Source organism: Haliotis rufescens, unplaced genomic scaffold (genome assembly GCF_023055435.1).
Source record: "Haliotis rufescens isolate VD_foot unplaced genomic scaffold, xgHalRufe1.0.p SCAF_1, whole genome shotgun sequence".
In the NCBI taxonomy this organism is placed as follows: Eukaryota; Metazoa; Mollusca; class Gastropoda; order Lepetellida; family Haliotidae; genus Haliotis; species Haliotis rufescens.
This window is the reverse complement of record NW_025963779.1, coordinates 60,020,945-60,142,840: the sequence shown is the minus strand read 5'-3', so window position 1 is coordinate 60,142,840 and position 121,896 is coordinate 60,020,945. Positions and strand designations below refer to the sequence as shown.

Sequence of the window (121,896 nt, the reverse complement as noted above, 5' to 3'; positions counted from 1 at the left end):
GGTGGTCAGGTTCGCTGACCTGGCTGATGCATGTCATTGTTTCCCAATTGTGTAGATAGATGCTCATGATGTCAATCACTGGATTGTCTGGTCCAGACTCGATTTTTAACAGACCGCAATATCAATACAGACCACATGCCGTAAATTCAGACTTTCCTCTTTATTGTAATCATACTAAGATCTTGTAATAGTCATATGTAACAAGATCTAATGACACAACAAAATCAGTTTTTGCTTGGTATTTGCCATCTTCCCGAGGCAAGAGAGTTAACTGACTTTAAAAGTCCAGTTTCCACCCTTGCCGAACTAGGCTTGAATTCATGGGCTCGATCGTAGCGCCACAAGTTATGTCCCTTCTATGGCTCTCCTATGGACCAATCAGATTCCACCTCTTGTTTCACTTTCATTTGCTTCAAACAAAATGGCAGCGCCCAGACAAGATGGTCTGATCAACAATCATGATCTATATTGTGATAAAACGGGTCTTACATCGTGAAGTGCATCAAATCATGTGAGCACCTTAATTAAAAACTTGAAAAGATTTGAAAATATCTGTTGACAACATGTTGGCAGTGCACATGCTTTGCAAATCCTGCAATCGACCGAACTCTGCATGACAGTTTCGATTTCGGTGCACAATTTTGATGGGACTATGCATAGACTCGTTCGTCCAGCCAAAATGTAATAGAAGGGACATAACTCTATAGAAGGGACATAATAGCCACTGGTGGCACTACGATCATGCCCAGAAATTTCAGCCTCATTTAGCAAGGGTGGAAACTGGACTTTTATAGTCAGCTAACAACTCCCTAGCCTTTGGAAGATGAGGGGCAGTGGGGTAGCACAATGGTTAAAGTGTTCACTCATCACACCATTGACTTAGGTTTGGTTCCTCCCTGTGTGAGTACAAATGGCTGGACAGCGTTAGAAATTGGCACTAGTCCTTAAGTCCTTGCCAAAAACTGCCCAATGGTAAAGGTATCATAAGGACTAGTAGACATTTGTCTTTTTTAAGGGTTTTGCTATATGTTATCATTATAAGGACTAGTGGACGAAAACTGTTAGTTTCTAACCCTGCTGGATTATTAGTAATGCTGCATAAAACCATACTCACGGATTCAACTACTGTGGGTGAAGCCTGTTATTGGTGCTGAGCTGTTACTGACATTAGTGTCATATTATACAAAGGGGGACATGATATGTTGGTGAATAGGTAAAAAGTTCTTGTTTATATTGCTCATTTCAGGTAGATTTTTCCACTTTAAATTTTTTCAGGTGTTAGTGTTTTTTGTTAAATTCTTGCCAAAGTCTAATTCCAGTTATTATCCAGGTCACTCATAATCTGGTAGGTTGTATTTTATCATGCTACCAATATATTCTGCTTTTCCGAAGGTGCATTGGATGGTATTTCGAGCTTGAATTATTTTTATTAAAACTTGTTAACTTTTAGGATGACCCCTAGCTGAATAGAAAAATAGCTGATGGCATTCAAAGGCTATGTCCAAGTTGGTAACATGGTTCTTTTCGTTAAATAATATGAATAGATAAGAAAATTCACTGGCATTTCATCACAGAAGTATTAGGGAGTTGTTTTTTATCATAATATTTATGGTATTCTTTTAATTTACAAATTAACAATTCAGTGATATGGGTGCAGAAACTTCATTTTTGTAAGGTCTTCCATGCCGTGGAACAAAGGTGTTATAGAGTCTGAGTCTGAGAGTAGGGCTGTGGTGGTCCAGTTTGACATGATACGATATGTACAGTGACATCAAATGTGTTATAGAGTCTGAGTCTGAGAGTAGGGCTGTGGTGGTCCAGTTTGACATGATACGATATGTACAGTGACATCAAAGGTGTTATAGAGTCTGAGTCTGAGAGTTGGGCTGTGGTGGTCCAGTTTGTCATGATACGATATGTACAGTGACATCAAAGGTGTTATAGAGTCTGAGTCCGAGAGTTGGGCTGTGGTGGTCCAGTTTGTCATGATACGACATGTACAGTGACATCAAAGGTGTTATAGAGTCTGAGTCCGAGAGTAGGGCTGTGGTGGTCCAGTTTGTCATGATACGATATGTACAGTGACATCAAAGGTGTTATAGAGTCTGAGTCCGAGAGTAGGGCTGTGGTGGTCCAGTTTGTCATGATACGATATGTACAGTGACATCAAAGGCAGCCATCGAGCAATACTTGAAGCTGGAAAACCTAAAGTCACACACGACTTAAATACGCCACAGTGGAACACCAGCGTTATTACAACCACAACATCTTGACCGAACTTCTGTCACAACACTAAGCTGCCCTATGAATGAGGGTCTGAGAGGCCAGTATTAAACATGGCACCCATATGCAATTACACATTTTTCAGGATGATGACCATCCACAGCAGACTCTACGTATGTTGTTAAACAGTTTTTGTATTGTTACAAAACAACCAATGAGTTAAGCAGATGATTTTTGTGAGGATTGTTAATGTTTGTTATTCAATTGTGTAGTGCCATATTTACACAGACATTGAGTATCAGTGTGTAAGCACAGGATATTGTACTTAACATTAGGTGGTGCTCATAACTCATTAGTTATTTGACAATGAGTTTTAGATTTTGAATGGGGACTAGACTTTCTCAAATTGACAGCCTCAGCAAGTTTGATTTAAGTTGTAAACAAACAACTATGTATTGTTACTTCAAATGTTGTCATATATAGTAGTGTTTCAGTACATGAGTGGCATTATTATATAAAGGCAAAGTTTGGGTTTCACACAAAGCACATTTATGCTAATTTGGACCTACACTGAAAGTAGACAGCATGGTCCTTGTTTAAGGCACAAACAAGAACACCTGGTTCTCACACTACAACTTTTGTGTTGTTGTTAGAATTCTGCCTCCGTGTCAATAAGTGTGGTCTCGTAGTTGGCATTTGGGTACTGACTACAATAAAAGGCTTTCTTGATGGATGGTATTCTTGATCAATGGTATTCATGATGCACAGAGATTTTTTTAGCATTGAAATACATGTATTGCTCAAACCGTAATATGACTTTGTGAGCACTGATGTTATGTATAATCGTGAAAATGTCAGTTATATGAACTTTATCATATGTTAATCAAGGTTAAAAAAGACATATTTTGTAAATATCTTTTTGAAGAAGTAAACAGCTATTTTACAACACACTTGAAGGGTTTGTTTTCATGTATTATTGAAGTTTATGAGTTTTGTTCTTGAAAATAGGTGAATACAGTGAACAGTTTTAGCTCACCTGGTCCATAGTCCAATCGAACTCATGGTATGGTGTGTTCTGTGTACCACCAGTCAATTATAAATTGTTAAGTATTCACACTTATAGAAAACTTTATTATTCTTTTAACACTATTCCAGTTATATCACAGCGTGTCAGCTTAATGTGGGAGGAAAGCCCGAAGTGATGCAGGTCTCGGCCGTTTACCACTTTGGTGAAACCAATGAGCACGGGTGACATACCTAGAAACATAATCTGGGGGAACCGGATTTCGAACCCGCGATCATAGGTTTCTGGTGTGCCCAAGGGACGCAACTCTGCACAGCGAATTGCAGCGCCTTAGATGACTGGGCCACCCGCGCCCAGAGAGAATAAAACTGTTATGTTATTAGGTAGGACCACAATTTAACTTGTTCTTTTTGTTGATGATGTTGTGGAAATATAATATGCTATATTTAAGAAGGTTTTATTAAATGCAGTGATCCATTAAATGAATGGTTCATACCTTGGTTACAGTGACAGTATTCCTTAAAACTTAAGAATGTAACATTGAGATTGTACTGTATCAAACAGAGAAATCATGCAGCCAAGCTTTCTGGCTTGATATTCCTCTACATATAATATTCAGCTCAGTTTGAATGAAACTGGTGAGCAACAGTGCCTTGACTATTTCTTAGGGTTGAAACAGGGTTTGGGATAACTAGACCAATACCTTGGGGTTCACTGACAGTCTCTATCAGCCATATAACATGGAAACTGATAAGTTATTGCAACACCCACTTAGTCGGAATGGTGCAGTGGACAGTGGTACAGTGTTAGCAGATATTTATTATGGTTATGGAAAGGGTTTTGTGTTCTATCCTTCACTTAAAATATGAAATTGAATTATAACTAACCTCGGGTCACAGGATAATCCATAGATATATGAACCATAGAATGACTAGCCTTCTGACCACGGCTTCTCCAGTGGTCTATATAAACCATAACACACAGAATGGGTAATTAGCCTTCGGGGAGTTCTCCTGTGGTCGATATAAACCATAACACACAGAATTGGTAATTAGCCTTCTAACCACGACTTCTCCAGTGGTCTATATAAACCATAACACACAGAATGGGTAATTAGTCTCTGGGAGTTCTCCTGTGGTCGATATAAACCATAACACACAGAATTGGTAATAAGCCTTCTGACCACGGCTTCTCCAGTGGTCTATATAAACCATAACACACAGAATGGGTAATTAGCCTTCTGGGACTTCTCCTCTGGTCGATATAAACCATAACACACTGAACAGGTAATTAGCCTTCTGGGACTTCTCCAGTGGTCCATATAAACCATAACACACAGAATGGGTAATTAGCCTTCTGACCACGGCTTCTCCAGTGGTCTATATAAACCATAACACACAGAATGGGTAATTAGCCTTTTGGGACTTCTCCAGTGGTCTACATAAACCATAACACACTGAACAGGTAATTAGCCTTCTGGGACTTCTCCAGTGGTCTACATAAACCATAACACACTGAATGGGTAATTAGCCTTCTGGGACTTCTCCAGTGGTCTATATAAACCATAACACACAGAATGAGTAATTAGCCTTCTGGGCTTTCTCCAGTGGTCTACATAAACCATGACACACTGAACAGGTAATTAGCCTTCTGGGACTTCTCCAGTGGTCTACATAAACCATAACACACTGAACAGGTAATTAGCCTTCTGGGACTTCTCCAGTGGTCTACATAAACCATGACACACAGAATGGGTAATTATGGGTAACATTCCTTGTGCATGAAAAAGATTCACGAAGAATATTCGAAGACTGACCGTTGCTTCGTATTTTATCTTTTCAGGTATAAAACTATCAAAATAGTGAACCAGTTTTGCACAAATATTTTTTCAGAAATATTATTTCTCAACCAAAGGTTATCTTTTAACTTTATTTTTCATCTTTAATTTCGACTGTCCGCTCCTTCTGAAGCTTACCTTGAAGATGAGAAGCACAAACTGGTGGCCTTGGATTTGGATTTCTAGTTTTTAGTTCAGGTTATCCCCCAATTGCGTGTATTAGTCATGATACCTGTTATAGGCGTTTACAGGGCACACCAAGGTATCATTATACCATTTCCATAATCATGTAAAATCTCTGCGAGAAGCAATGTCCACGTGTTCATGAATCACTGTCATATAGTGATGAAACCATATATAAGTGAGATATAATTAGGAGATACTCGGAACTAACTTAAAATTTCCGAAATTGTAAGCGATATCAGTTTCTTGTAATAGTTGAATGAAATAATGACAACAGGAACACATTACAACCGGAAGTGAAGTATGACAGTAGATGTTATGACCGCCATGATCTTGAAGGACGATGGGGATAAGATGCGAAATTTCAAAGTTGACGTTTTTGGATCCGTGCGTCAAACCGCCATGATTTCTTAAACATTCGTTCACCCGACGAGGCAAACTGCGTATGAATCTCCCAGTTGCGATTTGAGGGAGTCGGTTCCACTCCTCATGCAGCGGTTGGTCAAGTTCAGACAACATGGTCGACGGTCTATGACGTTGACGTGCACGCCTCCCTATCATGTCCCAGACGTGTTCAATAGGGGAAAGGTCTGGGGCCATTGCCGGCCGTGGCATTCTATGGATGTTTGGGAGGTGGGCATCGACGACTTGTGCACGGTGAGCATCGGTACCGACAAAACGATGACCCATACGTCTTGCGAACGGGACAAGAAAGGGTGTCAGTATGTTGTCCCGATAATACTGTCCAGTGATCCTTCCTTGCACAATATGGAGTGGGGTTATGCCAGCCATCTGTCATGGTTTGAAGCCCAATTTAGTCAATTCTGACGGTGACGTTGAGTAAACACTGGACCCCCCCCCTCTCTCTCCTCTCACGTAATCAAGTATCCACTAGTCACTTCTTACGACATGCATGGCTTGCTGAAGACCAATTCGTACCCAGAACCTCACGGGGTGAAGAGTACCATGAATGGACCCCTGCGATGATTTGTGTATTTTTTTTTTGTCACTGATGAGAGAAAGACACACCTGTGTTTTCGCGTTTCTTTTGGTGTTCAGTATATTCTGCTAAATATATACTTCCGCATGAGACGCCTGTTTATACTGCCTTCAACCACCGGCTCCACTTCATAGACGCTGCACACATGCTTTCAACATGGTTGCTAATTTGTTTCCAGCGTTGATACTTTGCCTGACCTTCCTTTCTGACCATGCTAAAGGTAAGTTAAAATTTATAAATGGTTTGTTTTAAAGTAATTCCATGCATTCAACGAAAAGTATTAGTCAATATAAATATTAACTAAACTTTAATAGCAAATATTTTATAATACCCGCAATAACTATGCTTTTCAAAATATTTGATTGTAAAAAACTTTTGTTCCAATTCATGTTTGTGTCGTTCTCTCTGTTCAAAGTTTCGCTTAAAAGTATGATTAACCTCATTTAAGTTTTACAAATATTTTAACCACATATGGGTAGCTTGGTTATGTATGAGAAAACGTTTTAATATATATTTCAGTCTGTTTATTTTTGGGAAATGGATAAAAACTTGCGCATTTACGCATTTCCCTCAATTTATAACGTGCAGTGATATTATGTTGATCAATGACTTCATACAATTACCTAGCTCAAACGAAGTGACGTTATAGTTTAAAAAAACCATTGCGGCATTAATCTTACTCCACGTTGCGGGCCATGTCACAGAATGAGAATGAATGAATTCCCTTTTTGGTTTATGTATAGCACCATATCTTTGACGATTTGACTAAATTTGACCACGGCATCGCCAGTTCCTATCAGCGATATGTTCACTTTTATTATGTCGTTATAACCTCCAGTTTACGACAGTTCGAGTTGTGCAGTAGTTACAAAATAATACAAGTAGGGATCGTTAATGAAAACTGTGTGAAAGTTTGCCATCAAACAAACCTCGTTCAAAAACGAACTGGTTTTCTTACTAAAAACTGTAATTTGTAAATCTTTTAGTTATTTAGTTGAAAACTACTTACCATTAAAATACCCACACAAATTTAAACAAAAGCAACAAAACAATTTCCATAATGATAAGAAATCTGTACTAAAATCAGATTCCATTGTACGATTTCGAAAGGTTAGCGTATCCTGTCCCACCGGTGGCTCTCGTCACAGACACATGCAAAGGAAAGTCAATTGTTCACCCGAAACAATACGGGAACATAGTCAAAATAGGGAATTGTATCGAGCATGATTTTTGTAACTGTTGCGTCATGATCTCCACATACCAACATCAGACTTTATGAAAGCTTTGTGAAGGCTTCGGATGTAGTAGCGCTGATGTAACAAATCTTCATGTGACTCCATCTCTATTCCACTTCCTGTTCATCTAAATCCAAGAGTCTTTGCTAGAGTGGGGGAGTTACGATCACCTCAGTACGGCGATCGCTTGGGGGAACGGACCCCAGTTCTATAACACGTATTGGTAAGAATGTGTAAAGTATCGCGAGGCCACAGATAAAATTTCTCTATCAATGCAAAAATATGTACATTTCGTCCTGGTTGTCATGTGTGGACATATCTCGAGAAATATGAAAATGCGGAATAACACTACCATTCCGGTTCATGGTCACATGGACAGGTGGATCGGATTGAGCAATTGGTGGCAAATAGAAGTTTGATCTACATGTTCCTAAACTAGCCAAACGCGACGCCAACGGGCAGCTGCTGACCACTATTTCCGAGTCTGGACATCACTTGTGTGTGATTTATTTAATCAAATTGGTTGATTGATTAATTGTTTGTTGTTTAACACCACACTCAGCAATGTCTCCAGCTGTATGACGGCGGTCTGTAAATAATAAAGTCTGGACCAGACAATCCAGTGATTAACATTATGAGCATCGGTCTCCGCAACTGGGATATGATGACACGCGTCAACCAAGTCAGCGAGTCTGACCACCCGATCTCGTTAATCGCCTCATGGAGAGTATGGGTTGCTGAAGACCAATTCTAACCCGGTTTCTTGGATGCAGTCGTCTTGGACGGTGATATTAGCTGTTCAGAGTTGCGTCCCTTACGCGTGCCTGATTATGATCATATGTCAATTTGTTTTTTTCTCTCACACATTAACCTGACACGCTAAGACAACCGAATTACTGTTAAAAGAGGTGTTGAACCCAACTCAATCACGCGCTCTGTTCACACACTCACTATTTATACAGACATCAACCGTGAAAGACGACTGTCAGATGTGTCTGTATTGTTAATAACCCAAATACAGTGTTCGCGATGTTAGTATTGTTGATAACCCAAATGCAGTGTTCATGGTGATATCTGTATTGTTAAAGCCCAAATGCAGTGTTCATGACGTTGTTTGCATCGTTTATAACCCAAATGCGGTGTTCATGACGTTGTTTGCATCGTTTATAACCCAAATGCAGTGTTCATGACGTTGTTTGCATCGTTTATAACCCAAATGCAGTGTTCATGACGTTGTTTGCATCGTTTATAACCCAAATGCAGTGTTCATGACGTTGTTTGCATCGTTTATAACCCAAATGCAGTGTTCATGACGTTGTTTGCATCGTTTATAACTCAAATGCAGTGTTCATGACGTTGTTTGCATCGTTTATAACCCAAATGCAGTGTTCATGACGTTGTTTGCATCGTTTATAACCCAAATGCGGTGTTCATGATGTTGTCTGTATTGTTGATAGCCCAAATGCAGTGTTCATGACGTTGTTTGCATCGTTTATAACCAAAATGCGGTGTTCATGATGTTTGTATTGTTGATAGCCCAAATGCAGTGTTCATGACGTTGTTTGCATCGTTTATAACCCAATGCAGTGTTCATGATGTTTGTATTGTTGATAGCCTAAATGCAGTGTTCATGACGTTGTTTGCATCGTTTATAACCCAAATGCAGTGTTCATGACGTTGTTTGCATCGTTTATAACCCAAATGCAGTGTTCATGATGTTTGTATTGTTGATAGCCCAAATGCAGTGTTCATCACGTTGTTTGCATCGTTTATAACCCAAATGCAGTATTCATGACGTTGTTTGCATCGTTTATAACCCAAATGCAGTGTTCATGATGTTTGTATTGTTTATAACCAAAATGCAGTGTTCATGACGTTGTTTGCATCGTTTATAACCCAAATGCAGTGTTCATGACGTTGTTTGCATCGTTTATAGCCCAAATGCGGTGTTCATGACGTTGTTTGCATCGTTTATAACCCAAATGCAGTGTTCATGATGTTTGTATTGTTGATAGCCCAAATGCAGTGTTCATGACGTTGTTTGCATCGTTTATAACCCAAATGCGGTGTTCATGATGTTGTCTGTATTGTTGATAACCCAAATGCAGTGTTCATGACGTTGTTTGCATCGTTTATAACCCAAATGCAGTGTTCATGATGTTTGTATTGTTGATAGCCCAAATGCGGTGTTCATGACGTTGTTTGCATCGTTTATAACCCAAATGCAGTGTTCATGACGTTGTTTGCATCGTTTTTAACCCAAATGCAGTATTCATGACGTTGTTTGCATCGTTTATAACCCAAATGCAGTGTTCATGATGTTTGTATTGTTTATTACCCAAATGCAGTGTTCATGATGCTGTCAATATTGTTTATACCCCAAATGCAGTGTTCATGATGCTGTCAATATTGTTTATACCCCAAATGCAGTGTTCATGATGTTGTGTGTATGCAGTAGCGGATCCAGGATTTTGAAAACAAGAGGTGTGCACTCTATACCCCAAGTAACAACAAAACGCAATACGCTGGCGAGTGTCTTAGATGGGGGAGGTGAGACGCGCATCCTCTGCACCAAAAGGGATGTAGCCAGATTGATTGTTCACTGCAAATCTCATCGCCCGCTAGTTACCATCTGCTGATACGTTCTTGTACCAAACACCGAAACAAGCATGAAGTCATGTAATACTAGTACTTCCGGTGTTTACCATGCCTGATTCGAAAATATTGGAATGGTGACGTCTAAAGCTGGCCTATCAAATGCTCTTTTGAAAGCTGCGAGCTATAAATCCAAGGTTACTTAATTATTTCAAGAACTAGTACTCTGTAACATGCGTAATGATGCTGTTTGATTGGGAAAACATGCTTCTCTTCATAAACAGGAAACTGGGGCAAGTAGGAACGAACAGTCGTCATTGAAGGATATACGATGGCTCAAAAGCAATATAAACAGTCTCACCATTAATACTTTAGTTTGTTTAGCCATTAACTTTTTTGCTTGCCCAGCTCTACCAGGAGGCCGTTGGGATTTTGTTGAAATTGAGCGTCCGCCCGGAGAGCGGGAGGTCCGGGGTTCGATCCCCAGCCGCGTCATACCATAAGACGTTAAAAGATGGTACTTGTTGTTACCCTGTCTGGCGTTCGGCATTAAGGGGCTAAAACAAGGACTGGTCTGCGGAGTCAGTATACTGTGTCTGAGTGGGGTTTTCATGTTAAACTGCGGCATGGTATCTCAGTGAGCTAGCACTATAAGTCGGCACCAGTCCGGACTAGTACAAGCAGCCACACAAACACACACACGTACATGCACGTCGCTATATAAGTGCAATAATCTTGGACGCGACGTTAAACCCCATTTCACCTCACCTCAACACCACCAACTATATATATTCTGTACTAAGTCCCTCATTCAGTCTTGCTTGACAACGGTATAATGATCCATACCGAAACGTCTTTTTTACAGTATTAAAGAAGTTGTTATCCATAAAATTGTGCCTACCTTGTCATCGGTTTTGCTCCTGATTTGAAAGATGAAATTATGTCTCGAAGAAGAATATTTAATGGTCGATGCGTAACACGAATATTTAGAAATATTACGGTGTATGGAAGGGTGAGTGAGTAACTAGCCCTCTACGCCTGAATAACCCACAGTTGCCTTCAAGGCGGACTATATGTAATCTGGTACAATGTAATCGGGGGAGACCCGCGTGGTTGGCAGTATTAGCAACGATGAACACTGCTGGGGAAGGATGACTCACAATAAGCCAGGTTTCAAATTGCACCCAACCGATCCTCATCAACGGCCCGCCTCCGAGGTCTAGTGGATAAAGCGTCTGCCTGGAGAACGGAAGCCCAGTGGTTCGATCCTGGCCGCGGAATAGAGGTCTTAAAAGGTTGTACTTGTTGTCTCCCTGCCTGGAATAAGGGCATAAAACAAGGACTGGTCAGCTCAGAGTCAGTGTAACGTGTCTGTGTGGGGCACGTCGCTATATAAGTGCACTGGTCTTATCCTAATCTTAAACCCATTTCACCTCATCTCATCAGGTAGAAGGCTCACGCTGTGGGGATTCAAGGGAAGAATAGGTCCCAGATTCTCAGTACCGATTGAAGTGGGACGAGTCGATGAATTTGTTATAGCGTGTCACCTTTCCCCGACAGCGCGACCTTTCCTAACAATATCAAACACTGGTTTCTCTGGCCCGAGCACGATTATATACGGGCCGTCCTCATATAGCTGAAATATTGCTAGGGTTCGGCATTAAACAACATTCACTCATCTACCTATTAGTCTGCTAGAAACGATACAAATGTGTCTAACATATGTGTGTATATGCATATGTTGAAGCTAACGTGACTTTGGCCTTATGTCTGCACTGACAGGAAGCTGCTCATTTGGCCGCTGGGGCTCAGACTGCCGTCGACGATGCAGCTCCAGATGCGTTGGCCGTTGGTGCCTGGCGTCGTCAGGGAAGTGTAAACTGGGATGTGCCGATCGTTTCTATGGCGACCGCTGCGACCAGCACTGTGGGAAGTGCCGAGGATTTGGCCGATGCTACAGGGACGGTAGCTGTATCTACGGCTGCCTAGCCGGGTGGACTGGGTCGACCTGTTTGAGCAGTAAGTTCATGAATGGGTTCACACAGAGGGATGTAGCTAAGCTGTCGGGCGGGAGAAAGTATACACTTGAACCTTGGATTTGACTCAAAAATTACAGATGTTATCAGAACGTTACTAGCCTGGAAACAGTCGCCGAAACACAGCAAACTTAAGGTCCAAACACAACTATGATACCCATATCAAAGACATCACCATCGAATAACCATTTCTTGCTTGTTTTATTCTCAGCCACCATCAGACATGGATGTGTACTTTCCTTTTCCCCGCAGTCTATTTAAGAATTGACTTTCACTTTGTGTGAGTTCATTGGAGTATTAACCTTCATAGAGTGAGGGGGGCGGTCGGGTAGCCCAGTGGTTAAAGCGTTCGCTCGTCACGTCGAAGACCCGGGTTCGATTCCCGACATGGGTACAATGTGTGAAGCCCATTTCTGGTGTCCCCCGCTGTGATATTGCTGGAATATTGCTAAAAGCGGCGTAAAACCATACTCAGTCAGTCAGTCATAGAGTGAGGGCCAAACTGAAGAACGTCAGTGTTTACGACATTTCAAGAACACGGTCTCGTGAAAAACGTATTTACGTCCAATTGTGTCGTTCATACGCTTAGGAAGGCAATTTCGCGGTCAGGTGACCGACCTCTCGTCCAATTGAAAAGCCGTATATCGTGTAAACTTCAAATAAAAAAAATATTAAACCAACTAAACCTGTTTTCTGAAGGTGAAGCACAAATATTAAAGACAAGATATCTCAACATTGTATAATAAATTTGACAGATAAAAGAAAGGTGTTGTTGATGTACTATCAACGGAAACACAATCCTTCTCCTTTCACTTCAAACCGATCAGGGAGCGAGTGAGTGAGTATGGTTTTACGCCGCTTTTAGCAATATTCCAGCAAAACCACGTCGGGGAACACGAGAAATGGGCTTCACACATTGTACCCATGTTTGGAATCGAACCCGGGTCTTCGGCGTGACGAGCGAACGCTTTAACCACTAGGCTTCCCGACCGCCCCTTTTGGCTAATAAGTGTCTATTCTTCAAGTAGTGGAATACGCATAAGCATTAGCATTGGTATTTGAGAGTTAAAACAGATGAACACCTTTGTTTTAGAATCCTCGGTTGTGACGAACCAATTGTTAAATCCCAGCGTAGTCCTTCACGTTTTATCATTATGTAACCCCAATAATTTGAATCGAATGTTTTTTTCCAAACAACAAGTATGTTATCAACCAATTACTGCAAGCTCACGCTAATCAAATGATATAATATCTTTTATACATTACGAACCGAATGAGATTCGTTAATTGTGTCTTACATGTATATTTTTCTTATTCACGTGGCATCTATACTCGACTGAATCAATTCATCTCTCTCCTACCAGAAGCACCTTGTCAAGACAACTACCTATCCTGCCGCTTGCCTTGGGTACAATGTGATGAACCGGATGTAAGAGACTCCTGTAAGAAGACCTGTGGAGCTTGTGACAGATACCCGGGTGAGTGATGTAAATGTAATTTTCCTTGTAAAGAGCATCTTCCATAGGCAAGGAAGTTAACTGACTTTAAAAGTCAAGTTTCCACCCTTACCGAACTTGGCCGCAATTATGGGGTTATATTTTGGCTTGACAAACAAGTCTATGCATAGTCCAATCAAAATCCCGTAACGAAATGGACATCCGGTTCGTAAACAACATGGCAACCGCCGTGCCGATTTCGTTCAATTGCAAGATTTGCAGAGCACGAGTACCGTCAACTAGGCATCGACAGATATTTTCCAAATCTTTTAATGTTTTTAATAAAGGAGCTGAAGTGATTTAATACACTTTGCGAGGTAAAACCCGTTTTATTACCATACAGATTTTCCTTATTATCGATGATCGTCTTGACTAGGCGCCGCCATTTTGTTTGAAGCAAGTGCAAGCGACAGGAGAGGTGAAAATTGATTTGTCACTAGCGGGGACATAGAAGGGACTTAACTCGTAATAATCACTGGTGGCGCTACAATCGGGCCCAAAATTTCCAGTCTAGTTCGACAAGGGTGGAAACTGTACTTTTCATATCAGTTAACCTCCTTGCCTTGAAGATGAGTAAAGATGTTCCTAGTACATTATCTAAGCACGACCAAGACAGTTTTCAATACATGCATACTTCATCCCCATGGTAGTCAAACGGTTGTGGTTACTAAGTAAAGAGTGCTTCTTTCAAACGTGTCACAATTATCAAACGTTGTCGCACTAGAGAGTCAGCAAGTGTTACGAAACAACAGTAAACTGAAATAAACCTAGGCTGAATCAGCAACTTCGATCAGCACCAATTGCATTGTTCTCAAAAGGGATTGCAATTTTCCCTGAAAGCACGGTAGTTATGGATATCCCACTCATGATCAGACACAGTATATATGTCACCATAACTCCGGGCGCCAGCCAGGAAAAGAACAAGCACCATCACCATCTGCTGTGGTATGACGTGGACGGGGATCAAACCACGGACCGTCCGCTCTCCGGGCAGATGCTTTATCCACTGGACCACGGAGGTGGTGTTCTGAAGGTCTGAATATATGGTGAAAATCAACGAAGTTAAAGGAATCAAATAATTCCTGAATAATGCAGCTGCTGAGTAAAAGAGATCCTATAAAAAAACCCAACATTAATACAAGTTAAATGGATTACTGAAAGAAAAAGAGGTCAGATCAGCTGCCATGAGTCCACTGAGTATGATGAAAGTATTTCGAAGATTTACTATATATGGCGGCATTGAGACCTTCCGTTGGGTCTTCCGCCTTGGTTTCAAAAGAATCTCATATTTAGGTGTGCGACTGTTTCAACTTTCAGAGATTGACTGTGGACAACCAACCGCTATCACTAACATGGTAGTCAGTCGACGACTTACCTATTACGGAGACCAGGTTACATACAGATGTGTGAGTGGTTACACTGGGGTCGGGAGTGGAACAAGCACCTGCCAGGAGAACGGAAACTGGACTAGACCAGGCTTGATCTGCAAGAGTACGTACTGATACACATTTCGAGATAACGGAAACAATTGTAGCCTTCAAACACGTGATGTGACACTGTTTCTCTTTCAACTTTCAGAGGTTAAATTATTCTCTTACAGGTGAGGTGAGGTGGTGACGTCCCCTTCAAGATTATTGAAATATATATAGTGACGTGTGTGTGTGTGGCTGCTTGAACAAGACCGGACTAATGTCAGTTTTGTAGTGCCAGCTCACTACGCCACTCATACACAGTTTACTGACTCCGAGCCATCTTCCCGAGGCAAGGGACTGACTTGAAAAGTCCAGTTTCCACCCTTGCCGAACTAGGTCGAAATTAACGAGTTATATTTTGACTGGAATTACTAGTCTTTGCAAACTCCAATCAAAATCCCGTAACTTAATCGAGATCCGGTTCATAATCAACATGGCAACCGCCGTGCTAAGTTCGCCCGATTGCAGGATTTGCAGAGCACGTGTACCGTCAACTGGGCATCGACAGATATTTTCCAAATCTTTTCATGTTTTAAATAAAGGAGCCGAAGTGATTTGATGCATTTTGCAAGGTAAACCCCGTTTTATTACAATAAAGATCTATATTATCACTACAATCGCCTTGTTTTGGCGGCGCCATTTTTTTAAGCAAGTGAAAGAGTTGTGAGAGGTGAAATCTGATTTGTCCGAAGGGAGGACATAGAAGGGACATAAGTCGTAATAGCCACTGGTCGCGCTACAATCGAGCCCAGAAATCCAAGCCTTGTTCGGCAAGGGTGGAAACTTGGACTTTTATAGTCAGTTAACCCCCTTGCATCGGGAAGATGACTCCAAGCCGGACCGTCTTTGTTTTGACCCCTTAATGCTTAATCACGTTTATATTTATAACCATTTCAACTTTCAGAGATAGACTGTGGACAACCAACCGCTATCACTAACATGGTAGTCAGTCGACGACATACCTATTACGGAGACCAGGCTACATACAGATGTGTGAGTGGTTACACTGGGGTCGGGAGTGGAACAAGCACCTGCCAGGAGAACGGAAACTGGACTAGACCAGGCTTGATCTGCAAGAGTACGTACTGATACACATTTCGAGATAACGGAAACAATTGTAGCCTTCAAACACGTGATGTGACACTGTTTCTCTTTCAACTTTCAGAGGTTGAATTATTTTTATAGGTGACGTAACGTTAATGAAATGATATTAGTGACGTGTATGTTTGTACGAGTGTGTGGCTGCTTGACCCAGTCCGGACTAATGTCAGTTTTGTAGTGCCAGCTCACTACGCCACTCATACACAGTTTACTGACTCCGAGCCATCTTCCCGAGGCAAGGGACTGACTTGAAAAGTCCAGTTTCCACCCTTGCCGAACTAGGTCGAAATTAACGAGTTATATTTTGACTGGAATTACTAGTCTTTGCAAACTCCAATCAAAATCCCGTAACTTAATCGAGATCCGGTTCATAATCAACATGACAACCGCCGTGCTAAGTTCGCCCGATTGCAGGATTTGCAGAGCACGTGTACCGTCAACTGGGCATCGACAGATATTTTCCAAATCTTTTCATGTTTTAAATAAAGGAGCCGAAGTGATTTGATGCATTTTGCAAGGTAAACCCCGTTTTATTACAATAAAGATCTATATTATCACTACAATCGCCTTGTTTTGGCGGCGCCATTTTTTTAAGCAAGTGAAAGAGTTGTGAGAGGTGAAATCTGATTTGTCCGAAGGGAGGACATAGAAGGGACATAAGTCGTAATAGCCACTGGTCGCGCTACAATCGAGCCCAGAAATCCAAGCCTTGTTCGGCAAGGGTGGAAACTTGGACTTTTATAGTCAGTTAACCCCCTTGCATCGGGAAGATGACTCCAAGCCGGACCGTCTTTGTTTTGACCCCTTAATGCTTAATCACGTTTATATTTATAACCATTTCAACTTTCAGAGATAGACTGTGGACAACCAACCGCTATCACTAACATGGTAGTCAGTCGACGACTTACCTATTACGGAGACCAGGCTACATACGGATGTGTGAGTGGTTACACTGGGGTCGGGAGTGGAACAAGCACCTGCCAGGAGAACGGAAACTGGACTAGACCAGGCTTGATCTGCAAGAGTACGTACTGATACACATTTCGAGATAACGGAAACAATTGTAGCCTTCAAACACGTGATGTGACACTGTTTCTCTTTCAACTTTCAGAGGTTAAATTATTCTCTTACAGGTGAGATGAGGTGGTGATTAACGTCCCCTTCAAGATTATTGAAATACATATAGTGACGTGTGTGTGTGTGGCTGCTTGAACAAGACCGGACTAATGTCAGTTTTGTAGTGCCAGCTCACTACGCCACTCATACACAGTTTACTGACTCCGAGCCATCTTCCCGAGGCAAGGGACTGACTTGAAAAGTCCAGTTTCCACCCTTGCCGAACTAGGTCGAAATTAACGAGTTATATTTTGACTGGAATTACTAGTCTTTGCAAACTCCAATCAAAATCCCGTAACTTAATCGAGATCCGGTTCATAATCAACATGGCAACCGCCGTGCCAAGTTCGCCCGATTGCAGGATTTGCAGAGCACGTGTACCGTCAACTGGGCATCGACAGATATTTTCCAAATCTTTTCATGTTTTAAATAAAGGAGCCGAAGTGATTTGATGCATTTTGCAAGGTAAACCCCGTTTTATTACAATAAAGATCTATATTATCACTACAATCGCCTTGTTTTGGCGGCGCCATTTTTTTAAGCAAGTGAAAGAGTTGTGAGAGGTGAAATCTGATTTGTCCGAAGGGAGGACATAGAAGGGACATAAGTCGTAATAGCCACTGGTCGCGCTACAATCGAGCCCAGAAATCCAAGCCTTGTTCGGCAAGGGTGGAAACTTGGACTTTTATAGTCAGTTAACCCCCTTGCATCGGGAAGATGACTCCAAGCCGGACCGTCTTTGTTTTGACCCCTTAATGCTTAATCACGTTTATATTTATAACCATTTCAACTTTCAGAGATAGACTGTGGACAACCAACCGCTATCACTAACATGGTAGTAAGTAGACGACATACCTATTACGGAGACCAGGCTACATACAGATGTGTGAGTGGTTACACTGGGGTCGGGAGTGGAACAAGCACCTGCCAGGAGAACGGAAACTGGACTAGACCAGGCTTGATCTGCAAGAGTACGTACTGATACACATTTCGAGATAACAAAACAATTGTAGCCTTCAAACACGTGATGTGACACTGTTTCTCTTTCAACTCTCAGAGGTTGAATTATTTTTATAGGTGACGTAACGTTATTGAAATTATATAGTGATATGTATGTGTGTGTGGCTGCTTGAACTAATCCAAACTAATGTCCGTTTTGTAGTGTCGACTTTGGTATGACGCTGCCAAAGGTCGAACCACCGACCTTCCGCTATCCGGGCAGACGTCAGATCAACTTGACCATGATGGCCGTTTAACTATATATAGACAGATAGTTTCAGTAAGAACACAAGAACTGCCGCTTTTGTCATTCGATTTGGTATCAATCTCATGTTTAGATGTGAAACCATTTCATCTTTCAGAGATTGACTGTGGACAACCAACCGCTATCACTAACATGGTAGTCAGTCGACGACATACCTATTACGGAGACCAGGCTACATACGGATGTGTGAGTGGTTACACTGGGGTCGGGAGTGGAACAAGCACCTGCCAGGAGAACGGAAACTGGACTAGACCAGGCTTGATCTGCAAGAGTACGTACTGATACACATTTCGAGATAACAAAACAATTGTAGCCTTCAAACACGTGATGTGACACTGTTTCTCTTTCAACTTTCAGAGGTTGAATTATTTTTATAGGTGACGTAACGTTATTGAAATGATATCAGTGACGTGTATGTGTGTATGTGTGTGTGGCTGCTTGACCCAGTCCGGACTAATGTCAGTTTTGTAGTGGCAGCCCACTGAGATACCATGCCACAGGTTTAACATGGATACCACACTCAGACACAGTATACTGACTCCGAGCCTGACCGTCTTTGTTTTTTACCCCCTTAATGCGTAGCGCCAACCAGCGTGACAAAAAGTACCATCTTTCAACCACTTTTGGTATGGCGCGGCCAAAGGTCGAACCACCAACCTTCAGCTGTCCGAGCTGACGCCATATCCACTTGACCATGAATGCCGTCTTTACTTTATATAGACAGAGAAAACAAATAAGACATTGAAACACAAGAACTGTCGCTCTTGTCATTCGATTTGGTATCAATCTCATGTTTAGATGTGAAACCATTTCAACTTTCGGAGATTGACTGTGGACAACCAACCGCTATCACTAACATGGTAGTCAGTAGACGACATACCTATTACGGAGACCAGGCTACATACAGATGTGTGAGTGGTTACACTGGGGTCGGGAGTGGAACAAGCACCTGCCAGGAGAACGGAAACTGGACCAGACCCGACCTGTCATGTGAAAGTAGGTTTCATCCACCCATAACTGCACGTTCACGCTAACCAAATGGTATAATAGGTTTTATACATGAAGAACCGAATGTGATTTGTTAACTTGTGTCTTTCGCGTATATTTGCTTATTCTCTCTTCTCGTTAGAAATACCTTGTCAAGACGACTATTCCTTCTGCCACAAGTATTTTGTAAACTGTGATGAGCCGGGTAAAAGCGAGTCTTGTAAGAAGACCTGCGGTGCTTGTACAGACACATATTCAGGTGAGTTCTCTGGTTCTTAAAGTTGGCATAAAATAAACTTTTCATAGTGACAGTTTTAAAGGGGCGCTCACGGTATAAAATGAAGATAAACCCAATGCCCTTCACCCTTGCTTCAGCCTTTGGATGTGGCAAACCTCAAGGGATGTTCGAATGGTTTTTTTTCAAATATGTTAGTATCTTCCTCATGCTTAGTTACTTACTTACTTACTTACTTTGGAGATTTTACGTGCGCTTTCCGACTGTAGCGTATTTCGCACACGGGCCCGGCCAAGCCATTTAATGTGTTTCCGAAAAGGGGAAAAAGTTGTTTGGCAATCCAGTAGGGGTGTTTTAGTGGTTGCTTATAAAGAATTTTGAAAATTTTGAAATTTTGAAAAAATGCCAAGAGGGTTTGGGGGACGAACTAAGGGACCGGAGTATGGAAGTTTGTTAGTTTGATTATGTGGTCTGGTTTTGGTAGTTTATTGGGGTTTTAAATGCGATTTATTAGTCCTGTTTTGATTAAGTATACGCCTAAGGCTTTGAATTTTTCTATTTTATTTTGTGGGTTTAGGATTGCTTCTAGAGTAAGAGCCTTATTTAGATTTAGGGTGGTTTGTAGTGTAGTTCGGTGTGTTAGGTAGTGGGTGCAGTGTATGAGTGCGTGTTCTGTGGTTTCTTGTTGTTTGCAATGTGGGCAGGTTCCTGTTGCGTGTTTTCTTATTATTTTGAGGTGGTTATTTAGGTTGGTATGTCCTGTTTGGAGTTTAGTAATTACTCTGTCGATTTTTTTGGACGGATGTAGAATTTTTGGTTTGGTTAGGGTTTTTTTGAGAACCTTTTTGATTTGGCTATTTGAGTTTTGATATAGGTTATGCCATTTTTTGGTGATTTTTTTGTTTGTTAACACTTTTAATTTCTGATTTGGAGATGGGTAGGTTTAAGCTTATTTCTGGGATTTTAAGGGATAGTTTAGCTGCTTTATCGGCGTTTTCATTGCCGTATATTCCTACGTGGGCGGGGATCCAAATGAATACTATTTGTTTGCCTGCCTTAGTTAAATCGTTTGAGCTTTTTAGTATCTGATTTATTAGTTCAGGGCGGTTTTTGGTGTTTTTATTTTGGAGGGCTTGTAGTCCACTGAGCGAGACGGTAAGTATTAGGATTTTTTGTTGTTTTTTAGATTGTTGATTATGAAGGGCTGAGGCCATGCCCATTAGTTCGGCCGTGAATATTGATTGATTGTTTGGGAGTCGGTAGGATTGTGTGGCTTTAGTTGGTTGTGTGATGTGGACTCCGAAACCTGTGTGTTTGGAGATCGGATCTGAGGATCCGTCTGTGTAAATGTGACACCAATTTGGCCAATTTTCATGTATGTATGCTAGTGTGGTGGTTTTGGCTATGTTTGGGTCGGTTTGTTTATTTATTGTGCTAGCTAGTGTTATGTCTATTTTGGGTGTTTTAAGTTTTGGGGTGAAGATATTTGATTTTTTACAGTTTTGTTTAAGATTGTTTATTTGGTGTTCATTTAAGTAATTGGTTATTCTTTGGGATATTGGAGTAAGTAGAGGGTGTTTTCGAGCTAGGGCTTGGTTTTTTGGGCTTATATTTTTGTTTATTGGGCTTTGAATTAGGGGGTTGGATTGAGACGCGGCCCAGAAATTTAGGGTTAATTGTTCCCTACGTAGACTTAGTGGCATTTCTCCTGTTAAGGCCTGGAGTGAAGTGTAGGAGGTGCCATGTTGGGTGCGTGTTATTAGTTTTAGAGCCTGATATTGGATTGAGTCTAGTTTTTTGCTTAGGGATTGGTTTAGGGTGTCGTATATGGCACATCGGTAGTCTATTTTAGATCTAATTAGTGATATATAGAGTGAGAGGAGGGTGTCTTTGGAGGCCCCCCAGTTTGAGCCAGTGAGTCATCTTAGCGTATTTAGATCTTTGCTACATTTAGTTATTAGATTATTTATGTGAGCGTCCCAGGAGAGATGTTCATCGGAAATTAGTCCTATGAATTTGGTTTGTTTTAGGAATTGGATTGGTTTGTTGTTTAGCTGGAGTTTTGGGGAGGCGGGTGACATGTTTTTGTGTTTAAATACTATTCCTGTAGTTTTTTCCGAGTTAAGGGAGAAGCCCCATTTGTCAGCCCATTGCTGTATTTTGTTTAGAGATTTTTGAAGTAGGTTTTGGGCCATTTTAATGCTTTTTGTGCGGATCCAGAGGGCTCCATCATCCGCGAATTTAGATGTGTTTATTTTAGGGGATAGGCCCTCGAATAGATCATTTATCATTATATTGAAGAGTGTGGGGCTGAGGATACTGCCCTGTGGAGTGCCATTTTCTAGGGGACATTGGTCCGATAGCGTTTGGTCTATACCCACGGTTATTTTATGATTGTTTAGGAAGATTTGGATGTAGTTTATTATTTGACCTTTGAGTCCTATTTTTTGTAGTTTTTGTATTAGCCCGTCGTGCCATACCATGTCGAAAGCTTTGGAGAAGTCTAAGAAGATGCCTGTAGTATATTGTTTGCTGAGTTGTCCTGTTTTAATGTCCTGCTCTAAACGGGCGAGGTTATCTAAGGTTGAGCGGCCAGGAGTGAAACGACTTTGATCTGGGTTTATAATGTTATTTTGAGTTAGGTAATGTTGTAGTCTGTTTTTAGCCATTGATTCCATTACTTTACATAAGTTTGAAGTTAAGGAAATTGGTCTATAGGAGTTAGCCTGATTAGCTGGTTTATTAGGTTTAGGGATTGGTATGACTAAGGCCTGTTTCCAGGGAGTAGGTACTTGTCCGTTTTGATAGATGAGAATGTATAATTTAAGTAGTGCTTGGAGTAGTTAAGGGGGGAGTTTTTTAATTATTTGGTATGCTTAGTTACTATCCTCGGTCACGGATATTGAGTAACGAATCACAATTCCAAATACACGGAGACACCAGCCAGCCATGAACCATGACCAAGGAATCTGCGTAGTGCTTGGGACTTATTGCTTTGATCTTTGTCGGTGCCATTTATCTAGCTTGCAGTCCATTTGCCCATTGCTATTTCCATTTTTCCCCCTATCAGTGCTAATTTAAGTCCTGGCTTCCAGTTGTCCATTACTTTCAGCGGTAATTACTGTGAAGTGTTGACTTCCATTGTCTGTTGTTGATCACCTATCAGCTCCAATCATCTTTTGGCTTCCCTTGTAGAGTTTCTACGTTTTGTTATCTTATTACTTTTATTGTTCTTACATGTACATATATCTGCCCTCTGCCTCACACCCGATGAAGAAGTAAACATATACTACGAAACGTTGTGTTCCTCATGATATAGAAAGTTGAAATCCATAAATTATCTTCTTTTTGTATGTGGTCGTGTTTTCAATATCCAATTTATCTAATGGTATATTGAGAAATTAAGCATGAGAATTCCTCTCCTAACAGCACGTGGTTTAGCACACATCTACTGGTGTATGCCAGCTTTACGAGCTTTATAGATGTACTATATATATATATTGTGACGCGGTGGAAATAAGAAAAAAGGATACTTAATGTATTTCAAATATTAACCTAATATGTTTTCGTTCCTGAATTTAGTAAACAATTTCCTCGAAAAAATCATTATTCTACATTTGTACAGTTGGGGTTTATCATCCAAAACTGGTTCCCACAGGAGACTTTGCAGATCATTATGACGTCATCGGTTACCATTACGTCACAATCAAAAGACATCACTAATGTCTCTGCTACTAAAGCTGTTAGCAGTACTTTTTACATTTAAGACACTGCTTATTGCTGTCTACAAACTGAAAAGGTTGGAAGAATGATGTTGGATGATAAATAAAATCTCACCCTCGTGTCTTTTGATATCAGATATATCAACACTCGTTGATATATTTAATATCAAAAGACACTCGGATGAGATTCTCTATTTCGTATACGTCAACAATGTTAGTATATTTCAACGACTAATTGATTTTAAGAGCTCCCTTCTATTAAGTCACGTTATTGTTGTACCTGCAGATCCCTGCGAGGACCCCGAAAGATGGGGGTGGCACTGTCGTGACCTGTGTAACGCTGCCTGCAGTGGACGACGATGTGACAGACTGACGGGACAATGTCTCGGTGACTGCATCAACGGCCACTACGATGCGGCCTGTGAACTACATTGTGAGAACTGTGATGAAGGAGGGTGCTTCAAGAATGGAACGTGTCGTACGGGATGCAAGCAGGGATGGAGGGGACCACAATGTTATCAGACTGATTAAACGACTGTACCTTTCAGGGAATGACCATCTCCGTGGTCTAGTAGATAGAACGTCTGTCATGAGTTGCAGGTCGGTGTTTAGATCACCGGCCTTGTCATACCAAAAGACGTTAAAAGATGGTACTTGCTGTTACCCTGCCTGGCACTCGTCATTCAGGGAATAAAACAAGGACTGGTCGGCTCGGAGTCAGTATACTGTGTCTGAGTGGGGTATCCATGTTAAACTGCGGCATGGTTTCTCAGTTGTCTAGCACTATAAATCCGGCATTAGTCCGGACTAGCCACAGGAGCCACACACGCACGCAGGCACGCACGCACGCAGGCAGGCACGCAGGCACGCAGGCACGCAGGCAGGCACGCACGCACGCACGCGTGAAATCACTTAATATACAAGTGCATTAATCTTAAAGGCGATGTTAAATCCCATTTCGACTCACCTCTTCTTCGGCTATATTACACTTCCCCTCACCTCTCTTTTGGGCAACAACAAGCTGATGCCTAATTCTTCAGAAACTAACATTTAACCCGATCATTTTGTTCTGACGAAACACCTATTCAGTGATGCTTTTGAAGGACCCATTGTTACAAATATTGAACACTGTCTATGATTAACAAAAAGTCTCTATGTTTCAACAAGTTGACTGACAACGGGTGGCCCAGTCGTCTAAAACGCTGTAATTCGCGGTGTACTGTTCCGTCCCTTTTGCGTAATAGCAGTTACAATTGTAATCACCATACCCGTGCTCGGCACACACAATGATGTAACTGCAATACTGTTGAAAGCGGTGTCCTCCCATTAGTTAGACGTCCCAATAGTTAGACAGCTTATAACAACACTTTAAACGGTTGAGTGCACACTAATCCTTATGCTTGTTACCTCAGACTTTAAAATGGAATAGTCCAGATAAGATCTGACAAACAAAGCAAAGTAGCTTTAAATAGATACTTTAATATTATACTTAACATTTAATGACACGTTACATTTGATACATTTTATACAGTTTGTAACAACACTTTGTGACAGTTTTTGGTAATGTACACTTTACATTTAATAAACTGTTACAGTTTATTTATCACCGACAGTCGTACATTTCTCATTGCACGTCTTGACGACACATCTCCAATGTGTGCAGGTTTGCCTCTCGCGGTTTCTGTTGTAAATATATCCATCTAATATCAACTGCTTACTTCCACGCCGAGAGGTGATGTACTCTACTTTCCTTAAACCAGCCATATCGATACTGATAATGATATGTACCCCAAGATCATATTTATTTGTTTGATAAGTAGATAATCTAAACTCAACTCCTTCAACTGATCATACAGTAAGACAATTAAGCTACTCCATAGTTAACATGGTTAATCTCATGCCTATAGGTTATTAAACGAAATTGTAACATATATACTCCCTAAACTGTGAGTCCCCTATCCCAAATCAGTACTTTAATCTAATTAGGACTGATCAATTACACCTGAAGGTATATTCCCTCTTTGCCTAAATAAAAATGTCTAACAATAGGGACGTCTAACTAATGGGACGTCTAACTAATGGGATATAACCGTTGAAAGCAGCGTCAAACCCAACTCACTCACATTACCGACAAGTGTTTACAGTAGCCTCATTGATGACTTATAAACCGGCTCCTATCCCTTCAGCGGGCACCAAATGTGAAATTGCAGGCAAATAACCCATGGAATCATTGTTTTCATTCATCGACAATATGTACGTGATATTGCGTGTGCATAGATAGCACTGGTTTTGTAATCTGAATAAACCTTATGACATATCATCAGGGTGCTGTGGTTGTCATTTTAGAAGAAGATTAAAACTATTTTAACCCACAATGCACCGTTTCCAGTGAAATCATCCAGAAAAAAACGAATCGTCCGGAAAACAGGTTTCCGTATTGAATGGATTCGGATTAACGAGGCTTCACATAATATTTCTATGAAAAGGCCGTTGCTTTTGTGGCCTGAATACGTTCCAATGGACGACAGCATTGATTGAAGCCATGGAAACACTGATTACTTAAAATGGAAACTTGCAATTTGAAATGAAAGATCAGAAATATACCACTCAAAAGAAGTTAAAGAATACCCGGTTCTTTCATATTACTATAGTTAATCTGTCATGCCATGACAAATAAACTATGGTAATAAGAAAGAATCGGGTTTTCTTTAACTTTATTTGAATATTACAGATCCCCAAAACCCTACCGCTTATCGAAAGAGCCGACGGAACTAAGGATAGGGTGGCCAGGCCATGTGCCTTCAGTTGGTTAGATGCATGCCACCGTACCCCGATGGCAAGGAACGTCTTCTGTTTTCAGTCACTTGTTTGCCCTGTCCAGATTTGATACAGCTTGAATACTGCAGATTGCGACATCATTAAATAACATAGATTTACGCACACACTTACTCACCAGCAAGAAATAGAAGAATGCCTCCTACAAATATAGATGGACAGATCAACAGGGCTTCACTTTCCAGAGATTGAATTTAGCATCATTACACAAACTACACGGCATCTGAGTGCTGGGTGACACTGTAACCATCTTAACAACTGATATGGTATGTGTGATTTTCTTATCCCTTTTTATTGTAACATTTATATTTCCCAATATTTGGGTTTGGTGACATTGCGCGATGTCCAGGCTTTACAATTATGACAATTTCAGTGCACCCCTAGCTACTCTATAATTTCTCTTTCAGACATCAAGCCAAAAGTAGTGTTATTTCTTCAACAGTCTGTTGTGATATTTTCATGAAATTTATGCACGTTTTGCATATTTACCGTTATGGTTTTATTTTTAATGTTTCGTGATTTTTTAGACAAAGGGACCAACCATTTGATATTCGGTGGGGGTGGGGGTGTTTAAGGTTTTATCGGAAAAAAAATATTGTTCCTGATATTGCTTGAAATAGATAATTATACTTTAGACTGTTGGAAAAAGGGGAAATTGTCTGCCACCAAAAATGTTTTGCAACTGTAGTTGAATAAATATCCTTTCCATATACAAAATTCCAGTCCTCCCCACTACACACCCCCAACCCCTCCTGCCCTCTTCAGTTACTACTAAATTATTTCTTTTCTTAGAATTATGGAACAACGAGAACGATTTAAATACAACTGGGGCGGTGGAGTAGCAAAATGGTTAAAGCGTTCTCTCGTCACGCCGAAGACCCGGGTTCGATTCCCCACATGGGTGTCTGGTGTCCCCGGCCGTTATATTGCTGGGATAGTACTAAAAGCGGCGTAAAACCTTCACTCACTTACTCAGCCACTCTCTCACTCACTCACTCACTCACTTTACATACCATTACATATTATGTGACCTGGTTACTGCAGTAATTTGGGTACACCGGAGAATGATCAGTGTGTGTAAGACAAGTGTGCTTGTCGCGTCTAACGTTTCACTTATCACCATGTCATGCACTGATATGCCTCAAACAAGTTATAATTGCATGTCAGTGTATGTTGACACTGCTGAGAAGCTATTCCCCCTTTCTGTGGGGGTCGGCCGTTTGGATTTTAAAGAATGGAATTTGTCATCCCCGTTTGGCTATTGTTCCTGCTGGCGCCCTTGTTACTGGGCAGAGGAACAGGTAAGGTTTCCTATACATAATTGCATTGTTTTTTTTGTTTTTATTATTATTATTATTATTATTATTATTATTATTATTATTATTATACAGAATAAAATATATAAATGCAGCAAACAGGGTTTGGGTGATCCTATCATGAGCTCAGGGCCTTTGCACCCTCCACACTCAGCCCAGACAGCAAATGGGGCTGTGTTCCTGGCAGCATACCCGGGCACTCTCCCAATGTCAGTTAACAGATTAGGAGGTACCAAACCTAAGGCACCGAGAACAATGGGAAGTCGGACAACTTGGTACTTGGGATGCACGCGTGACATTTCGAAAGCATAATTGCCATGTTTTTCCTGAATCTTTTCATTTACATTAGTGTCGAAAGGGACAGAAAATGCAATGATATAAATGATTTCATGATTTATCCAAAAGGACAAGATCAGGTTTGTTGGCCGTGATACGTCATAGACTGTATAAGGGCCTATTTCAAAGAATTTTGTATTTATCATTATCCGTGACGCCCTCAACATATTCCGGGTCGTACCATGGATGGACCTCTGTGTCAAAATCATAAGCAGGGCGAAGACGCTAATAAAATGATTGAGCCACTCCATCATGCCGCTTAAGATACTGTGTTTGTCCCAAAGCCGGGCATGAACTGACAATGTGTTGGACAGTTTCATTAAATTCATTGCTTAATCTACATTTCCTATTTACATTTTGATGCAAAATGACACATTGACGGTTTCGAGTGGGAAGTGACTGCTCCTGAGCAGGGAACAGAAAGCCTTCTGTTTCACTTTTCAGGCAACCCGACTTCATCCAAGCGAAGGACTCTTCAGGGTTGCTGATCCTCTCAACACCCTGCACATAAACTCGATGCAGATAGCCTTCAGATAGCCTCTCACTGAGTCTGGGCCGATTTGATTGATACTTCGCTTGGTTGACACTCATTTCTGTACCGCCCAGTAGTACAAAACCATCAACAAAATCAACATTGACATTGGGATTATGTCCCACATCCTTGGCTCGTTTAAGGAAACTGTCGAATGCCTTGTTTGCATCATGAGTCTTTACATGCTACACAAGAGGATCATGAGACATATAAATGTGTGCAAAAGTGCACAAAAGAATTCTATCACGAAGAGCCTCCACGTCAATCAAATGATTGGTAAATATAACCGATTGAGGGAAGAGCGAGGGTGGTGGGATCTATTGTCTGACATGATTCTTCGTATGAGGGTGTCAATACCCTGTATTTCTTGTTTCGTCCAATCAACAACGCCAAAAGAATATGAAAGGACGGGTACAGCATAAGTATTTGTGGCTTTGACGTTACTGAACTCCAGATTTTCGTAAGTCTCCATTTGTACTCTGCCCGAAGTGTTTCCTGGATATGGGCATCCTGCCTCCATAAGAACGTATAGGCCTGACCTTCCACGAGATGGTCAATAACTCCTCCACTAAGTAAAATGACTGATCCTCCCTCTTCTACCTTGCCACGTTTCATATGAAGAATGTTGCATTTGTCGAGTCCAAAGTACATGCCGACATCATTAGAAAAGGACCCGACAATGAGAATATGTTTGTTTCGTGTGGATCCTCCATTAGCAATAAGTCATCCATTTGTGTGTTGGGGATCTGTGCTGAGGAGGTCCAGGATAATAACCTCCCTCTTTGCTAAGCTAAAAACTTAAGGGATTTAGTAACAAACAGAAAAGCAAAGGACTAAAAGAATCGCCCTGAAATATTCCTCTTCTGGAAGAAATGGGTTCCGAAGTCACCACCTGCCCCTGCGCATACATCTCAAGTTGAGTCAGAATTATAAGGTTTTCTGTAGTCTATCAAACACATTGAGAGGTTACGGTGGTAAGTTTTAGCCTCTTCAAGGATCATTTTCTGAACCAGCAATTGATCCTTACAACCCCAGCATCACTGTCTGGATCCTTTCTGCCTTATTTAAATAATGTCATTGGAAGTGCAGTATGATGATACAAGATCTGTAAGACACACATAGTGTGTATTCAGAAATGTATAAGGGCGGAGGTATTTCGGGTCAGTCAAATCACCTTTCTTTGGGAGGAGTATTGTTTAAACAGTGAAATAATGCGGTTTCGAATACCATCAGGCCCTATTAGATTTGGACTTTAATTACATTTTTCAGAGTGAGTGAGTGAGTGAGTGAGTGAGTTGGATTTTACGCCGCTTTTAGCAATATTCCAGCAATATCACGGTGGGGGACACCAGAAATGGGCTTCACACATTGTACCCATGTCGGGAATCGAACCCGGGTCTTCGGCGTGACGAGCGAACGCTTTAACCACTAGGCTACCCGACCGCCCACATTTTTCAGACAATCAGGTGTAATGAAACCCACCAATGGTGACCTTATGTTTTCGTGTACAATATCATTGTTTTCCTCTACCCGCGGTTCCTCGAGGTTACAGTTGCCGGGTATACACAACAACTGTTTCCAAAACCTGTCACTGGAATCCATGGTGGGTCTTTTCTCATCACTGCCATTGGTTGCATTTAATTGTCTGTAAAATTGTTATTTTAATAGATTTGAACAATTTATTTTGTTTTATTAAATTTCTTTTCTTGTCTCACTTTCTTTTTCTTTCTGTCCAAACCTTCACTTTGTCTTCGGAGAATCAAATATTTGATTTAGAACAGACCAGTGAGATTATTAAGGTATGTGTGTTGGCTGGGGTTTCGTCAGTGTTGCTCATGCTGTCAACAACTCCCCTGCCTTGTGAAAGGCGCGATTACTCACATACCCTCGCGATGAAGCTGTGTTATTGCTGAATGCTGTTTAAATAGTGTTTATAAATATGTTGATTTTCTCCTCTACTTTGATAAGTTAAATAATATAACGCACTATAGAGTAACGTCCATGAATGTACCTCTGCCCTTATGTGATGACAACCATAAAGTTAATGTTGTTTACGTTTATACGAATATATATCTACAGGTAACCTAGCAACACATTGAAGCCACAGGATGTTTATCACAAACAAACACTTGCAGGCTTAATTGTCATATCGTAGTTAAACAACCTACTCTCACCTACCAATGAAGATGTCAAAGTGGGCTAACTTAAACTGTTACAATTTACCAAAACATCTGTATAATGGAACAAGAAAACATTGATGCAGAGCATCAAAGTTCCCCGCCATATGTGATGTCTCACAAACGCATAATTATGATGTTACCGAAAGTCATGAAGGAGCATAATTATATTAACCACAAATAACACAACGCTGTTGTGGAAACAAATATTATTTATTTTGAGTATTGGGCAATACAGTTGATACATTTGCATAGGGTAGGTCTATTTAAAAATAGTTTCTTGTTTAACGCCCCCCTCAGCAGTATTCCAGCCATATGACCGCTGTCTGAAAATAATCCAGTCGGGACCAGATAATCCAGTGATTGACACCAAGAGCATCGAACTACGCAATTGGAATATGATGTTATGCATCGACCAAATCGGCGAGCCTGACTACCCAATCCTGTTCGTCGCCTCTTACGGCAAGCATGGGTTGCTGATGACCTATGCTAACCTGGGTCTTTATCAAAAAAGTAGATCGAAGGAAATGGAAGCAATTTCTGGCACAAATGTAAACATGTGGAAATAGTATCAAAACTGCCAACAACATTGGCAGATACACATACTCAAATAATAGATCACATTCTTTTTACACTTGGAATTTGGTTATAAATGTAAATGAAAATACTAAGGTCTTTTTGTCACAACCACAGATGCACATACTCAAAATATTATCACGTAGTTGGAGAACATTTCAATACCGGGACTAATCAATAACGGAGATTCCTCGTCTCTTGTATTACGTTTTTTGGTCAGTTTCTTTTTTGTATTTCTTTCTTTCAAAGAATAGTAATCGTGATCATGATGAGTTGAGTTACTAGGTCTTTTTCTATGTACTGTTTTTTTATCCAGTTTCAGTAACTGTTGTGGAATGTGGTTTACTTGTAACAATGACTGGTTTGAGTTCATATGATGATGATTGATTGGTTTGTCGTTTAACGCCGCACTCAGCAATATTCCAGCTATATGACGGCGTTCTGTAAATAATCGAGTCTAGACCAGACAATCCAGTGATTAATATCATGAGCATCGATCCACGCAATTGGGATCGATGCCATGCATCAACCAAAGTCTGACCACCCGATCTCGTTTGTCGCCTGTTACGACAAGCATTGTCGCCTGATATACTGTTAAGATGTAACATAACGATTCGTCCATACTACTAAACAGAAGTAAAACCGCTTGTCCATTCGGATCAATCTGATCCAAACCATTCCGCTGATGAGAGTCAAATAATGCATACGAATCAAAATCCGTAAAAATTGCAATGGAGACATCATTAAAAGTTACCAAAACTGACGGGGATATCAATATTGCTTGTTGAAATGATTCTGTGAAATTTGTTTTCCCTGCTTCTATATTTGTGGCACCTGTGACGGGGCTATAAAACTGATCTGTTATGTAGACAATATCGCTTGAGGTAGTGGCTGCTGGGAGCTGATTATAACCTACATATCCCTCATAGCCTTCGGTGTTAACTATGTGACTGTAGAGAGCTGTGCCTTCATCCAACAGATTATCGAGGTCCTTGGAACACGGTACAGACGCAAATAGATTTGAGCCATGGGACACAAAATATATGAGTGACCAGAGCTACGGCTGGACATTGATTTCCATTAAACGGTTGAAAACGGCTACGGCCTTGATGCAAATTCGCCGACACACTACTCCGATTTTGCTTTGACTTTGCTCCCAAACGTTTCACATGTGGCTATGTGCGGTGCACTGTTTAAAAACACACAGGGGACTGGGTTAATTCAAAATACGGAATTTAACTTGTCCAAATATTTCCAGTGAACATGAGCATCCAAACAATCAAAAGTGTGGTATGTAGAATGTGGAATTCAGCCATATTACATATAAATTGAGATGTCGTCGTTGTTCATGAGTAAGCATATTCAGAACATATTTTATATCATGCTGTTATTAACGATCTCCGGAGTAGAGTTCTTCTTTTGTATACACCGTGAAAATCAGAAAATAAGTCCTTGAGTAGTCTGTCTTACAGACCCTGATACATTTATATCAACTACAGCCAATGCAAGTCTATAATGTTTGGCAAGTCTAGATTACTTCAGTATCAGGAAGAGAATCACTGGGCTCCCTTTTTATTAGATTATTATTAAGATAACTGAACAACTGTGTTTTTCTATATGATATGTTCATTTCAGAGACTATCTGTTAGTCTAGTCCTTGAGGTAAAAAGGACATCGGATTACACATGAATGGTTTAATAATGTCAGCTAATGACCAGAAACGGTCAGATGCATCAATTAACTACATAGAGACGATTTTGAAGTATCTCTTATTGCTGGAAAAGAATAGCATCAACATTCCACGCACATGATTTGTATATTTTGTTTCCGTAAATGCGTGGCTTGAAATTTCAAATAAACCAACATGTCGACATACTTGCTACAAAATTAACGTTTCCCGTATACTTCCCCGCCTTCAGGGCGGGGAAGAATGAACGGTTTTAGACATACATGTGTACATTATTTACTTCAACTTAGGTCATCCTGTGAACAGCTGTCGGGACCAATACCCAGAATGTCCGCACTACGTGACAAGGACACTGTGTGATCAGCCAGGCATTATCCCTGCGTGTAGACGTGCGTGCTCAGCCTGTGTGGAGCCTGTGGGTGAGTACTCCAACATGGAGAACCTTTGAGAGTGAACTGAAGCTTCCCGTTGGGATTCCTGGTTATAATTGGTCCCCAGCAACCAGTGAGTGAGTGAGTTGGGTTTAACGCTGCTTTTAACAGTATTCCAGTTATATCAAGGCGTGTCAGCTTAATGTGGGAGGAAAGCCCGAAGAGATGACGTTTACCATTTCGGTGACACCCACGAGCACGGGTATGGTGCTGACAAACTTAGAAACATAATCAGGGCGAACTGGGATTCGAACCCACAATCATAGGTTTCTGGCGTGCCCAAGGGACGCAACTCTGTACAGCGAATCGCGGCGCCTTGGACGACTGGGTGATAATCATAAGAGGTGACTTACTTGAACGGGTTGTCAGGCCCGGTGACTTGGTTGACTGCGTGTCATTGTACGTCGTGGTTCGTTGATAATAATATGAATCACCATGGTTTCCCTGGTCCATATTAGATTATTTACAGTCCGCCGTCTATTAGTGGAATATTTTGCAGCGTTTTCAACAACAAACAACCAGAAAGTAAAGCTGTTGCTGGTTTCATTGAGACATGTACATGTTCATGTGAGTTCTTCACAGCCATCAACACCTGGTGCTCTGCTCATGAGATCTGACCAAGCGTATTGGGCCCTGTCGGGGACAGCAGGGCTACAGCAGCTGCACGTCTCACTAGAGTGGAGACGGGGTCGGACCAGTGAAAACAACTGTTACGCCAAGCACAACCACAACAAATTAAGAAATTTAACAAATGCGAGTCAGCTACTTCATGTGAAACTTCTTACGTAATGTGTACTATTGATAAACGTGAAATAACAGTTTCTTAGCTCCCTTCTATTAAGTCACGTTATTGTTGTACCTGCAGATCCCTGCGAGGACCCCGCGAGATGGGGGTGGCACTGTCGTGACCTGTGTAACGCTGCCTGCAGTGGACGACGATGTGACAGACTGACGGGACAATGTCTCGGTGACTGCATCAACGGCAACTACGATGCGGCCTGTGAACTACGTTGTGAGAACTGTGATGGAGGAGGGTGCTTCAAGAATGGAACGTGTCGCACAGGATGCAGGCAGAGATGGAGGGGACCACAATGTGATCAGACTGATTAAACGTGATGGAGGACGGCGCGATAGAGTCGGAACGTATCTTACGGGATGCAAGTCTCGGCGGCGGAGTACGCGCTGGGGATGGTTGAATATATACCTAGCGATAGGATACATGCAAATGGATCATTCTTCCATTCTGGTATACCCTCCCATGATCGTTCATATTGTGTGTAAACGATTTATTCATGAATTAAATGTTGATCATGTTGCAATAGCATGGAAAAAAGTGTTTCTTTTTGTAGTTTTTAGTTCATGTATTGACTACTTAATGTGAATATTGTTTCATCGCAGCAGCAATATTCGAGCTACATCACGACAGCCTATAAAGATTCGAGTCTGGGCAAGACAAACCAGTGCTTATAGCAATACATGATCAACGATCCTCTCCATCTTAGAAACAAACACATTTGACCCCAGCATCCCAAAGGGGGCAGGTACACCACATTTTCAGGTTATTTAGTGGTGCAGTTATAAAGGAGGAAAAAAACCCAGAAACTCAGGAAACGAAATTGAATAGCCACTAACATCTCCTTCTACTGTAACGTTCCATTTGCCTGTCTCACAAACCCTGAGCCATATTATTTTCCCTTTCGCCCAACCTGAAACAACCTAAACGGACATACTCAATTACATGTCAAAAAATAAATTATTGTTATCGTTAGATTTTTTGAAGGGAAATTACATTAAGACAGACAGACAGACAGACAGACAGATTTATTTGTATAAGGCCATTTGACCCATTGTACAAAATACATTTACATTTTATTTATCTAAAAGTTACCTAATTGTTATTTTTTTTTGTGTGTGTTGAGAACACGTACATTTGAAATTTTGCAAAATTTATCATTGCATCGTTGTTGGATACTTGACAGAGTCTTTCTAAACAAAAATAATTATGATTAACTGTCTTTGGGATATACATTTCCCGCCGAGAAATTACATTAAGCAGGCGCATACTAAATAAATTACCCCATTTCCTACACTATAAATACTGGTATAATTTTCCGAATAATGCGGCCTTCCAATCCACTGTTTCAGACAGGAGTGTCTATTGTGATTAGAGTGAGTGAGTTGGTTTCAACGCCGCTTTGAACAGTATTCCAGTTACGTGTCAGCTTGGTCCCAAGTGATGTAGGTCCCAGGTTCAGCACTTAGTGAAACCCACGAGCACGAGTATAGTGTTGTCAAACCTAGAAACATTATCTGGGCGAACCGGGATTCGAACCAACGATCATCGGTTTCTGGCGTGCCCAAGGGACGCAATCGCGCACGGCGAATTGTGGCGCCTTTGACGACTGAGCCACCCATGCACCCAATTGTGATTAGAAACCTCTGATTTATCAATCAGAAAGGAGTATTTTTGAAAGCCATTGCTGAATTATATTCAAACATTTATTTCCCAGCACATCCTTCTGCGTCTTGTGTAATTATATATTATTTAAACCGTATCGGACTATATAGCTGTTGTCAGATAAGAAGCTCTATTTGTAACGACATGTGAAAAAACTATGTCTTTTATGGAGATATCCCACATGACATTGCCTACACGCCCCCTTCATCCACCATGCCGTGAGGCTGGTTACATTGTACATCAACACCGGTCCTGTGACATCCGAGCCAGCTGTTGACCGAGAGACACTGCCACAGACATGGCGTTTCACGTCTTCTTCTTCTCACTGCTTGCGGGGTTCTGTTTGAACACCCAAGAAGGACATGGTAAGAATACACTACCATTAAGATATTCATAATTTGATTTGCCATTAGTTCATTTACGAATTGACTTTGGACACCCAAGAAGGACATGTTAAGAATACACTACCATTAACATATTTATAATTTGATTTTCCATTAGTTCATTTAAGTATTGACTTTCACTTTGCGTGGATTATGAACCTTCATAGAGTGAGGACCAAGCTGTTTGAATAATGTTTGGCCCTCATTCTATGAAGGTTCATACTCCAATGAACTCACACAAAGTAAAGGTCAATTCTTATATTTTTATATCACTTTTTTTATTTGTCGATAGACGTCTATTACAGGAATGTATTGGTACCTGTGACTTCGTGTTAACACGGAATAAAATAGTTCATCAAAAGGAGAGGTGACATGAGCGTATGTATGCTCAACTTGCTCTACGGGGACGTCTCTTATTGCCTGGTTACAACAAATAGATTCAAAAGATACCATCGTTAGATGAAGAAGTTGTCTCACGAACAACGTCGGTTAGTCAGTCACAGTGATACATTTACATCAAATCCTGGACGCGAAAATGGCTACACGATAACGAGACGGGAGATATTTCCGAAGTTGTTCAGGAACCTGTGGCGATTATAAGTGTTAGCCATCACCGATCATTTGGCCGATCATTGACAGGTGATTGCGAAGATGCGTAAAATAGATACTGAGGTAAATTCATAGATTGCTGTAGACTGTCACTGTCAGTCATGACATGGATTGAGTCGATGCTACGATAGTTTGGATGTGCATTTCTTCGTTTTGTTCATAAGGATTGGTCGTAACGAGGCAGTCAAACTCTCTGATGAAAGGGTCTAAATGACAGAAAGAACGCTTCTGTATGTATTCGACCAAGAGAACCCCTAGGGGGTTCCAAAGAATGTGGAAGTAGGCCCTCAGTGGTTACGTCATGTCAAGAATACCGTCTCTTGACTTCTAAATAACGTCAGTTTCGCGTGGGACCGGCGTCTTGTCCAATGGAAAAGTCGTTTATCGTGTACACCTCACGTTAAAATGGTATTATACTGTAAACTTAATTTGATCACATGTATGCTCTCAGAAGGAGTTATGGTTTTGCCTGTGTTATTATCAGTAGACGTTCATTAGTTGACGTGCTTTCATTTACGAGACCCTTGTGCCAAATTACCAAATTACCAATCCATCATTGTCAGGCATCTGAAATGCAACAATAATATAATGTTCATGTGGTAGTTTATTTAAAAATATCACTTTGGTTCATGGTAATGGGGGATAAATTATTTTCATCTGGTGCCATCACTGATTTCCAGTGGTCCATTTATATAATTTTCACAGCTATTTTGTCCTTCACGCCAGATGGAATCTAGACAGGTTAGTCTCTTTATATTTCAGTTCTTCCCACATCAAGTGATTATAAAGTAATTACACCACGTGTGTGAGGCATCCAAAAGTGTTAAAGCAAATAGGAAGATGGCAGTCACGGGTGTCCCCTTTACTTTACTTTGCTACCTTTGATCAACCTGAAGACAATTTCGTGTAACATACTGATAACTTGCCGAAGATTTAGTCCTCAATAATCGTAGTTTGACTTACATACCTGTTTCATCATTATTCTCCCTGCAGGTTTGGATTGTCAGGACACGTTTCCTCAATGTCCGATAGACATCACCCCGTCAATGTGTGAGCAGCCTGGAATCGCCTCAGCGTGTTCGGCAACATGCCAAACGTGTCAGCTCCACGATGACGGTGAGTTCAGTATATCAGCATCAGGCTCTCAGGTATTGTATAGACCATGTGGGGTTTCATTGTTGATTGTTTAACGTGGCACTCAGCAATATTCCCACTATGAAAAGGCTGTAATCGAATCTGAACATGACCAACCACTCATTTGTATTAGGAGCAACGTCCCACGTACAATGACACACAACCGCGAATCACCTGACAATCCGATTCATTTAGCCACCATTATGTTGCTTGGGACCAATTCTAACCCGGAATTCCCACGATGAATCAATTGACTATGTCATCGTGCCTCTATAGAACGGTTCGTTACAATGCTATAAAGACTCGTCCCCTCATATGCTAACCACCTTGTTAAATGTATTTGAACGTCCAATCCGGGAAAAGGTGAATTACAAACATCCCCTACACACATGGCGTTTATACGAACTTTATTTCGGACGAGGAACAATTCAATGAGGGAATTGCTGAAAAGTTCCGAGCCTAACTACTAAGATTGTATATCACACCCTTAACAGTTTTCATGTGTTTAGTATAATAGTTTCAATAATTACAGACTGCATTTAAACCAAATGCATACACTACCAGGCAGGATATTTCTCCAGCATCTACTATTCTCTTTTGATGAAAATGGACAAAACTGGTAATGGCACAATCTCCAAATGAAAGGACTAATACCAATATCCACCCATGCGAACATGGTTTTAACGTTAGTGGTTGAGACTCCTTCTTTTGCCACTGAGGGCAGCGGAGTTCGAGAGAGGACGAGAGAGACTCTAAGATGATCCCAGACCAGGAAGACCTTCAACTGTCACCACTAAGGACACTGTTGATAAAGTGCATGATGTGACTATGGATGATAGACAACTCACCACTCATAGCCAATACAGTAGGTATGTCGCATGAGAATGAACTGGGCATGACAAAGGTTTCAGCACGCCGGGCTCCAAGACTTCTGATTCCTGAACAAAGACACTTCAGGTTCATCATCTCTGAGAAGTTTTGAAGTTGATCCAGTTTATTTTGTTGAGCAGTTTGTAACTATGGGTGTTTCTGTCGGTGCATCACTATAAGCTAGAGACTGAACAACAGTCAAAGCAGTGGAGAAATCCAACGTCGACTCCTCGAGAGAAGGCAAAGTCTTTTCCTTCAGATGGCAGGGTGATGGCTTCGGTTTTCTGGAATCCCAAAGGAATCATACTGATGGACTATCCCCCGAAAGGTCAGACCATTAATGGCCTTCATAATATCATTTTGCTGAGGCAACTTCATGATAATACCAAGATGGAAAACTTAAAGCTATGTTGTTCCTCCTGGATCCACCTATGCAAAAATCTGGCTGCAATGCATGACTGTGGCTTTAAACTCTTTGAACATCCTCCGTTTTCAACAGATTTGGCACCGTCAGCTTTCCACCACTTCCTAGAAGAAGAAAGAACTGTCTGACAAGCAATATGTAAATGACATTGACGTCATTTCTGCTGTGGAGGAGCATTTTACACCTATGGGACCCAAGCACTCTAGCATCGGAGGGGATTTTGTTTAAAAACATTATCAGTCAACTCAACGCAGTCTATCATAGTTAGGCTCAGAACTTTTCTGCCCCAAAACACACTTTGTCCTTGTTTTGAAGCCCCTACAATTTATCTTTCAGGTAATCAGTGTGTAAGTGGTTATGTGGAAAAACGCAACAAATGTCAAAGTTGCGGCAATTTGAGCCTTCAAGAAATCTTCCAGACTAGAGAATGTCCTCAAGGTTGTCATCTTGGTAACTGGGGGAGAAACTGCTCCATACCCTGTAGCCCGGGCTGTTATGCTGGATGTGAGAAATGGTCGGGGCAATGTCTTCATGGCTGCCACAACGGCTTCTACGGTACGCACTGTGATCTGCATTGTGAAAACTGTGGAGCCAGTGGTCGATGTGGTATTGATGGGACATGTATGCATGGCTGCAAATTTGGTTTCAGTGGAACTTTGTGTCTGGAACATACAAATAACTAAACACTCGCTTCACTCAGAACCACTGTAATCTAGACTTATGAGCTGACCATTTGAGATCCTAGGGGTTAAAAATGTTAAAAAATATTATTGTGCTTCAGACTGTTGACAAAATACGACATTGTCTGCCAAAAAATATACATTGTGTACATGTTGCAAGATATTTAAAAATTATATTTAGGCACACAGATTCAATTAAAACACATATTGTTTTGGAGCTCTAGCTGAAAACATTTCCAGTAACCCCTCCAAATATCAATTCGTCGGTCCCTTAGCTATATGCTCTACATATCTGTACGTTCTTCACAATATGTGCATTTGTTGTTTAACGCCACACTCAGCAAGACGAGTCATATGATGGCGACCTGTAACTAATCGAGTTTGCACCAGACAATAAGCGATGATGAGTAAGGTCCAATGCCGTCAGGATACGATGACACGCAGTCAACAAAGTCACCGAGTCTGACCACCAGATCCGCGTAGTCGCTTCGGATGACAACCATAGCTTCCTAGGACCCATTTTAACCTGCAGTCCCCACGGGTGTGGTCACATTGTTTATGCTTGACGTATATCTGATGTGAAGTTAAAGAGTCTTATATTCTAATCCGCCCGTCATCCATATCTTACTTACCATGCCCGATCCGTCCGTCATCCATATCCTACTTACTATGCCCGATTCATCCACATTCCACGTCTTTGTATGCCCGATTATCCGTCGACAATAAGATCTTACTGCGCCCGATCCGTCCATCATCCATATCCTACTTACTATGCCCGATTCATCCACATCCCACGTCTTTGTATGCCCGATTATCCGTCGACAATAAGATCTTACTGCGCCCGATCCGTCCATCATTCACCTTTCATTACGCATGGACTATCGACAATCCAAATCTTACGTGCTCGATCCGTCGACAATCCACATCTTACTATGCATGACCTGTCGACACTCCAGAACTTAAGTGTCCGATTCGTTTGCAATCGAGATCTTACTATGGACGATCCGTCGACAATCCACATCTTACTATGCACGATCCATCCACAATCCAAATCTTAAGTGCCAGATCCGTCGACAATCCGGATCTTACTATGCCCGATCCGTCCACAATCCAAATCTTACTTTGCCCGATCCGTCCACAATCCAGATGTTAAGTGCCCGATCCGTCCACAATCCAGATGTTAAGTGCCCGATCCGTCCACAATCCAGATGTTAAGTGCCCGATCCGTCCACAATCCAGATGTTAAGTGTCCGATCCGTCCACAATCCAGATGTTAAGTGCCCGATCCGTCCACAATCCAGATGTTAAGTGTCCGATCCGTCCACAATCCAGATGTTAAGTGCCCGATCCGTCGACAATCCAGATGTTAAGTGCCCGATCCATCCACAATCCAGATGTTAAGTGTCCGATCCGTCCACAATCCAGATGTTAAGTGCCCGATCCGTCCAAAATCCAGATGTTAAGTGCCCGATCCGTCCAAAATCCAGATGTTAAGTGCCCGATCCGTCCACAAACCAAATGTTAAGTGCCCGATCCGTCCAAAATCCAGATGTTAAGTGCCCGATCCGTCCACAATCCAGATGTTAAGTGCCCGATCCGTCCAAAATCCAGATGTTAAGTGCCCGATCTGTCCAAAATCCAGATTTTAAGTGCCCGATCCGTCCACAATCAAGATGTTAAGTGCCTGATCCGTCCACAATCCAGATGTTAAGTGCCCGATCCGTCCACAATCCAGATGTTAAGTGCCCGATCCGTCCACAATCCAGATGTTAAGTGCCCGATCCGTCCACGATCAAGATGTTAAGTGCCCGATCCGTCCACAATCCAGATGTTAAGTACCCGATCCGTCCACAATTCAGATGTTAAGTGCCCGATCCGTCCAAAATCCAGATGTTAAGTGCCCGATCCGTCCACAATCGAGATGTTAAGTGCCCGATCCGTCCACGATCAAGATGTTAAGTGCCCGATCCGTCCACAATCAAGATGTTAAGTGCCCGATCCGTCCACAATCAAGATGTTAAGTGCCCGATCCGTCCACAATTCAGATGTTAAGTGCCCGATCATTTGTACGGAAAGATATGTATCACCATATGTGTAACGTTCAACTGCTACAGCACAGTGGCATTACAATGTAGTATTTGCCATGCATACAATGCAAAGAATAAATTATATTAATTTAAAAGACTTGTTATGCATTATTTGAGAGTACATTCGTTATAAAAATCTATATTGCATTCAAGTGAAATGTGTTTAGAGTTGCTCGGCTTGACGAACATACCATAATTTTGTTCATGCGCATACTATCTCATCACGATCAAACAAACCAGTGAATTACAGTATGTTCCACGCTGTCGAGGTTCGATGACATGCAATTGGAGAATGATGACACGCAATCAATTGAACCATCCGATCCATTTAGGTACCTTGAACGACAAGCATAGTTGCTAGGGACCTATTCTTACCCGGAATTCCTCGAAGAACTCCACTGACTGCCGGTCAAATCAAGAATTGACTTCAAAGTTCTCTGTTTCACCTATAGATGTCCTCGTGGTACCAGCCTTGCCTGTCTCTCTGATCTTCTCACGCTTTATACTCCTGTACGTGAACTCCGTTCTCAAAACCAAAATCTGCCGAGTCCCTCGGTACAAGCTCATTTCTCCTGCTGTGTGTCAGTCTTGTGGAAACCCTTGACATCAAATCAGCCAGCAGTCTTGTCACTTTTCTATCGAAACTGAAAACACATCTTTTCACAACCTACTATGCATAATATTAACTTTCTGTTCTTCGTAATGTCTGGACTGTGCAGCGCTATGAGCACGTACCGGGGCATGGAATTGGCGCATTAGAAATTTGTATTTATCATCATTATAATTCCAATGTGAAGATGCAGGTAATGGCACAGAAGTCCTATAGCAAGTGGAAAAGTAGGGACACTTGACTTAACTTGACCATGCATTATGATCTAGTTTGTTATGTACACACATCATAAGGCATAGGGTGTACATTACTCTTAGAGTGTGACATCTGATATTGCCGAACAGGATCACTGACATATGAACTTGTTATGAAGCAATTTCTATCTGCACATACGATGTTATTAACACTATAAAAAGTATAATCTCATAATTTGGTGGGTGTGTAATCGATAATGGACATTTCGGGTGTTGAACTGAGCGGGGATTTATCTTTTGTATCTTTAACCGATGACTTAATAGAAAATAAAAGACCAATAATGTCATATGTTCAGTCGAACCCCTTTGTCACGGACTCCTGAGAAATACTTCGATTTAATCCGGAGTTCGATACATCTTACTCGTCCTTCATACCATCTGACCTAACCCTAAGATAATACGTATAACATCGTGCATGTAAATAACAGTCTCGAAATGAAAACAGAAGCTGTCATGTCTACGTGTATGCATCCATATGCCTTATATTCATATCACTGGATTATCACGACTTCCTATGATAATAACAATTAATATTTTGTAATTGAGGTCGAGACAACCGGGAATTCGACTAATCCAGTTCGACATATCCGGATTAAACTAGTGACAATAATTCAACATATCCGAGTTTGAGATAACGGGTACAAGGTATAGTACAACTTAGCTGAAACTGAAATCCTTAATTCAATACGTTATGTTACCCCCATGCTGATAATTTATCTTTCACGGAAACAAATCGTCACTCAAGTGGTTTAGTGGATAGAGCGTCTGTCCGGAAAGAGGAAGGCCAGTAGTTCGATCCCCTGTCCGCGTCATACCGAAATACGTTAACATACTATTGAACGCGACGTTAAACACCATCTCACTTCACCTTCCATTAACCAGCTTGTAAAAGTACTTCTTTTCAGCCAGTGTCAAGCATGCAGTAGACACAATTTGTCAACGTTGGCTATCTCTTTATGCATAATACCTCTTCACTTGATCTCGTGGTCAAATGTTTTTATTGCATTTCATAACATACAATTTCATGAACAAAGTATCATATTGAAATTGTCTTAGACTCTGTGGGTGGTATAGTTATAATATAAATGTTTTTTACCCGTCTACACGCTGTGCTCTAATTAACATATGCCACTTGTGTTCCCTTAAAGTTATTTTGAGTATTCTATCTGTATTGACTAGCTGTAATATTGACACCGTGTCGGAACATTTGATACACAATACACAAACAGTGCCCAGTGAGTGGACTACCTGCCCTTACATCACAAGACCCGTGAAGATCCGGGGTAGAACAGATCTTCAGCAACCAATGCTTGCCGTAAAGGCGAGAATGCTTGTCGTAAGATGTGACTAACGGGTCGTCAGGCTCACTGACTTGGTTGATGCTTGTCATCGTATCCCAATTGTGTGGATCGATGCTCATGATGTCAATTCCTAGATTGTCTGGTCCAGACTCGATTATTTACAGACCGCAGTCATATACTTGGCAATATGCTGGAGTGCGGCGTTAAAAAACAAACAAACAAACAAACAAACAAACACAAAAGCAATCTTATATCACAAGTACAACGACGAGCGCAGTTTCCAGCTCAGACATTCATGAGCAGAGTGTGTGAGAGAGTTTTGGCTTTACGCCGCTTTTAGCAATGTTCCAGCAATATCACGGCGGGGGACACCAGAAATGGGCTTCACACATTGTACCCATGTAGGGAATCGAACCCGGGTCTTCGGCGTGACGAGCGAACGCTTTAACCACTTGGCTACCCGACCGCCCCTCCATGAGCAGAATAAGCTGCTCAACCACCAGGCGTTTCCTCCGAGCGACACATACTGCACACTCAATCGGAATATCAGGTCACCTTAATGTCTACATGTCATTGAGGTGGAACATTTCATAAAGTTAAACATTTTTTCACGTTGATGTCAGAGGGTGAATGAGTGAGTGAGTTGGGTTTAACGCCGCTTTCAACAGTATCGCAGTTATATCACGGTGTGTCAGCTTGATGAAACCCAGGAGCATAGGTATGGTGCTGACATAACTAGAAACATAACTGACAAACTGGGATTAGAACCCACTATATATATTTTGTAGCGTGTCAAAGGGACGCAACTCCGCACAGCGAATTGCAACACCTTAGGCGACTAGGCCACCCGTGCCCCCTCGTAGATATAAGTATTACAATTGCTACTTTAACGGTGCAGAACAAAACTATGAGGAGGATCCCGATTTACGTTCAAAAGCTATTATACGTTAAGGTTTGGGTGACAATGGGATGATTGACAGGGTGGCACAGACATATAACAGATCATATTAGACAAGAACCAACATTACAGTACACAATACAAAACAATCTAACATAACAATGTTACCAGTGTCACGCTGTGACAATATCACTGTAACGTTTGATTAATCTCAGCTTACTAAACAGTGTAAGCTCCAACTAAGATTGGACAAACACTATCAGTTTCACGGCCACAAACTAGGGCAGCCAAGATGTGTGCTATCTCACACATGTAACCCACTTTCACAACGGGACATGGTGTAAGCAACGAGACCAGACAGTGTTACATCTGCTGAATGGCGGACACATATAGCCCATGGCGCCACAATGCGCTCGGCAGAGTTGCGTCCCTTTCAGGGTGCCGGGAACCCGGGATAGTGGGTTCGAATCCCAGATTCGCCCTGAATATGTTTATGGCTTTGTCAGCACTATTCCTTGATGTCATCCCACATAAAGCGGACGTGCAGCTATATACGTGAACTCACTCAGTCACTCACCCACTGAGTTTGAAAGTGAGCAGTTCAGAGTGAGTGAGTGAGTGACAGTCAAACCAGTGACTGATAACATGAGAACACACACCCTCCTTCGTGGGGGTGGCTGAGTATGGTTTTACGCCGCTTTTAGCAATATTCCAGCAATATCACGGCGTGTCTAGTGAAAGAAGAAAAATTTGCAAATTCGTGGCCACGATGAGGTAAGTGACATCTCTTGTGGTGTTACAGTGTATTATTGTTTTCGAACTGTCAGTCGGTGCCCATGCTATCACTCACTGGTTTGTCTGATGCAGGTTCGACTGCGTATCACATCTCCGCTGACTTGTTTGTCAACTGAAATGTCTGAAAACCAATTCCCGGCTACAGGTTCCCCGCAAGCTCTGCCGGTCGTCCGAGGCGACTGTGGATCGGGTGACTTGGTTGATTGCGTATCATCGTACCCCGACAGCTCGATACGTTGATCATTATATCAATCACTGGATTGTCTAGTCCAGATTCGGGTATTTACAGACCACGCCATATTGTGAAATATTTCCCAGTGTGACGCAAACCAAACAAACAAACAAATAAATTGTGTATGTCAATGAAGTTCACGCCGTCGGCGGATGGCCTCGTCTGCACAATTGTCGATGTCACAAATAGCAGAAGAAATGAGCGAATTGTCCTATTTTCTTTATGGGTCCATGATTGGCGTCTAATAATAGATCGACAAAATAACGAATCGTCATGTATACATTTACAAGGCATCGTGTTTTATAGGTATTATTTTTTAAGAGAATTTTTTTTTTTTAAAACGTACTTTAGATACACGCATATTGTAGTTACAAGGTGAATTTCTCATTTATCGTGGATGATGGATCGGGTGGATTTATTGCTTGACCTGATTTTGCAATTAACGCCTGATACACAATGTGTTAACAGTTTATATTGGTCTTAATTACGTCTTAATTACTTTCGCAATAATACACACAAGTGAATAATACTGCTTCCGCGTGAATGAGCGTTATACTTGGCTCCTCAGTTCTCAGCTTCATAATGCTCCACACAGGTACCATATTTGAACTTGTTATGTATATATGGAAGCATATGCAACTTCTCTGTCTACAACTATACAAGTCAGTCAAACAATGATACATCATCACATGAATCAATGAATCATCACATGATACAGAGTGTGTTGTTGATACACATGAGCTTAAAGGCCGTCTTAAGTATCTTCGCAATAATATCTACATTTATGATCGTAAATATTGTTACGTATTAAAGAATCTTTAAACAAAATATGTGACTGTCATGGGTTCGGATATGTATGTTGTGAAATGCTCGGTATTCTTCCTTCATGTGTGACAATATTGGAATAAACTTATGTCTCATTGTATGACTGCGTGTGTCAAACCTCCTCAGATTCACAAGTGTCTTGAAACCGCCAGGAGAGGTGTCTCTCTACCTACTCGCATTACATGAATCTATAATCAGCACCACAATGTCATTCTTGGAGAATCGGGATGGTGGGGTTAAAGTGGTCAAAGAGTTCGCTCGTCACGCCGAAGCCCTGGGTTCGTTCCCCACATGGGTACAATGAGGCCCCCATTTCTTGTGTATCCCTCCGTGATGTTGCTGACGTTTATTACCTGATGGCCTTTTAGACGATGCTCATGGCAGCAATCACTTGTTTGTCTAGTTCAGATTATATAGCTAGAATGTTGCCAATTGTGGCGTAAAACAACAAACACAACATCATATGGGCCAATGGGCGACATGTTATTTGTTACCGTTTCATTGGCTCCTGCAGTTCAAGTTTCTCAGTTATTACGGATCTGCAATAGTTGTTCTGATGAGCAGCAGGTTGTGCTCCAGGATTTTGTAGATATTGTTGGTGCGTGTAGTAGGGAGGAGGCTGGCTGACAACTGGCTGTTGATTGGCGTTGGAAGGTATCTGGCCTTTAGCTATTGACCGGAAATCTTGGTTCAGAAACCAGAGGAATGGGATGATCATAGATTTAGCGTAGGCAAAGTAGCCCAAAACTATTGATAGTATGTCATACCAGCCGCAGTCGGAGAAACACGTGACACTTGTCAAAGATAACACTTCGCCTGGGAAGAAGAGAGCAACTGTCAAGAACGAGGCTACGATGAGATCAACCGGTGCAGTGGGACTGGAAGAGGATTGATTCAACTGCCGTCTTCTCTTTTGATGTACAGCAATACTAACCACTGTCGTGATGATGGCGATGAAAGATGGAACCCAATAGGACAAGGCAACAAGAGCTCTTGCGTATTGCACAAGCGAATACAAACCACACGTTGGAGCACCAGGATACTGACCATTGACCATTATTGGCACCAGAACGATAATCGGTCCAAGAAGAAAGAACGCGACGAGAATGCATGTAACCATTTTTTTGCACATTCCTTGATACGATGAAATTGTAGATTGAAGTATGAAGTCAATGTTCAGTGCGATGACGGCAAAGCAGCTGTTGGCAACAGTAATGGAACCGCATGCATATAATGCCTTTAAAGTTGAACACGACATATCGATTTCCTGTGCAACCAGCGTGTGTGTCCACATCGGGAGGGGAAATATTCCAACGAATAAGTCTGCCAGTGCTAAGAACAAAACAATGACATACTTGGAATTCTGTCTGAGTTCCTTTCTTAACAAAATAATGGCAATTAGAGCCAGATTGCCTATAATGATTCCTATTGCGAAGAAACAGTTGGCGACAACGTTGCCATGCAATTGAAGTGCCATCTGCGAAAAAAACCAAATCAACGGTTAACATACTATTAGACATTTGTAAAAACATAATATTGTTTAATTATTGATATATGAGTTGAGTTTAACACCGTCTTGAACAGTATTCCACTTATATCACTGAATGTCAGCTTATGTGACACACCTGTACCACTTTGGTGTATCCCACGAGCACGAGTATGACGCTGACAAACCAGGAAATCTAATCAGGGCGAGCAGGGACTCGAAACCACGATCATAGATTTCTTTCGAGCCCAAGGGATACAACTCTGTACGGCCAATTGTGTCGCCTTAGACGACTGGGCCACCCGTGCACCCTACTCATGAGTATGAGATCTAAACTGCAGATATATATTTTGCACATTTGTATATTTTAGGGTTAACCTACAGGTAAAGTGTCAATATTCAAACAAAGTAAAAAGGAAACAGGTCAGGGAGGACACAACAGTAAAAGAAGTATAGTCATCTGCACAAAGAAACGTCAACAAAGGTATTTTAGATTCGAATTATATGACCTGAATACAGACAAATCCCGTTAGTCCAGGCGGCATCGTTGCCATAGAAACACCGGAATTAACGAATGTAAATAATGTAACGTTTTCCATACATGAAATTTCCAACGGCGGATGTCCAGTCGGACCGTAACACTTTTAAATTTAGAACAATATTCCGATAAAGATATACAAACCTCGCATCCAACTACTACTTGACTACCTCTACCTTTTATCAGAGACAAATTCGGCTATTATTAGATATTAACCTCATTTCAAGTCACGTGGCTGATAACATTGCAGCAACCATGGAATGGGTCATAGGCACGTGACAAATCCAAGCAATTCGCCACACATTTTGTCCACTGGAATAAGCTATCAATTTATTTAGAAAATATGTACACGTCATTTATTGTTTATGACTTTGTTATATCGAGGGTCGCTGTGTTTCTCTTGCAGACGAATAATTCCATATAATGAATGACGCATGAGTAACTCTGTTTGCTTTCTGGCGTACGTCAGAGAACGGGGTGTTATCAGCAGGTGGGGCCAGGGTAGCCTGGCATTGCGCAATGAGCGCATGGATTGGGCTGTCGGTGTAATTTCAAAACAAGTTATGAGAATGGGAACTTTCCACTAGAGCAACAACAAAGGTATATATGCGCGCGCGCACGCACACACACACACATATGAAAGTTGCCGCTTCCACATGAATCGAAATGTTCACTGAGTGGATCTGTGCGGTTGCGTGGCTGCTAAATTTGTGAACGGTGAAGATTTTTCTTCCTTTTCATTTAAGTTCTGTCTTCCTGATATCATTCTCATTGCACCCACTACAAACAATCAAGTATAAAACATTTCTAGTATCACAAGTATATTTTGATTTACAGTACATTTAGTGTCCTTTGAAATTTGGACTGAACAGCCTTATACTTCTGCAAGTAGGGCAAGACACCTGCTGAGTAAAAAACAGAATATTTAGAACCTGTCGAAACAGGTCTTTAAAAGGCATTTAGAAGTGATACACATAAGGAAGAGAAGTTATGGAAGTCAACTTCTTTATTATGAGGAACGCAACGTTGCGGAACATATGCTTACTCCTTCATCAGGTAAATGAATGTCATGAGCAGAGAGCATATATATGTACCTGTAAGGACAACACAATAAATAAGATAACAAAAGGTGGAAAATATTAAATGCTAGAAACTAACAAGGGAAGCCAACAGATGATTGGCGCTGAAAGGTGATTAGTAATAGACAACAGAAGCCATCACTTTACAGAAGTGCCATCTACGAAATAAAACAGTTAACATAGACATTTGTAAAAGCATAATACTGTTTAATCATTGATATATGAGTTGAGTTTAACACCGCCTTGAACAGTATTCCACTTATATCACCGTGTGTCAGCTTATGTGATGCAGGTAACACACCTGTACCACTTTGGTGAATCCCACGAGCACGAGTATGGTGCTGACAAACCAGGAAATCTAATCAGGGCGAGCAGGGACTCGAAACCACGATCATAGATTTCTTTCGCGCCCCAGGGATACAACTCTGTACGGCCAATTGCGTGGCCTTAGACGACTGGGCCACCCGTGCACCCTACTCATGAGTATGAGATCTAAACTGCAGATATATCTTTTGCACATTTGTATATTTTAGGGTTAACCTACAGGTAAAGTGTCAATGTCCAAACAAAGTAACAAACCAGGTCAGGAAGGAAACAACATTAAAAGAAGTATAGTCATCTGCACAAAGAAACGTTAACAAAGGTATTTTAGATTCCGTAGAAATACTGGAATTAACAAACGTAAATAATGTAACGTGTCACGTACATGAAATTCCCAACGGAGGGAGTCGGGCGGACGGAAACACTTTTAAATTTAGAACATTATTCTTATATAGATATACAAACCTTGCCAAGACCTCTACAACCTTTTATTAGAGACAAATTCGGCTATTATTAGATATTTAATTCATTTCAAGTCACGTGGCTGATAACATTGCAGCAACCATGATAGTTGGCATTCGCTTATCACGTGACAAAACCTAGCAACCAGCAAACATGGACACCTGCCTATTATTAATTCGCCACACATTTTGTCCATTGGAATTAGTTATCAAGTTATTTAGAAAATATGTACATGTAATATATCGTTTCTGACCTTGTTATATCGAGGGGCGCTGTGGTTCTTTTCCAGATGAAAATTTTCATATAATGAATGACGAGTATATGATTAATTCTGTTTGCTTTACTGGCGCACGCCACACAAGGCTTGGTGAGGATCAGGCGGGGTGGGGAGAAATCTTATATTGCGTAATAGTCACATGGGTCGGATTGTCGAAGTATTTTCAAAACAAGTAATGAGAATGGGTACTTTCAACAACAAAAGAATATAAATATATATAGCACAATATAGCAAAAATATAATTCATGTATAGAGTAAAATTGAGCACATTGTTAATTGGTTCGCGCTTTCAACTCATACAACGTACGAATCTCATCCATAACTCAGGCCAAAACTGATTAACGTACTTGAAACTGTATCCGTGACGTCATGACAATTAGGAGAACTATGACGTCAAAATACCAAGGTAACAATGGAAAAATAACTTACGCCTTTACATTTAACTTAGGCGCGTATTTATGAATGAAATGTTGCTCTTTTTTAAACAATGTAGGTTGATCATCAAAATTAAGCTCACATAGCGGGAAAACTAAAATGTTGCCGCTTCCACATCTAAATGTTCACTGAGTGGAATTGTGCCGTTATGTGGTTGGGTTTTTTGTGAACGGTGAAGATCCATTCTTTCTATTAATTTAAGTTCTGTCTTCCCGATATACTTTTCACTGTACCCAAATTAACAATAAATAACATTTCTGGTATAACATGTCATATTTTGTTTTACAGTACATTTAGTGCCCTTTGCACTTTGGGCTGAACAGCCTTCAATTATATTGCTGCAAGTAAGCCAACGTTTGTCACCACACTTAGAAACAGAATCAAATTTAGAACTTGCCAAAAGGTTTCGTTGTACCATGGACAATGTTTTTCATGATTCCGGGTAGGAATTAGCTTTAAATTGTTCCGTACATTTGCTCTTTAATAGATTCCGAGATTATCTCTCAAATATATCCTCTCAAAATCCAAAAATGAGGGTTGCATGGGGTAGTTAGGGCTACTCATTTCTTTTGTGAATGATAACATCCATCAAAATAAAGCATGTTATTGGTATTAACAAACTTCAATGCATCAATGATAAACTCATCCGGTTATCTATCTGGTATTTCATGGCGATACTCTTTCAGCCAGTATCTGATAGCGTCCAAACCGAGCTCAGTTTCAATATTACTGTAAACTAACAACATCAAAACTGTGATATACACTGAAATACTGAACCTTTCAAAATACATAACTGACCAGCCCAGAACTCCTTTTTAAAAACAAACTGTAAATGCATGCCTCTAGATATCATAAAATCCATTTGTCCAAATTGAGTTCGTCTTAATTCGAGATCTGTTTTGCCTTGATCGATATCCATCTTTAAATACTTTCAACCTTTAGTACTTTTTGACATTCATAATGGCCATTGGGTCAATGTAATGTCATCAGTAAATAACTGGAGAAGTGCTTACATCGTGATGTGACACTGTTGAATGCAGCCACTTTATTATTTTAGATAAACGAGTCTGGACAACACAAACCAGTGACTGAAATCATGAGTAACGATCCGCGTCACTGGGGCAGCTTGAAAAAAAGCCCTGTGAGGGCATGCCTCTAGACATCCTAAAATCCATTTGTCCATTTGAGTTCGTCTTAATTCGGGATGTGTATTGCCTTGATCGACAGCTATCTTTAGATATTTTCAACCTTTTGTACTTTTTGAGTTTGACATCTATAATAGCCATTTGAATTATAAATATCATCTGTAAGACATGCAGAAGTCCTGAATGCTGCCATTCCAAATTTTAAATTCAACTAGCCTGGACCACACAAACAAGTGACTGGAATCATGAGCAACGATCCGCGCCACTGGGGCAGCATGAACCTTAATCAGCCAAGTCACAGAACCGCACCACCAGATCTTAATACGTCGCCTCTTACCACCACATATTTATTTACATACGTATAAGTAGTTGAATTCCATTCTAATCTAGATAATTTATAATTCTTAATTAGGTCTTCAGCAACCCATCCTTGCCGTAAAAGGCGACTATGCTTGTCGTAAGAGGCGACTAACATGATCGGGTGGTCAGGCTCGCTGACTTGATTTATGCATGCCATCCATTCAAATTGCGTGGATCGATACTCATGCTATTAATTACTGGATTGTCTGGTCCAGACTCGATTATTTACAGACCGCCGTCATATGGCACGCGGCGTTCAACAACAAACAAACAAAAGTAATTCCTAATTTTCATTTGGAATTCAAATTGGAAAAGAAAAATACTGGAATACGAGTCCCATGATGTGGTTAAGGGGTTGCCGAAGATGCATTCAATACATTCATGAAGTGTCATGGCCCTGTATTTTCATGCTGCATGTATGATCCTCATTGCGTGGATCGATGCTCATGATATCAATCACTTAATTGTCTGGTTCAGACGATTATTTACAGACCGCCGTCATATAGCTGGAATATTGCTGAGTGCGGCGTTAAACAAGAAACAAACAAACAATAGCATGTATGAAAACCTTGTATTAGGACAAAGTGAATTCAATGTATACACACAGAAAAAAAGTTAAGCACATCCTCATATATTTCGTTATTGTTTGGTTGCAATATTTGTAACAGTCATGAAAGATATAATTACGGGAAGAATTGTTTCCTCGAGATGATGTAATCAGTCATGCGTGACGAAAGCTCACGTGCCATGCATGGTATGCCCGTGCAGCATGCTACCCTGGAGTATCTCTAAAAGCATTATATCCGAAAGGTTAACATTGCTTTCTTAAGCTCGGTTATAAGTGGTTATTCCATGACATCGTGTGACCATGGCACGAAGGCGATTATCAAACGCCACAAGATCGGCATGCATAGCGCAGGAATGTCTTGTAATGCCATCGGTCGGAAATTGGGGTATCATGGCACTGTCGTAAGCCGTTTAGTCGAGAAACATGCTCAGACCGGTGATGTACAGGACCGTCCCAGATCCGGAAGACCTCCTGTGACGACACATCGCGAATTGACGAAAACAGGGACCTTCTTCGTCTCATACGCCGAGAACCCTATTTATAACAAGTACTCGTCTGAAACAGCTGTGGTTGCCAAATCGTCGTTTCAGCACCAGAACCGTCAGGAACCGGCTGAAAGCAGCAGTACTGAGCGCTAGACGAGTCATAAAGCGTTCCTTGTTGAGAGATCACCACAAAGATGCTCGTTTAGCATGGTGTATTGCGCGATAGAACTGGAATCTGAGAACTTGGAGACAGATCCATTGGTCAGACGAAAGTCGCTTTCTGCTCCACGTCACTGATGGAAGAACGAGCGTTTGGAGGCACCGGAACACGGCCTACACCCCAGGAACATTAAACCGACTGTTGCATACGGCAGGGGCTCGGTAATGGTTTTGGGGTGTATCTCTCATGATTTCAGGTTGGATTTGGTCACCATAAGGGGCAACTTTACAGGGGCTCAGTACATTCGGGACGTTTTGAGGCCGGTCGTCGTTCCTCATTTTGACAACCACCCTCTTGCTACTTGACCTCAGTACATGGATGACAATGCCAGGCCTCATCATTCGCATGCAGTCGTGGATTATTGCCAATGCAATAACGACTCTACCCTGACCAGCAATGAGCCCAGATTTGAACCCCCTTGAACATGTTTGGGATATTCTGGGGCGGCGCAAACAGGCACGAGATCCTCCTCTACAAGATTTACGCCAATTTGAAGCAGCATTGCATCAGGTTGTTGTTGACCCATCAACAGATCCAACGTCTGAATGGAGGCATGAGACGTAGGGTGGAATGCGTCATCCGGGCACGTGGCGGTTATACCCGCTACTGATCTGTTTCACGTGTCATGTCAAGTAGAGTCTTGAAGGAACATTTTCACATGAAACATCAAATGTAACTCGTTTACTTAATCCTGCAACTCCATACTTTTTTTAGGTATTGTCTAAGGTCAAAAACTACCTGTGTTACCATGATGTTTTTGTCAGTAAATTTCAATCACAACTCACCAATATCTTCTTTATTTGTTGTCAAATGTTTGTTCTATCCGATGACATTGGAATCGCCCAGTTCATGTGGTCAGTTATCCCATGCTATGATTTTTGCCATTTGTCATGGTTCATAAATAGGGGTCCTGCTTAACCTTTTTCTTTGTGTATATATAATAGCCAGAAGCACATTTAGGAGAGTAATGCTCTTTATCATGTGTGTATTAAGTTTTTTGGTTCACCGGCGTCAACACATTTGTTGTGTCCAGGATGACAAGTTATATCCCTAAACGTGGATTAGGAAGGTGTTTCGCTACTCATATTTTAATTTTATTCATAAAATATTATCAACACACCCTTCCTCCTTGAATCGTGTAAATGAACTTTAGAAAGGCCTGCATAGTATATATCAAATAAATTGAACGAGAACAACTAATGAATTACAGGTACATTATACATTGACAAATGTTAACCAATATGTCAGAATAATTATTTTGTCGGTCATCTTGCAGATTTCGACATGTCGGAATGGAAATGATAGTTATATTGATTATCATAAAAATGTATATTATGCAAATCCCGGTTCGCCCCGATTATGTTTCTAGGTTTGTCAACACCATACCCGTGCTCGTGGGTTTCACCGAAGTGGTAAACGTCTAAGACCTGCATCACTTCGGGCTTTCCTCCCACATTAAGCTGACATTCCGTGATATAATTGGAATACTGTTAAAAGCAGCGATAAACCCAACTCACTCGCTCACTCACTCACTCAAACATACAGGAGAAGCAGATAAATGTTTTCACCTATTTATTTTGACAATTTATATTATAACTCCTTTGGTTCAAACTGTTTACGGAAATTAAATCCAGTGCTAATATGCTTGTGAAATAGAGTTGACTGATAGATTTGAATTTAAGCCGGTTTTCCTGCCAGCTGAGAATGTAGGTACCCACAGTTTCAACAATCATAGCATACTCTCAAACCTGTACCATTATGGATCCAGGTAAATATCGACCCATTTGAATACTAAAATCTGTTCCGGTTACATGTGATGACATTGATTAATGTATTCCATTAGCAACCAGTTGATTGGAATAAGAATAAAACAATATGCAATCCGCATGGATGAATCAATGCTACCAATCAATCCTTATGAAATATTTGATTAACAGTGCTTCTATAAGACATTGGGGATGCGCTAAAAATCTAATTTGGAGATGAGGGTGGTGACTCAAAATGCTTTAACTCGACGCTGCATGTCAATAAATTATCAATCATTTCTTTCAGAGACACCAAAATTAAATTAAGTTTTATTCTATACTCTCTACACCATCTTCTACGATTTGAAGTATCCTTTGGATACTTTTTTCAGAAAAAAGAGTAAACTCAAGTGAATATACTGAATCCTTGGCTCCTCTGTTCTCAGCTTCATAATGCTTCACACAGGTAGTATATTTTAATTTGATATGTGTATATGGAAGCATATGCAATTCTTTGTCTACAATGGCTCATTGCGTGGATTATTGCTTACACAATGCGTCATTGGTGTACATTGACGTTAAAGGTAGCCTTATTTACTTTCGCAATATTATCTGTATTTATGATCGTAAAACGTCTCACATTTTAATGAATCTTTAAACAAAATATGTGACCGTCATGGGTAGGGATGTCTATGTTGTGAAATGCTCGGTATTCTTCCTTTATGTGTAACAATATTGGATTAAACTTATGTCTCATTGTATGACTGCGTTTATCAAACCTCACATTCACAAGTGTCTTGAAACCGCCAGGAGATATCTCTGTCCACCTACTCGCATTACATTAATTTATAATCAGTACAACAATGTCATTCTTGCAGAATGGAAACGGTGGGGTTGCTCAGTGGTTAAAGAGTTCGCTCTTCACGCCGAAGCCCTGGGTTCGTTCCCGACATGGGTACAATGTGTGGAGCCCATTTCTGGTGTATCCCTCCCTGATGTACAGCCGTACTCACTCACTCTTGCAAAATGATTTTCCAAACTGAGCACAGATGAAAACGAAAAAATGCATACTTCCTACAAAAAAAGTGTAGAGGCGGAATGCTACTATTTTTTCATAAATGCATAAAGTAACGCAACTCATATCTGTTCTTTCTGTTTACTTTATCAATTTATTATTACTGAATTAAACTGTCGACTTAACGGGTTACAAAGGGTTGTAACTCCACTTGGAACTTAATACGGATTTCTGTTTAACCAGATAGTCCTGTTGGACTAAATCTCATCTTCGTCTCGGGAATGTAGTTAAACACATAAATTATACACTTTGAAACGTTTATTACACACTTGTTTTACGATCGAATAGTATATACAGACGTTTATGAACTTAATGTCAACACCAATGAGACTAACGTACAAGTTACAAATACCAATATTCAACACAATAATATTTGCTTGTTTATACTACAATCAGCACAGTTTGGTTTCGATTTAATTACCCGTATTAATCAACCTGTGTAATTACCCATGTTTGTCACACCATTGCATTGTCATTTTACCAGTTACCTCCAGTTACCTATGCCTGCCTTACAAGGCAAGTAAAGGGTGGTCAGGCTCGATGATTTGTTTGATGGCGTATTATTGTACCCTGGTGGGTTTTTCTTTTTTGACGATGCTAGTTGCACCAATAACTGATCTGTCTGTTTCAGGTTATACAGCTTGAATATTGCTAATTGTGGCGTACAATAACAAACACAAGAGCATATGGCCCAAGGGAGGGATAGTTTTTGTTACTGTTTCACTGCCTCTGCCGGGTCATCCTTCTCAGTTACCACGGGACTGAAATAGTTGTTCTGATTAGCAGTAGTCAGTGCTGCAGGACCTTCCAGATATTGCTGGTGCGCGTAGTAGGGAGGAGGCTGACTGACAAATGGCTGTTGATTGGCGTTGGAAGGTACCTGGCCTTTAGCTATTGACCGGAAATCTTTTTTCAGAAACCAGAGGAATGGGATGATCATAGATTTAGCGGAGGCAAAGTAGCCAAAAACTGTTGATAGTATGTAATACCAGCTGCAGTCGGAGAAACACGTGACACTTGTCAAAGATATAACTTCGCTTGGGAAGAAGAGAGCAACTGTCAAGAACGAGGCAAGGATCATATCCACCGGTGCAGTGGGACTGGTCGAGGATGTGGATACTGCCTGTTGACCATAATGATTCAACTGCCGTCTTCTCTTTTGATGTACAGCAATACTGACCACTGTCAAGATGATGGCGATGAAAGATGGAACCCAATAGGACAAGGCAACAAGAGCTCTTGCGTATTGCACATACAATAATAACCCACACGCTGGAGCACCAGGATACTGACCATTGACCATTATTGGCACCAGAAGAATGATCGGTCCAAGTAGAAAGAACGCCACGAGAATGCATGTAACCATTTTCTTGCACATTCCTTGATACGACGAAACTGTAGATTGAAGTATGAACTCCAAGTTCAGTGCGATAACGGCAAAGCAGCTGTTGGCAGTAGTAATGGAACTGCATGCATATAATGCCTTCAAAGTTGAACACGACAGATCGATTTCCTGTGTAACCAGCGTGTGTGTCCACATCGGGAGGGGAAATATTCCAACGAATAAGTCTGCCAGTGCCAAGAACAAGACGATGACATACTTGGAATTTTGTCTGAGTTCCTTGTTTGACAAAATAATGCCGATTAGTACCAGATTGCTGACGATGATTCCTATTGCGAAGAAACAGTTGAAGACGATCTGTGCGATTGTGTTGCCGTACAAAGCAAGTGCCATCTGAGAAATAAAGCAAGGCAACAGTTAACATATACATTTGTAAAAGCATACATATTTAAACTCATTGGTGAATGGCGCTTTGAACAGTATTCCACTTATATCACTGTGTGTCAGCTTATGTGATGCAGGTAACACACCTGTACCACTTTGGTGAATCCTACGAGCACGTGTATGGTGCTGACAAACCAGAAAACATAATCAGGGCGAACAAGGATTCGAACCCACGATCATAGACTTCTTTCGCCCCAAAAGGATACAACTCTGCATGGCCAACTGCATCGCCTTAGACGACTGGGCCACCCGTGCCCCCTACTCATTAGTATGAGATCTAAACTGCGAAATTTGCTTTGCTAATTTGTATATTTGGGGATTAACCTACAGGTAAAGTGTCAATGTTCAAACAAAGTAACAAACCAGGTCAGGAAGGACACAACATTAAAACAAGTATAGTCATCTGCACAAAGTAACTTTAACTAAAGTATTTTAGATTCGAATTATATGACCTGAATACAGTCAAATCCCGTTTGTCTAGGCGGCATCGTTGCCATAGAAATATCGGAATTAACGAATGTAAATAATGTAACGTTTTCCGTTAATGAAATTAAAAATTAATTAGTCCGGACGTTCGAGGTTGATATTCGTTCACTTAACCGCGGCTACACCTATTTCATAGGGAGGTTTGATTTATGATATTAGCATATATTTAATACCAAATATACAGAACTGTAGCACCATTTCGTCAAACTACATTATCAGAATATATTATCTTTACACAAAGTGGACAGTTGTTTGATTTGTTTGTTGTGGTTTAGGCATCATATTTCCCCGCGATATGACGGCTGCCTGATAATAATGGGCGAGACAAACATGTGATTAATATATGAGCATCTTTCTACGTCGTCGGGGTGGGATGACACGTTATCATTCAGGGCACACATTGTAGCCAACCGTTCCTCATCCTAATTGTCCAAATCACCGAGCCTGACCATCCGATCGCCTCTTACAAGGCCGCGGGGGATCTATCGTAACCCGGAATACTGACAGGCTGATGTTTCTTTTGATATTTGTACAATATTGTAACATATGACTATAAATTCGCATTAATTTTTATATGATTTTAAATTTGTAAAAGAAAATTAACAATATTTTGATAAAGCCACATTATGATTTAAATGACAATGTACAAACCTTGACTAAATGGATTGATTAGACGTTCAGTTCTGTGGTCTTCCCGCAGTCAACTACCACCTGACGACATCTGATGACTTTTATCAGAGACAAATCCGGCTATCATTAGATATTTACTTCATTTCAAGTCACGTGGCTGATCACATTACAACAGCCATGGTATGGGTCATACGCTTATCACTTGAAACCCAGCCATCAGCAAACATGGCAACCTGCCCACATTCCTCCCCCGTTATAACACTAAACACATAATTTAATTCGCTCCACAGTTTGTAATTAAAATTAGTTATGTATTTAAAAATATTATTATGTACGTATGTAATGCTTATGACCTTGTTATGTCGAGGGGAGCTGTGGTTCATTTCTAGATGAAAAATTCCATATAATGAATGACGAGTATATGATAAACTCTGTTTGCTTTGTTGGCGCACGTCACACGTCGTGGGCTAGGGATCACGTGGGGTCGGGGGGGGGGGGGGGGGGGGGGGGGGGAATGTTATTTTGCGCAATAATTACATGGGTCGGGGTATCGGAGTGTTTTCAAAACAAGTGATAATGGGTACTTTTAACACAAAAAAACTTATATAACTCACAGTAAAGTCCTAACTCTCAGCTAGGCACAAATAAAGCAAAAATAAAATTGATACTCTTCTTACCCTACACCAGCCAGCACGAGATCTCAGATCAGCACATGAGCTCCAGTTTAGTGTCCCTATGGTCTCACTCAAAGCATTCGGCAACAGAACTTTTGCTCACACTGCATCTGTGCTCTGGATTTCCCTTCCAGTGGAAATTAGCCAATCTCCAACTCTGGACACTTTCAAGACAAAACTAAAGACTTATCTCTTTAGATGTGTCTATGACCCTGTGTGAGACGCTATGAGCGATTACGTAGACGGAAATGGCGCTGAAGAAATGAACTTTATTATTATTATTATTACGTGAACAAAATTGTATAAGATTTTAAAATTGAAAACAGTTTTAATTGGCTAACGCTTTTACTCGTACCACGTACGCGCCTCATCCATAACTCCATAATAAGCAATGAGAATGGGTACTTTCCACCAAAGTAACAACAACGAAAGATAACATACACAAGCTGCAATGGATCGCAACAGCAATAATGATATACTATATATCAACTGAACAAGTTGTTTAAGCTATGTTTAAAACACATGAAATATTACTATTTTACAGTAAAAACTACATTTAAAAAATGCCGGTGGTCTTGATCCAATAGTAGTTTCTGACTCTTATATGTTATTGTTGCTGGTGTTATTAATGTTCTTCTTCTTTCTGCTGCCCATAAGATTTCCGCTCACGGCGATGGATATTGTGAGTACGCAATCGGGACACACTGATAAATGCTGCCATTTCTTTATTTTAATTAAACGAGTCTGGACTACATAAACCAGTGACTGAAATCATGAGAAACGATCCGCGCCACTGGGGCAGCATGAACCTCAGCCAAGTCACAGAACCGCACCACCAGATCTTAATACGTCGCCTCTTACCACCACGTGTTGGTTTACATAAGTATATTAAGAAGTGAGTGAGTGAGTTGGTTTTAACGCCACTTTTAACAATATTCCAGTTATATCACGGCGTGTCAGCTTAATGTGGGAGGAAAGCCCGAAGTGATGCAAGTCTCAGACGTTTACCGCTTCAGTGAAACCCACGAGCACGGGTATGGTGCTGACGAACCTGGATTCGAACCCACAATCATAGGTTTCTGGCGTGTCAAAGGGACGCAACTCTGCACAGCGACTCGCCACCAGTGCCCCCGGATATTATGTAAATCGTTTCCATTATGATCTAGATAAGTTAGTTTTATGGTCCACGGGCGTCAGCGCAATCGTTGTGTAGGGTGACAAGTTATATCCCTTAACGTTTAAACATGGACTGGGGGCACGGGTGGCCCAGTCGTCTAAGGCGCCGCGATTCGCTGTGCAGAGTTGCGTCCCTTAGGCACGCCAGAAACCTTTGATTGTGGGTTCGAATCCCAGTTCGCCCCGATTATGTTTCTAGGTTTGTCAGCACCATACCCGTGCTCGTGGGTTTCACCGAAGTGGTAAACGTCTGAGACCTGCATCACTTCGGGCTTTCCTCCCACATTAAGCTGACACGCCGTGATATGACTGGAATACTGTTAAAAGCGGCGTTAAACCCAACTCACTCACTCAATTAAACATTGACCATGATTAAACCTTGAATGTGTTTCGATATTCCTATTTTAAGTTTATTCATAATACTACACCTTCCTTGTTGAATCTTATAAATGAAACGTTGAAAGGACTGAATATTATACGTACAGTAAATTGAACGAGAAGAAATAATGAATTATATGTAGATTATATAATAATGACAAATGTTAACACTGCGTGTGTATTGTTTGCATTGTCCAAAGAACATAGTCCAGTATAAATAGAGACAGAAGCGAAGGGCAAGGAAGTCAATACAGGTAAATACTTTTTTATCTGTTCATAAAGTGTTTGTAAAATATTATATAAAATATATTTTTGTATGATTCCTTTAATTCAGACTGTCTTCGGAAATTAAAACCAATGCTAATATGCTTGTGAAATAGAGTTGACTGACAGATTTGACGTTAAGCCGGTATTCCTGCCAGCATAGGCTAAACCTGTACCATTGTGGATCCAGGTAAATATCGACCTATTAAACTGCTATTCCGGTTTTGTGTGATGACATTGATTCATGTATTCCATTACCAATCAGTTGGTCGGGGTAAGAATAGAAAAAGGTTGCAATCCGCATGGATGAATCAAGACAACCTGTCATTCCTTATGAAAGATTTGAGTAACAGTGATATAACACGAAAATGCGCTGAAAATTCTCATCAGGAAATGAAGAAGAGAAAGTGACTCCGTAATCCTATTAATCAACGCTGCATGTCAATAAATTGCCAATTAGAGACACCCAAGTTAACTTTGAGTATCCAAGTTTTATTCAATACTGTATTTTAAACAACTTAAAGTCTAGCGACGGCATACTCAGAGGGAATGGGGTGAGTGAGTGGGTATGGTTTTACGCCGCTTTTAGCAATATTCCAGCAATATCACAGCGGGGGACACCAGAAATGGGCTTCACACATTGTACCCATGTCGGGAATCGAACCCGGGTCTTCGGCGTGACGAGCGAATGCTTTATCCTCTAGGCTACCCGACCGAAGAAAGAAAGAACGAATAATAGCGATAATCACAAATCAATATGAAGCTTATGAATGCTGAAAATCAACCCATGAACAGTTGAATATTGTCAAAAGAGTAATTTATTTCTGAATAAATAAGCAACAACAAACGTACATTATCAAAAAATTCTTAAATAAACACAATTAAGGGTCAATCTACGAAGAAACATGTGGATCATAATAAAATCAGATAAAAAAAGTCACATATAAAAATAATTTGAAGGAGATAAAAGCATATCAAACTCTCTGACTATTTTGCGTGATGTGATACCTACAGCCGTTAGCGACTGGCGATATTGGGAGTAGGGGATTGGGGGGGAGGGGGGGGGGGGGGAGGGATGAGTAGGGAGCGAAGATCGGCTGTCGGGATGGAGGGGGAAAAGCATATGTCCATAAAGAAAAATGTATTTTGAAAAAAATACAATGTTCAGACTCATCCCACGCAACCCTCCTCCACCCCCACCCACTAGAACATAAAATGGTGGGCCTCCTAGCCGCGTGTACCCTGAACGTTTCAGTTTTGCGAGGCAGTTGTCACACAACAAGGATTGGGTGGTTTGGGGTGTTTGTGTATCGTTGTACACCGAATACGTGGGACATTGCTCATGCCGTCACTCACTCGTTTGTCCTGTCAAGACCTGTTTTACAGGCCGCCATGATATAGCTGGATAGTCCTGACTGCGGTGTTAATCAGTAAGCACACAAATATTACACAGCAAGTCGGAAAATTAACCCTAAAATAAACCCTGAATAATATCTAGATCAAATGACAGTTTTCAGATGCACAAACCAATCAAATATAACCTTCTAACAATTTCATAAACGAATATAAAATAGCATCTTCATCTTTTGATTAACGAATATAATATAACTTCTTTACAATTTAATAAACGAAAAAATAATAACATCTTCATAATTTCATTAACGAATATCATATAACATCTTTACAATTTCCTAAACGAAAATGTAGTTACATCATTCTTCATAATTTCATCAACGAATATAATATAACATCTTAACAATTTCATTAACAAATATGAAATAACATCTTGATAATTTCAATACCGAATATATTATAACATCTTAAAAAGTTCATAAACGAATATATAATAACATTTTGATAATTTCAAAATGGCATTGTGACGTTACTGTTTGACGGCATTCTAATGTATACAACCTGATGAATAAATATGCGTTATATACACATCACAATATGATCATTAAAGCAAGCCAATGTATTGAGAATTCAAATCCACATGAAAGTAATATGCAATTAAAGCCAACGGTCATGCAGAGAAAAAACAGTTTCTAGTTAAATCTACCTAAGGTTGTGCAGTCATCTCTCATGGAGGTAAAGCAATGCATTGACTGAGTCGAAGGTAATTTTATCTACTAATCTGGATTGCCACTTCTTTGACATTGTCGTTTCCAACCTTCCTTATCACCTCTAAGGTAACACCATTTTCCAAGAGACTATCTATTCATGAGTTGTTTTCACTGCATATATCACAATTCCCTATTCTGTAAGTTTATAATCAACCATGAAACTAAACCTTATATGCAAGGTGAGTTCTTGAATTCGGTTTGTAAGGGAAAAGAAATATAGTACTTGTGAAGATATTCAAGGGTTCACATTAACATTTTAAAGATCCTTGAGGCAGCAGCGATGATCAGAGCATCTGAAAACAGAGTCAATCGAGAGTCAATAGTTATTTAAAAGATCATATTTACACCACTCAAGTTTGAAATATGTTAAAATTACCAGTGTGTTTGAGAACCACAACACAGCGTGTATTACCTATCACTTAGTCCCATGGACCCGTGAAGATCCGGGGTAGAATAGGTCTTCAGTAACCCATGCTTGCCGTAAAAGGAGACTATGCTTGTCGTAAGAGGCGACTAACGGGATCGGGTGGTCAGGCTCGCTGACTTGGTTGATGCACGTCATCGTATCCCAATTGCGTGGATCGATGCTCATGGTGTCAATCAATGGATTGTCTGGTCTAGACTCGATTATTTACAGACCGCCGTCATATAGCTGCAGTATTGCTGAGTGCGGCGTTAAACAAAAAACAAAAAGTTTTCCACTTTGGATGTAATGTTTTGTAACCGGTTCCAAAAAGCCAGAATCGTCTCCAGATACATGGATGTCTGTTGGATGTCTCCCTCGGCCTTTCCAATGCACGCGGTCATCTCGGTCCCCAAACGGAGGAATCCATAGTGGAACTGGATGTACTGGGTTTACTTGTTTACATTACACTACCCTCATATAAATATTGTTGCTCGAAATATCGATATTTCTTAAAATCGGCTGTCATGTTGTACAAACTGTATCGAAGGATCGGTAGACAAGCGGTCATGCAATATCACTACTGCATTGCAACCCTAGGTATTATTCGAGTAGAGACGAATGGCTTCACCCCTCCATCCCCGTTCGGAACAGCCCACCGGACCACAACACCAGAACATCAGAACATCAGAACATTCTGAGCTGACGTTATTGTCACACACGCCAACAGCGGTCAAGTCAGTTCACACATTGGTGTAATCACTGACTCATACGGATAAATCCGAATGTAAATTGATGATCAGCTCGGAGTTTACCGTAGGGTCGTCGAACACTACATTAGTTGCTACGTCGTGGATGTGGATGTAGGCTTATGGGAGGAAGAGGTGAGGTGAGGGGAAATGGGGTTTAACGTCGCGTCCAAGATTATTGCACTTATATAGCGACGTGCATGCACGTGTGTGTGTGTGGTTGCTTGTGCTAGTCCGGACTGATGCCGATTTATAGTGCTAGCCCACTGAGATACCATGCCGCAGTTTAACATGAATACCCTACTCAGACACAGTATACTGACTCCGAGCCGACCAGTCCTTGTTTTAGCACCTTAATGCCGAGCGCAAGACAGAGTAACAACAAGTACCAATTTTTAACGTCTTTTGGTATGACGCGGTCTGGGATCGAACCCCGGACCTTCCGCTCTCCGGGCGGACGCTCTACCACTAGACCACGGGGGCGGTCTATGGGAGAAAGAACCACAGATTGGGTTGACATAACCGGTTGGGGTCAAATTGTCCAATAACATTTATAAAGGTCCAATACTTACCAACAAACCTCTCCCTGGATTTGGTTGCTGAACTCGTTAAATTTACAACTGGAAAATATGAGAAATTGAAATTAATAACAAAACAAATTAGATAGGGCCTCTGGTTTAAAAAAGTAACGTTAAGACTGTATCTAATGATGTTGAAATGATATTAAAGGCAAGATGTTTAGCAATGTTAGTTCACGTCCTACACGCCGCGTAATTAAATGACAACATCTATAAACCACGCATCACTAAATTAAAACTGTTTGGGATGATTACGAGAGTGGAAGTGAATGTTGATGTGACCCTATGGAACCCTTGTCCCCGATGAGAGTGGGAGGGTGGGGGTGCTGGTGGTGTGAGGGGAGGATCAGAGCAGTCTTCGAAATACCTGCGTGCTGAGAGCAAAATACCAGTGACTTTTAAATTGTGCTAGAAACATTTCCGTAAAGCTGCCCGACTGTCGAATCGAAAACTGTAGTTAATACATTTTTATTTCTATGAATCAGTAAATCAGTAAAGACGTCCTTTAATGTCAAAATATGTTGCCAGTTTGTTTTCATTTCGTAGTTTATCGGAAATGTTTTGGGTTGGTAAATTATGATGAGGGCTTGCAACATTTTCTGTTAACAAGCCCTCCTGGCCAGTGAACTTTGGCAACAAATTTTTACACTGGATAATAGGATTAGTATAGGCCGTGTCACATGAATGTTTGTTCATATAACGCAGGATATATCGTAGTCATTTGCCATACTTGCGGAATATATAGCTATGGTTCATGTACGAACGTGGGTAATTTCTTAGTGCTAGTTTTAAGATGCTATTACGATGAGGATCGGACAGTCGCAGTGTATGACCTAGCTGTTTGTCTTTGGTCCCGACGACATGAACCTCACCTACTACTAGGCCTGGCCTAGACTCGATCATTTACGTGATATGGCTAGAGGATTGCTGGCCGGTGTGTAAAATAACATTCGCTCACTCGGAACATTAATCCAGACCTTCTATGGAATTTAAAAAAATATGAATAAAAACGACGTACCATTTAAGTCCTGGCAAACGTCCCCCTTCCAGTAGGGTTGACACCCATTTGGACATACTCCAGTGGTAGGGTTACACACGTCTCCGTGGCAGTAGCCACACATCCGACGACATCCCTCTCCGTAGTAATCTGCTATGCATCTCTGTTTGCACGTGGCCCCTCTCCACCCGGCACTGCACCCACTCGGACAAGAACCGGAATTAGAGTCACATGTCTGTTCAGACTTACAATGGCCACACGGCACTGAGCAGTGTAATCCATATAGTCCTGGATGGCAATCTAGAACGAACATAGCACGTGGAACACTTTTAGGTAGACTACAAGTCAAGAACCAGATTAATGGCTATTTGTAAGCTATGGTATGCGCATTTCTAATGCTGCTTTTGTCGATGCACTTTCAATCAGTTAGGGAATGAACGAAAAATGTGGTGAAACCACTTGCCTTAAAAATATGTTCTTGTTTGCTGTGTGGTGTTTTCTTCGCGAACACTCGGTGTCATCACTGATTTTCAGCGATCTATTCAAATACCTTTCATTGCTATTTCTGCTTTAGCCCAATGGAATCTGTTTCGTCGGATAGGCGAGACTGGTGTGAATGATGTTTTATATAATTTTTATTTTCTGTTTTCACTTTTATTTTTCCAGGATACCTGGGTGGCCGAAGGTGTTATGGTGAAAACGTATTTTATCATCCAAAACTGGCTCCCACAGGAGATATCGCTTGGGTGAGATCAAGCGATATCTACACTGTAGATATCGCTGCAATGAAATTGCATCACAATGCTTTGCAGACCATTGTGACATCACTGGTTACCATGACGTCACAATCAAATGACATTACTAATGGCTCTGCTACTGAAGCTGTAAGCAGTACTTTTTACACTTAAGACACTGCTTATTACAGTCTACAAACTGAAAAAGTTGGAAGAATGATGTTTGATGATAAATAAAATCTCACCCTCGTGTCTTTTGATATCAAATATATCAACACTCGTTGATAAAATTGGAAAAAATCCTCGGCAAGCCTCGGAGTTTTCCCACTTTTATCAACTCGTGTTGATATATTTGATATCAAAAGACACGAGGGTGAGATTCTCTATGTCCCTGATTTGTCATGCCCTACAGCTGCGGGTTTCAGATAAGTGATAAACATCTACGACCTGCACTTTGGCTTGCACGTAATGATTTCTATCAGCAACGTTTTAGGAGTTGTTTTTTTCTGTCGGGTTAACACTGTTTCATCTATGTGTATATCTATGTGTACGTGGAGAAGCCTTCATCACACTACGCGGATGTATTTTACTGCGCAGGTTCTCATTCAGTTCATTGAATTAAGAATTCAGTTGATTTGCATAAGAAATGTGTCAAACAATACATCTGTCATACTATCTGAAATAGATGTAACGAGATTTCTCATGAAATGGTCTATCGAGAGAGTTATTAAATATGTATGTCTTTTAAAGTCCCTCTACCTCTCTGCTGGCACGTGTCCCCTCCCCTCCAGCCGGGTTGGCAGCCGCTTGGACACTTCCCGGTCACGTGATGACACGTAGTCCCTTGTTTGCACTTGCCACAGGGGGAACACCTCTTGCCGTATGTTCCAGGTCTGCACTCTGGAGGAACATAATAGACATGTTGGTGTATAGAAGACAGACACTCTGGAGGAACATAATAGATATGTTGGTGTATAGAGGACATGTACACTAGAGGAACATAATAGACATGTTGGTGTATAGAAGACAGACGCTCTGGAGGAACATAATAGATATGTTGGTGTATAGAGGACATGTACACCAGAGGAACATAATAGACATGTTGGTGTATAGAAGACAGACGCTCTGGAGGAACATTATAGACATGTTGGTGTATAGAGGACAGACACTTTGGAGGAACATAATAGATATGTTGGTGCAAAGAGGACATGTACTCTAGAGGAACATAATAGACATGTTGGTGTATAGAGGACAGACACTCTGGAGGAACATAATAGATATGTTGGTGTATAGAGGACAGACCCTCTGGAGGAAAATAATAGACATGTTGGTGTATAGAGGACAGACGGTCTGGGGGAACATAATATACATGTTGGTGTATAGAGGACATGCATTATGGAGGAGTGAGTGGGTATGGTTTTACACCGCTTTTAGCACTATTCCAGCAATATCACGGCGGGGGACACCAGAAATGGGCTTCACACATTGTACCCATGTTGGGAATCGAACCCGGGTCTTCGGCGTGACGAGCGAACGATTTAACCACTAGGCTACCCGACTGTTCCGCACTATGGAGGAACATAATAGACATGTTTGTGTATAGAGGACAGACCCTCTGGAGGAACATGATAGATATGTTGGTGTATAGAGGACATACCCTCTGGAGGAACATGATAGACATGTTGGTGTATAGAGGACAGGCACTCTGGAGGAACATGATAGCCATGGTGTATAGAGGACAGGCACTCTGGAGGAACATGATAGACATGTTGGTGTATAGAGGACAGGCACTCTGGAGGAACATGATAGCCATGGTGTATAGAGGACAGGCACTCTGGAGGAACATGATAGACATGTTGGTGTATATATGACAGGCACTCTGGAGGATCAAAATTGATATGTTTGTGTATAGAGGACAGGCACTCCGGAGGAACATGATATACATGGTGTATAGAGGACAGGCACTCTGGAGGAACATGATAGACATGTTGGTGTATAGAGGACAGGCACTCTGGAGGATCAAAATTGATATGTTTGTGTATAGAGGACAGGCACTCCGGAGGAACATAATAAACATGTTTGTGTATAGAGGACAGGCACTCTGGAGGAACATAATTGACATGTAGGTGTATAGAGGACAGGCACTCTGGAGGATCAAAATTGATATGTTTGTGTATAGAGGACAGGCACTCTCCAGGAAAGTATTTGTCATGTTGAAGCATAGTTAGAAGCAAGTAAGACAAAACTCGTTCTTATAAGATTTGTTGTCTTCAAAAGTGAATTATTTCTCTCTTACATTATCAATATGTACGTTGTTGTTTTATCATGCAAGGAAGTGATTCCGTGTCATTTTTGTAAATATATAATCCTCTCATCAAACAACTACGAAACAACAATTTATCTCGAAACGTATGTCAGACGCATCCCACTTGTCAGATTAGTCCTGTTCCGCTCTGTCAAGGAACTTACCTTCCTTGCAGAAGTTTCCCTTGTACCCTGGTTCACACCCAGCCAAGCAGGACCCCGTGGTCTTCTCACACAGAGACATGCCACCAGTACATAGGCCACACTCACTAGTACACCCAGCGCCGTATCTTCCGTCAGCACACCCTGGTAAGAAAATTAGGTATAAACGATAATGTTCTAACAAGAAGGAACACTGTCAAAATCAATTTGGCCTTGGTGACTTGGCTTGTTGCGTGTCATTGTACCCCTCCACTTTGTTATTGTCTTCTGGCTGGAATATTGCTGAGTGCGGCGTTATACAAACAAACAAACATTATATGCGTGACACAAATACGTATATTTATTATATACTACAGTGTGAAAGATAGAGTTTTCCGAACTTTTATTTTCATTGAAGTGAACACAACACATGATATATCACTGCAGTGAACATAACACTTGATATTTCACTGCTGTGAACATAACACTTGATATTTCACTGCTGTGAACATAACCGTTTGACGGAACTAGTGTCATACAAGAATGACCTCCCCTCGAATTGTCTCCCCTTTATCGCAAGTGTCCAGCCCGTACACAAACTGTTGACTTCCTTTTAACGTTAATTCACCATTGACAAGGCAAAACAATGACATATGGTCATTCATGGAGTTAATATCGCTTCACGCCGTTTGTTATTCTCTCGAAAATGTTTCGTTATAAACTGTAAATTTCTCATTTAACTCGTCAATCGATACTGTTCGTTTTGCAAAGCGCCATCTCCGGCGAAGGAGATATTTTAACGAGTGGCAACACATGAAATTTCCTCTATTTATACAAATTGGTCTTTGTGCAACCGATTGGCGAAAAGTGTTGAACATATATGTGGTGAGTACACGCATGCAACTTCAAGAGTCGATTAATCAGTAGTTTGTAGCGTACATCTTCGATTGGCGAATACTACCCCCACCCCCCATCCCCAGTAGAATAAGTAGAGCACTTTCGTAAAAGCAATAGACAGTGTTTTCCTAAAAATAACATACAGTATATATGTTTACTCTGTTGACTGGCTTTAAGGCAGTCCAAAGGCAATAAAATACTTGAACCAACAACAGTTCACTGATGGGTATGCGGAGAAGGTGTCAACAAGCGTCACACAAGTGGGAAGAACTCTTCACCCCAGCAGTGAAAACTCACCGGATGCCCATTGTGTAATTCCTATTCTTTGAATGACATTGTAAAATACTTGTTGCAACTGCTGCTCAATAAACCGTGTTTGTGTTATTATTCAAGTTGGTATTTCCGCTATCCGAAGTGTGCAGTGAGGACGTCTTATTGTTGGAGACATAAATGCGAAGTTTTTTTCGCATTTTTCGCATTTAATTCACGTCCGCGTTAATTTCAAGATTTACAGTAACTCGAACATGTGCATACGCATACTGATGCACATGTGCTGGTACATGTAATTCTCGCATGCAGGAGTTGCTAATGTGCACCGCTGAGAGTGACAATTACAATGATTCATTTGTGTGCTTCTGCTTGAATTCGTAATATGATCTTTTGTTGAACTATTTAGCTGTATAAGTGGGGCACGTCTATTGCATAATTTATGTATTAACAATACATGTTATATTTTGCTTTAGTGTGACATTTAACCTGAATGCATGGGGTCTTGAAAACATGTTACCTGTTTCTTCTGAATTTGGAGAAAAGACGTGGATTCCGGTCAGGGTTTTGAAATACCTTGAAGAAAGGATTCCCATGTGCGTAAAGTTGAGCTTTTCAGGGATCACTCGAATGCCCCTGTAACATACAGTAACTGATTTGAATAACCATTGTTAAAGGTTTTTGACTGCTGAAAGACGTCCGTTCTTGTTTACCTTGAGTGATTGGAGAATGTCATAATGTGTAATAATTTCTCGTACAAGCACATATAAAGAATAAGACGTTAAAGAAGGAAACAAGGTCAATATTGATCTACGTAAGATACAGTCGATTTTATAGGAACATGGCAAACTTTGCCCATAATATATCCCGACTTTCACTGTGAAAACTAATAATGATTAATTTTAGGCCGTTACAAAAACACATTGATTATGAAACCTGTATGTTCTGTCAATAATGTAGAGAAAACCATTGAAGACAGCGATGTCCATCAAGCGAGGTTTGGTCAAGATGTTCCTGTAATGTGTTCTTCTGTCTGTACCATCCTTTAAGATGGAGTACACATTCCCGTTGTATTCGCACCAGTAGAGACGTCCGGCTGAGAAAGAAACGCAGACATGATTTACTACTACAGTGGAACTCCGTTCTCAGTGTAATAGAAAGGGGGGGTTGGGGATCTGGGTTGGGTATGAGTGGTGCTGCTCTCTCTCTCTCAGCGAAAGAGGTGGGTTGGGCAAATTTTATACAAATAAAGGAGGAGGGCATGAAAAATTGATAGAGTTCTATAATTTTAAATAAATGAAATACTGATTGAACATTATTGAGGGACTGGTTCTATGTTATGAGGGGAGGGTGACATGAGAAAAAAACATGTTAAATAAAATGGGATGAGGTCGGCACAGTATGAAACGGTTCTAAGACAAATTTGTTCAATCAGAGATGATTCATGAAAGTTGAGTTTTATTTCACTATTGGGAACTAGGTTCGTGCGAATGCGTGAAACCCTTGCATGGGTTTTTGATTTGGATTAACGATATAATCCGCAGATATGTTTACTTTTTTCGTTGAAAGTGGCTCCCGTCGGTGCATCGACTCCCGTTGATACCAGAGTCGTCCTTCCACTCCCATCATAGTTGCATGATTCAATGATGTCAGTGTCGTGATCAAGCCAGTATAACTTTCTGAAGGTCAAACATTTTACATTGAGTACATCTAACATTATCTTTGGCTGTTTATTGTTTAAAGCCGCACCCAACGTTACTCCAGCTACATGACTGCGGTTTGTAAATAATCGAATCTATACCAAACACACCAGTAACTAATAGTATGAGCAAGGCCCTACGGGGTACGACACGCAAACCAGTGATCAATAGCATGAGCAAGGCCCTACGGGGTACGACACGCAAACCAGTGATCAATAGCATGAGCAAAGCCCCACGGGGTACGACAGGCAAACCAGTGATCAATAGCATGAGCAAAGCCCCACGGGGTACGACACGCAAACCAGTGATCAATAGCATGAGCAAGGCCCCACGGGGTACGACACGCAAACCAGTGATCAATAGCATGGGCAAGGCCCCACGGGGTACGACAGGCAAACCAGTGATCAATAGCATGAGCAAGGCCCTACGGGGTACGACAGGCAAACCAGTGATCAATAGCATGAGCAAGGCCCCACGGGGTACGACACGCAAACCAGTGATCAATAGCATGGGCAACGTTCCATAGGTACGCATCTTCCCGAAGCAAGGGAGTTAACTGACCATAAAAGTCCAGTTACAACCCTTGCGGAATTAGGCTGGAATTTCTGAGCTCGATCGTAACGCCACCAGTGGCTATTTCGAGCTATGCCCCTTCTCTGTCCCTCCTATTGACCAATCAGATGGTACCTCTGATATCACTTGCATTTGTTTCAAACAAATGGCGGCACCCTGTGAAGACGATCTGATCGATAGTCAAGCTATGTATTGATATAAAACGGGCCTTACTTCGCGAAATGCATTAGATCACGTGAGCACCTTGACTAAAATCATGAACAGATTTGGAAAATATCTTTTGACGCTGAGTTGACATTGAACCTGATGTTGATTTCGTTACGCGATTTACGCGACTATACATAGACTTGTTAGTCCAGCCTAAATATAACAGTTACTCCATTTTCCATCCTAGTTCGGCAAAGGTGGAACCATGACGTTTATAATCAGTTAACTCCCCTGTCTAGGTAACATACGGGGTACGGCACGCAAACCAGTGAATAATAATATGAGCAAAGTGGTACGGCACGAACACAAGTGATTGATAGTATGAACAACGCGCGGTTTATACACCTTGAGTGAATGCAACAACATATTATATACATATTACATGCCATGATATTAAGAAACTAACATACAGTCACTAAAATGAAGTTATGTATAAGATATAATTAAACTAATTGTATAAGGAACCGTCAATCCCCAGAGTAGAACAAAATTGATGAGTGGAAAAAGGTGCTAGAGCTGCGAATGAGGCGGACATGGACGCGGGATAGCATTAATAATTACGACGTTCCTTTCGATGAGCATGTGCGATAGAGCCAACATAGAGCCAGTCATGTCACACGGGGTGTAATACCCAGACCCGTATTACACCCACTGGCGGGCTGACGTGGCTTGTCAATACATTTTGAAAGGGCGCTCGATATCAGTCCAGGTGGTAAGAGTTAGGTCCCTTGGTGTGTCGTCTGCTCGGCGAGCATTCCTGTGACAATGCCTTCCAAAAAATGTTAAAATGTTTTGCATTCACTTGCAAATAGGATTATGGAGCTAGACGCAGTCTTTGACAACACCGAGGACAGATTTAGAAGCGAAATTGACACAAAAGGTCTTGTGAACAAAGTGAAAAACACGAACACGGTATGTAAACCCGACTGCGACGTGAAGATATTCAGACACGATTTGGTCGCAGTCGGAGAGGTGCGAATCCCGGGAGAGGTGACACCCATTGATCAATGTTTTATGAAAGGATACATTATATAACTTGATGTTATAGTATTATGAAAACTGCCGTGATGTTATAGTATTATGAAAACTGCCGTGAAGTAACCTCTCAACACATGATCTGGTCTGTGTAAGAGATACAAAAACGTATAAAGGTACATAGTTAAACGAAGAAAGTCATTATATTATGCCTCAGCTAGTACCGGTAATATGGTAGATAAGGTGAGGTGAGATGGGGTTTAAGGTTCTTGCACCTATATAACGACGTACATGGTGTGTGCGTGCGTGCGTGTGTGCGTGCGCGCGCGCTTGTACTTGTCCGGACTAATGCCGATTTGATAGTGCTAGCCCACTGAGATACCATGCCGCAGAAAAACATGAATACCCCACTCAGACACAGTATACTGACTCCGAGCCGACCAGTGCTTGTATTTCCCCTTAATGCAGAGTGGCAGATTAGTAACAAGTACCTTCTTTTGGTATGAAGCGGCCCGGGCATCTAACCCCGACCTTCCGCTCCCCGGTCAGACGTTCTGCCACTAGACCATGGAGGCGGTCGGTAACATAGTAGTACATAAAGATAAATGATATGGCCTGACATAAAGACCGAGTGACGCTGTATGACTTCTTACAGACATATCACATGATCTCGGCTGGGGACACCCAGGAAGGTCACCTCACCGCCCTTAGTCGAAATTATAACTGAATAAAGGGTGACATGGTGACATGGCGTGAATACGATTACATGTACTTGAATATATAGGTGAAATATATGTTTCGTACAAATACAAAATTGTTAATTACCTGTCGGTTTTGTCTGCAATGATGCCGATTGGATAGCTTACATTTTCACTCACAATGACTGTACTATTAGACCCACTAATGTCGATTCTCACAATGACTTTATTTCCCAAGTCGGTGTAGAAGATCTTGCCGGCACTACCATCAACAGTCATGCCATGCGGGTTTGAAACTGGAAAATGTATTTCCAAAAAATGTCACTTGTGGAAAAAGGCAAATCAAGGATCGTTAAGAGGGCACATCTTGGACTCGAACCACATGTTTTTACAGAGCCAATTGAGTGAGTGAGTGAGTGAGTATGGTTTTACGCCGCTTTTAGCAATATTCCAGCAATATCACGGCGGGGGACACCATAAATGGGCTTCACACATTGTACCCATGTTGGGAATCGAACACGGGTCTTCGACGTGACGAGCCAACGCTCTTACCACTAGGCTAACCGACCGCCCCCAGAGCCAGTTGACCCATTGGACAACTTTCGTTAGTTAGTTTGTTGTTTAACGCCGTACTCAGCAATATTCCAGCTGTATGACGGCGGTCTGTAAATAATCGAGTCTGGTGAAGACAATCCAGTGATTGGCGTCATGAACATCGTTCCACGCAACAGGGATACGATGACATGCATCAACCAAGTCATCGAGCCTGACCACCCAATCCCGTTAGTCGCCTCTTACGACAAGCATAGTCGCCTCTGACGACAAGCAATTCTAACCGGATCTCTGTGAGTACTGGGCCACCAGTGTCCACGGAATAGTGAAATGGTTTAAGGAAAATTAAATAGATTTTGATTTTGATGAAGTCTCTATCCGAACTGTAATATCAAACTTGCAAGTTATGGCGTAACCTTATAACTGACTTATAAATCTGGACGGAAGGGTCACTTACCACTGTTTAGTTTTCGAACCAGAGTATTATTTCCACCATCAAGTTCGGAACTCCTGATTTCCTCTCGGCTTATATCCGTCCAGTAAATTCGCCTGGTGACATTGTCATAGTCAATGGCTGTGGGTGTGGTGACAGATGTGATATTGTGCCGAGTCATCCTGTCCTTGAACAGATCCCACCTGTACACCGATCCCAAAGTGAACAGTGTGTGCCTTTCAGTCAATAGTATCGTAACTTCAGGGTGATCTATAATAAAAACAGTATTTGTAGGTTTTAAACTGTCCCCTAAACGTAAGGGCTAAAAGCCAATCATGTGTGATGTTGCCCAACATTCACTATCCTAATATTCTCCATTACTGGTTACAATTATACAATATTATAATGAGGAAAGTGAAATGAAATTACTATCCAACTCTGGCTTCCACGTGATAAACTACAGTAAACTACGGTTATAACGAACTCGAAGGGACCACTATTTTTTGTTCTTAATAACCGTAGTTCGTTATAAAGATACATACAACATATATACAACAAATGGTCGGGACTAAAAACAAAGTTCGTTATATAGGTCACTTCGTTATAAGCGTGTTCGTTACAAACGTAGTTTACTGTACTGTCCTGTGAGTTCTAGTTAAATTAGAATTTATATTTTTGGTCAGTTGAGATATGTGTTACCTTAAGGTTAAAGTATTCAAGTCTGTTACAAGGGATTCTGTGTTAGCTTACTTTTTACACGTTTCAAATCCTTCTGATTCCAACAATGCAACGAAAAAACAGAACTCCTTGGTATGTGAGGATGTGATTGAGCTTCAGTGACAAAATGCACTGTGAACATGTAATGTCATAGCACCTTGTGATGTCCCCTTGTAACCGTGGCGTCATATGGTTACGCCATCACATCTACAGGTTTGTGGTATTTTTCCACAATTACATCCCTGATAATAGTTTTGCACAAACTACACTATCTAAGTAGTGATTTCACAAAGATGACGTAGTGTTATATAAAAACGTTAGCCCGCAAACGTTTCCCTCGTTTGGAACTAAGCTCTACATTTTGATATTTCTTGTTAGGTGATGCGCCGTTATAAATTCAAGATGATCGAAAAATCAATGTGGTCATCAAATGAACACACTGTACAATAAAATATTTGAAATAATATGCAATAATAAATAAAATCTCACCCTCATATGTTTTGAAATGTAAAATATTAACTCTCGTTGATAAAAGTAGTTTATTTCTTCATCTTTGCTCATGTTATCAATATAGCTGGAATATTGCTGAATGCGGCGTTAAACAACAAACAAAACAAAAAAACTTCTTAATTTTAAACGACGGAAACCTCTGCGGTCTAACTTTTTTTATGTAACGGTACACTATCATTGTGAAATCACCACCTAAACATTATATGTATGTGTGTTCGTAAACCTCGGTTAACATTCTCTATTTATCAGGATATACTCGATCTAAAACGTTTTTCATGGATCGAAGAATGTATCTATAAGTACGAGGCACAAAAGGAAACTGTGCAGGTAAAAATATGTGATATGTTCAAATTCGATCTGTTTTGGCGAATGGGATTTTAAGATACGTTGAAGCCCAAACGAGCAAACATCTACGGATCACCGAATGTCATCAAGCAGAAGTGTTGCACGTGACCAACAAAACCATTTCTGCACGTGCATGTTCCCCTGGGCCATGAAAAACCTGCAGTCCTTGTTCTAGCCCCTTAACGTCGAGCGCCAGACAGGGTAAAAACAAGTACCATATTTTAACGTCATTTGGTATGACGCGGCTGGGGATCGAACCCCGGACCTTTCGCAATCCTGGCGGACGCTCTACCACTAGACCACGGAGGCGGTCCGACAGAACAAGAAACAACTGTCACAAACACCATATACAGCTGCACTCATACGGCGACATGAATAACAAAATGACGTCACAGATCGACTTCGTTCTCAGCGACCTAGAGTTACGGTTTCTGCTCATGATGAAGATGCAAACGGCATTGACGATAGCTCAGACTATTGCTAATCACAGACATTACTGTTCTGTCTATGGTAGGGTATTGTCAGAATTGGTAACATCGTGTAAATATACGATCATGACCCTCCCACTTCTGCATTGTTTCACTTTGAAGGTAGTAAATTCTTGTTATCAATCTTAAACCTTGAAATAAACCATGGCACGTCTCTAATAGTCTCTAACACTGCATCAAATCTTAAACCTTGAAATAAACCACGGCAGTCTGTAACAGTCTCTAAAACTGCATCAAATCTTAAACCTTGAAATAAACCACGACACGTCTGTAATAGTCTCTAAAAGTGAATCAAATCTTAAACCTAGAAATAAACCACAACACGTCTGTTATAGTCTCTAAAACTGAATCAAATCTTAAACCTTGAAATACAGCACGGCACGTCTGTAATAGTCTCTAAAACTGAATCAAATCTTAAACCTTGAAATACACCACGACACGTCTTAAATAGTCTCTCAGACTGCATCGAATCTTAAACCTTGAAATAAACCACGACACGTCTGTAAAAGTCTCTAAAACTGAATCAAATCTTTAACCTAGAAATAAACCACGACACGTCTGTTATAGTCTCTAAAACTGAAACAAATCTTAAACCTTGAAATACACCGCGGCACGTATGTAATAGTCTCTAAAACTGAATAAAATCTTAAACCTAGAAATAAACCACGGCACGTCTCTAATAGTCTCTAAAACTGAATCAAATCTTAAACCTTGAAATACAGCACGACACGTCTGTAATAGTCTCTAAAACTGAATCAAATCTTAAACCTTGAAAAACACCACGGCACGTCTGTTATAGTCTCCAAAACTGAATCAAATCTTAAACCTAGAAATAAACCACGACACGTCTGCTATAGTCTCTAAAACTGAATAAAATCTTAAACCTAGAAATAAACCACGACACGTCTGTAATAGTCTCTAAAACTGAATCAAATCTTAAACCTTGAAAAACACCACGGGACGTCTGTAATAGTCTCCAAAACTGAATCAAATCTTAAACCTAGAAATAAACCACGACACGTCTGTTATAGTCTCTAAAACTGAATCAAATCTTAAACCTTGAAATACAGCACGACACGTCTGTAATAGTCTCTAAAACTGAATCAAATCATAAACCTTGAAATACACCACGACACGTCTTAAATAGTCTCTCAGACTGTATCGAATCTTAAACCTTGAAATAAACCACGACACGTCTGTAAAAGTCTCTAAAACTGAATCAAATCTTAAACCTAGAAATAAACCACGACACGTCTGTTATAGTCTCTAAAACTGAATCAAATCTTAAACCTTGAAATACACCGCGGCACGTATGTAATAGTCTCTAAAACTGAATAAAATCTTAAACCTTGAAATAAACCACGGCACGTCTCTAATAGTCTCTAAAACTGAATCAAATCTTAAACCTTGAAATACAGCACGACACGTCTGTAATAGTCTCTAAAACTGAATCAAATCTTAAACCTTGAAAAACACCACGGCACGTCTGTTATAGTCTCCAAAACTGAATCAAATCTTAAACCTAGAAATAAACCACGACACGTCTGTTATAGTCTCTAAAACTGAATAAAATCTTAAACCTAGAAATAAACCACGACACGTCTGTAATAGTCTCTAAAACTGAATCAATTCTTAAACCTTGTATAAACCACGACTCGTCTGTAATAGTCTCTAAGACTGCATCAAATCTTAAACCTTGAAATAAACCACGTCACGTCTGTGATAGTCTCTTAGACTGCATCAAATCTTAAACCCTGAAATAAACCACGACACGTCTGTAATAGTCTCTAAAACTGAATCAAATCTTAAACCTTGAAATAAACCACGACACGTCTATAATAGTCTCTAAAACTGGATTAAATCATAAACCTTGAAATACACCACGATACGTCCCCAATAGTCTCTAAGACTGCATCAAATCTTAAACCTTGAATAAACCCCGACACGTCTGCAATAGTCTCTAAAAAAGTGTTTCCGCGGGGCAAGGGGCAAGTGGATTTAGCATTTGAATGTCTACTGTGTGGATAGCGTCCTTTACATCATGAATAATACGTGCAACATAGAAAACATCATCGACGATTGTTGACATTCACTTTGCATTTGAATCAACGCTTTTATCGTCAACCGGACTTGTACACACGTAATCAAACACGTGATGTTGTTACGACATAAAGCATGACCTAGATCATTGGATTTCGCAATCCAACTCAATCAACCAACAGCTGTAAGCGTTGGGTACTCAACATAATCTCACTCCCCACTTACTGCTTGTGTGTCTTCGTGTGTGTTCGTGTGTGTTCGTGTGTGTGTGTGTGTGTGTGTGTGTGTGTGTGTGTGTGTGTGTGTGTGTGTGTGTGTGTGTGTGTGTGTGTGTGTGTTGGTATTTCTAGGTCAAGCTCAAACTACTCGTAAGTGTAAAAAGAGGTGTCTTACCCTGTTCCTGTGTCCTGCTACAACTACTTCCAGTGTAAAAAGAGGTGTCTAACCCCTGGTCTGTGTCCTGCTACAACTACTTTCCACTGTAAATAGAGGTGTCTTACCCCTGGCCTCTGTCCTGCTACAACTACTTCCCAGTGTAAATAGAGGTGTCTTACCAAGGGCCTTGGTCCTGCACCAACTACTTTCCAGTGTAAATAGAGGTGTCTTACCCAGGGCCTTGGTCCTGCTCCAACTACTTTCCAGTGTAAATAGAGGTGTCTTACCCAGGGTCTGGGTCCTGCTCAAACTACTTTCAAGTGTAAATAGAGGTGTCTTACCCAGTTTCTGTGCCCTGCTACAACTACTTTCCAGTGTAAATAGAGGTGTCTTACCAAGGGCCTTGGTCCTGCACCAACTACTTTCCAGTGTAAATAGAGGTGTCTTGCCCACCGCCTTGGTCCTGCACCAACTTATTTCCAGTGCAAATAGAGGTGTCTTACCCATGGTCCGCGTCCTGCTACAACTACTTTCGAGAGTAAATAGAGGTGTCATACCCCTGGTCCGTGTCCTGCTACAACTACTTTCCAGTGTAAATAGAGGTGTCTTACCCCTGGTCTGTGTCCTGCTCCAACTACTTTCCAGTGTACATAGAGGTGTCTTACCCCTGGTCTGTGTCCTGCTACAACTACTTTCCAGTGTAAATAGAGGTGTCTTACCCCGGGTCTGTGTCCTGTGCTACAAACTACTTCCAGTGTAAATAGAGGTGTCTTACCCAGGGCCTTGGTCCTGCACCAACTACTTTCCAGTGTAAATAGAGGTGTCTTATCCCTGGCCTGTGTCCTGCTCCAACTACTTTCCAGTGTAAATAAAGGTGTCTTACCCGGGGCCTTGGTCCTGATACAACTACTTTCCAGTGTAAATAGAGGTGTCTTATCCCTGGCCTGTGTCCTGCTACAACTACTTTCCAGTGCAAATAGAGGTGTCTTACCCATGGTCTGTGTCCTGCCACAACTACTTTCCAGTGCAAATAGAGGTGTCTTACCCCTGGTCTGTGTCCTGCTACAACTACTTTCCAGTGTAAATAGAGGTGTCTTACCCCTGGTCTGTGTCCTGCTACAACTACCTTCCAGTGTAAATAGAGGTGTCTTACCCCTGGTGTGTGTCCTGCTACAACTTCTTTCCAGTGTAAATTAATAGAAGTGTCTTACCCCTGGTCTGTGTCCTGTGCTACAAACTACTTCCAGTGTAAATAGAGGTGTCTTACCCCGGGTCTGTGTCCTGCTTCAACTTCTTCCAGTGTAAATAGAGGTGTCTTACCCCGAGTCTGTGTCCTGCTACAACTACTCTTAGCTGTAAATAGAGGTGTCTTACCCTGGGTTTTTGTCCTCGCAACGAAGCCTGTGAAGACAAGCAGACATATTGTCGATATCCTCATGTTGCCACCACCAGTGAATCGTGACAGCTGCACGTGATCCAGATGTAGTATTCAATGTTTACTCCGCTGACGGATAATGTGTCACATAGTAACAGGAGCTTCAGTCATGCATGTTTCTTGTATATCTACGTTGGTTTTCTCCACAGTGATAATGGTGTAATTATGCTTAAAACAGCGTCAAACCCAACTCATTCATTTGCATATGTATCCATGCATACACTGAATACGGGTATGTAGGTTTGATCTTACTGCGTTGTGACAAAACACACCTCCCCTGAACTGTCATAGTTCAAACATGAAGGCATTCTTTATATTAGTTCGTCATTACAGGAAATGGAAACTTTGTATCTGATATGGCAAAAGGACAACATGCATCATATTTCTATGGCTTTGTTTTCTATTATTTGTTGGCGGGGTGATTACATCTTGTATAATTACTATCCTCGTTCCGGGCGTCTATTTCGACTGATACGCACAGTTGGCTCTGTGTGTCGCCCAGTACTCTGTCGTGTGTAAGTCTGAATAGACGGTACGTTTGACCTCCACAAGAAAAACAAATATAAGGTAAAGCCAGCTGTAAGCGACATCACGGCGGGAGGCACAAAGGTATGACACACACTGGCTATATTGTCCCCCTGCTCATTAGTTTACATATATGGATGTATATAAAGTTCTATTTTTGATGTCAAACTGAATTTATATTTTCTTTGACTATAAGACAGTGTTACTTCAGCATCTCTAATATGTTTTAAAACAGACATTTGATCTACGATAACACATATTTAACAGTTTGAATAAATATAACGTCAGGTATAGGCTATTATGCTGATGGTAGGTTTAGCCTTATCACTGTATAAAGATCATAAGCATGAAATGTAATGAATGAACAATTTGCTTGTAAATCTGGGATACAAATAAAAGCGAAAATATATCATTCATATTTCCAAAACAAACCAATAGCTTGTTAATGTGACTCAAAGACCATTAGTTTGAAAATGTGTGACACAAACAAACCATGAGCATGTAAATGTTCAAACGAAGAGAAAAAACGTAATCAAAGTAATTGAGATGTCTTGCAATTATGGCGGTGGTACGAGTAGCCTTACCCTTGTTATAGACCATTCGCATGTAATTGTGAATCACAATTACAAAGCATTAGCACATAAAGATGGTACATTCAGATGCGAGTGTGCTGCACTATATACATTAAGAGCTTCAGAAGAAACCTCGTTTGGATAAATAACTGTTTTCATATCTAAACAATAAATTAATGTTTTAATATCTTAACAATAAATTACTGTTTTAATAGCTAAACAATAAATTACTGTTTTCAAATCTAAACAATACATTACTACCACACCAGGGTGTACTAAGTTTTTGAGCCGTCAATTAAAATACATAGATTATTATCAGTGAGAAAATCTTCAATGGAAAAGGAAACGTCCCCATAGAGGATCATAGCCTATGATTATACAAGAGTTTCGGGAGTTGGTCACATTATGATAGTACATTTTGTAGTTCGGACCGTTGAAAAGGGTGGAATATAAAATGAGCACAAAGTGAAAGCAAAGTGCAATGTGATGTCGAATTGCAAGAGCCCGCAGAATAACATTCAATGTATAGGGCTGTGGATCACTTCCTGTCTCACCAAAATTGAACATCCCCCTGAAACCTTAACAGTTGAGGGAAAAATAAATGTTTTGACGCCAGTCAAATTAGTCGTTGGCTTGAGATATGTCTCTTGAAGACATATTGCTGACGGTTGAAAATCATGTAGTAATAATAGCAATTCATTAATCTTGGTCCTTAGTCTTGGTCCAATGCCACTGTAAAAGTTGGTGATACCTGTTCATGTTACCGGGGTCTGAAGGACGGGCGATCTACTTTGACCTGACCGTGATGACTTGCTTCTGTTGCGCCCAAGGTGACACATGGTTATGGTTTTGGATGTTGCCTCTGTTGAGTTTATTGGAGTAACAGCAATATATTTCCGGGTTTCAACAGACGAAACAGATTTATAACAGCTGCGGAATAAGAGGCTGTGCGGGTCTGCTGCTGAATTGAAAGTAATAACCGCTTGGCATCAGGGTAAGAGATTTTCTTTACCGGTTGGATTTTGATGATATTGTGTTCCGTTGGAAATACAGGACACAATTTGGAGTAGGCCATATGACCCCCAGTGCAGTTTAGACATTTGCGGTCGTTAGTCTATTCAAGGCTGTCGTGATTTTGTTCACCGCATCGTTGGCGTGTTTTTGGTTGTGTGCATGATTGTGATCCATGTCGGAATTGTTTACATGTGTAGCAATGGGATGGATTTGGAATATGTGTCCATCCCGATGTTACTATATTCTGCTTTGATTGCTTTTGGAAGTTTGTGAAGTGCAAATGTAATTAGATAGGTGTTAGTGTTGGTGATTTAGGAGATAAACATACTGTGTTTTCAATGTAGAGCTAGGTTACCTGTAGATTTAACCCCGCTAAATTGAATTTGGAACCGAACGCGCAGCGTGAGGTTACAAATGTTAAATTTAGCGCGGTTAAATCTACAGGTAACCTAGCTCTACATTGAAAACACAGTATGTTTATCTCCATTCTACCATGACAAAATAAAACGCGAACTCTTTGGTGTTAGCAAATATACTGAGTGAAGCGGCATGAGTTGAGTCGAATGTTTTGATCTGATCGATCTGAATTACGGAATCACCGAACACAATATGGCGCTGTATATACTCAAGCTGTTTGTTTACTCCATAATACTTCACTCGAACATATGACAGGCATTGAAAGCATATAAGCACGGCAACTTGGTAAGCTAACATGAGTTGGGAATCCCTAAAGAAAACAAAGCAAGCTTTGCAAGGCTTTCGCTCTACATCGCACGTCACCATTATGACGTCATATTGTTTATTGTGACGCAAAATTTATGACGTCATAGTCGTATATAAAACACCGCCAAAATTCCAAGCTCTCTGTTGTCTCCAAAACATAAATACAGTCCCTTTGTAGATTGCTATCATGTTTTGTGCACGAAATGTATTGCCACACATCCTTTGAATATTGTAGTAACCGCATCTGTGCATTTTGTAACCTGTTATTGTAGATATAATTATTTAATTATGCCTACCGACAATGACTGAAAAAACTACTATTCTATGAATATTAGCTTCCGCGGTGATGCGGCCGTCAAACCAGCTGTTTCAATCAGAGGGGGTTTATTGTGATTTAATAGCCTCTGATTGACAAATCAGAATCGAGTAAATTCCAAATTCATGGTAGAATGAATTGTTGAATTGTTGGTTTTCGAGTTTTGCATTCTATTCAGAGGAAAACGTTTCTAATTTCTAAAACTTTAAACATCACAGACAATGCCATAGGGGGATTTTGCAGTACATAGCAAAAGGATTGAGTCTCAGAGGCAGACCATCAATAGATTGTACAACTGTAAAATAAAATGTTCCAACTATCTGGAGATGAAAAAGACTACTCTTCTTCAGAAATGAGCTTTTAATCTAATGCACGTTTGTTTTTTCTTGGTTGTTCCATGGATATTGTGTATATGATTCACCATCCCAGCTCACCGCTCACCTTCCACCACCGAGTGTCATAAAGACGCTGCACAATACCAGTGGATCTCCAACTGGCAGCACAAAGTATACTGAGATGATATACTCAAGCAGAATTATTGAAAATGAAGCAATCCACCAGATTGGCTCATGAGCCAAACTGGGTGAAGGGCTGAAGTGAAAAGATAATTCTGAAATACAATTTGTGCAAATAAAATTAATGCACAGGGCAGGACTTTACCAGCCGATTGATATGATCAGGCCATCTAGCCACCCGTCGGGCCAATGTTAGTGGTGTGCTGGTCTAAGGAACGCTAGTCTGGGAGTCCAGGGGATACATTCGGCTCCCCACGGCGTCATATCTTAAGGAAATAGTCTTCTTATGAAACGGCGCACCCTTTACTACTTGTATAAAGTACTGCGTAAGTGAGTGGGCTGCATTCTACTCCGCTTTTATGAAAATTTAGGCAAAATCACGACGACGGGGGGACACCAGAAATGTGTTTCATGCCATTTACTCTTGTGGGGAATCGAATCCAGGACTTTAGTGGGATGAGCAAACGCTATAACCCCAGTAATAATTACAAAATGTCCTGCTTGCATCCCAAGTACCGAGTTGTCCGTCTGGTCATTGTTCCCGGTGCCTTGGTACCTTACAATATGTCAACTGCCATTGGGATAGAACTCGGTTTTGCTGTCAGGAACACAACCTTTCTGACACTTCTGAGGCTTCTCATTCTCCCAAACGTTCTACTTAGTGCACAGCAAAAAAAGTGTAGGTTTCCGTCTTCCGGAAACCTTCCGGAAACCTACCAGATGCCTTCAGCAACCTTCAAATTTCTTGGTATTTTCAAGATATTTTTTTATGTGTTTCACACTTAAGTGAACAAAATGCACCCCCCAAATTTTGACATTTTTTTTGGAAGGTTTCCGGAAGGTATCTGGGCCGGATCCAAAATGGGTAGGTATCCGGAAGGTTTCCGGAAGACGGAAACCTACACTTTTTTTGCTGTGGTGGTAGTCACATTCGCTGTCTGGAGGGGGCTAGGGCCCTGAGCTGATAATAAGCCTAATAAGCCTAACCAGCCTGACTGTGCAAATATCAACCGAACCCTCTTTGCTGCATTTATTTATTTTAATCTGTATAATAATAATAATAATAATAATAATAATAAAAATAATAATGATAATAATAATAAAACAATAAAAATAATAAGGGGCTGATGATGTACGGTTGTCCGTGATGGGCCGAGATAGGGAGGATTTATTCTCCTGAACTAAACGTACATCACCCAGTTAGGGCCAACCCCCCAAAAACTGGGAAACTACTGCGTTACAGAACGACAAGAAGAAAAAACAAACATTGTTCAACTCTGCAGCCCAGTCAGCCTCCTTCCGATATACAAACCAACAAAACTAGAGATTGGACTTGCCCCTGGGGGAGACAGAGATCCAATCCAAGAATATCTTGGACGTACAAACTCAAGTCAACACTTATTGAGTGTGCGAAAGCAACAAGGTGGCCTGACATACCACGTATATTCGGCAAATTACTGAAGCAACATAGGGACAAAAACATGCCAATGTATGCATACCTTCAGAGCAGAATATTCGCGACCATCTGTTGACTGAAGTTGTATATACTCCCTGAGTCTGGTGTGCTGACTGCAAACGCTTGTCAGGTGCCTTTGCATGAACCCCCAGTTCGAACAGTAGCCGACCCGAAATTGCAAATCGACGTTCGCATTGTTCTCCGCAAAGTACCTGATGCAGTTGTCACTGATGACCCACTCATGGGCTCGCAAAATGGCCGCAAAGATTTTGAGTTTTCCCCCTCTATCCAACCCCTCTTCTGTCGATGATCTTTCTGATGATCCCTTGTATATTTTGTCATTTTATAATCAAATCTGTGATTTACCGATTGAGAAATGAAGGCCAATAAAACAATTTAACCAATCATTTCCACAGAATCAACTTGATAAATTGTATAACATTATTTCTGTTACTCTCAATGCGGACTGTTCTTTGCATGACATTAACTGCTACTTGTATACCGGAGGAACTCCACATAGTTTCCAAAGACATTGAACCACAAAAGGGTAATAAAAATACATCCAAAGAAAAACCGGTTTCAGATTTAACTAAATGGAACCAGGAAAGATATTTCCTGGATAGAGCTTTGCGTAGAATTATGATCCTCAATGTGAAAACGACAAAATTCAATTTGGAAAACTTTAAAAACAAAGTACAAGACGACAAGAGAGACAATTCTTAATCAAATTCTTGTTTCTCTGAAGGCCAAGTTAAAGGTTTTGACAGAACGATAAAAGAAAGTGGGAATAAGGCAAATAATTTCATGAAACAAAACAAATTGTTCAAATCTAATGCAAAACAATTTTACAGACAATTAAATGCAACCAATGGCAGTGGTGAGAAAAGACCCACCATGGATTCCAGTGAGGGGTTTTGGAAACAGTTGTGGTCTATACCCGGCAACTGTAACCTCGAGTATCATGGGTAGAGGATTAAAATGATTGTGTACACGAAAAATAAGGTCACCATTGTTGTGTTTCATTACACCTGAATGCCTGAACTTCGCTTCCAATGACATTATTTACATGGAGCAGAAAGGAGCCAGAAAGGGATTCTGGGGTTGTAAGGATCAATTGCTAGTTCAGAAAATGATCTTTGAAGAGGCTAAAACTTACTACCGCATCCTCTCAATGTGTTGGATAGACTACAGAATAGCTTATGATTCTGTAGCTCACAAATGGATTTTGTATTGACCTCCCCGAGCGAATACTTGTTTTACTCCGGTCTTAAATGAATTGGTGGTCATCTCAATTGTATGTATTCGCAGGGGCAGGTGGGGCCTTCGGAACCCATTTCTGTTAGAAGAGGAATATTTCAGGACGATTCTTTTAGCCCTTTACTTTTTTTGTTTGCAATTAAATCCGTTTAGCTTTTTGGTCAGCAAAGAGAATGGTTATCATCCGGGACCCCATTAGCACATATCACCAACACCCCTTGCTCACTTCTTTTACATGGATGACCTTAAACTTATTGCCAATAAACCTGCCTTAAACTTATTGGAGGATCCACACTCGAAAAACAGATTCTCCTTTTCTAATGATATCGGCATGTCCTTTTGCAGCGTTAGAAATTGACACTAGTCAAACTGCCCAATAGTAAAGGTATCATAAGGACAAGCAGAAATTTGCCATTTTTCGGGGTTTAGCTATTTGATATCATTATAAGGACTAGTGGACTGAAAATGTTAGGCTCTAATGCTGCCTTGTGACTCGACAAATGCAACATTCTTCATCTGAAACGTGGCAAGGTTGAAGAGGGAGGATCAGTCAGTTTACTGGGAGGAGGAATTATTGACCATCTCGTGGAAGGTCAGACCTATACGTACTTTGGGACGCATGTTAGGAACAAACTCCAGAATGCCCGTATCAAGGACAAACTTCGGGCTGAGTACAAATGTAGACTCAAGAAAATTTGTAGTTCAGAGCTGAATGCTCGCAATAAAGTTGAAGCTATACCTGTCCTTTTGGTATTGTTTATTGGACGAAGCAAGAAATTTACGGTATTGACACACTCACACGAAGAATCATATCAGACAATAGATCCCATCAACCTCGTTCTTCCATCAATCGCTTATATTTACCAATCATAATGGGAGGGCGTGGTTTGATTAACTTGGAGGCTCTTCATGATAGAAACTATGCACTTTTGGACACATTTATTTGTCTGATGATCCTCTTGTGAAGCATGTCAAGACTCATGATGAAACAAGGCATTGCACAATTTTCGAGCCGAGCCAAGGAATCTTATGGTCAGTGTTGATTTTGATGATGGTTCTGCTCTGCTGGACTCAGATTTTCAAGGAGAGGCTACCTGAACGACCACGGCATCGAGTTTATGTGCAGTGCGTTGAGAAGATCCTTCGCTTGGATGAAGTCGACTGGCCTGAAAAGTGAAACACATCATAGAAAGCTTTGTTTGCTGCTCAAGGCCGGGGGCATGGGTGCTACAGTCGTCTTAGGCGCCGCGATTCGCTGTGCAGAGTTGGGTCCCTTGGGCACGCCAGAAACCTATGAATGTGGGTTCGAATCTCGGTTCGCCCCAGTTATGTTTCTAGGTTTGTCAGCACCATACCCGTGCTCGTGGGTTTCAACGAAGTGGTAAACATCTAAGACCTGCATCACTTCGGGCTTTCCTCCTACATTAAGCTGACACGCCGTGATGTAACTGGAATACTGTTAAAAGCGGCGTTAAACCCAACTCACCCAATCACTGCTCAGGACCACTCACTTCCCACTCGAAACCGTCAATGTGTGATTTTGCATCAATATGTTAATATGAAATGTAGATTATGCAATGAATTTAATGAGACTGTCCAACACATTGTCAGTTGTTGCCAAGCTTTGGCACAAACACAGTATCTTTAGCGACATGATGGTTAGCTCGATCATTTTATTAGCGTATTCACGACGCTTGTGGTTTTGACACAGAGGTCCATCTATGGTACGACCCAGAATATGTAGAGGGCGTCATGGAAATTGACACATTTTTTTGGAACAGGCCCGTATACAACCTCAGACCTATCCAGGCCAAAAAACCTGAAATTGTCCTTTTTGACAAATCCAATGAAATAATTTATATCATTGAATTTTCTGCTCCCCTTTGACACGAATGTGATTTAAAGATTCGGGAAAAACATAGCAAATATGCGGACCTTGCTTTCGAAATCTCACGCTTGCATCCCGAGTACCAAGTTGTCCGACTCCCCATTGTTCTCGGTGCTTTAGGTTTGGTGCCTCCCAATCTGACTTGGAGAGTACCCGAGTTTGCTACCAGGAATACAGCCCTCCTGACAATCTGGGTAATGCAGAAGGCTGCAGTGTTTGGGAGTGTTCACATTCTCCGACAATTTCTGGGAGAAGTCCCATTCGCTGTCTGGGCTGCGTGTGGAGGGGGCAAGGGCCCTGACCTGATGATGAGCCTAACCAGCCTGATTGTGCCAGGATCACCCAAACCCTCTTTGCTCTTTAATTTTAATTTGTAAATAAATGATGATTATACATTTATATAGCGCTAAGCTCCAGTTAAAAACTGCTCAGAAGCACTTGCGAAAGGTTTGGGCTATGCTAGACACATCACTGACTTAAATGTTTCCATGTCTTGGATGTTAATGTTAGGTGTTAGAGAGTTCCACCTTTAAATTTGCAAAGGACGACTACCAAAAGTGCTATCTTCAAGAGATGCTGATCACTGGAACGAAGAGATCTTGTTGGCTGATATGCCAAGATGTGAGGTATGTTGATGCTTGATCGATACACGTGCGCACGATACACAAGCAGCATGATTTCTATCTGATCCTGTCGGAGACTTTCAGCCAGTGCATATCTCTTAGTATTGGCGAAACACGGTCAAGCAGTCGGGCTCTTGTTATTAGTGCGGCAGCAGCGTTCCGGACATGCTGCAGTTTCGAGATCAAGTGATTCTGTAAACCATTGAGGAGGCTGTCGCAGTAATAAAGGCGGCATATTACTCATGACTGGGCGAAAATAGGAGCTGTTTTGCTATGTATGTATCTGCGAATGAGGCCGATGTTTCTGATGTTATAATGTGCCTACTTGCAAATTCTATTGATTTGGAGTTCTTGGAGCCTCTGTGCGCTTGGAACAATGCTGTGAGTGGCGCCAAACCCAACACACTAACTCGTTCACCTTTCCTTCTCAGGTGTCAGAGTTATAAATATGAATGTGCACGGGAAAGATTATGTTTTTAAACTTTTAAAAGTTGAACTTCAATCGCACAGTAAACTGAATTTGCCTTCCTGACATGCATACCCGAACTACAATCACCAGATATTCCAAAACTGAAATCGACTTTAACTTCAACATGTTTTGACAGAATATCAAATGTAGCGAAATAAAGAACAACTACTGTTCGTGGGTGAATCTAAATCGAAAGTAATCACAAACTACTTTAAAATATAAAATATCATATCAACCGTTGAATAATAACACACTTTCAAAATTCAGAATAGCGAATCTAATTACTGGATCGTATAGGCTTCTCCATTCAATGTTTATCAACTGATATTTAACACGGTAACATTCCATGCAAAGCATACACAGTGAAGTATGTGAAACCTACCCACAAACCCATTTCTGACACCGAACGCTGCATCCTATATACAGCAACATCTGTAGCATTCGAAATAATATAAATGAAATAGAAATGCTTATTTTACACTTTAATATTTGGTTTAGAAACTGTTCCAGAGTAAACCTCACCTCTTCCATCCTCGCAAATTTGTAATCTGGACTACTTCTCCCTGAAAGGAACGGTTTGGTTGGAAAGTGTCCCAGAGTGAAATGGAACTCTTCCATCCTGGCAACCAGTGCCAGGCCAATCGGGTGCACACCTATTTGGACATTCACAGCTGATCACATTGCTCACGTCTCATGTTTGACAGTAGCTGCATTATCCGCTGCATCCGTCACATAGGTGCCAGCCGATAGAGCAAAGCTGACACACAACCCCTGGGCAAACATGTGAACAGGCACAGGACACCGTTTTGGTTTGTGGGGCGGTCTAGAAAAAAGGTCAATTTGATAAATATCCTTAATGATCGGTTAAACAAAATCAATATTATCTCTTGATTCGAGTCATCATGCAATTTCAGCAATATTTTCAAAATCTACTTTGTAAGTAAACTCAAATATAGTATGTACATCTATCTGGCAGTAGAAATATACTAATTACATAAAGACGATGTCTCAGTTTACACTGGTCCCCCTAATGCCTCACCTGGCCCCGAAAAGGACACCAGATCCGTTAGCATAGTTCCACTTGAAGAAACATTCCAAAAATTCGTATGTGCACGGATTTGCTTATGTCCATTCATCAAGCCAAAACTAACACATGAGTTTCTTTCTTTGACTTTGACGACGACTGGTCTGGAAGCAGCTTATGAAGAAATGGTAAAATGGTCGAATGTGACATGTACATGATTATCCGACATATACACCTGGAAAAATCTAAACGCAACTTTTTATTAATACTTCCATATAAGGGTAGTCATATTTAAAAATAGTATACTGTAATCTGGTGACGAAACCTCTTTGTTGTGTTCAAAATGTGACATATGCTTAAATTGAAATTCAGAATTATCTTATATTTATTATAGCATATACATTTATATAGGGCATCATTCCCTACGCTGTGCCCTGGACCCTTGACGATTCCGGGGTAGAATAGGTCTTCAACAACCCATGCTTGCCGTAAAAGGTGACTATGCTTGTTGTAAAAGGCGACTAACGGGATCGGGTGGTCGGGCTCGCAGACTTGGTTGTTGCATGCCATCGATCCCAATTGCGAGGATCGATGCTCATGATATCAATCACTGGATTGTCTGGTCCAGACTCGATTATTTACAGACCGCCGTCATACAGCTGGAATATTGCTGAGTGCGGCGTTAAACAACAAACCAACCAACCAACTGTGCTCTGTTCGCTTTTCCGGACCGCCTCCATGGTCTAGTTGTAGAGCGTCTGCCCGGAGAGTGCAAGGTCGGTGGTTCGATGCCAAAAGTCATACCAAAAGACGTCAAAAGATGGTACTTGTTGTTACCCTGTATGGCGCTCGGCATTAAGCTGCTAAAACAAGGACTGATTGGCTTAAAGTCAGTATACTGTGTCTGAGTGGGGTATTATATCGGCTACTCCGGATTAGTGCACACACACACACACACGCACGCACACACGCTCCCCAAGGAGAAACCGATGTTGTAATCTGAGTGAGCGAGTGGGTTGATACAGGGGAAGCAACTCCGAAAGGTAGTTAGTCGTCCATGACAAGAATCTTGTACTCGATTCTGGGAGATATTGGCAGCCACTTTAACTCCCACAGAACCTGGGCCATATGCTCCATAGAGTTCCGGGAATGATTATAGCAGCGGCGTTTTTGAGAACTTGCAGACGACGAACTTGATCTTCAGATGTTGGCAAGGTGGCTATTTTCATAATCTGTACGTGACATCACAAGTGAACTAATTTAGCTGCATCACTTGGACTTATGTTTCCATGAAGCTTTCCGATGCATATAAGCACTTCTGATTATATTGAGATTTGATCATACATTTTGTGTATTTGATCGAACCAAACTCCCAGGTTTTTTGCTTTTGTTATTGGCGCATTTCTAACTATAAAAGTTGTCAGCTGAAGTTGTGACTTATTGGGCCGAATAGAAGACATTCTGTTTTATGTTCATTTAGTTTCTACATAATAATTAAAAGTAGACAAAATAAAAATCTGTCAACAAAGGACTGTAAAAGAACAAGACTTATCACAGATATATATTTAGAACTCGTACTTATGCTACCTACAATACGAATGGTGACGAATCCGCGTCGGGTGGAAGACCTATTCAGAATGAAATAGCTAGTTCGTTGGCTTGATATTAATATTCCAGTTCTTTCGTTGTGTGCATTAACCTTTACATCGTTTAAATGATGATTTTCTTGGTCTCCCTGTCCATTTCATTAGGTATACCGTGGCGCCAAGGGACGCCCTCTTCAATATTGCATATTTAAGGTATTGTATTCTCGAGGCGAAATGCACTACCATGTCCTAAAGGTTTGCGACTATTCAATTATAACCCAGCGCCTCTAATGTAGCTTTAGAGCGAGGTTCATTAACATTTCACATAGGTCCATTTAGGACAGAAAGAAGCTTTCGATTTGTTATAGTCGAATATAGATACACGTCCTTTGTTTCATTGTGGAACAATCCTACGTGTTGTGTGTGGTTTTAAATTATTTAACATAGCACTACTTTGAACATACAGTATGTATATCTCCATTCGCCCAAAACAAATTCAAAAACCATCTGGGCAGAAGCGTAGAAATCGCGAGTCTAATTGAGTTAAGCTGACGGGGGTCATAGCCTTTTAACAAAGAATATCGCTGACGTCACTGTCTGAGAATACACTCTCCCGTCAATGTATTGCAGCATATGTTTTCAACAGTGTAGTAACCATCATATTTTTACTTCTTTTGTACTTATGATTATTCCAAAATAGCCGCCGTCTATGATAAAATAAGAACTTTGTACTGTTATATGACTGTTTTATTCCACGGCGGTGTTATCGTGATAACACCTGTTTGCATCAGAGGTGGATGCTATGATTTTGAATCTCCAACAGACCAATTAGAATCGAATATGATGGAATACACAATTAATAACAGTACTAGATCAGGCTTTTAACATGTATTTGTTCGCTATATATTGTTTCGACCAGGAAACAAACCATGTAGCTGTGAAAAAATGTATTTGGTTGAATAGCTATAAAATTTCAAAAAAAAATAAAAATGTTACAACCCCGACTTAAAATCCTCGTTAAGTTAAAAATGGGCTTAAAAAACATCATTGCCGTAAGCTGTACATGAAGAAATGGTATGACAATCGGGCGAGGAATGCCACCCATTTAACGCTGCGCTGTCAAATTTCCATTAACGATGACCAGTGGCGTTCTCTCCTGCCATAATATTTCTCCCGACACTCCCTCCACCATACGGCACGACCTCCAGAACGCAAAATGCTGTCGTTCGTTCTCCCCTTCGGTAATAAATACGCTGTCTTCCATCAGCTCTGAACAGACAGAACCGTTTTTCATCAGTGAAGACTACCCTCTGCTGGTCACTTCGCTGCCAACGACATCTCGGACGACGACGTTGCGCTGTCAATGACTGTCAACGGCGGTGTTCGGGTGTCAGTCGTGGCATTTCTGTTGGGTTTTTGTTTGCCAGTGTGAGTGTCTGACATGCTGTCCGTATCATTTTTATACCCTTATTACGTAATCACCTATGTCAGACAGATCATGGTGTTTTGGTGTAAAAAGGTCAATCAAATCTGCAAGCTGGTGGATGAACCTTGATATCACTGTTTATTGATGGACAACTATACAGAGGTCGCAGTTCGTTTTTTGCAGTTTGGTTACCACAAGAGGAATCTGATTCCTAATTATGAACCCACATTCGAACCCACAATCATAGGTTTCTGGCGTGCCCAAGGGACGCAACTCTGCACAGCGAATTGCGGCGCCTTAGACGACTGGGCCTCCCGTGCCCCCACTTAGGAACGACGTTAGTTAATGATTATACAATAATTTGATAAGAAATAGAGATTATATAAGATAGCTACGCGATAAATCGCAAAGAACAATGAAGAAAGGAGCGTTGTTTATTCCACGATAAAACATTGTTCTATCATGGACGTCGTTTCCGGAGATTCGAACATGCTCCCGCAACTTGATGACGTCATATATTGGACGACGTCATATTTGAGAGGGGAGAATCTAGTAAGTTGTTCCCCATAGATGTAGCTGGGCTACGCAGATAAACGCAGTGATCGAACGATCGCAAACAAAAGTGGAAGAGATATGACAATTGGTATTAGGAGAAAAGGTACAAATGATCGACGTGGGGATTGTGACAATATGCGGAAAATACAAAACTTAACCCACCTGTTCGTAAAATGAACTTGTCCGACATTTCCGAGGTAGAATTCTGTCATTCATTATTTAAATTTGGGTAAATATTTGTAAAGCTTTAAAAAGGTTGAACATGATGTTGATATCTCAAGTAAAAAATAAACGACTAGTGGACGGCTCGGAGTCAGTATACTCTGTCTGAGTGGGGTATTCATGTTAAACTGCGGCATGGTATCTCAGTGGGCTAGCACTATAAATCGGCATCAGTCCGGACTAGTACAAGCAGCCACACACACACGTGCATGCACGTCGCTATATAAGTGCAATAATCTTGGACGCGACGTTAAACCCCATTTCACCTCACCTCAAACCGGCATCAGGAGGGACTACAAATAATCAAAGAAATCCCATCAAAGACAACCACAGTTATTATGGTCCGTCATAGGTACATTTCGTGTAGTTCGCGTTGACCATGCAAGTCAGTGTTCATTTGGCAAATTAGAGTTACTGATTTTGGCTTGTGACATACACTAAATCTGAATCGATTCCCTATGCTTGCTTTTGCATGTGTATGTGACGGGTGCTACCGGTGGAGCATCATACGCTCACCTTTTCGCGAACACCTGGTATCATAACTATTTGACAGTAATTCATAAACACATGCTTATGGTGTAGTCGCAATCGTACAATTGACTTTGTTATGATTATAGAAATGATTTTTTATTTTAATGTACTTAATGTCCACAAACATAGCGGTTTGATGTGATAGCTATTTGTTCATGACATTTGTGACGCAGTAATTGATTGCCTACCTCCTTGTATGAAATCGTTGAAAGCCACTGAGTAATTTACAGAGCACTCAGTCCATTAGCGCTATCGAAGTTTCTGTTGTATTATCAGCCATAACCCGAACATGGAGTCACCAAGCAGGAGCTGGCTGCGGGCATTCCTTTACCTCCTAGCCATCAGTTCAACTTATGAGTGTCTTTTTGAAGAAAACGCATTTAAATATGGCGGTGCAAACGTATACATTGACGTTCAGTACAATTCGCTACTGACAACAATTTCTAACATTAATTCTCAGGGCGAATGTGCTATCTACGTTGCACTGAGACGGCAGTTCCGGTGGTTTGTGTACAACAAGGTGGAGAAGACGTGTGTCACCAGTAAATGTTGGGCGGTTCCTGTACAACAATCACAGTCATCAGACAATGTTTATTATAAACAAGAAGGTGAGATATTATGTCATATATACGACAAATACATATATGGAATGTATATAACGTTTGTAAGTGGTTATCGTTTCTAATCGTTTATAACCTCGTAAATATGTATATTAGTGAAAAACGTTGACAAGCTTGAAACGATTATACTGTAGTTTTACAAAACTATTAAAATTTTCTATACTATCATGGTTTCAGAACTTTTACATTTTATTGACTACGATAGTTGTTCTGTAAAGACATGTTTGTTCATTAAATATGTGCTCCAAAATGCATCCGGAGCCTATAGATCGCGCTTCACCTGCAGTCATGTTGTTTTAGATAAAGAATCTGTTCTCCAAAACGCACCCGATGCAGAACGATCGCATCGCCTGAACACACCAACTTATGGCTGTGACTGCACGTGAAATTTTAGGGTTGTGAACAAATATAAGGCGGTAGCGCGCATCAATTAGTTAGCGGCTGTGAGTTCGTTAGAGAGTTCGTTAGAGAGTTCGTTAGAGAGCTGCTTAGTTACATGGTTAGTTAAATGGTTCGTTAGACAGTGTTAAGACTCCCGTAGGAGTAACCAACACATAAGCATACAGTAACTGTTAGAATTAGCATTAGTTCTAGATATTTAGTTTCTTTCATTTAAGGTTTATTCATCTTTCCTTCACATAATAACAGGTAATCACGTTTATTTCCTATATAGATCTTCATAGTTTTTAATACGTTATCACGTTTAGTTCCTTGTTTCATTTAAAAAAGGTAATTCATACAAATTTAAGATTAGTTTTCATTTAAGTTAAACCACACTAAAAAATATTATGTTCCACTGCGCAACAATAGTATCCAAACGTTATTATTTAGCATGATGGTTTATAAGCATTATTTCAGAAAAGTAATTTCATTTAAACTGTGTCAGTCTCCTTGTGTTTGCTGTTTATGTAGAGTAGTCTTCCCTATTCATTTTATATTATTTGTTTCCGATCTTATCATCAGTCAATTATATAGATTATTGCACTCCGAAACAGTTTCACATGTATAGTTAGTGTCTTACTTGTATGTTCCAAATGCATTCGTATGTTTTGAGCAATTGCAAGACTACCTTTCTGAATGACAATTACTACCATCTTGCCTTGCATTAAGATACTCTGTTCTGATTGCTTCTTGAAAGGACAACTGTTTCCACATAAACTAACAGATAGGGTACAGATTGAATATACCCCTTTAGGAAGTGTCAAACTTCTTAACAATGCGAATACAGTGATATGGTTATATTATCTTGAAACTGTACATCTGGCATTATTATTTTGCTTGACGTCATGCCTTGTGTTGTGTATTGTGTATGCCAACATAACATGTTTTGTAACATGTAAATAAAAGTCTCGAAGATATATAACATGAGAAACGTTGTATATTTAAATTTCTAAAGGCGTAAACCGGCTATGATCAATATTACAGAGGTTACATATGCTAATTTTGTTTGTAGAAAAAAACACGAAAACATATATCTATAATATCGTTAAAATACATCGGAAAATTATTGAATGTGGTTGTATCTTCATTTTTTCATAACATGATGTTGATAAATACCCTCGTGATTTTGCGTCGGTTATGGCGTCTCACGAGATGATATTCCACAATTTTGGTTGAATTTATACTGTATCTATTCTAATTCCCTAATTCTTCCCATGCATATTATGAATAGTTTTACTGGTTCAAACCCAAATAGGCACAAACACATAGCCCAAATGCAACGTTGTTGTACCTGTAGTTCCTACCGGCAATGCGTAGGTGTTTTTGTTATCAAATGCGAAAAATATAAATCACATGATGTCATTGTTGGTAGAAATGTACGTACCTCAGAGGTATATATACGGTAGATTAGCAGTGTCACACATCTACATTCAAATTTGTAAAAAAAACACATTTGAAATGCCAAGACTAACATCAAAACAACGTGAGCGAGCAGTGGGGGCCACGAACACCCATGTTGCAAGAACCTTTGGCTGTTCCTGTGTTGCCGTTGCAGGACAGATGTTGACCGCTAAACATCGACGCAGACGAATACGATGGGCGAATACAGTGTGACGGTGGCAGCGTCGGGATTGGCAACGCGTGGTCTTTACAGACGAAAGCAGGTTATGGTCGTTTAGAGTTCATGGTAGACAGCGTGTTTACCGTAGCAGAGGTCAACGGACAGTTGCTTGTTTTCCTTCAAGAAGTCATTCCTTACGGTGGAGGTGGCGTTTTGGTGTGGGGTTCAATTTGTGCAGACCAGACAACCCACTCGTCGTCATCAATGGAAACCTCAATGCGCAACGCTATAGAGATGACATCATCCTTCCAGTAGCTCTGCCCCACCTCCAGCAACAACCCCGAGGTGTCCTGTACGAACCAACGCCAGGCCCCACACAACTCGTATCGTAGTGGATATCCTTGCTAACAACAACGTCAAAGACTTACCGTTGCCGGCATGTTCTCCATGTTCACCCATAGAACACCTCTGGGATGTCTTGGACAGGCGAGTTAGAGTTCGACCACACCCTCCCGCCAACAGACAAGACCTGATACAATCTCTACAAGATGAATGGAAGCGCTTGCCACGTGACCTCATCAGACGTTTGACGTTTTCCGTGGAGGCACGGGGTGGCCAGTGACGCATACTCTTTTGGCGCACACATGGTGTCATCACTGCCTTTGACTGATCCATTAATAAAATTATACTTTTCGTGCATCTGCGTGCGTAAGGCATTTTGAGTTGTATTCAGCCTAAAAGTGAGGGTTGAAGAGGAGGGATATATTGTTGTCCTTCAGCAATCTAGGTGGTTAAGATGTAGTTTATTTTACATAGGTAAGGTCATTCAATCATGTTCTGACGTGAAGGACGCTGATTCCTCAGCCACTGATGGTGAATACTGGATCTTCCCTCACGCCCCCACCTTCCTGGGTTGTCCAACCAGGATCTTCTGTAACGACATGGGCACCCCATCTCCTAAAGAGTTCATCAGTTTGTCTGTCACAAACACCGGAACATATCCCCAACTTGCGAATCCATGGTGTACAGGTGAAACTACCACGATGCCAGCTGTTGCAGTGGGAAAACCAGGCACAACGAACTTCTTCAAAATCAGAGTAAACATCCAGGTAATCGTTGGAATATTCAGTCTCTCAGAGTGAGTGAGCGAATGAGTAACAATATATTAGACATTTTTGTAAAGATTAAATTGTCTTAAATATCATGAGATACTTTGGAAAAAAGCACATCGGCTAAAAAATGGACTAGTAATGTGGATGAAATAGGGACCTCATGTATACCAAACGCGTCGTTACTGTTCATGAGACTATACCAAAAGCACAAACGAATCTTTTTGTCTGAAACTCAGAGACCGACTCCGTGTGTTGGTGGTGTAACGTCTGCCCGGAGAGTGGAAGGACGGGAGTTCGATCCCCGGCCGCGTCATACCACCTTTAAAGATGGTACTTGTTGTAAACCCTGTCTGGCGATCAGCATTAAGGGGCTCAAACAAGGGCTAATCGGCTCGGAGTCAGTATACTGTGTCTCAGTGACGTATTCTTGTTAAACTGCGAGGGCGAGCACTATGAAGTCGGCATTAGATCTGACTAATACAATCAGCCAAACACACGCACGCACGCACGCACGCACGCACGCACGCACGCACGCACGTCACTTTTACCGTGCAGTTACCTTGGAAGCGACGTTAAACTCGCCTCACCTGAAACTCAGAGCGTGCATTGTGAAGAACATTGCACAATAAACACCTGCGTATCTAATATCGGACCCTTCAGATGCTGTTATTCAGAAATGTTGCCACGTATCGCAGAAGCAGAAAGTTATTCCAGATGCATCTCTCAGCAATTGGTCGTCTGCTTGACCGATGTCAACAGACTGGAAGTGTCCGACCTGGCCAACGATCCGTAACAAAAGATCGACAGGACCGTCAAATCCGCCCTGCTACAGTCACGTTTGCAATGGAGAAGATATCAGTTTGGTGGCGGCAGCCTGAACGTGTGGGCACCAACCAATGCTAGCTTCAGGAGTACCTGGAACTTCGGTAGACCAACGATACGTCAACGAATTTTTAAGACCTGTACAACGACCAATTATGCATTTGTGCGTCGTCACCGACGCCAACAGCTGTTGTTTCAGCACACTCTGCTCAACATCACAGCGCAAGGGTTGCTCGAGACTTTCTCCATGACAGGGATCCAAGTCATAAACCGTCCAGTAGAATCACCAGATTTAAAACCCATTGAACATATTTTGACCTCGCCTACGTCAGCTTCAGCCACCGTCAAATAACGCTAACAACCTCGTTCGGGCATTGTGGAGGAACATTCCCGCAGTAGTTGAAAGACGTATGTGTGGGTCTTGTCCACGTCGTCTTCGTGCAGGTGCACAGGCCAGCTGGTGACAGTTTAACGGTGGATGGGTAATTTTCATCGTCTCTGTAATTGTTATCCAATCTGAAATAATTTTCTAATTTGAAGTTTACACGATTTTCCACTGATCACGAAATTGACGCTCATAAGTGTATGAACAACACAATTTGACGTGCATACGTTTTTCACGAGACTGTGTTCTTGAAATGACGTGAACACTGACGGACTACTTCCACAACTTCTGGGAACTCCCTAGCACGAATGCAAACAGAAGCGTTCTTTATGATCATTTTAGATCTTGTAATCTTGAACTCAGCGTTGTAGTATTCATTGAAAAACGTGAGAGTGTTTGACTGTATGATCTTTCACGAATATCCTCGCTGCGACCCATCCTAGTAAACAAAACGAAGAAATGCACATCAGACTATCGTAGTATCGACTCGATCCATGGCCAGGCTGACAGCGACAGTCAACAGCCTTATTGGAAAATCTTATTGTCTATTCGATACATATTTAATCACTCTTCAATGATCGGTCAATTGATCAATGATGACTACAGGTTCATTAACAACTTCCGAAATATCTCCCGTCACGTTTCGTCATCGTGTCGGACATTTTGACGTCTTGTACTTGATGTAAATGTATTACGACGCGCCGTCACTGTAACTGACTTACTGAGGTATTTCTTAACCGACCTTTCTCACTTAATGGTGATATTATTTGAATACATGTGTTGTGTCAGCTGTTTCTGAAGAGCAAGTTGTGCATACGCTCTTGTCACTCTCTCTTTGAGGAACTATTTTATTCCGCTATACATCCGGTTGTTCTATGGCTGTCAGTGTAAACATGACGTCCCGTGTCCTAAATAAAATTGTGTATAGATCTAGGCCTGCATACTTGAGGTAAGAAATTGTGATTAAAAAATTATAAGAGTTGACTTTACCTTTGTGTGAGTTTATTGAGTGAGGGCCATACGTTGTATGAACGTCGTCGCAAGCTCCGACCTTCATACAATTTACCCTCACTCTATGAAGGTTCATACAAAAATATTAATTCGCACAAGTAAAAGGAAATTCTTAATTGTGGCTGTCATTCATAAAATGTTACTTTCTGATAATCATTCAATAAATCTGTTGTGGTATAGTTTGGGGTTTATTTTGGATTCCAGTGAAAATCTGATTTACATTTTTAACGTGTATCAGTATATATGTTATTTGTATTCTGGACTTTTGACCCGTTATTTTTTTAGTAAATAGCATTGAAATATGAAAGCTAAGTCGTGTTTACATGTAATCATTTTAATGACACTTGTTTATCTGTTTTAAGACTATGGCTGTTCACCTAACTGACTTCACATTCACATCTTCAACTGGACAAACACTTCATTATGGGCAGGCCAGTGACTGCTACTCGGATCTATACTGTGGTAGAAAAGGCACATTCCATATAAACACTATCGGAACTGGCATAATCATTGACAAGAAGGTAAGTAGAATTGACTGGCCATACACATCTTCTTCATTAAAACATTACTGCAGAAATATTAATTCATTTATGCAATCACTTAAATTAGCTGTCATTGTGTACATTCCCCAACTGAATTTAGGAATATACTATGTAATCAAGCGCTGGACAAAAGTAACAGAAAACATTTCCATAATCATACAACTATCTCCTTTCTACGATTCCGACTACATCATCAGTATGTGTTTATGAATCACTATCAAATAGTGATGATACCAGGTGTTCGTGAGGATGTGAGCGTATCCTGCCCTACCGGACGCACCTGTCACAAAGACATGCAGAAACAAGAATAGGGAATTGAATCAGACATAGTATATGTCACTGATGCGTCAAATTTGGAAACTTCCACGCCAAAATTAGAAACTCTTTTTTGCGTTTCCCGCCCAACCGGTGGCCCCGGTCACAAACACGTGCAAAGTTGTTCACCTGAAAACACATGGCAACATATTCGGACATAACTTGTCACTTTTTCACTCGACATATGAAATAAATTTACTTAACCGATGCGATATTCGAGTCAGATTAATCTGTTTTAAATGCAGGATTAGACAAACTAACACGATGATTTATTGTCCAACACCAACTTGGTATAAAACTTAGCTTGTTGGCTCTGGCAATAAGACATATTCCTTAATGTATTGATTATAGAGATAGTGTTGAAAGTGATTACCGGTATCAAAACACATAAAACATATTTCAAAATGCAAAGAATTTGTAAAAACAGAAACAGTATCTCTTTTTCACACCCTGGTCAGGCATTATCCAGGGTGCCTGACAAATTATGTAACAGAATAAGTTATATCATTCTTAATTAATTTGACATATAACTGTGATGGATATTGAATGTATTTAATCAAGACTTGGTGTAATTCTTTATATTCTATCTCAGAGTTTTTGCTCGAGACAAATGGCTTCATTTTCATGTAGGGGTTTTCAACTTTGATACGACTTCCCCTTATTTTAAAACATCTTCAGAACATTTTGGATGACAATCAGTTGAATCATAGACACGATCTGATCCCTGTCGTATGTATGTCTTTTTATTATTCAAGGAAAAGTTCATTTCACACCAGTATTTATGGAGCATACATGAAATGTATGTTTAAATATTTAATTAAGTTCAGGTGTCCAGATACCTAAGAATTGCATCTAAATAAATTATATTTCATGTGTAAGTTATACTTGTCCAAAATAAAAATTTTTATAAAACCAGGGAGGCTATATAGAGGATATTTCATTTGATTTCTCAAATACCACTTTTATCTCATCGAGTGAAGTGGGGAGAGTCTAATATTTTCACGAGTGACGCAGGCACCTTGTTTATATCAGTCACTAGTGACTTATATATCTTTTTTTATATCAGTCACTAGTGACTGATAACTTGATCTATCGTCACTGAGAAATTCCAGTATTTCATTCATATGTATATAATAAACAACTAGAGTATATAGACTTCCTGCCTGATAAAGGCTTTGAACATATAGAGGTATTTTTGTACCAAATGTACATCAATAGTAGTAGAAACTAAAATGGCAATTCTTTTGAATGAAAAATAATATTTGTGTTGTAGTTTCAATGAAAGTTAAGTGATTGGACGTACTGCAGAACCTCCTTTCAAATAGATTTGCCATCACAAGTTTCCTCATTCTGGATGATGGATCCGAATATTTAGCGATAACCATGGCAACACAGTGGCTGACTTTATCTTGAATCCTTTCAATGTTGTCCACTGTTGTCGCATACATGTACCCGAATACTGGTTGTTCATTAAGTCCATTATTCTGGAAGTGTGACCAGGGATTTGTATCTAAATTTTGGACTTAAAACTCTGTGCCCTTGCAAACAAATTGGAAAGAAATGAATATTTTTTTTAAATAAGGAATTTTCAACTCATGATTTACTTAATTTTTGAGTTGATTTTGTTTGGCATAAAATGTTAAAACTTTTGAAGGGGAAAATTTTACTGACACGTGAAGCAGATTCGGACTGAATGCTTGCCTCTCGTCAGGTCTAGATACATCACTGGTCACATGTCCAATCACATGTTCCAGATGCCCAAATATGTATAGCTTAATAAGTTATGATTCATTTATACTAAAAAAACAACGAAAAATGTAGCAGAGAGGGAAAATAATTTACTGTTTTGTTTTTATTAACTTTTATTTTCATTCATTAACTCAAACACCATCTCGGTGCCTTTCAGGTTATTGGTTAACCCTAGAGCACCAGATATAAAATGCAGGCAAAATGTAACTGTTGACAATCTATGTGTAAATATCCACGTGATTTGCAACTAGCTTGTGTTTGTGTTCACAATGGAAAGTAAAATCAAACTGTAATTACCCTGCCAACGGATGAATAATATAATTGACTGATCCGTGCCCTGCCTGACAAGAGTGGTTCGACGTCATACGCTTCTCACTGTCAGCAATGGTGACTTCCTCACTGACTGATACACCATTGCATCTGACATATACCTAATTTTCACTCATCATTTGCAATTTGACAACTAAACTATAACCCCAAAACAAAATATGTATAACCCTCCTCTTTAGATATTTTTTTACAAACGACTGGTACCAAAATACCCAAAGCTAAATTCAAAGGCCCGCGCAATCATGTTTCGCCGGCTGTTAATCCAAAGCGATCAGCCAGTTGTTGTCCCCACTAACGTCAAAAACGAAGAAGGGAGCGGGACTGGATCGGTCCATTGCTTGCTATGGGGATTGCTACTTCTTGCCTAAATATCGTATCCCTTAATTTCATCTGTTATTAATGAGTCCACCATTTGACATATTGTTTTTACTGTGAACTTCAATCAATTTTGACATATTGCTTTGAATATAAAGAATGATGTAACTGTATCTATGGTCACCACATTTAGTGACAAATACCCCATGGGTCAATGAATTAAGTTTTTCCTTAAGTTTACCATGTTGGATGGTGGTGTACAAAATTGCAAAGTCAAATGTTTTGAACCTAACTGAACTTGTTCATGTTTTAGATTGAAAACGTTTAAGCAAGTCTGTTGAGGTTTTGAGAAACTACTTCATTCCACTTGTCTCAAATACTTTCTGTAAATAAAAAAAAATTCCTTCCTAGATAATATTCAGGATTATTGTTCATCTTACTGAACATTAAATAAAAACATCTTCCTTCCAACGAATTTCCCGCGTATTTTCTTCTCCCAAATTTCGCTAATAGTCAAAGTGATCTTATTTCTTTTAAATATGAAATATATATATACAAACTGTAAACACAATGTGGTCTGTCTTTCTGTCTAAACTGCAGAAGGCACGGATGAGCCAAAGAACCAATCACTGGGAATTGTAAGATTCAAGACATTACGACATAGTGATGCCTTTCTTTCACTTCTCAGCTTACATGGACGGCGTATGGACATAACCCGCACACCCCGTATGTAACGAGGTCTGCAGATGGTGTTCGGATCGACATCCAAGGTGGAGGCTGGCCGGGGGGATGCTATCCAGACGAACCGATGCTACTTCACAAGAATCACAATGAAGGTACTAACATCATTACAAGAAACCAAATGTGTGCACAGTGAAATCCATATATATACTCTCTTAAAAAAGAAACGCATAACGAAAATGGTAATTTGATGCAGTACTGTATTGGTACAGGGTGGTTTTTTCAAAAATATTTGTTTGTTTATGATTTCTCTGGTGTTTTTGTCTTAAAACGTCATATCCAAACGCATCCCGCATGAAAAACCCGTATGTTAAAGCATGATTTTCGATAGATGCATTTAATGTCACAGAACACGTATTGCACGTGCAACGCGCGGGAAGCTCGGGGATCACATCGTGTCGTGGATGGGTATAAAAGATCGATCTCCGTCTTTTTACATTCACTTTATTTGGAAGTTTGTGAAGACTGCAAAATGCCAAGACTGAGCCGCGCCAATCGTCACATCGCCATAGATCTCCTGGAAGCAGGACAACCTCATCTTCCAGTTGCCCGTCGAATGAATGTTCATCAAAGCACGATTTATCGTCTCAGTGAGAGATATCGGCAGGAGAACTCGGTGGAAAATGGACCTAGAAGTGGACGTCCTCGAGTCACCACTGCGGCGCAAGATAGGTACATCCGGGTACGTCACCTGCGTCAGCGAACAGCTACAGCGACCACTACCGCTAGGCAGATACCCGGATTGAGAAGGATATCTGCACAGACTGTCAGGAACAGACTACGAGAGGCGGGTTTAAGAGCAAGAAGACCCTACTTTGGCCCTGTTATTCGTCAGCAGCATCGACGTCATCGCGTTCAATAGTGTACAAACGTTCAGGCCTGGAATTTGGTGAATTGGCGTCGAATCTGGTTCAGCGATGAATCGAGATTTCTGTTGGAACGACGCGATGGAAGAATGCGGGTGTACAGACGCCGTCATGAACGTTTTACCGACGCCTGTGTCCCCCAGGTGGACAGATTCGGCAGGGGCAGCGTGATCATGTGGGGAATCCATATCCCACACTGGAAGAAGTGAGTTTGTGTTGATCCAAGGTAATCTGACAGCGCAACGCTACTGCGATCAAGTCCTTCGTCCACACCTCCTTCCAATTATCAACCGCCAGAGAGAGCTATTCCAGCAGGATAACGCCAGACCCCATACGGCACGTGTCACGAGGGCCTTCCTCCAGAATGAGAACATCAATGTGCTGCCCTGGCCCTCCAGATCACCAGACTTAAACCCGATAGAACATCTTTGGGATGCCCTGGACAGACGGGTGCGAAAGCGTAACCCACAGCCCCAGACACTCCAGCAACTAGCACATGCACTACAGGCAGAGTGGGCTACATTGCAGCAACATCAGATTCAGAGACTAATTCGTTCTATGCCGAGACGATGTCGCGCAGTTCTGAACCCCAATGGTGGTCATACGAGGTACTGACTTCAGCGCCATCAAACGTCAATGTGTTATTCATAAACTGACTTTTTCCGATGTCTTATTAAACAGTGATACATTGACATTTCCTGTGTAAAATTTCTTTGAATTCCATTTGCTATTAACTTGTCCACAGTGTATCATAATAAAAAGAATTAAGTAGTTAAAATTCTTATATGCGTTTCTTTTTTGAGAGAGTATATATAATCTTCAACAAAAGACATGTTACGAGGTGTAAATATAACACTGTGTTGGGTCGTTACTGTGAGAATGGGGGGCACGGGTGGCCCAGTCGTCTAAGGCGCCGCGATTCGCTGTGCAGAGTTGCGTCCCTTGGACACGCCAGAAACCTAAGATTGTGGGTTCGAATCCTGGTTCGCCGCAATTATGTTTCTAGGTTTGTCAGCACCATCCCCGTGCTCATGGGTTTCACCAATGTGGTAAACGTCTAAGACCTGCATCACTTCGGGCTTTCCTCCCACATTAAGCTGACACGCGGTGACGTAACTGGAATACTGTTAAAAGCGGCGTTAAACCCAACTCACTCACTCACTCACTACCGTGAGAATGTTTTTGTTAAATAAAAGAGAAGTGAGATTTTTTCAAATCACATTTCAAAGAGGATGCTAAAATTTCTCACCGTTAAATTTAACATAATTTAACTGTTCAGAAGTATGTCATTTTAAAATAATCCACGGATGTCTAAGTAAAAAGTAATTTATCTGATTTATGGCCCTTTTTAGGAGATTTATATGACCATCAGGCCGTCCCCGCATGGCGAGTCATGTCAATACTCTCAAAATAAGTCAGGTTAAAATCTTTATATTTAGTTTTTAAAAGAAGTCAAAGAACACCCAATTCTTCCATATGACTATGTTAATCAGTCATGGATGATTGTATTGAAAAACACAATCTTAGAACTGTTGGTTCTTTTTAACTTGTTTTGAGAAGTATATGATGTTACAGTGTGAGTGCCATAATATTGTTGTACGTAAATATTCTTTTGGACATTTTATTTATGATCAACTTGTATTGTGTCTATAGTCTTGTGCAAATCTACAAGTATATGCATAAAGCAATTTTATAGACGCCTATGTGTGTGAGTACAGTTTTACGCCGCTGTTAGCAATATTCCAGCAATATCACGGCGGAGGACACCAGAAATGACCTTCTCACATTGTACCCATTAGGGAATCGAACCTGGGTCTTCGGTGTGACGAGCGAACACTTTAACCACAAGGTCACCTCACCGCGCCCATCGATGTGACAATGGCGTTTTATCACAGTTGATATGTGTACTTGGGTAAACTACGAATATGGAGAGATATCCTAATTAGTGTGGCTATATAGTTAACGTTGGTAACAATATGAAGTGCATTACTAAGATTATCTAAAACGTATGTTTAATCAGCTGTCACTCTATATTATTGTTTGTATATTTTTAGTATAGTATTGAATGTGGATGGGTGAGTTGGTAACGTAAAACTAATAACTCCCATAAAAGGGTCAATTAAGTTTCGCAAAAAATCGCAAATTATCCGCGGACATTCTGTAGAATTTTGTGAAATAAAAAGTAAAAGTAAAAGACATTTCCGTTGAAGTGTATGTGAATCTTTCTATTTACAACAATACAAAAAAAGTAAACACATGCGTGTATGCAAACGAAACGAGATAGCATTCTGTGACTGCATCTCTGCCACAAAATGTAGAAAGGTTCCTGGTATAAAAGCAAAAAGGGGTTAAAATTTTAGAAATGGATCATTGAATATCAGAAAAAAAACTTTTAAATGTACGGCATTATGGAAAATATCCACTCTCACTCTATCGCTTTATCGCTATATCGTTATATCGCTTTTGCGCTCTATCCCTTTCTTGCTTTATGGCTTCCTCGCCTCCTTCCATCTCTTTCTCGCTCTATCGCTTTCTTGCTTTGTGGCTTCCTCGCCTCCTTCCATCTCTTTCTCGCTCTATCGCTTTCTTGCTTTGTGGCTTCCTCGCCTCCTTCCATCTCTTTCTCGCTCTATCGCTTTCTTGCTTTATGGCTTCCTCGCCTCCTTCCATCTCTTTCTCGCTCTATAGCTTTCTCATTTCGTGGTATCGCTTTACTGTCTCGTTTTATCGTTGTATTGCTTTCTCGCGGCAATCGAAGACAAGAAAACAGTGTCCCCTCTTGGCCACCATATTTTCATGGTAATAATTGATATCCCGCTTACTTTACAGATTTGGCACCAGGAAGCGCCGTGTTTGTGAAAGAGAAGACATGCTGTTCATAATCATTTGAAAGGCATTTAGAAGTGATACACATGAGGAAAAGAATTTATGGATGTCAACTTCTTTATTATGAGGAACACAACGTTTCGGACTATATACTTACTCCTTCATCGAGCGAATAAATTCTAAGACTGACTTACTGAAATTAAGGGTTTAACGTCCACTTCAGAGTAATTGTATTTCGTGGACGGGGTTGGTGGGTTCTAGTAAATATGAATAATGTTTAATAAGGATAAAACACTATCCCCAAAAGCTGTCACTTTAGTGGGTAAAAGATAATTAATGTATTAACTATAAATGATTAATTATAATTAATAATTAATTATAAATAATTAATATAGAGTAGTAAATCTAACTTATTATCATTCATTTTTGAACCAGATATAAAGTATGGAATAAATAGATAATACCTGTGTTATGTTTAGAAGAAAACATAAAATATTCTAAGACTTAACTCAGATTACGACTACAACTGGTGTTCTCGTTAGTGTCATAGATACCGGAAATTTGTCGCGCGGACCTCATAGAAGACAGTCCGCGCTAGAGATTCCGACCCCGATCCGAAATGGGAAAAAATTGTTTACATTATAGATTTTTTAAGACAGCATTTATTTCGGAGGTTCCAAAATTTGTCAGTTAGTTTAGCGTAATGGATGAATTGAATAACTGAGTTGTATATTGCCGGGATGTTGTATGGACTGAAAAGTAAAGTAATATTATGTGAGGAGGGCTAGAGTGATAAAGTTGAGAGTGAAAAGTGTTGTATAGTGGACAGTGGTTAACAAGCTTCTTCTCATGTAACAATCTCATTAAAATCAGATCTTAGTTCTCGCTATCGCTAAACAAAGATCTAAGGACATCCCATAACGGCATCCAATTACGACATCCCATTCACCAGATCATGAAAGTGACGGTCGGAATGTGTTGTCTAATCATGCAGCCTCGAAAACGTTAACATGGGGTATTCCGAACGACAGTTACGACCTGTTCGACTCATTCCGTCAAAATTATCGTCGATCTCTCGCTTCCGTGGGATAAACATTTGAACGGAGGGGGTGTTGCACAGTACGTGGGGAGCACTGTCATTCAATCTCAACCATATATTAGACATTCCGGAATGTTCGTTTGTTCAGTATTCAAAATTTTAATCGAGAACTGTCAACATGTTTTTCAAGCGTAGTCTGAAATGGAAGCCGCCAGGTTGAAACGAGTGCCGTAAAGCTCGAGAAAGCTGCTTTCTAATTGGCTGATGTCGACTTCTTGTTAGTCATTTCATTGGAAGGTCAAGGTTCGCGAAAGGTCGTTCTTACGTGACTCGTAATTGGACGTCCTCAGATCTTTGTTTAGCGGCAGCGAGAACTCAGATCTGATTTTAATGAGATTGCTCTTGTAAGAAAATGGCGTTAGACAGGGAAAGAACCTGTCTCCCCTTTTGTGTGCCTTATTTTTAAATGATTTGGAAGAAGTTCTTTTGTACGACTCGTGTATGAACGTCCAGTTAACATCAAAGTTACTGCAATGATAGAATTGAAAATATAATCACCATTTTTGTTACTCTATGTTGATGATGCAGTCCTCGTGGCTACAAATATACAGGACTTGCAAACCATGTTGGACTCTTTTAATAAGTATTGTGATAGACTGAAGCCTAAGTTAATTTTTCGAAAACATAAGTACTGTCACTTTTGGAGGGTCAAAACGTGAATACAACCTTACTTTAAAAATTTGCCAAGCTATTTTGGAAAATGTTGAGACCTGTAAGTAAACTGGGCGGCAAAAGAAAGTATAGGTCGAGTTCCATGATAGATTAAAAAATAACAAGAAGAGGTTTTGTTGTGAGTAAACGTTGCAGCCAAACGTTCCCCTCTCCGTCAATAAACTTGTTCTCTGCCGTCATTTCGAAACAAGTTAAACAGACTTTCATCAGTAAACAGCACTCGACGCCAATTTCTCACTTGCCAGCGTCGAACCTGCCTCGCCCATCGCAGTCTCAGGCGTCGATATTGAGCAGTCAGTACCATTCCTAGGAAAGGACGATACGCTCGGATTCCAGCAGCACGAAGCCGTCGTAGTACTGTACGTGGGCTAATGGGATGTCCCAACGCTGTTGCTGCTGTCGCCGTCGCCGTTACGAATCTGTTTCGCAGGTGAATGAGCCGTATCTGACCGTCTTCCAGTGGTGTTGTCACTCGGGGTCGTCCGGTTCTAGGCCTGTCCTGTGTCCTCCCTGTCTGCCTGTACCGTTGAATCAGCCTGGCTACTGTCAATGGTGTACAACCAAACCTTCTGGCAATTTGGACCTGTGTTGCCACCATTTCGGCCATACCGATGGATCTCTCTCTCTGCTCCTGTGACAGTCGTAGCATTTCTTTTGTGTGCTTTCATCACGTTTGGTTATGCCCTGCAGACGAACGCATTTATACAGCTAACATGCACGTGCAGTGTATGCCATAGGCGGGAAACCTGTTTCACCTTTTTTTTTGTCACCGCACTTGCGCCGTCAAAGGTGGCGCGTTCGGGAGATGTGCTTTTTGGTATTTGGTACCTGTTCCTGGGCAGTCATATTCCCAATACCCACTTTCCACTAGTTATCGCTGTTCTTAGGAAAATTACAAATTGCCAACCTATACTTTCTTTTGCAGCTTAGTTTATCTAGGCGTCACCCTGCAACCATTATTATTATTATTATTATTATGTATTATGTTTTGTCCTAAGGACGTAAATTTAATCTGTCAGGTGGTTGCCAAATGCGCCTTTCCGATAGTATGGTCTTACCAATTTTTCTATATGGATGTGAAGTGTGGGGTTCTAAACTTTATCTAATATAGAACGTGTCCAGCTACGTTTTCTACAACATTTAACATCACGTCGGACTAGTACCCAAAATTATTTGGTTTATGGTGAACTTGGACGATCTTCTGTAATGTAGTTAAGATCAGAACGGTTTCTTTTTGGTCAAATCTCTTATCCGGAAAATCATCAAAATTATATTTACTCATTTACAAGCTATCATATTATGATAACCTATTGGAAAGACGAAAACATAAATAGATAACCTTTGTAAAACAAATCTTCGACGATCTTGGGCTAAGTTTCATTTGGCAATCACAAAGTTTTCAAAATCCAATTTATCTTAAAAATATGGTTAAGAACAAATTAAATGATATCACTTTACAATGCTGGAAAGCCACACGAAATAAATCGTCCAAAGAAGCCATGCATACCATAGTTAAAAATGAATCTCTGATTTACGAAGATTATGTAAATATGAAAGTAAGTATTTGGCCAGACTTATTAAAATTTAGAACCTCCAATCACAATCACCCGATTGAAACTGGAAGATGGAGTTTCACTATTTATCTGTCCACTATTTCAAAATGAGAGAAAACAGCTAATTAGGAAATATGTTTACATTTCACCAAATATGTATAAAATGAATTTGCATTTTAATAGTAAACGATTAGGAACACTTAGAAAATTATCCAAACTTTGTAAAATTATAATGCTGCTATTTAAACCTATCAATATGTCTCGTAACTGAGCCCTTTCCTGTATTTTTATTTACTGAAGCCACTGCTCGGTAATCTGTTGATATTTTTTGTATATTTGTATATAGTGATATATATGTTTGATCAATGTTGTACCGCTAATACCGCTGATAGCGGCCTGAGTGTGATTAAGTTCAGTTCAGTTAAAAACATGGTCTAGATCTTTGGATGTTTGGCAGTTGCTGCAGTTACTATTTGGATGTCTATTCTGTTTATATAATGTGAAATTTAAATTTGTGTTGCCACTGATGATCCAGGATAATATTTTATCACAAAGGAGTCGAAATGTTAAAGTTGTGGCATTTATATATGGGTTTGAGTCAGGAGGATTTTGATCCAAGTAGAATTAGAATTTTGAATAAGTGATTGGATTAATTAATTTTTGATACGTTTTTTAATTTTGATTAAATCTCGGCCTTAGAAGTGTTAAAATGTATTTCAATGGACAAATGGAAGCCAGCAAGATAATTAGCACCGACAAAGATCAAAGCAATGAATCCCAAGCACTGGGCAGATAGGTTCCCTGGTCACGCTTATGGCTAGCTGCTCTTTCCTGATGTCAATGGCTTCTTGTAGTTTTCTTTGTTGCCATTTGTTATTGTTGGTAGACAGGACTTTCGTGGCTTCCCACATGATGTTTTGGCCTTGGTTCTTGAGGATGTGTTCGGAAATAGCGTATTTCAGTCTAGTTTTTTGACAGAGGTCATAATATACATGTATATGTACTCCAATACAATAGTAAAATCTTTGATCGAATTTGTAGCATTAATTGATATAACACAATAATCACTTAAACTGGCGCCAATGTTTCAAAACAAAGTCATTGGTCCAGTCATGGCGTCAGACGTAATTTATAATATTGAGACCAAGTGTACCACATATACCAATTAATGATTGCCCATACCCATTTATCTGCTATTTGGAGATTTTTTATCCTGTATCCTGTTCTGTATTTTCCTATAATGATAGTTGTAAACATAAGCAAAGGTGTAATTTTCTTTCACCGTACGTTCTTGCATTAAAATATCACCCCCATCGAAAATATTGGATCATTATCGAAATGTTTCAGGAGATCAATAATCTATCCTCCAGGTGAAAAACACATTCGAGGTGTTATTTCTATCATAATGGGGTGAATATTGTGGAGGGATATATGAGCGAATGTCTTGTAAATGTTTATTTAAGAAATATACCCATATGTAAGGTATGAAGGCACTTTACATATTCACTGAAACAATTTCTCACCGACACTGCTATGCCACCCGAGTAGCGTCCCCTGCATTTTGTGAACGCTGTGTAGCAATCTGAGACAGGGTCTGATAAACACAAAAATATGACGAAATATCAAAACCATGCAACCATGTCCCTGTTAGTCCTATCATATAAAATGTATTTATATGATTAATAAAATCTATATCATCAAGTTTAGTCAAAGAACTTTCTATATTCCAGAAACAGCATGTTATTTTATGTATCTTCACTAAGGCCGTCCCGTGTCCCATAAACGAGATGTTCTCCCGTTGCTGGACTGTCCACCAGTTAGTCTCTTGTCCACGACGCGTGCCTGTCAAGACGTGGCCATACCCACGACGCGGCTGTTGTGCGTTGGAGTCAACACGTAGGAGGCCGCCTCTGTAGTAGTCACGTCTACCTTTTTCCCGTAGGGCACAAAGTCTCTGTCTTAAAACACTCACGCCCTTCACCTGGAATTGGTATCATGCTTTCATCACTAATAGCTGGGCATCCAGTGATGTGGACTAATGTTGTTTGGCTGTTTCTTTCCAAGTTGGTGAGCTCTCTTGATGTCCGTGTAGTCTGGATTAGTCAAAGGAAAAATCAATTATCAAATCTACCACTGTTGACTTAGACTGCCCAAAGTAACCATCCCGTTTCAGGGATACCATAAAATATTATTATTCCACCTACTATAAGCATCAAGTCTGTCTAAATCAGCTTCCAAAGTCTCGGTTACATCATCCTTTTCTTTTAATTTCTTGATTCTGTCCTCAAAAGAGTCCTGCTTGTCTGCAGTGCTCAAATATCAGCCTAGATGATCCTCTGTAAGTCCGACTGCAAAGAATGGATGTCATTTCGCAAGTCGCCAATCTCCTCAGTAACATCAGATCTGAAGCCTTTAATTTCATTCATAATATCCTCCAATGTAGTGTTAGGCCCAGGGTTCAGTTCTACACCTCCCGCTAGCAGTAACATCAGCGGCGTCAGGGAGATGTACATTACAAAGGTTACATCCTTGTTACATCCTTCACACACCACGTAAAAGGCGTGGACGATCCAATGTTTCGAATTTGACGACATGGCAGATTCAAATAAGACATCGTGGTGTTGCAAAGGCCAATCTCTTTACACATTACAGTACTTACAAGTAATATACCGATGAAAAATGCACCACAAATCAAAAGGCGATACATGAGCTCGTCGATTATGTCAACGTTGTTTCCCATGTGTAGGGATGCACTGTGCCCTCTAGGATTCGTTAATTCCCCGAGCCAAGCTCTCCGTACATCTTATATTCCCTTTGATGTTTCTGGTACTTCGAGGGGCACGGGTGGCCCAGTCGTCTAAGGCGCCGCGATTCGCTGTGAGGAGTGGCATCCCTTGGGCACGCCAGAAACCTATGATTGTGGGTTCGAATCCCGATTCGCCCCGATTATGTTTCTAGGTTTTGTCAGCACCATACCCGTGCTCGTGGTAAACGTCTGAGACCTGCATCAGTTCGGGCTTTCCTGCCACATTAAGCTGACACGCCGTGATATCACTGGAATACTGTTAAAAGCGGCGTTAAACCTAAATCACTCACTCTGATACTTCGAACCTTCAAGGTAAGTTAGAAATAGGCGTATTTCAGCGTAAATGCCTCTGTTTACAATCCGTGGACCTCCATGTACCACGCATGAGCACCAGAAAGGAATTCAGTGGTCGTTTGTTCGTTGTCCAACCATGTTGGCATAATAGTTTACTCACGCTCAACCTGCACCTAAGGCATCCTATTCTACCCCATAAAAAGATTTTAAAACATATACACATTTTCCGATACAAACGTGGTGGTGACACCGATGTGGGTCTCAAACTCAATGAATTTAAGGCCCCCCTCTGATTTTTCATGTGAGAATAGTTAATTAGGCGGGTATTGCAACACACAGTCTACCCATTATTGTGAGTGTTCTTAAACTAGTTTTGAGTATTACATTGATAGCTGAATATGTTAACCTCATCATCCATAACATATTCCAGACGTTTCTGGAAAATAAAAGATCGCTGCCCGTGACAATATTGAAAAAAAGCTTTAAACAAACACCTTTTGTACCGTCATCACCTCAATGTCCAAATTCAGTACAAATCATCTATCGGTCAAAAACATTTATAAAGGTTAAGGGCCCCGTCTAAAAACATTTGACAAGAAGATCCGGGTTAGAACTGGTCTTCAGCAACCTATGTTTGTCCAAAGAGGCGACTAACAGGATCGGGTCGTCAGACGCGATGACTAGGTTGATGCATGTCATAATCCTGATTGCGTGGATCGATACTCATGATGTTAATCACTAGATTGGCGGGTCGAGACTCGATTATCCACACACAGTCGTCACATAGCTGGAATATTGCTGAGTACGACGTTAAACAACAAACAGAAAACAAAGAAAATACATTCGATAGCACAAAGGAAACAATGCTCTGTATTGGTGCATGTTGCGTATTTTCCATCAGGTTGTTTCCTCTTATTTTGTAGCAATGATGCAACAATTACTTTGTTACATTCCACCATATGGACCATCCATAATATGAATGAAATAGGGCCTTGCGATTGTAAACATTATCTAAAATATTTACCCATGTCATTTTCAATCACTTGCATATACATTCTTCACAAACCACAACCAACAAAGCATGACTGTACTTAATGTTCTCGTACATTTGGGACAATATGACACTTTTAGTGTGATTGTGACAAATTAATAGACTTACGGATACACACTACAAGTAGCTCAAGAGAATACAGACAGCAAACGTTCCACAGATTCAGAATACTTTGACAGGCCTCTTCAACGAATCAATACAACTAAAATATACAGGGTATATTGGATACAAACTGGATTTGCCTGGACAGACAAAAACAAATCGACAGATTGAAGCTATGGAGCCATATTCACCGACTCTCAATATCAAGCAAGTTTATTATGAGAAATGACTTTTTTACGACCATACCATATACGTCTACTGATACATGGGGTATATTCATATATAGTTGATGAGGCAACAGGACTACGCCTTCTTTCTCCACTACACGTGTGTCAGCTTCAGAGAAAATTGATGTTTACCTATTGATCTGTAATTGGAGAAAGTGTTCCTAGATGTGATCACGAGCATACTTCACACTCGTGGGGGATTTCACGCCGTGATGTCAATTACATCACGGCATGGATAATTGATGTTATACATGTCTGACATTTGTTTGTTGTTTATTCTTTAACGCCGAACTCAGCAATATTCCAGCTGTAAACAATCGAGTTTGGACCAGACAATATAGTGATTGAAATGATGAACATCTATCTTAGCTATTGGGATACGATGACATGTATCAGCCAAGTCAGCCATTGACGTTTATCACTTGGGTGAAACCCATGAGCACGGGTATGGTGCTGACAAACCTAGACATTTAATCAGGGCGAAACGAGATTCGTACCCACGACCAGAGGTTAAATTTCAAGCACGCCTTAGGGGCGGACATTCCATCACGCCCCTTGATTACATCACAGTAGCCAGCCATTAACAAAATGAGTTATCCTTACTCAGCAATATTCCAGCCATATGGCGGCTGTCTGTAAATAATCGTATCTGGACCGGGAATCCAGTGATTGATATCATGAGCATCGATCTACGCAATTGGGACACGATGACATGCATCGACCAAGTCATCGAGTCTAACCACTCGATCCCGTTAGTTGCCTCTTACGACAAGCATGGGTTGCTGAAGACCTATTCTAACCCGGATCTTCACTGGTATCTTGGGCAAGACGTTTGAAGAATTGCAGCTGTTTGAAATGTCTTCTTAAAGCAGAGTCGGTTGTACGATTTCGATGATATCATAAGAATTTATGCTTGAATCACTATCAATAAGTGATGATAGCAGGTGTTTGCGAAACTACGAGCTTATTCTGTCCCACCAGTGGCACCAATCACAAACACATGCAAAGGCAAGTAAAATGTTAACCTGAATACGGGAAAACATGGTACAAGTCAAAATCCGGAATTGCATCAGACACTAGTTTGGTCACTGATGTGTAAAATCTGGAAATTGACTCCACATGTCTACCACAAAACAATTTGAAAGAAGGCATTGGCTGGTATTGGTAGATTGGAAGTTTCCAAAATAACTTTAAGTGTAAGATGGCCATTCAACCAGGGTGTCATTGTACAAAGCAATCTTAGCCCTAAGGTGATCGTATCTCCCATACCTTAACATAGGCTTACGACAGTCGACAGTCGTAACGCTGAGTTGTTTTGTACAACCGCACCCAGGACCTCAGAAATTCGATACACGTGTACATATCACTGAACTTTTACTTGATGCTTTTACTATATTTCTTTATTCAGTGCAAAGTTGAATACATAGTTTGGCCGACAAACAAAGCATATAAGAACAAACAATTTAGTAGAATCAAAGCTAAACGTAGTATGGTATTGACATATGTCTGTGTATGAAATCTGTCATATTTTTCAAACTATGGTTAACGAATATATTTGGTTATGGTGTGAGTGCTGGAGGCATATACATATTTAATTTTTATACGTAAAATGGACATTTAATAACAACATGGATTATAACAATAACAATGTGGATACAAAGTATGAAGCCCTTTCTGGAGTACGCCATTGTGATGATTCTGGGTAATTGTTGAAGGCGGCTGGAAACTACTGTGTGAGTCACTCATCGATCATAAAAGCAGATTATAAGCAAAGTAAGCTTGAAACAATACAATAAGAAACCGATGTAGGACATATGTAGAACTTCATCCAAGACTGCTAGAAGATCCTGGACACAGCAACGACGATGAAAGCATCTGGAATAAATTTGAATCCACTTTTATTGGATTGTAAACAAAAGCATGAATGGTGATACATGAAATGGTACATTCTCCAACAGAAAGTTATTGTCTTGAATTATCACCTTGCAAATATTCAGACATGACACAACCTATCGATTGACAACATCCCTTAATATGTTATACACAATGGGAGTCTAAAATATATAATTGTAATCCCCACGAGAGGGCATCGTAAGTCCATGCCACTCAAAGAATTGTTATATTTAACACTGTTTTAATGTAGAATATTTGTTAATTGTAATTGATGGCTAAAGGTGCATACAATAGACAGATACTGAAAGTATGGGATGTTCAAAAGTAGGCAACTCGACAACAAAGATTGTGTGAGTAAGTGTATCTCCAAGCTACGGCGAACTGTACATAATCATGTGAACAATCCACGAAACGCAATCAGCCATGTGCCAAAGCTTCATGATTCAAAGAATCAGTTTAATTATATACATCGAATTCAGCTGAAATTTGCAACATCCACAGAGGTAACTTTATTTAAGAAAACATTTGGAATTTGTTTCCAGCGTTTATATGATAAAACGTTTGAGAGGAACGAGAAATACAATGTACTCACATGTACCCACAGATCCTGGCTTGAAACTGCATGCCGAGTCCTTTACAAGGAACTAGAAATACATACGATTGAAGAAAGTATAGTCTGTAAATGTATTGTACTTCTATTTATGATCAACAGGTCAACTGACAAAAAGATACAGACAAAATGGGCTCAGCTGTCGAGAACACACCTTTTCTCTCGCCCCGTTAACCACACACAAACCACCCCTACACCACATAATTACTTCACAATATAATTGTATGAACCCAGTGTCACAAACGAACCTCGCGTCTCAAACAAAACCGTAAGTAAAAGCTTGTGGAATGCAAAGGGAGACAATTCAGTGATCGCACAACGTGTATTCCAGTGAGTGAGTGAGCGAGTTGCGTTTGACGCCGCTTTTAACAGTATTCCAGTTATATCGCGGCGTATCCGCGTAATGTGGGAGGAACGCCCGAAGTGATGCAGGTCTCAGACGTT

The 121,896-nt window shown here is 40.7% G+C and overlaps 7 protein-coding genes and 1 long non-coding RNA gene across 9 annotated transcripts in view; 4 read left to right on the top strand and 4 right to left on the bottom strand.

Moving 5' to 3' along the window:
• Window positions 1-631: 631 nt before the first annotated feature.
• On the top strand, window positions 632-3,173 carry LOC125381645. Its single transcript, XR_007221928.1, has 2 exons — window positions 632-2,093; window positions 2,173-3,173. It is a non-coding gene; the product is annotated as an uncharacterized LOC125381645 (long non-coding RNA).
• Window positions 3,174-6,348: 3,175 nt separating this feature from the next.
• On the top strand, window positions 6,349-24,298 carry LOC124145070 (sushi, von Willebrand factor type A, EGF and pentraxin domain-containing protein 1-like). The gene is made up of 11 exons (XM_048398761.1): window positions 6,349-6,487; window positions 11,880-12,116; window positions 13,498-13,611; window positions 14,947-15,120; window positions 16,006-16,179; window positions 17,053-17,226; window positions 18,116-18,289; window positions 18,680-18,853; window positions 19,405-19,578; window positions 19,712-19,828; window positions 23,813-24,298. Exons 1-11 carry the CDS (start codon window positions 6,424-6,426, stop codon window positions 24,055-24,057), a joined length of 1,821 nt encoding a protein of 606 aa, XP_048254718.1. The 5' UTR covers window positions 6,349-6,423; the 3' UTR covers window positions 24,058-24,298.
• A 2,998-nt stretch (window positions 24,299-27,296) lies between these two features.
• On the top strand, window positions 27,297-34,757 carry LOC124145071 (scavenger receptor class F member 1-like). The gene is made up of 3 exons (XM_046514745.2): window positions 27,297-27,662; window positions 33,276-33,404; window positions 34,282-34,757. Exons 1-3 carry the CDS (start codon window positions 27,596-27,598, stop codon window positions 34,524-34,526), a joined length of 441 nt encoding a protein of 146 aa, XP_046370701.2. The 5' UTR covers window positions 27,297-27,595; the 3' UTR covers window positions 34,527-34,757.
• Window positions 34,758-36,083: 1,326 nt separating this feature from the next.
• Window positions 36,084-42,156, top strand: LOC124145073 (cell death abnormality protein 1-like). The gene is made up of 3 exons (XM_046514746.2): window positions 36,084-36,239; window positions 37,860-37,982; window positions 39,631-42,156. Exons 1-3 carry the CDS (start codon window positions 36,173-36,175, stop codon window positions 39,975-39,977), a joined length of 537 nt encoding a protein of 178 aa, XP_046370702.2. The 5' UTR covers window positions 36,084-36,172; the 3' UTR covers window positions 39,978-42,156.
• A 4,199-nt stretch (window positions 42,157-46,355) lies between these two features.
• Window positions 46,356-50,894, bottom strand: LOC124145074 (melatonin receptor type 1B-like). Its single transcript, XM_048398755.1, has 2 exons — window positions 50,866-50,894; window positions 46,356-48,453 (listed from the first exon to the last, which is right to left on the bottom strand). Exon 2 carries the CDS (start codon window positions 48,451-48,453, stop codon window positions 47,467-47,469), a length of 987 nt encoding a protein of 328 aa, XP_048254712.1. The 5' UTR covers window positions 50,866-50,894; the 3' UTR covers window positions 46,356-47,466.
• Window positions 50,895-57,241: 6,347 nt separating this feature from the next.
• Window positions 57,242-60,229, bottom strand: LOC124145075 (melatonin receptor type 1A-like). Its single transcript, XM_046514748.2, has 2 exons — window positions 60,096-60,229; window positions 57,242-58,907 (listed from the first exon to the last, which is right to left on the bottom strand). The coding sequence occupies exon 2, from the start codon at window positions 58,905-58,907 to the stop codon at window positions 57,885-57,887; it is 1,023 nt and encodes a 340-aa protein (XP_046370704.2). The 5' UTR covers window positions 60,096-60,229; the 3' UTR covers window positions 57,242-57,884.
• A 3,137-nt stretch (window positions 60,230-63,366) lies between these two features.
• Window positions 63,367-83,105, bottom strand: LOC124145077 (prolow-density lipoprotein receptor-related protein 1-like). 2 transcript variants are annotated; one of them, XM_046514749.2, is made up of 11 exons: window positions 82,693-83,105; window positions 76,922-77,167; window positions 76,040-76,208; window positions 73,314-73,438; window positions 72,696-72,855; window positions 72,280-72,395; window positions 70,620-70,760; window positions 68,910-69,050; window positions 67,438-67,716; window positions 66,414-66,461; window positions 63,367-64,982 (listed from the first exon to the last, which is right to left on the bottom strand). In XM_046514749.2, the coding sequence occupies exons 1-11, from the start codon at window positions 82,808-82,810 to the stop codon at window positions 64,933-64,935; spliced, it is 1,593 nt and encodes a 530-aa protein (XP_046370705.2). In that variant the 5' UTR covers window positions 82,811-83,105; the 3' UTR covers window positions 63,367-64,932. The 2 variants fall into 2 exon arrangements, with proteins under 2 accessions (XP_046370705.2, XP_046370706.2); XM_046514750.2 differs by having other exon boundaries at window positions 82,747-83,099.
• Window positions 83,106-120,331: 37,226 nt separating this feature from the next.
• The window catches only part of LOC124145078 (multiple epidermal growth factor-like domains protein 10), a 71,159-nt gene continuing 69,594 nt past the window's right edge, over window positions 120,332-121,896 (bottom strand). The window contains exons 29-30 of the mRNA XM_048398739.1: window positions 121,435-121,486; window positions 120,332-120,824 (exon numbers count right to left, since the gene is read on the bottom strand). Of these exons, the coding sequence (XP_048254696.1) occupies window positions 120,787-120,824; window positions 121,435-121,486 (90 nt within the window). The 3' untranslated portion in view covers window positions 120,332-120,786. The remainder of the gene's footprint in view (window positions 120,825-121,434; window positions 121,487-121,896) is intronic.

Coding starts and splice junctions, on each gene's coding strand:
- LOC124145073 (XM_046514746.2), top strand. CDS start 36,173: ATGGCGTTTCACGTCTTCTTCTTCTCACTGCTTGCGGGGTTCTGTTTG. Junction 36,240..37,859: donor GAACACCCAAGAAGGACATG/GTAAGAATACAC, acceptor TTCTCCCTGCAG/GTTTGGATTGTCAGGACACG. Junction 37,983..39,630: donor GTGTCAGCTCCACGATGACG/GTGAGTTCAGTA, acceptor TTTATCTTTCAG/GTAATCAGTGTGTAAGTGGT.
- LOC124145077 (XM_046514749.2), bottom strand. CDS start 82,810: ATGAGGATATCGACAATATGTCTGCTTGTCTTCACAGGCTTCGTTGCG. Junction 73,439..76,039: donor ATTGCAGACAAAACCGACAG/GTAATTAACAAT, acceptor TTTGACCTTCAG/AAAGTTATACTGGCTTGATC. Junction 70,761..72,279: donor TCCAAATTCAGAAGAAACAG/GTAACATGTTTT, acceptor TTTTCTTACCAG/GGTGTGCTGACGGAAGATAC.
- LOC124145075 (XM_046514748.2), bottom strand. CDS start 58,907: ATGGCACTTGCTTTGTACGGCAACACAATCGCACAGATCGTCTTCAAC.
- LOC124145074 (XM_048398755.1), bottom strand. CDS start 48,453: ATGGCACTTCAATTGCATGGCAACGTTGTCGCCAACTGTTTCTTCGCA.
- LOC124145070 (XM_048398761.1), top strand. CDS start 6,424: ATGGTTGCTAATTTGTTTCCAGCGTTGATACTTTGCCTGACCTTCCTT. Junction 12,117..13,497: donor TGGGTCGACCTGTTTGAGCA/GTAAGTTCATGA, acceptor CTCTCCTACCAG/AAGCACCTTGTCAAGACAAC. Junction 16,180..17,052: donor ACCAGGCTTGATCTGCAAGA/GTACGTACTGAT, acceptor TTCAACTTTCAG/AGATAGACTGTGGACAACCA.
- LOC124145071 (XM_046514745.2), top strand. CDS start 27,596: ATGGAATTTGTCATCCCCGTTTGGCTATTGTTCCTGCTGGCGCCCTTG. Junction 27,663..33,275: donor GTTACTGGGCAGAGGAACAG/GTAAGGTTTCCT, acceptor ACTTCAACTTAG/GTCATCCTGTGAACAGCTGT. Junction 33,405..34,281: donor AGCCTGTGTGGAGCCTGTGG/GTGAGTACTCCA, acceptor TTGTACCTGCAG/ATCCCTGCGAGGACCCCGCG.